This window comes from Tachypleus tridentatus, chromosome 3 (assembly GCF_004210375.1).
Source record: "Tachypleus tridentatus isolate NWPU-2018 chromosome 3, ASM421037v1, whole genome shotgun sequence".
NCBI classification, from domain to species: Eukaryota; Metazoa; Arthropoda; class Merostomata; order Xiphosura; family Limulidae; genus Tachypleus; species Tachypleus tridentatus.
In genome coordinates this window covers 93,423,410-93,567,588 of record NC_134827.1, presented here as the reverse complement: position 1 = coordinate 93,567,588, position 144,179 = coordinate 93,423,410, and the positions used below count along the sequence as shown (strand labels likewise).

The window sequence follows — 144,179 nt, the reverse complement described above, 5'->3', positions numbered from 1 at the left end:
GGTAAGGTTACTGAATATAGATCCTTTCAGTTAAGAGCTCGGCATGGCCAAGCGTGTTAAGGCGTGCGACTCGTAATCTTATGGTTTCTGGTTCGCATCCCCGTCGCACCAAACATGCTCGCCCTTTCAGCCGTGGCGGCGTTATAATGTAATGGTCAATCCTACTATTCGTTGGTAAAAGAGTAGCCCAAGAGTTGGCGGTGGGTGGTGATGACAAACTGCCTTCCCTCTAAAAATACTGTTCAATATTTTTATTACTTATATTTTGACATTTATAATTTTTACAAAAGATGTGTAAACGTGGATGTATAATACCGATGATGGTTTCTATACGTAGGCAGAGCATAGATAGCCTATCGTGTAGCTTTGTGCTTAATTCAAACAAACGATACCAGTAATATTTCTTTCAAAGTAAAACCAACAAAAAAGGTCAAATCTTCAATAATTACAACTTTCTTTGTATATGTTTGCATTTTAACTTTTATTTGTTTTAATTTATACATAGTTTTACGCTTATATGCTTTTATAGTTTATTTTGAATTTCGCGCAAAGCTACTCAAGGGCTATCTGTGCTAGCCGTCCCTAATTTAGCAATATAAGACTAGAGGGAAGGCAGGTAGTCATCACCACCCATCGCCAAGTCTTTTACCAACGAATAGTGCGATTGACCGTCACATTATAACGCCCCCACTGCTGAAAGAGCAAACATGTTTGGTGTGATGGGAATTCGAACCCGCAACCTTCGGATTACGAGTCGAGTTCCTTAACCCACCTGGTCACACCGGACCTACTTTTATGGAATACACTTCTTTGGAAGTACTACTTTCTTTCTCGCATTTATTATTTAGTTACATTTTCTTTATTTGATTCACCTACGTGCTTGTTGATAAAGAGAAATGAGCTGTTATTACAGGTACTATATATTGCATTCCCGCACTCCCCCTTTACAATCTTTTGTTATTCTGCATTTAGAATTCAAAATTTTTCTTTGGTAATATGAACACTTGTCATAGATTTTTCTTGTCATACAAGAGAATTACAATTTCGATATTACTGTCTAAACACGGACACGTTTAATATCATACGTGTTTAAAGGGCCCGTCATGGACAGGTGAGTTAAGGCACACGACTCGAAATTTGAGGGTCGCGGGTTCGAATCCCCGTCGCACCAAACATGCTCGCCCTTTCAGCCGTGGGGGCGTTATATTATGACTGTCAATCTCAATATTCATTGGTAAAAGAGTAGCCCAAGAGTTGGCGGTGGGCGGTGATGACTAGCTGCCTTTCCTCTAGTCTTTCACTGCTAAATTAGAGACGGCTAGCGCAAATAGCTCTCGTGTAGCTTTGCGCAAAATAAAAACAAACCAAATATAATGGACTGGTAAAAATATTCATTAATCACAATATTTTATATTTCAATATCTAGCCATTACAAATAAAATTTATGTTTTTGGTAAGTTTTTTTTTTTTTAATCTGAAGATCACAAATGGAAATGGGAAACCAAAAAAAAAATCAATTAATTAGTTTTTCATGAAATAATCACCAATCTAACAAGATCAAATGATTGTATGATTATTCGTTTAATAATATGTGTATCTGTTTGTTGATTTTCTTTAAATCCAAAACCTGTTTGTAAGTTTTTAATGCAAAACTGAATAATAGGCTATCTGCGCTTCGTTCACAACGTGAAATCGAGTCCTGGATTTTAGCATTAAAAGTCCGTGACCGTACCGTTGACTCACTGATCGACAAAGACGGATCTAACACAATGGACTATATGTGCTCTTCCCCTAACAAGGACTTAATCTTGAACATTAATGTTATAAGCCTTCAGGCTTACCACTGAGTCTCTACTGGTGTGAAACTTGGTAATACACTTCCTACATATATATAAATTATTCAGTGTATATTTACACACGTACTGTGGTGCATTTTTAAATTAAAGAAATCAACACATATTAATCAATTGTGAGTGTGGTATGAAATGGAATTAAAACAAAATATATTAAATCAGGTGCAGACCATTGCATTTTCAAAGCTCAGGGGGTGGTGCCAAAGAGAACGTTTAAACTTTATAACCTTGATATATGTAATGAATTTAGCTCTGGAACAGTACAAAGAAAACCTCTGAGCAACATATCCATTACGTTTTTACTTCGTTAAACCTCCCTTTTCCCATTAAATACATTACGTCCAGGACAGCAATCGAAATCCTTTGTGTTTGGCAGAAGACGTTTCAACCTTTCAAAACTTTTCCCGCTATTCAACATCGAAATCAGAATGTGAAGAACAACAGCAACAAAGAAAGCTTCACGACTTTTACTTAAATTAAAATAAATAATTTATCATTGTAATCACTTAAAGGAACGTTGTTTTCCATAGGAATCACATGATGATAAGTAATGCTTCACCAGCATATAGGTGTCACTGAAGTTCATTGGAAAGAAACATGAAAATTTGTATAAAAGAAGCGGTAAAACGTTAATTTATGCTGTGACGTTATAATACATAAAATCAGTTGCAGTGTTTTATTTTGACGTCAGTTGGCTTCGTGCCAGTTTGGAATAACTATTGTTCATTTGAATCTGAAAAGAAAGCCTTCGTTTTCTAACGTCTTGATTTTCTATTTAAAAAACAAACATCAAAGTGAAGTGAATATTCAGTAAATGACTAAATGAAAGTTGTCTTAATGTCTGAATGAGAGTGATAGATATACATGAATAATTCGCGGTTAAAGAAAAAATGTTTTTTTGGTTGTTGTTAAGCGCAAGACAGGAAGAGGTTTATGTATGTGGAAGGGTGGAGGACGTTCCTCTCACTTTTACTGGCAAAGTATCGAAGTTTCTACCCTACCAGTGCTCACAAAGTAACCTAAGCTATGAAGTAAAATAGCTACTTTTTAGCTAAAATGCTTCAGTGTTTGCGGTTATTGTGTAAGGGGTTTTGAAACCGTATTTTCATTGCTTTTAAGATACCTAAGTTGGTTTAAGATATCTTACAAGATACTATGGATTAAGTTGTGTTGTGATATGTTTCTACCAAGATGCAGAGACGACGGTTGTCTATGAAAACTGAGCTGATATGGAGTTGTGCTTGGAAGATTATTTTCAAAAGAAGATATCAGTTTAATGGTGTGCTCTTTAATTAACTGTAGGGGCGTCACTGATAACATTAGCAGGTGTGTGTGTGTGTGTGTGTGTGTGTGTGGAGTTAGATATATTGTTCTCATCGCTTTGTTTGATTATGTAACTTATGGCATAAGTAATGAGGAGTTGTACATGTTATCATATTTTACGAATTATGGTCGTTAAAATTACCGCTTATTTTACTTTGCTGAATTATTCTCTGATTTACTTACACCCAGTTACCGATTCTTATTCCTAAAATTTCACTTATACTCGTAACAGTTAGTTTTAAGTCAAATTCTTTTTATTTAAAATGGTTACCTTAAGAAACTTCGGGGCCAATTAAGGAACTCGGACCATTCTCCCAATATATTTCAAGTTCATAACTGACAGTCGCTTGTTTGGTTTGGTTTGTTTTGAATTTTCTCTGAATGTAGATGGTAGTGTGAGCAAATTATTCATAATATATTGATAAATAACTATATTTTTGGTGATATTATTCATAATATATTATCAGATAAGAACTATATTTTGGTGATATTATTCATTATATATTATTAGAGAAGAACTATATTTTTGGTGATATTATTCATAATATATTATTAGATAAGAACTACATTTTTGGTGATATTATTCATTATATATTATTAGAGAAGAACTATATTTTTGGTGATATTATTCATAATATATTATCAGATAAGAACTATATTTTGGTGATATTATTCATTATATATTATTAGAGAAGAACTATATTTTTGGTGATATTATTCATTATAAATTATTAGAGAAGAACTATATTTTTGGTGATATTATTCATAATATATTATTAGATAAGAACTACATTTTTGGTGATATTATTCATTATATATTATTAGAGAAGAACTATATTTTTGGTGATATTATTCATAATATATTATTAGATAAGAACTATATTTTCGGTGATATTATTCATTATATATTATTAGAGAAGAACTATATTTTTGGTGATATTATTCATAATATATTATTAGATAAGAACTACATTTTTGGTGATATTATTCATTATATATTATTAGATAAAAACTACATTTTTAGTGATATTATTCATAATATATTATTAGATAAGAACTATATTTTGGTGATATTATTCATAATATATTATTAGATAAGAACTATATTTTGGTGATATTATTCATTATATATTATTAGAGAAGAACTATATTTTTGGTGATATTATTCATAATATATTATTAGATAAGAACTATATTTTGGTGGTATTAATCATTATATATTATTAGAGAAGAACTACATTTTTGGTAATATTATTCATAATATATTATTAGATAAGAACTATATTTTGGTGGTATTATTCATAATATATTATTAGATAAAAACTACATTTTTAGTGATATTATTCATAATATATTATTAGATAAGAACTATATTTTGGTGGTATTATTCATAATATATTATTAGATAAGAACTACATTTTTGGTGATATTATTCATTATATATTATTAGAGAAGAACTATATTTTTGGTGATATTATTCATAATATATTATTAGATAAGAACTATATTTTGGTGGTATTATTCATAATATATTATTAGATAAAAACTACATTTTTAGTGATATTATTCATAATATATTATTAGATAAGAACTATATTTTTGGTGATATTATTCATAATATATTATTAGATAAGAACTATATTTTCGGTGATATTATTCATTATATATTATTAGATAAAAACTACATTTTTAGTGATATTATTCATAATATATTATTAGATAAGAACTATATTTTGGTGATATTATTCATTATATATTATTAGAGAAGAACTATATTTTTGGTGATATTATTCATAATATATTATTAGATAAGAACTATATTTTGGTGGTATTAATCATTATATATTATTAGAGAAGAACTACATTTTTGGTAATATTATTCATAATATATTGTTGGGGAAGAACTACATTTTTGGTAATATTATTCATAATATATTGTTGGGGAAGAACTACATTTTTGGTGATATTATTCATAATATATTATTAGATAAGAACTATATTTTGGTGGTATTATTCATAATATATTATTAGATAAAAACTACATTTTTAGTGATATTATTCATAATATATTATTAGATAAGAACTACATTTTTGGTGATATTATTCATTATATATTATTAGAGAAGAACTATATTTTTGGTGATATTATTCATAATATATTATTAGATAAGAACTATATTTTCGGTGATATTATTCATTATATATTATTAGATAAAAACTACATTTTTAGTGATATTATTCATAATATATTATTAGATAAGAACTATATTTTGGTGATATTATTCATTATATATTATTAGAGAAGAACTATATTTTTGGTGATATTATTCATAATATATTATTAGATAAGAACTATATTTTGGTGGTATTAATCATTATATATTATTAGAGAAGAACTACATTTTTGGTAATATTATTCATAATATATTGTTGGGGAAGAACTACATTTTTGGTAATATTATTCATAATATATTGTTGGGGAAGAACTACATTTTTGGTGATATTATTCATAATATATTATTAGAGAAGAACTATATTTTTGGTGATATTATTCATAATATATTATTAGATAAGAACTATATTTTGGTGATATTATTCATAATATATTGTTGGGGAAGAACTACATTTTTGGTGATATTATTCATAATATATTATTAGATAAGAACTATATTTTTGGTGATATTATTCATAATATATTATTAGATAAGAACTATATTTTTGGTGATATTATTCATAATATATTATTAGATAAGAACTATATTTTTGGTGATATTATTCATAATATATTATCAGATAAGAACTATATTTTTGGTGATGTTATTCATAATATATTATCAGATAAGAACTATATTTTTGGTGATATTATTCATAATATATTATCAGATAAGAACTATATTTTCGGTGATATTATTCATAATATATTATTAGATAAGAACTATATTTTGGTGATATTATTCATAATATATTATTGGATAAGAACTATATTTTGGTGATATTATTCATAATATATTATTAGATAAAAACTATATTTTGGTGGTATTATTCATAATATATTATTAGATAAAAACTACATTTTTAGTGATATTATTCATAATATATTATTAGATAAGAACTATATTTTTGGTGATATTATTCATAATATATTATCAGATAAGAACTATATTTTGGTGATATTATTCATTATATATTATTAGAGAAGAACTATATTTTTGGTGATATTATTCATAATATATTATTAGATAAGAACTACATTTTTGGTGATATTATTCATAATATATTATTAGATAAGAACTACATTTTTGGTGATATTATTCATTATATATTATTAGAGAAGAACTATATTTTTGGTGATATTATTCATTATATATTATTAGAGAAGAACTATATTTTTGGTGATATTATTCATTATAAATTATTAGAGAAGAACTATATTTTTGGTGATATTATTCATAATATATTATTAGATAAGAACTACATTTTTGGTGATATTATTCATTATATATTATTAGAGAAGAACTATATTTTTGGTGATATTATTCATAATATATTATTAGATAAGAACTATATTTTCGGTGATATTATTCATTATATATTATTAGAGAAGAACTATATTTTTGGTGATATTATTCATAATATATTATTAGATAAGAACTACATTTTTGGTGATATTATTCATTATATATTATTAGAGAAGAACTATATTTTTGGTGATATTATTCATAATATATTATTAGAGAAGAACTACATTTTTGGTGATATTATTCATAATATATTATTAGATAAGAACTACATTTTTGGTGATATTATTCATAATATATTATTAGATAAGAACTATATTTTCGGTGATATTATTCATTATATATTATTAGATAAAAACTACATTTTTAGTGATATTATTCATAATATATTATTAGATAAGAACTATATTTTGGTGGTATTAATCATTATATATTATTAGAGAAGAACTATATTTTTGGTGATATTATTCATAATATATTGTTGGGGAAGAACTACATTTTTGGTGATATTATTCATAATATATTATTAGAGAAGAACTATATTTTTGGTGATATTATTCATAATATATTGTTGGGGAAGAACTACATTTTTGGTGATATTATTCATAATATATTATTAGATAAGAACTATATTTTTGGTGATATTATTCATAATATATTATTAGATAAGAACTATATTTTTGGTGATATTATTCATAATATATTATTAGATAAGAACTATATTTTTGGTGATATTATTCATAATATATTATTAGATAAGAACTATATTTTTGGTGATATTATTCATAATATATTATTAGATAAGAACTATATTTTTGGTGATATTATTCATAATATATTATCAGATAAGAACTATATTTTTGGTGATATTATTCATAATATATTATCAGATAAGAACTATATTTTTGGTGATATTATTCATAATATATTATCAGATAAGAACTATATTTTCGGTGATATTATTCATTATATATTATTAGATAAGAACTACATTTTTAGTGATATTATTCATAATATATTATTAGATAAGAACTATATTTTGGTGGTATTATTCATAATATATTATTAGATAAGAACTATATTTTTGGTGATATTATTCATAATATATTATTAGATAAGAACTATATTTTTGGTGATATTATTCATAATATATTATTAGATAAGAACTATATTTTTGGTGATATTATTCATTATATATTATTAGATAAGAACTACATTTTCGGTGATATTATTCATTATATATTATTAGATAAGAACTACATTTTTAGTGATATTATTCATAATATATTATTAGATAAGAACTATATTTTGGTGGTATTATTCATAATATATTATTAGATAAGAACTATATTTTTGGTGACACGTGTCCGTGTTTAGATAGTAATATCGAAATTGTAATTCTCTTGTATGACAAGAAAAATCTATGACAAGTGTTCATATTACCAACAAAAAATTTTGAATTCTAAATGCAGAATAACAAAAGATTGTAAAGGGGGAGTGCGGGAATGCAATATATAGTACCTGTAATAACAGCTCATTTCTCTTTATCTACAAGCACGTAGGTGAATCAAATAAAGAAAATGTAACTAAATAATAAATGCGAGAAAGAAAGTAGTACTTCCAAAGAAGTATATTCCATAAAAGTAGGTCCGGTGTGACCAGGTGGGTTAAGGAACTCGACTCGTAATCCGAAGGTTGCGGGTTCGAATTCCCATCACACCAAACATGTTTGCTCTTTCAGCAGTGGGGGCGTTATAATGTGACGGTCAATCCCACTATTCGTTGGTAAAAGACTTGGCGATGGGTGGTGATGACTACCTGCCTTCCCTCTAGTCTTATATTGCTAAATTAGGGACGGCTAGCGCAGATAGCCCTTGAGTAGCTTTGCGCGAAATTCAAAATAAACTATAAAAGCATATAAGCGTAAAAATATGTATAAATTAAAATAAATAAAAGTTGAAATGCAAACATATACAAAGAAAGTTGTAATTATTGAAGATTTGACCTTTTTTGTTGGTTTTACTTTGAAAGAAATATTACTGGTATCGTTTGTTTGGAATTAAGCACAAAGCTACACGATAGGCTATCTGTGCTCTGCCTACGTATAGAAACCATCATCGGTATTATACATCCACGTTTACACATCTTTTGTAAAAATTATAAATGTCAAAATATAAGTAATAAAAATATTGAACAGTATTTTTAGAGGGAAGGCAGTTTGTCATCACCACCCACCGCCAACTCTTGGGCTACTCTTTTACCAACCAATAGTAGGATTGACGTTATAACGCCGCCACGGCTGAAAGGGCGAGCATGTTTGGTGCGACGGGGATGCGAACCAGAAACCATCAGATTACGAGTCGCACGCCTTAATCAACGCGGCCATGCCGGGCCCACTGAAGGGAGCTAGCTACTTCATACGGTGGATTCCAGAGGAAACTTGTAAAAACGACAGTCACAATCAATGTCTGCTTTAGAAGATAGGTTCCTCACGCGGAACACATCTTACATTATCCGTAGAGGAAAAGTAGGAACAATACTTATTTCACTAATTTTTTGATTTGCAGATAGTTAACATATTACTAGTAAAAGCTTCTCTATTTCTGTTTTTGACACAGCCTGTATATTGAAATAAAATTAATTTTACCTTTTAGTTTGACTGCGGTGCAGACACGTCGTGATGCACGGTCCGTTGGTTTTTGTTTTATGTTAATTAGATTTAAATATTCGTTTCGTTTTAAATAACGTTCACATAACTAAACTAGACAGCAAATTAGACTTGGCAATTGTTCTGTTCATAAACTTAACTATTTGGCATGCGGAAGGAAAGTAACCTTTTCGTTGGTGTAATCCGTTGGTTTGTACCGTTTGTTTGTGTCTATAGCGGAAACATATTAAAATCTGATAATACTAATTAATCATCAAGAGAAACTGTATTTTTTCTATAAACATATAGATTATATCTTACAACAAACGTGAAGCCCAACACTAAACAGATTTTCAGCTGAATAATGTACAGGAATACATTATGCAGTAATACCATTTGTGCTACATGTTAATCAAATACGACACAAACATACTTTCACTTGGGTGAGTAATCTAAGACAACTGAAAGACAATCATATAAGACTATCTCTCACATAAACCACTGGAGCATATTAAAGCTATTCTATCTATCTAACGTGAACACAACCGTCCAAGCCTATCCTAACCGACATTACACGGAAATTTCTCCTAAAGCCTAATTTATCTAACGTTCGACAAAAACAACTCCCAAGGCTTATCCTTGTTAATGTTCGACAAAAGCAACTTTCTAAGCCTATCCTATCTAATTTAACACGGAAATAACTCTCAAAGACTATACTATCTACTGTCTTAGCAGCATTTCAAAGACTAGGAGGACGGTGGAGGGAACTGTGCCAGTGTTATAGTAACATCTAAAACACTGGGGGAAGGGGGAGGGAACTGTGCCAGTATTATAGTAACATCTAAAGCACTGGGGGAGGGGGGAGGGAACTGTGCCAGTGTTATAGTAACATCTAAAGCACTGGGGGAGGGGGGAAGGAACTGTGCCAGTGTTATAGTAGCATCTACAGCACTGGGGGAGTGGGGGGGGGAGGGGAACGTGCTAGTGTTATAGTAACATCTAAAGCACTGGGGGAGAAAGGAGGGGAACATGCCATTGTCATCACCACAGTTATTCTCTCCAAAAACAGATGATCTGCAACTTAAGTGAAAGCAAATATGGTCAAAACAAGATAGGTATATCTACATCTTTCCCAGACAAATGTATTCGAGACAAAATAGATATACTGGCATAATTCCTAGGGAAATGTGATCGAGGTAAAATAATTCCTAAGGAAATGTGATTGAGGTAATATAACCCTAGGGAAATGTGATCGAGATAATATAACCCTAGGGAAATGTGATCGAGGTAATATAACCCTAGGGAAATGTGATCGAGGTAAGATAATTCCTAGGGAAATGTGATCGAAGTAAGATAAATATACCTACATATAAGTGATAGCAGGAAAAGTTAAAGCTTTTTTTTACTTCATCTGACTTTCCTTGAACAGAACTTTTATTCAATGTTCAAAATATTTTGTTTGTTTTAGAATTTTGCGCAAAGTTACACGAGGGCTATCTACGATAGCCTTCCCTAATTTAGAAGGAAGTCAGCTAGTCATCACCACTCACTGTAAACTCTTGGGTTACTCTTTCACTAACGAATAGTGGGATTGACCCTCACATTATAACGCCCCAAGTTTGGCGTGATAGGGATTCGAACCCGCGACCCTCAGATTACGAGGCGAGCACCCTAACCACCTGGCCATGACGGGTCTTTCAAGACAAAGAATAAATCTACAAGAAAAACAAATGCGCTGTTTCAGTTTCATCTAAAAAAAGATATGCCAATTTCTCCAACAAACGATAAAAGGTAAATGACAATATTTTGGGAATTTCTTCCCGGGGTAGGCTTGAATTTCAAAGTTTGGTTTATGATGAAGTAGTGTTGAATATGTAACTCTATTTTCACAGAAAACTTGAGATACATCGTTGAATGTTTGTATAATGATAAAGTAATAAAATCATGGTGGGTCTTCTCTGCACCAACGAATAAACAAACAAGGTTAGGGTTACTTGGTTGCTCTTCCAGAACTTACGTATTAGACAGATTTAGAAGAGAATTACTTACAGCATTTTCCTTCTCTTTATAACTGAAACAATTTTACTTTTTACGCTACTAATATGTTCCGCATCAAAACACATTCTTCGAACGAACATAGTTTTCATTCATATAATCTGCTGCACAGCAGACTTGTATGGCTACTGTTATTATTCAATGTGGAAACAGCTCTTTCACTTTAATTTTGTTTCACATTGTTGGAAGCGTTTACCAATCACTACGGCTGAGAGATGTTCTTTCTTCATTGTTTTTATTGTCCAAAAGAAGTTAACTTTTCACACCACGTTTTATCCGTTTTAACACAGATGTATCCATTATAAATTAACAAGCAAATCAAGGAGAGTATAACACTGACGAGTTGATTTACTAAAGCTATTGATCAAAAGGATATTTCTCATTCCCCACGTGACAAGAGACAGCGATGCTGTTATATCTGAAAATTTACTCACAAAATGTCGATAACATGATACAAATTTTCAGCTTCTATTTCTAGACTGATGACAACTAGACCACTTTGACTGTATTAATGTGGTCTACTTGTTCGTAGACTGATGACAACTAGATCACTTCGACTGTATTAAGGTGGTCTGCTTTTTTGTAGACTAATGACAACTAGACCACATTGACTGTATTAAGGTGGTCTACTTTTTTGTAGACTGATGACAACTAGACCACTTTCACTGTATTAAGGTGGTCTACTTTTCTGCAGACTAATGACAACTAGACCACTTTGACTGTATTAATGTGGTCTACTTGTTCGTAGACTGATGACAACTAGATCACTTCGACTGTATTAAGGTGGTCTGCTTTTTTGTAGACTAATGACAACTAGACCACATTGACTGTATTAAGGTGGTCTACTTTTTTGTAGACTGATGACAACTAGACCACTTTGACTGTATTAAGGTGGTCTGCTTTTTTGTAGACTGATGACAACTAGACCACATTGACTGTATTAAGGTGGTCTACTTTTTTGTAGACTGATGACAACTAGACCACTTTGACTGTATTAAGGTGGTCTACTTTTTTGTAGACTGATGACAACTAGACCACTTTGACTGTATTAAGGTGGTCTACTTTTTTGTAGACTGATGACAACTAGACCACTTTGACTGTATTAAGGTGGTCTACTTTTTTGTAGACTGATGACAACTAGACCACTTTGACTGTATTAAGGTGGTCTACTTTTTTGTAGACTGATGACAACTAGACCACTTCGACTGTATTAATGTGGTCTACTTTTTTGTAGACTGATGACAACTAGACCACATTGAGTGTATTAAGGTGGTCTACTTTTTTGTAGACTGATGACAACTAGACCACTTTCACTGTATTAAGGTGGTCTGCTTTTTTGTAGACTGATGACAACTAGACCACTTTGACTGTATTAATGTGGTCTACTTGTTCGTAGACTGATGACAACTAGATCACTTCGACTGTATTAAGGTGGTCTACTTTTTTATAGACTGATGACAACTAGACCACTTTGACTGTATTAAGGTGGTCTACTTTTCTGTAGACTGATGACAACTAGACCACATTGACTGTATTAATGTGGTCTACTTTTTTATAGACTGATGACAACTAGACCACTTTGACTGTATTAATGTGGTCTTCTTTTTTGTAGACTGATGACACCTAGACCACTTTGACTGTATTAAGGTGGTCTACTTTTTTGTAAACTGATGACAACTAGACCACATTGACTGTATTAATGTGGTCTACTTTTCTGTAGACTGATGACAACTAGACCACTTTCACTGTATTAAGGTGGTCTACTTTTTTGTAGACTGATGACAACTAGACAACTTTCACTGTATTAAGGTGGTCTACTTTTTTGTAGACTGATGACAACTAGACCACTTTCACTGTATTAAGGTGGTCTACTTTTCTGGAGACTAATGACAACTAGACCACTTCGACTGTATTAATGTGGTCTACTTGTTCGCAGACTGATGACAACTAGACCACTTTGACTGTATTAAGGTGGTCTACTTTTTTATAGACTGATGACAACTAGACCACTTTGACTGTATTAAGGTGGTCTACTTTTCTGTAGACTGATGACAACTAGACCACATTGACTGTATTAATGTGGTCTACTTTTTTATAGACTGATGACAACTAGACCACTTTGACTGTATTAATGTGGTCTACTTTTTTGTAGACTGATGACAACTAGACCACTTTGACTGTATTAAGGTGGTCTACTTTTTTGTAGACTGCTGACAACTAGACCACATTGACTGTATTAAGGTGGTCTGCTTTTTTGTAGACTGATGACAACTAGACCACTTTGACTGTATTAATGTGGTCTACTTTTTTGTAGACTGATGACAACTAGATCACTTCGACTGTATTAAGGTGGTCTACTTTTTTGTAGACTGATGACAACTAGTCCACTTTGACTGTATTAAGGTGGTCTACTTTTTTGTAGACTGATGACAACTAGTCCACTTTAACTGTATTAAGGTGGTCTACTTTTTTATAGACTGATGACAACTAGACCACTTTGACTGTATTAAGGTGGTCTACTTTTCTGTAGACTGATGACAACTAGACCACATTGACTGTATTAATGTGGTCTACTTTTTTATAGACTGATGACAACTAGACCACTTTGACTGTATTAAGGTGGTCTACTTTTTTGTAGACTGCTGACAACTAGACCACATTGACTGTATTAAGGTGGTCTACTTTTTTGTAGACTGATGACAACTAGACCACTTTGACTGTATTAATGTGGTCTACTTTTTTGTAGACTGATGACAACTCGACCACTTTGACTGTATTAAGGTGGTCTACTTTTTTGTAGACTGATGACAACTAGACCACATTGACTGTATTAAGGTGGTCTACTTGTTCGTAGACTGATGACAACTAGATCACTTCGACTGTATTAAGGTGGTCTACTTTTTTATAGACTGATGACAACTAGACCACTTTGACTGTATTAATGTGGTCTACTTTTATAGACTGATGACAACTAGACCACTTTGACTGTATTAATGTGGTCTACTTTTTTGTAGACTGATGACAACTAGACCACTTTGACTGTATTAAGGTGGTCTACTTTTTTGTAGACTGCTGACAACTAGACCACATTGACTGTATTAAGGTAGTCTAGTTTTTTGTAGACTGATGACAACTAGACCGCTTTGACTGTATTAAGGTGGTCTACTTGTTCGTAGACTGATGACAACTAGATCACTTCGACTGTATTAAGGTGGTCTACTTTTTTATAGACTGATGACAACTAGACCACATTGACTGTATTAAGGTGGTCTACTTGTTCGTAGACTGATGAAAACTAGATCACTTCGACTGTATTAAGGTGGTCTACTTTTTTATAGACTGATGACAACTAGACCACTTTGACTGTATTAAGGTGGTCTACTTTTCTGTAGACTGATGACAACTAGACCACATTGACTGTATTAAGGTGGTCTGCTTTTTTGTAGACTGATGACAACTAGACCACTTTGACTGTATTAATGTGGTCTACTTTTTTGTAGACTGATGACAACTCGACCACTTTGACTGTATTAAGGTGGTCTGCTTTTTTGTAGACTGATGACAACTAGACCACATTGACTGTATTAAGGTGGTCTACTTGTTCGTAGACTGATGACAACTAGATCACTTCGACTGTATTAAGGTGGTCTACTTTTTTATAGACTGATGACAACTAGACCACTTTGACTGTATTAATGTGGTCTACTTTTTTATAGACTGATGACAACTAGACCACTTTGACTGTATTAATGTGGTCTACTTTTTTGTAGACTGATGACAACTAGACCACTTTGACTGTATTAAGGTGGTCTACTTTTTTGTAGACTGCTGACAACTAGACCACATTGACTGTATTAAGGTAGTCTAGTTTTTTGTAGACTGATGACAACTAGACCGCTTTGACTGTATTAAGGTGGTCTACTTGTTCGTAGACTGATGACAACTAGATCACTTCGACTGTATTAAGGTGGTCTACTTTTTTATAGACTGATGACAACTAGACCACATTGACTGTATTAAGGTGGTCTACTTGTTCGTAGACTGATGAAAACTAGATCACTTCGACTGTATTAAGGTGGTCTACTTGTTCGTAGACTGATGACAACTAGATCACTTCGACTGTATTAAGGTGGTCAACTTTTTTATAGACTGATGACAACTAGACCACATTGACTGTATTAAGGTGGTCTACTTGTTCGTAGACTGATGACAACTAGATCACTTTGACTGTATTAAGGTGGTCTACTTGTTCGTAGACTGATGACAACTAGATCACTTCGACTGTATTAAGGTGGCCTACTTTTTTATAGACTGATGACAACTAGACCACATTGACTGTATTAAGGTGGTCTACTTGTTCGTAGACTGATGAAAACTAGATCACTTTGACTGTATTAAGGTGGTCTACTTTTCTGTAGACTGATGACAACTAGCCCACTTTCACTGTATTAAGGTGGTCTACTTTTTTGTAGACTGATGACAACTAGAACACTTTCACTGTATTAAGGTGGACTACTTTTCTGTAGACTGATGACAACTAGATCACTTCGACTGTATTAAGGTGGTCTACTTTTTTGTAGACTGATGACAACTAGACCACTTTGACTGTATTAATGTGGTCTACTTTTTTGTAGACTGATGACAACTAGTCCACTTTGACTGTATTAAGGTGGTCTACTTTTTTGTAGACTGATGACAACTAGTCCACTTTGACTGTATTAAGGTGGTCTACTTTTTTATAGACTGATGACAACTAGACCACTTTGACTGTATTAAGGTGGTCTACGTGTTCGTAGACTGATGACAACTAGATCACTTTGACTGTATTAAGGTGGTCTACTTTTTTATAGACTGATGACAACCAACTAGACCACTTTGACTGTATTAAGGTGGTCTACTTGTTCGTAGACTGTTGATAACTAGATCACTTCGACTGTATTAAGGTGGTCTACTTTTTTGTAGACTGATGACAACTAGACCAGTTTGACTGTATTAAGGTGGTCTACTTTTCTGTAGACTGATGACAATTAGATCACTTCGACTGTATTAAGGTGGTCTACTTTTTTGTAGACTGATGACAACTAGATCACTTCGACTGTATTAAGGTGGTCTACTTTTTTATAGACTGATGACAACTAGACCACTTTGACTGTATTAAGGTGGTCTACTTGTTCGTAGACTGATGACAACTAGATCACTTCGACTGTATTAAGGTGGTCAACTTTTTTATAGACTGATGACAACTAGACCACATTGACTGTATTAAGGTGGTCTACTTGTTCGTAGACTGATGACAACTAGATCACTTTGACTGTATTAATGTGGTCTACTTTTTTATAGACTGATGACAACTAGACCACTTTGACTGTATTAAGGTGGTCTACTTGTTCGTAGACTGATGACAACTAGATCACTTTGACTGTATTAATGTGGTCTACTTTTTTATAGACTGATGACAACTAGACCACTTTGACTGTATTAAGGTGGTCTACTTGTTCGTAGACTGATGACAACTAGATCACTTCGACTGTATTAAGGTGGTCAACTTTTTTATAGACTGATGACAACTAGACCACTTTCACTGTATTAAGGTGGTCTACTTTTCTGTAGACTGATGACAACTAGACCACTTTGACTGTATTAAGGTGGTCTACTTTTTTTGTAGACTGATGACAACTAGATCACTTTCACTGTATTAAGGTGGTCTACTTTTTGTAGACTGATGACAACTAGACCACTTTGACTGTATTAAGGTGGTCTACTTTTTTGTAGACTGATGACAACTAGACCACTTTGACTGTATTAAGGTGGTCTACTTTTTTGTAGACTGATGACAACTAGACCACTTTCACTGTATTAAGGTGGTCTACTTTTTTGTAGACTGATGACAACTAGATCACTTCGACTGTATTAAGGTGGTCTACTTTTTTGTAGACTGATGACAACTAGACCACTTTCACTGTATTAAGGTGGTCTACTTGTTCGTAGACTGATGACAACTAGACCACTTTCACTGTATTAAGGTGGTCTACTTGTTCGTAGACTGATGATAACTAGATCACTTCGACTGTATTAAGGTGGTCTACTTTTTTGTAGACTGATGACAACTAGACCAGTTTGACTGTATTAAGGTGGTCTACTTTTCTGTAGACTGATGACAATTAGATCACTTCGACTGTATTAAGGTGGTCTACTTTTTTGTAGACTGATGACAACTAGATCACTTTGACTGTATTAAGGTGGTCTACTTTGTTATAGACTGATGACAACTAGACCACTTTGACTGTATTAAGGTGGTCTACTTGTTCGTAGACTGATGACAACTAGATCACTTCGACTGTATTAAGGTGGTCAACTTTTTTATAGACTGATGACAACTAGACCACATTGACTGTATTAAGGTGGTCTACTTGTTCGTAGACTGATGACAACTAGATCACTTTGACTGTATTAAGGTGGTCTACTTGTTCGTAGACTGATGACAACTAGATCACTTCGACTGTATTAAGGTGGCCTACTTTTTTATAGACTGATGACAACTAGACCACATTGACTGTATTAAGGTGGTCTACTTGTTCGTAGACTGATGACAACTAGATCACTTTGACTGTATTAAGGTGGTCTAATGTTTTGTAGACTGATGACAACTAGACCACTTTGACTGTATTAAGGTGGTCTACTTTTTTATAGACTGATGACAACTAGACCACTTTCACTGTATTAAGGTGGTCTACTTTTCTGTAGACTGATGACAACTAGACCACTTTGACTGTATTAAGGTGGTCTACTTTTTTGTAGACTGATGACAACTAGATCACTTTCACTGTATTAAGGTGGTCTACTTTTTTGTAGACTGATGACAACTAGACCACTTTGACTGTATTAAGGTGGTCTACTTTTTTGTAGACTGATGACAACTAGACTACTTTGACTGTATTAAGGTGGTCTACTTTTTTGTAGACTGATGACAACTAGACCACTTTCACTGTATTAAGGTGGTCTACTTTTTTGTAGACTGATGACAACTAGATCACTTCGACTGTATTAAGGTGGTCTACTTTTTTGTAGACTGATGACAACTAGACCACTTTCACTGTATTAAGGTGGTCTACTTGTTCGTAGACTGATGACAACTAGACCACTTTCACTGTATTAAGGTGGTCTACTTGTTCGTAGACTGATGATAACTAGATCACTTCGACTGTATTAAGGTGGTCTACTTTTTTGTAGACTGATGACAACTAGACCAGTTTGACTGTATTAAGGTGGTCTACTTTTCTGTAGACTGATGACAATTAGATCACTTCGACTGTATTAAGGTGGTCTACTTTTTTGTAGACTGATGACAACTAGATCACTTTGACTGTGATCAGAACACTGTATAGATACTCACCATGTGACCAATTTAATTCTCAAGTACACAATAAAGTATGAAACAACTCACGTTTTAATATCTTATTAATTATTTAAAATTTGGAAACTTTGGAAGTGAGCGGGAAATTTGAATATCTTCTTTTCACGGTGGTACAAAACTGGAAACTCACGTATGTTTAATATGATACCTTTCTTTACTATTACGAAGGTTATACAGTGTGGTTAACAGACGTGGGTAATGCAGTATTGTAGAGGGGCAGTATATATATTGTGCTCTTGACGGTGAATGAGGTATTTGTAGATTTGCCTTTTCAGTTCATAAAATGTAATTTTGTTATATGTGTATAGAGGGCGTCTATAGCTTCCTACAAAATGTTATTTGTGTGTTAGAAGTGATAGTTATTTTGTTTCTTAGCTATCCATGAACATTCATGTATTTCCCGAGTGTTACCTAATCACATACCTTCTGAGCCATACCTATTGGTAGGTAAAGAAAATCAACCATTACCATATTGATAACAATCTCAGAACAAACTATTCCGTACACCTTCGGCCCAGTGTGGTTAGATGGTAAAGGGTCATGGGTTTGCATCCACGTCGCACCAAACATGCTTGTCCTTTCATCCGTGGGAGCGTTATAAAATGACTGCCAATCCTACTATTCGTTAGCAAAAGAGTACCCCAAGAGTTAGCGGTGGGTGGTGATGACTGGCTGCCTTCTCTCTTGTCTCACACTGCTAGATTAGGGACCGCTAGCCCAGATAGCCCTCTTGTAGCTTTGCGCAAAATTAAATAAAACAAACAAACCATCCACTTACATTTGCCAGGTACCATTTATCTAAGTGGTGGCTTTCGTTGTGGTACCTGATGCGCTGCAAAGGTCTCTATGTTTACCAAAATTCCTATTTTTACATAACAGTCACAACGTCATTAGTTGGTTACACCTTTTCTAATACAACAAATATGTTGTTGCCTTTAAATATGAAACCAGATAATATAAATAATGGGTTTAACAGTTATCGCAGCTTGACCCTTTACTGTCCGACGTTGGGGCGATATGACTATTGTCTGTCGCCGGAGTGACATGTCTGTTGTCTGACACTCGGGAGACAAGACTGCTGTCTGTCTCATTAGGCAAACAATGTTGCTTCACAACTGCAACAAGTAGCTCAAAATGTTAACCGTTTACCGCGTATACAACTTACACAGTAAAGTGGACTGATAACTGTGATCCTCTCTCAGGTATTCACATATTTACCGTATTTAGTATTCCGGAACTTCATTCCTTACTATGTATATCCCAACAAGTAAGAGCATGGACGTCGTACTTACTCTGGTTGTTTTTCAATTTTTACACAAAACTAAATATGGACTAAGTAAAAACTGGACAATGAAATATCGTTTCGCAGCCGCAAATTCTCGCTCTGCACTTTGCATTAAAAGATTGACGGTCAAACCTCACTATTCGATTGGAGTAGCACTAGAGTTGGTGAACAAGGAGATACTAATGACCAGCTGGCTACACTCGATTCTATCAATCCCGTATTAGTTAGTGATGGTCAGCGCATTGAGCCATTGTGTTAGCATTGCCTTAATATCACAACAAGTAATAAAAAAACTGAAAACCGCGTGTTTGCACAACGGTGGTGAAATAAACTCTTCCTGTCAAAAGATCCAGAGCATAACGGAAGCAAGCACTTGTATTACGAGGGGTGACCTGCTTTTCCCAGTTGTCTCGCAGAAAGGCTAGACACAGCAAAAAATGTAGGCCTGTCCTATGGTTAACATTCAAGTCTATAAATCGAATGATCGAAGGTTTGAGCTGGAATATATTGCCTATTAGACTTCAAATTATTAACTATTTGATTAAGAGTTTTAGTGAAGGGGTGAGGTGATGCTGTCTGTTTATTACTACTAGCATCACGGTATTCAGCCGTAAACTAAATAATTAACTTTGTGTGAAATACGATAAATACAGTTTACAGCATTAGTAAATAAAATAATTAATAAATAACACACAACATTAAAACACATGCACATTAAAAATATATTAAATTCAGGCCAACCTATAGTTGATAAACTATTGATTCCAAATATTTTCAAGTCATCATGGTAGAGAGCTTGCAAGACCTAATTATATCATATTCATCCTTTGTTAACAAGGACATGAAACCCCGGCATGGTCAGGTGGTTAGGGCGCTCAACTCGTAATCTGAGGATCGCGAGTTTGAAATCCCGTCATACCAAGCATGCTCGCCCTTTCAGCCATGGGGGCGTTATAATGTTAGGTCAATCCCACTATTCGTTGGTAAAAGAGTACCCGAAAAGTTGGCAGTGAGTGGTGATGACTAGCTGCTTTCACTCTAGTCTTACACTGCTAAATTAGGGATGGCTAGCACAGATAGCTCTCGTGTAGCTTTTCGCGAAATTCCAAAATAAACAAACTAGGGTATGTGATCTCTACGTAGGTTTGCTATTTATGCATAATTCTTAAAAGAGGTTCGGCCATATTCTTACACAGACATTCACGAATAAAACACTATCAGTAATTTATTTTTATGAGCTTGTTACGCACTTGTCTGACAAATTCGAAGTACAGAAATACATTTTTCTGTACAATATTTTCAGTCTCAACAATTGACTATTGAAGACCCGTGTAGATCATCGCATCTAATAACACTGAATAAAAGTGTTATACCTTTTCTTTACAGACTTACTTGGCACAAAAAAAAAGTTTTATCTGAGATGAGAATATGTTATTCGTAACATAATTTACATAACTGAATGTAAAACGGCTTCAGAAGGCCATAAAAATTATGGTCGAAAGTGATCATAAAACTCTGTATTTAACTAAGGTTTACTGATATCGTATCTGTTGCACAACAAGATAAAAAATGCCCATTGAACAATGAGTGTTATAAAGTTAAGGACTAACATGCCAGGTAGGTTAAAGCGTTCGACTCGTAACCTGAAGGGTCGTGGGTACGAATCCCCGTCACACGAAACATGCTCGCCCTTTCAGCCGTGGGGGCGTTATATGTGCAGTCAGTCCCACTATTCGTTGGTAAAAGAGTAGTCCAAGAGTTGGCGGTGAGTGTTGATGACTAGTTGCTTTCCCTTTAGTCTTACGCTGCTAAATTGGAGACGGCTAGCGCAGATAGCCCTCGTGTATCTTTGTGCAAAATAAAAAAAAAAACAAAACAAAAATTCTTAAAAGGTACGAAGTGGAATAATGTTAAATATACACAACTGCGCATTTTAAGTTTAATGCGATAGTAGTATTAATTTATTGTGAAAACGTTAAAGTAAGTTATTTTTGGAAGCAATAGTTACGGTAAATTTGCTTACGTTAACTGTATACCAATCATATGTTGAGTAATCAATTGTTGCGAAATGATGTCAAGTTACTCGAGCCTCCTGTACTTTTCTTCTTACTTTAAATGACTCTTGTTGTATCACAGTGTCTCGCAGGTGGTAGAAATTTCTGGGTCTCACTTGTGCAATACAACCTATAAAAAAACCCAGTTTCTGTTGCGTCATGTCACGCTTGATTTCTAGAAATGAAGGAGTCTGAAAGCTAAAATACATTTATCCAGATATAATAGATTACTGTCTGCCTGTTACGATTTCAGTGACAGAAGTAGAAACGGGTCGAGGCCCGGCATGGCCAAGCGTAATTAGGCGTTCGACTCGTAATCCGAGGGTCGCGGGTTCGAATCCCGGTCGCACCAAACATGCTCGCCCTCTTCGCCGTGGGGGCGTTATAATGTTACAGTCAATCTCACTATTCGTTGGTAAAAGAGTAGCCTTCTAGTCTTACACTGCTAAATTAGGGACGGTTAGCATAGATAGCCCTTGAATAGCTTTGTGCGGATTTCAAAAAGAAACAATTCACGGCCAGAGAGCCGAATAATCTACCCTGATCGCGTCCAGATGTAGCTGGAAAGAAAAACATGGTAATTAATGCATATAGGAATAGAATGCAGTTGGCTTGAGGCGAAAATGTAGTAGTAGCTGGTTGGATGATGATTTGGAAAACTGCTTGATATGGTCTTATAAAGCAGGGAGGAACAAACATGCTCGCCCTTTCAGCCGTGGGGGCGTTATAAAATGACGGTCAATCCCACTATTCGTTGGCAAAAGAGTAGCCCAAGAGTTGGCGGTGGGTGGTGATGACTAGCTGCCTTCCCTCTAGTCTTATACTGCTAAATTAGAGTCGGCTAGCACAGATAGCACTGGAGTAGCTTTGCGCGAAATTCAAAAACAAAATAAAAAAAAAAAAAGAAAAGTGTTGTGAAAGGATGCCGTGATACCTTATAAGTGTAGTGAGTAGTGGTATAATAAGCCTAAAGGGAGATGTAAGGACGTTTTTATAAAAAACAAACAAACATAAAACCATTGCTGGAACGTAGTGTCACCATAACCACAGGCTTTTCTATATATTAAGAATTGTTAATCTAACTGATTATTACCAATAATAATCCAATGAATACGCCACGAATTATTTTCACAAATGATTCTAATTTTGATTGATTCCCAAATGAAATTACAGGACGTTTGAGTGTTTGTATCGCACTTTAGCCTCTTTGTTTGTCAAGCTTGATTTTACAAAATTGATTTATTTCAGTTAGCTATGAATTAAAAATTTAGTGTAACACGGGATGTGGATGACTGTTCTTGCCTTGTAATTTCTGACGGGCATAAATGGTGTTAAAAGTGTTCAATTGAAATGAAAACTTGAAGTGGTTTGATGCTGTACATATGCCGTCTTTAATTTCTGATTTAATCTAGAATGGTATTGAAAGAGTTTGCCATAAATATGATCATTTATACGTAAACCATAAATATAAAATCTCGATTCGACTGAGATTTCATCATGACACTTTCATATGAAAAGCGAGTGCTATAATTCAAGAGATTACTCTAAATATCAAAGGCCCGGCATGGCCAGATGGTTAAGGCACTCGAACCGTAATCTGAGGGTCGCAGGATCGAATCCCCGTCGCACCAAACATGCTCGCCCTTTCAGCCATGTGGGCGTTATAGTGTTACGGACAATCACATTATTTACTAAAAGAGTTGGTGGTGGGTGGTGATAACTAGCTGCCTTCACTCTAGTCACTTTAGCCTTACACTGCTAAATTAGGGACAGCTAGCGCAGATACCCCTTGAGTAGCTCAGCGTGAAATTCAAAACAAACCAAACTATATATGTTTGTGGGTGTGTATATATATATATATACGGAAGAGAGAAAGACAGATAAGATTAGTTTTGTATGCAGAGTTCCACTATTTTATAATGGAGTTTACAAGACCCAATTCTCGGGCTAGAATATCATTCACATGTTTTCATGTTTTTAGTGATTCCCGAAAATTAAGTTTTCTAATAGAGGAACAGTTAGACAACAACTCAGTTTTGTGTTGTAAAAGATCATGACCTGTATTTACATGATGCTTACATAGCCAGTGCAGAATTATAAAGTTCTTTATTTTCAAAATTAGTTTAATATTCTGTAATCCTCGTTTGGTTTGGTTTGTTTGGAATTTCGCGCAAAGCTACTCGAGGGCTATCTGTGCTAGCCGTCTCTAGTTTAGCAGTGAAAGACTAGAGGGAAGGCAGCTAGTCATCACCACCCACTACCAACTCATGGGCTACTTTTCTACCAACGAATAGTGGGATTGACCGTCACATTATAACGCCCTCACGGCTAAAAGGGCGAGCATGTTTGGTGTGACGGGGATTCGAACTCTCGAATTACGATTCGAGTGCCTTTACCACCTGGCCATGTTGGGCATGTTTTAAAGGACAAAACTAGTTATTATTAACTATTACATGGGTTATATGATAAGATTAATAAAAGAAAAATTGGTATATTTAAAAATATAATAGTGTATATTCTTTGTAATGGTTGAATATCATAACACACTATTAATAGTGTTCATTATATATGACTTGCATAAGTAACACTTAAAGTATTTTGTTATCGTTTTCTTTTCTTTTTCAAAAGGATCATTTGCTTTATGTCCTACGGATTTTATACAGCTAGTAGACAAAAACATTTTAAATCATTAAAGAAAAGATAATATTTGTAGCATTATTTATTTGGAATTTCACATCCGGCTAACTAGCTCTACATAAGGTCTTTGTGACCTCATTATCTTCTCACTGACTCTTCTTCACAACCGGAACCTTCGACTTCGTTATGTCCAGCGGCGTTTCTAAACTGTCAATGTTGTCTTTGCCGTTACCCTTGGTCATCCGATCCACAAGTGTTTTCGCCCAATAAGAACACCTCTTGATCCTGTAGCTTATGGAACGTCCTTCTGATGCTCCTAAACACGTTGACTGCCCAATGAATGGTGACCCAGATTATATTTACCTCGAAGATTCAGGACATGAAATGCGGGACAGACTACGATGACCTTGAAATCACCCCCCTCCCCACAGTGGCACAATGATATGTCTGCAGACTTATACAGCTAAAAACCGGGTTCCGATACTCATGGTGGGCAGAACACAGATTGATATTCTGTAACTTTGTGCTTAATATCAAACAACACAAGCAAATAGATAAGTAACGGTAATATAATGAATTCCTAAATAACACAAATAAGTGACGACAAAACAAACATCAACACCTACATGCTACAGAATGAATAACAAAATCAGTGTGCTTCATTTTCACTTCCATCTAAAAACACAACAACAATTGAATAGGTTCCATTTTCTTAATCCCAACGCCTCCTTTCAAAGTTGTTTTTTTTTCATCCGTTATTAATTTATCTCTACATTTCTGTCCCCTGTTGTGACAGCGGTAAGGGAAAATGCCTGGCATGGCCTTGTGGGTTAAGGCGTTCGACTCGTAATCTCAGGATTGCGGGCTCGAATTCCGATAGCACCAAACATGCTTGCTCTGTCAGCCATAGGGACATTATGATGTTTCGGTCAGTCCCCCTATTCGTTGATAAAAGAGTAGCCCAAGAGTTGGCGGTGGGTGACGATGACTAGCTGCATTTCCCCTAGTGTTACATTGCTAAATTCGGGAGAGTTAGCGCAGATAGCACTCGAGTAGCTTTGCGAGAAATTAAAAAAAACAAACAGCGGTAAGTCTTCGGATTTACAACGCTAAAATCAGGAAATTTCAATTCCCATCGGTGGTCACAGCAGATAACCCTATTTGGCTTTGTTATATAATTAAACACATGCTCAACTTTTGTATTCACATCACAAGAAGGAAAAAAGGGCGTAAAAAGTGGCCCACCAGCCCTTGGTGAGTACAAATGACACACTTACCTGATGATGATACAATCTTGTTGTAACGTTGAACATTTATAATAACGTTTTATTTATTACTTATTCAAGCTGTGCACAGATTTTACATACACACATTATGTTTACCACATTTCATCTACGACTTGTAATACCTGGAAAACGTTCTGTTCTACTCTAAGTCATGCAACTTACTATTTTCTGTTGAAGTTTATATTATTTTGTGTTTAACGGTGACACCCGTTACATGTTTATGTACATTTTTACATTTGCCTTATTTTATACTTATAAAAACTAAAAGAATTCATTAGAAGTTTAGTATGTGTGTGATTTTCAGTTCTCTCTTATATTTCATTAAACCTTATTTCCATACGAATCGCTATTCCTTGGCGTGACTAAAGGGGTCGTTTCATATACAGGTGAGGTCAAATGTTTCTATGTTTGTTTGTTTTTTGAATTTCGCACAAATCTACTCGAGGGTTATCTGTGCTAACCGTCCCTAACTTAGTAGTGTAAGACTAGAGGGAAGGCAGCTAGTCATCAACACCCTCCGCCAACTCTTGGACTACTCTTTTACCAACGAATAGTGGGATTGACCGTCACATTATAATGCACCCACGGCTGAAAGGGCGAGCATGTTTGGTGCGACCGGGATTCGAACCCGTGACCATCTTACACTGCTAAATTAGGAAAGGCTTAACACGCTTGGCCATGCCGGGCCTTTCTTTCTATGTAATCTGATATTTTTTGTATTAATGAAAATTTAATCAGAGTAATGCTTTAGGGGTAAGAGCTCCTGTGACATTTTAAATTTATTATTAGTTCAATCATTGGATGTTTCAAAACACCTACAAAACATAGTTTTACATCGGGGGAACAAGAATCACGGAAGGTAAAATAAACGCTTCATATCTCTACTAGCGTGAATGAAGCCTGTGACAATGAGGTTTCGTCCCTGTGGAGTTTATTACATGTAATTTTTTAGTGTTTTTAGTAAGCTCAGATAACACTTTTGTTTACAATTTATGTTTTTTTTAAGTTTTAATGTAATTATTTATAAGTCTATTACTTTGCATCTTCACCGCTGCTTCCTAAACTCTACATTTAGATCTTCACACAACACCTGAAAAATGGCAGAAAAATAAACAGATGTTTAATACCAACAGATTTACTTCTCATCAAACCGTCCTGTATGATCAGGTGGTTATAGCGCGCGACTCCTCTTCTGAGGGTTGCAGGTTCGAGTCCCACAAATATACTCCCCTTTTCAGCCGTGGGACTGTGTCATAATATGACGTTCAATCTCATTATTAAAAGAATAGCCCAAGAGTTGGCGATGGATGGTGATAAGTAACTGCCTTACACTCCTAAATTAGGAACGGCCAGCGCGAGTAGATCTCGCGTAATTCTGCGCGAAATTCGAAACAAACTAAACCAAATTCTCATCAAATAAACCTCAGAATCTACTCTTCCTGCAGCTAGAAACGTAATGTATAAGTACTCCTGTCAACCTGAACTGTTATAATATTATACAAGTTAAAAGCAGTCTTATAAATTTCAAGCTGGCGTAAATGTTTAAGTACGGAAAAGTGAGGATAATTATTGAACAAATAATATACAGCTAAAATAATTACACACACTACGTTGTAAATATTACGGTTTAAATATTATTTTACGGCTCTGAGATCAAGTAAATTTCAATTTTATTAAACAAGATATATTGTTTCTTGCAATAAAGTATACGATAATAATATTTAAGTATCATTTTCATGTTTTACTGCGTACTGTAAAATTTACAATAAACTAGTGACAGTATTTTATCGAATTTGTTACACATACACTTTGTTTTATAGAGATGGTTTGAACAAATAGGGGTATTGTTACACACACACACACAGATTTATATACATTTATAGCTGATTTGAACATGCAGGTTTAGTTTCGTCTTTGATGAAACAATTAGCGTGTTCTTGTAACCACCTTTTCTTTGTAACACTTTTAAAATTTTTAATTTCTCCGTTGAAATAACAGACGAACAAACTTTAAGAGCCATAGAAACAAAGGTATAGAAAGTTCTTTAAATATGTTCGATACATGTGTTTAGGAGACTAAGTGTTCAAGTGCTAAAGAACAGCATAGACTGCTAGAAATTTAAAGAATGTCATAGTAATTTCCAAAAGAAAAAGGTTGTGTGTCCGAGTTAGCTGGACACAATCTAAATATTCATCATAACATCTTTTTGCACAAAACTGCGTTGATATTTAACTGACCATGTTCGAAAAACACTCTAATTTTTGCGAATCACTGGAAATATGTAAACATTCACACGATATTCTATTAACACTCGGGTCCATTACAAAATTATGGAACTCTGTATTCAATAATAATTATAATTCTATAATTTCATTTTTATTTCTGGATCACGTTGATATTAAATATAAATATAACTTTCAGTATTTTAACATCCACCCTGAAACAAGACTCATGAATATTATATATTTAAAAGCGGATGGTATGGGTAGAGAAGGCACTAATAGAGGAGCAAACAACGTTTCGTTCTTTGCTCCTCTATTAGTGCGTTCTCTACCCATACCAGCCGTTTTTAAATACATAATTTTCTCTTCAAGTGGGTTTTCTCGTCATCACGGAAGACCCATGAATAATTTACAACCCGATAAATATTTATCAATGAATTCGGGTTTTATTCAATAATTATGTATTTAAAAGTCTGCGAAGCAAAAATGTTTCACAAATGGGTAATATGTGAGACAGTGGAGGAACAAACAGTTCAGGAGCCCCGGAACAATGTTGTGATCACGGCCCCCTTTTCAGAAATAAGACCAAACGAGGCCTCCAGGTGTCGTGGGCTTTAGAGCATTGACCCGTCTGCCCAGTGCTAGTTGCGTCTCTGATCTGAGAATGAGATGTTACTATCAGTTAGAAAGATCGGTGAATACAAAATAGAAGAAAAAGAATGAAGTTCAAATTCATCTCTCAATTAAAACACTTTTTGAAAAAGATATTACAATTAAATTTATGAAATATTGTTCATGTGAATGTGTTTTGTAGTTATGAGAAAACCCAATAAAATGGAATGTTGAATTGAACAAACAATGTCGTTGGTCACTTTTCAGTTCTTCACATTACATGGCCGAGCAAGCAGAAGTAGGAGAGACAGTGATCGTACAATGTTTAATTTAGCACAATAAATTATAAATGAACAAAAACAAATACGTTAAATAAAAGTCCATACGGTAGCGAAACCTAAAAGCACTAATAAATGTAAGCAAATACAAGAGAAACCCTAAAATATTTGCAACATCAACTCAAGTCTTGGATTTATCAAGATACCCTAACCGTTTTATAAATACATTATCACTTTTTTCTAATTATTTTTCAGTGTTATAGACTTCAACTTTCTTAACATATTTGACTAATTGTGATTCGTGGAAATTCCCTTCATTTTTTGCCATTAAGATATTTAATTCTGTGGGCCATAGAATTATTTTCAAAACTTCATATATAACAAACAATTTTCCGTAAAATCTAGTAGCTATCCTTTTTTAAATGGCCTTTTATATTTTATCAGTTCTTGATCTAACAGTACGAACAATCTGTATATGATATAGATTATTAAATACTTTACATTTACTTTATTTTGCACCTCAGTGGCATGTCTGCGGACTTATACTGCTAAACACCAGATTCCGATGCCTGAGGTAGGCAGAGCACAGAGAGCCCAGTGTGTAGCTTTGTGCCTGACTATAAACAAACCATTTTCTAGTGTGGTAAACAGTAAAATGCTTTCACATTTTCAAGGTTTTATTGAATATTTTAACACCATGAGCTTTAACACCGCTTTTAGTAGTAAGCAAATGAATATTCTTAACATTATACGAGTTTTGTTATTATAGAATTCCGTTATTTCATCAGTTTGAATATTTGTGGCTTCTTATCTTTAAAAATTTCTTTGAATGCCTTTGTAATATCTTCTCCAATTTTTACTTTGATTGAAACAACCGAAGCGTATTTACTAAAAATATCTATAACTGTTAAAATGTGGTTTGTGATAGAATTGTAATATTTAAATCGTTTGACATCAGCTAAATCTGCTTGCCATTGGTCGTACGCTTGTGCTACAAAAATTGTTCTTTTAAATTTACATCTAACTGGTTTGTGCTTTGTATATTCATGTTGTTAGTGTAGAAGCTCTATTATTTAGTTTTGAGGCAAGTGGGTTTTTATTGTTAATTAATGTATACACCAAAATTTCTCTCTGCAACATAATATATTTAACTCAGTCTTTTTAATTGTAACTTTTAGTACCACAAACTTTAAATATTAATTTAATCACAGGTCTTCTATTCTTGAGGTAAATTCTTGAATATTGCTTGTTTCACTTTTAGTTTTACACTCTAAACAGTTCATAATAAACCAAATACCAAGACTAAAAGTTTCCTTAGTTTTAATCATTGGTTTTATAATTCCTCTAGCAATTAGGCCTGGCATGGTCTAGCGCGTTAAGGCGTGCGCTTCGTAATCTGAGGGTCGCGGGTTCGCGCCCGAATCGCGCCAAACATGCTCGCCCTCCCAGCCGTGGAGGCGTTATAGTGTTACGGTTAATCCCACTTTTCGTTGGTAAAAGAGTAGCCCAAGAGTGGGCGGTGGGTGGTGATGACTAGCGGCCTTCCATCTAGTCTTACACTGCTAAATTAGGGACGGCTAGCACAGATAGCTCTCGAGGAGCTTTGTGCGAAATTCCAAAAACAAACAAACAAACCTCTAGCAATTAGTTCGCCTAAAAATGGATTTTGAATAGCGATCATATATTTTATCAGTTCTTGATCTGCAAGAAGCAGTAACTTTCATTTTGTTCCTTAAATGCTTTAGTCATTCTATTAATATTACGATTACCTCCAGCTGGGACCAACAGAATTCAAATCCAACTAAATATATTTCAGGAGAATTAAAATTACCTTGTATCCAACCAACTGAGATTCGTTTTTGCTTTTTCACCATTTATCCATTCAAGTGTCTTTGTTTAATGTGTTTCTTTCTTGGAAAATGTTTTAATGTTCGTATGAGATATGACTGTTTCATTTGAATTTCTTTTTTAGTAATATTTGACATTTGAACAAGTTTGGTGTTTGTATGTAAACTTTATACGACCTTTTACTTTTTTCGTTTTTATCAAATATGTCTAGATACTTATCAATCACTTCAATTATATTGACTTTTAAACTGATTGCTGCTAAGAAATCAGTAGAAATTGCTACAGAGGTGTAACATATTTGATGTCAAAATTATCAACTATTATTTTTACTATATATTACTGAATTAACGATTGTTCATGGTAGAAAATGCTAAATACAGGAAACAATATATGGGAATATTAAAACAATTTAGATAGGCATAAAGTTTGTTTGTTTTGAATTTCGCGCAAAGCTACTCGAGGGCTGTCTGCGCAAGTCGTCCCTAATTTAGCAGTGTAAAGACTAGAAGGAAGACACTACCAATCGTCAACTCTTGAGCTACTCTTTTACCAACGAATAGTGGGATTGACCGTCACAAGTATAACGTCCTCACGGATGAAAGGGCGAACATGTTTAGAGTGACGGGGATTCAAAACCCACGACCCTCAGATTACGAGTCGAATGCCTTAACCTACCTGGCCATGCCGGGCCTTATGCATAAAGAGAGATAATGCAATATAATACGTAAACTTCTCAGAATATGAGTCAGAGTGACGAAATCAATTCACAGACGTATCGTAACAAATATGATTTTTTGTACACAGCAATTTTCTTTTTAGTTTATACTAAAAGCTTATCACGTTTCATATACATTCACTAACTAAATTCAAAATTTTAGTCAGTATTCCTTCTTCAGTATGGAGTCTATTTAATCCATGAAATTAAAAACGTAAAGTTGCCTAGAAATATTGATCCACATCAGATAACTGAAGGTCATTTCCATCAGATAGTTTATACATGGTTTATGAATTGTCTCGTTGATAAATGAGCTTGGTAAGAGGCCCGGCATGGCCAAGCGTGTTAAGGCGTGCGACTCGTAATCTGAGGGTCGCTGGTTCACATCCCGGTCGCGCCAAACATTCTCGCCCTTTCAGCCGTAGGGGCGTTATAATGTGACGGTCAATCCCACTATTCGTTGGTAAAAGAGTAGCCCAAGAGTTGGGGGTGGGTGGTGATGACTAGCTGCCTTTCCTCTAGTCTTACACTGCTAAATTAGGGACGGCTAACACAGATAGCCCTGAAGTAGCTTTGTGCGAAATTCCATAAAAACAAGCTTGTTAAAAGCGCGAAAACAAGCTAAGTACACTCTCTGTTGTTAAATTGTATTAAAAGGATTGTACTTTTATCTCATTTAATTCTTGTTTAGATAAATAAACCTTTCTCCCATCCTTCAGTGGCTCACTGGTAAGTCTGAAGGCTTATAATGCTACATACCAGGTTTTGATACGTGTGGTGAGCACAGTGCAGATAGTCAATTGTTTAGTGTTGCGCTTAACAACAAAGAAATGTATATTATTACTAATATTTTTTCGATCAGTTTGTTTAAGAATAAACGTTTATTAATTTTATGCTTCCATTTATTCAATCAGCCAGTGTTTCAAATATGCCACCAACATATTGTGAACCAACACAGTTGTCAGCTATGGCTTCAAAAATTGTAGAAAATCCTATTGTTTCAACGACTGCATATTCCCAAACGTTTCTAGGAGAGGAACAGAGGATTTTTGTTATGTGAAACCAGCCCACAAACGAGCCGCAGAGGTGAAAACTGACTGGTTACAATATATTATGTATCGGACTGGGTCAACAGTAAGTCTACGGATTTACAATGCTAAAATCAGGAGTTCGATTACCTTTGGTAGACACAGCAGATAGCCCGATGTGGCTTTGCTAAAAGAAATAACACACACAATATAATACAAAGACAGAAAAATACTGTTGAAACTGCGTGATACCAAATACATCGCAATACTGCCAAAAAACAAAATAAAAATATAACATTATTTATAACGACTTGATCAGACATTACGTAACGTCTTTTACAAATATAAAGTGTACTTACTACCCGTAATGCAGCAGAAATTATGATGCTAAAGGAGACAGTAAATGTGCAAAAAAGTAACTCTGATACAGCAAATAAACAATAACACGTAAAGTATGTAACCTGCTATAACGATAAATCATGTAAAAAAGTGAACAGTGAACCCTCTGGTGAACAATACAATAAATTACAACAATCACATACCACTAACTTCATTTCCTTGATTACTCACTGATGGAAGTATGTATATATGTGTCCGAACAATAAAACACTTCTATTCTTATACTGCAGTCATCAATATTGTTCATATAAAAAATGGTGGTCTGAGGATATGCTGGAAGCATCGGAGGTGGACTTTCAGGATTTTGGTTAATAGGTTTTACCTATTAAATGTAAATTAAAATATTGGGCTTTGGAACAGATGGAGAAAGTATTAGTTCTGATAGCAGATGTAGCTTTGCTTGTTCAAGCACACTGAATGAGATATAGATTAGGTTTCACATTTTTAAAACATCATAAACAACTACAGTAGTTGTATCCTGACATCATTTTATCTCTGCTATGAACATTCTTTAAAAAGGTTTAGAAAAATGAATGAGGTTGCAGAAATGGTGAAAGAACACTTCTTCAAGCAGAACCAATGAAGTATCACAGCATAAAATAATTGCTCTTTTCAAACTTATGAATATCTAGCCAACCATAATTTTGTACATAGAAATTTTTTGAAGTGAACACAAACCCTGTTAAAGACAGGACAACAGTGTATAAATTTTATAAAACTCAAAGAGCTTACATTTCATTTTGTGTGGTTTTATCTCAGGATTGTTTTGAAACATCAGAAAATGTTTCTTGGCTGTTTCATCGAAATGACATAACTGTGTCCAGTGCCTTGGTCAAATTAAAAGCTTCTTTCGATAGTAGATAAGAAATTTCTGGAATACATGTATAATAAACAACTGAAGGAAAATTCACTAAACAGTGTGGAAAACAAAGCAGGTCTGACAAATGATAAAAGTAGATTATTGTTACTCAAAAATGTAACTTCAACAGTTCACTTCTCATTTTAGCACGATTTAATATCGTTTTGGTAATAACATTCATCAAACTTGTCTGTTTGTTTGCTTTCTTGAATTTCGCGTAAAGCTACACGAGAGCTATCTGTGCTACCGGTCACTAATTTTGCAGTGCAAGACAAGAAGGATGGCAGCTAGTCATCACCGCTCACCGCCAACTCTTGGGCTAGCTATTCTTTTACCAACAAATAGTAGGATTGACAGTCACATATAACTCCCACACGGCTGAAAGGGCGAGCATGTTTGATGTGAGGAGGATTCGAACCGACCCACGACTCTCGGCTTATGAGTCGAGTGCCTTAACCACCTGGCCATGCCGGGCCAAACTTGTCTGTTCTTAGTGTATACATACCACAGGTTTATTGATCATCTATCTATTCACTAACATTCATCCACTGTATGTTCTACAATATAAATAGTAGTAGCGTCTCTCGCTAGTAAACCGGTAAGTCTAGGGTTTTACAACGTTAAAAGCAGCGTTCGATTCCCCTCGGTGTACTCAGTAGATAATACCCCGATGTGGCTTTGCTATAAGAAAACACACACACACATATTATACCTTTTTCTCCTTATATGGACAAAATATAATTCAACAAGTAGCATGACTGAAATATAAATATAAAATATACTGTTTTCGACTCGTTCCTGCATAAATGCAATGTGCATATTGTGGCCGTGCGTGAATTAAAAGTGTGACAGTTAAAACCCACTATTCGATTAGGAACGTGAAGAGCAAATACCTTTTATGCAGCTTTGCGCAACAGTTAGAAATGGATAAATATATCTACATATATTGGAAGAGTAACGTTATTTTGCACAAAACATGAGTTAAATATGTTAACAGAATTAGAGTTTTATATTGTAACTTATTCCTAAAGCCATTACAATGTATATACATATCCATTTCGGTAGTGTAGTAATAAATCGCATCACGGGCCTGGCATGGCCTAGCGCGTTAAGGCGTGCACTTCGTAATATGAGGGTCGCGGGTTCGCGCCCGAGTCGCGCCAAACATGCTCGCCCTCCCAGCCGTGGGGGCGTTATAAAGTGACGGTCAATCCCACTTTTCGTTGGTAAAAGAGTAGCCCAAGAGTTGGCGGTGGGTGGTGATGACTAGCTGCCTTCCCTCTAGTCTTACACTGCTAAATTAGGGACGGCTAGCACAGATAGCCCTCGAGTAGCTTTGTGCGAAATTCCAAAAAAACAAATCGCATCACATGTAATTCGTTATTGTCCTTTCTCTTCAATCTTCTTAAGTAAAGAGACTGGCACAGCACAGATCCATAATCTCTACTGATATACACTACTTATTTTTTCGTCATCAATTACGAATAAGATAGATTGCAGCATGTCTTTTAACTTGACTAAGAAGTTTCATTACGTGCGTTTCACACTGGGGTTAGAGTTCTATGTAACCACATACTCGTCATAGTTTATACCGCATTTATTTCATACTAAGCCTAAAGTTTTACCTAGCCACATATTTGTCACAGTTCGTACCGCATGTGTTTCATACTAAGCCTAAAGGTTTATATAATCACATATTCGTCTCAGTTCGTACTCTGTGTGTTTCATACTAAGCCTAGAGTTTAATGTAACCACATATTCGTCATAGTTGGTATTCCATGTGTTTCACACTGAGCCTAAATTTTATATAACCACATATTCGTCTCAGTTCGTACTCTGTGTGTTTCATACTAAGCCAAGAGTTTAATATAACAGCATATTCTTCATAGCTGGTACTCCATGTGTTTCACACTGAGCCTAGAGTTTTAACTAACCACACATTCGTCATAGTTTGTACTGGGGCTAAAGGTTTGTGTAACTACATATTCATCGTAGATTCTGCTGTGTTTATTTTCCAAAGCCATGTTCGTGTTTGCAAGACACTGCAACATTAGTGTTTTAATAAGACTGAAGTATATGATTGTTTTGTTTTCTCTTGCTTAGTATACCTTTTGCCGTTTGTTTATTCATTCCTCACTTCGGCTTAGATTCTTATATTCAGTTTAATCAGGAACACTGAATATTCTAAAATACCCATTCCAGTATTACACCTAAGTACTGCACGGTTTCCTCAAAGTTTAATCAAAACAAATAACAGCTATGCATCCCTTGGCTACGTTATAAAACAATTCGCATGTTAGCACACACACATCTAACTCACATATACATAGACGCAAGAACCTACCAGTCTTAGAGACCGATAACCTTGTTGCTCATAAAGTTTATAGGTGCAGCAGTGAAATTTTTCGTCAATAACTAATGCAAACTTAAACAAACATTTTGCTTTGTTGTTCTTCATTCACCCAATTAACTTTCTCACTCTTTTTAATAACAAGCACGGTTTGTTTGATAATCAACTTGTTATAAGCAAAATAAAAACAAAACAAGTTTTAGTAAATTATAATATCTTCGCCAAATGTATAATATTTTGCTATTTACATAACGTTTACATTCTCACTAGATGGCGATACTTAATGGAAAATCGTCTGCCAAGGGCAGCACTGTTAGTTCGGCCACAAACGTCATTGAAGTAGTTCTGTGCAAGTATAAAAGCGTTTAGTTGAAAGCGGGAACTTCGCCGGGAAAACATAACCCATATTTTCATTTTATGTAACGGGATCGGGAAGTCGACTGGCCAAGATGCTGTCAACTAAGCTTAAGATAACGCTAATGCTTTTTGGTGTTATAGGTGCTATCGTTTGTGTTACTAGTAGCATATTATATGTTTTATTTCCTCGCATTATTAAAGAAAAAATTAAAGAGGTAAGTAAAATTTTCTCTGATTTGGAAATGTTCCCATATCGGTAATTTCTTATTGTACTTTTTGGTTTTCTCTAATTAGTCTGTTATACTTCAAAAGGGACACAACTCTAATTTTTGATTTAATACGATGTTTTCTACCTAATCAAAAACTTGAAGAGGTGATATTAATAAGTGGCGATATTTATTGAAATCGCTATGAATTCATTATTACGAGTTGCTTTGTTGAACTTTTAAAACTAAGAATGCTGAAAATTTGGAAACTTACCCAAGGTGGACTCGGACAAAATAGAAACTTTGGGTCAAGTTTATTGTACTTCCGCCTGTGACCAGTATTCTCTTTTTATTTCATTGTTTTAGAATAGATAATGGACAATATTTCTTCTTGATGTAAGAAAAAGAATAACTTTTTTTTATTAATTATTTATATAAAACTGTATTTCCTTTAAATTAAACTGCTCGAAAAATTTCACATTTGCATTCTACAAATTTAAAAACTAGTATTGTCATTATCTTATTTTAATTAATTATTTAACGTCAAATAAGAGACACAGAATTATGTCGTACATCTACTCTTCGATTTGTTTACGCGTTGAAACTAAAATGCAACTCTTTGTTGGGTGTTTTGTTTGTTTTTACAACGCGTCTCAATTTTAAATTTTGGTTTGGAAAATTTAGTTTTTAACAATTTAAATAGCAGTTGAAACATAACGAGGGGTTTTAACAACAATCATGAGATGGAATAGAAGTGGTAGAAACAAACTTGTCAGTGTTATTATTATTGTTTGTCAAACTGAATTTTGGTTAAAATGCCAACGCTACAGTTCAGCTCAGCATGGACTGTACACATTGGACTTGATTCATACTGATTTGTTAGCCAGTTCTATCGTCAGTGGTGCATCTTTCAAGTTACTTAACACCACTTGTAGAGATTACACTTAGATAAATTGTATTAAGACATATTAGCTGTCTACCCAAGTTTTAAAATAAACCTACAAACTAGGATAAACTGTTAAAGTCGTACAATACAAAAATGTAACGCGTAAGATTTCCTTCTCTTTGTATTTAGCAGTGGTGGTTGGCTAAAGCAAATGACTGGATATATATACACACACTAGTATATAGTTGTATAGTTTCTTCGCATATTAAAATATGACCCACTTTTGTCTACATTTAATGCCCACCTGTGTGCTTATCCTGTGGTTTCCCGTTTCTGCTGTGCAGTAAACGCTTTATTTCAAGGTCAAGTTCCCTGTGAACCTTGATTTATGGTTAAAGTGCATTTATAATGTCTACGAATTCGGTCTTGGTATTGCTTATCGATGTAGCACGATGCTGACGTGGCTAGAACGTATCTTAACCAATAGCTGTTCATCCGGTGAAGTAAGCAATCGCCTAGTATGGTCCAGTGGTTATAGCTCTCAACTCGCAGCAGTCTGCGAGTTGTGAGTTTAGATTCCATCACTGAATGTGCTTGCGCTTTCAATGGTAAGAGCGTTATAGCGTCATAGTCAATCCACTTATTTGTTGTTGAAGAGCAGACCGGAAGTGAGTTTGCGATGGGGCGGGGGGTGACTAGTAACCTTTCATCTAGACTATAACTTTTAAAATTAGAGACGACAGTCGCAAACAACCTTCGAATAACAAACAAACAAAACAGTTTGAACAATTGAACTATTTTGCTAAGCAAATAATCGCGTATAAAAATAGATTGTTATTTATCCTGTTATCGCTACGTCAGGTGGTAGAACAATAATATATTATGATACGTAGACCTAACATTTCGAACTAAGTCTTGTTTTGTGAATTTCAAAACTTGTTGGCGTTAATAAAGCGACGAGTGTAATTCCTGTTCAGGACAAATGTACGGTCAACCACGTCAAACAATAAATAGATCACGCGTTTCTCCTTCTAATGCAGAAGCGTTAGATACTCATGTCGTTTAAAAGGTTAGGTTACCTCATAATCTGAAATAGATGTGAATCACTCAGGTTTAGCAACTTAAATAGCATTTAAAACATAACGAGCATATCTGGGGCAAGGGATCAAGACTCTATCTTTCGCCGCAAAAGTCCCCCCAATGGAGTAGTTTTCCCTCGGTGACATCAAGAGTAAGTATGATGTGGTTCTAAGTAAGCGCACGCGCACAGATCAAAGTAACGTAGAAAAAACGTACTGCGAAAATGCATTCTGCATCTTGCGTCCTGGTGGTGTTAGTAAAACTAACGTTACAATCCCACTAACTGATCAGATAAAAGCTGGTAATACGTTATTTAGACTAATGGTTCCTAAACTGCGGGTTCACAAACCTTTTGAGGGTGCGCGTAATGTTTTAGGGAAGCCTCTGGAAAAAAATTCCGTAATTGTGAAAGCAGGTGTTTGCGTGTATTTGCCGGACTGGGTATATTATAACTGCAAAACTCCTCATGACAGATGGAGATGGGGGAGGTATTATTGTTTATATATTGCTAGTGTCGTTTTTAAAATCAGGTGAAGAACAAGTGATACGAGTTACAAAATTGAAATTTTAGAAGAATGTTGCTCTTTTCATGCTGTAATCAAATTTACAATGTAAAGATAAATTATTTAATAAAAAAAATATCGTAAGGGGTCGGGTGGGGATTGAAACAATCTAGTGGGGACCAAACATGCCGTAAGTGATTGGTACTAAAGACTAAAGTTTTTGTTTTGAATTTCGGGCAGAGTTACACGAGGGCTATCTGGGTTATCCGTTCCTAATTTCGCAGTAAAAAACAAGAGGTAATGCAGCTAGTCATCATCGCCAGTTCTTGGGTTGCTGTTTTTACCAACGAATAGGTCCCTCGCTGGGACAACGGTAAGTCTATAGATTTACAACGCACAAATCATGGGTTCGGTTCTCTTCTGTGGACACGGCAGATATTCCGAGTTAGTTTTGCTATAAGAGAAAAAAAACAAACCCTACGAATAGTGGGATTAATCGTAACATTATAACGCCCCACGGCTGAAAGAGCGATCATGTTTGGTGGTACGAGAATTCGAAACCGCGATCCTGAGATTGCCAGTCAAGTGCCCTAAACACCTGGTCATGCCACGTCATAAGTTTTCAAACAGGATTTCCTTTTGAGTAAGGACCACTCCCTTTAGGGTAGTATATAAATAACTCGTAACTTGCAGAAGCACAAACGTACCAGCACAAATCGTTATGCTCAAGTCGTTGTTTGTCTACCCATTATTATATTAGTATAAGTGCTTCCTTACTTTAGTACACGTGGAAGAACTCTTCAGGTAAAGTGCCGGTATTGGGAAGCAAAATACGTTAATTAATACGTTAGTTATACGTACTTTTGTTAATGTGGATGAACCAACTAACATGTTCGTGTATCCGGTTTAATTTTAACATGAAAGCTGTTTGCTAATTTTGATTATTTTACAAACTTTTAGACTCTATATCTGGCTTTCCGTTGTTGTATTCACAAGCAAAATTATCCGTCCCAGTGCCGGAAAATGTTCAAGTTCACTTATCATTTAATTGTATTGGACTCTTGGTCTTACTCGGAGCCAAATCTCTCAACTTGTACCTCCTTGTTATTAAAAGTAATCGTCGAGCACTTCGGGCATGTCTCCGCTCAACAATAACATGGGTAGTTTTTGTTTTGTAAGTTACGTTACAATCCGAAACGTGAATAATAGCACCAAATACAATTTGGTATCCGTATTATCCATGACTCCTGTCATTTGAGCTATACCTGCATGAGAATATTTATGCGAAGTGTTCCCTGTAAATCATAGCAGGCTGTACTCTTTTTTTGTAAAAAAAGTTGTTTTTGTTAATTATCATTTTGATAATGTACCTTAAAATTCACTTTTGGACTAGAATGTTGTGAGGTTTTACTTGTCAAAATAAACTAATCCTTGGGCTACGAAATTTGTTTATCACTCAGCTAAAGCTTCGAAGACTAGGAACGTCTAGATTTTTGTTACTGAAACGATTAACCAAAACAAAACATGTTTCTCTTCATTCTTTATTTTATGGCCAGCGACAATGAATGTGGTTTTCAGTAAGTGAATTGGGCCACGCCTGAACTAGTGCCCAATATGTCAGACTGTGAATCCGACGTCTTGTATCCTGTTGCTGTATGTCTCCGGATTTACAACGCTAAAATCAGGGGTTCGATTCCCCTCGGTGGGCTGAGCAGATAGCCCGATGTGGCTTTGCTATAAAAAAAAAAAACCCAAAAAAAAAAACACGTGTATCCTGTTGCCACATAATTGCTCTCCACACTTTGGGATTGTAGTTGTGTTAAGTGTTACTGTGTGCAATATTATCTTAAACAACGGAAGGAATAATTTCGAAATATTATTAAAGCATTTTCTAAGTAACAAATATGGTAATTTTTGCACAGCCATTGATGTAAACATTACATCCATCTTTGTATCCAAGATCATCTTGAAGATGACCTTGGAAGGTCAAAACGTTGTTCTCTGCTTATTGGTAAAAGTGTCAATACCCATGTCAGTCTTTCTGAGATGCATGTTTGGAGGCATTGTTTATATCGTGTTAGCAAGGAAAACTAATTTTAAAATTACTGTATTAAACTTTTCCCTGCTGGGTCTACTTGAACGTGACTTTATTGTTAATATCTACGGACTTGAAATTCAAGAATTTGCAGCTTTTAACTTATTGCTGCTAATACTAAACGTACACCGTATTTTGGGCCCGTAGATACGTTATAAGAGTGACAGCCACTTCTCAGTCTTCGACTACAGTAGCTCAAATGTTGGCAGTGGGTGCTATTGACGGAGTGCTTTCTGTTAACCCTACCATTTCAAGAATATCGCTTGCTACAGTAGGTGCCGCTTGCGTAGCTTTGCGCAAAATTTATGAATATTTGTATATTCGCTTCACTTTTAATTTTTCAAAATCACTCGATGTTTTTATGACGGAGGGACATTAACCTCCTCTTGTAAATAAAACTTAATTCTCATGTATAATGATTTAAACTGTTTTAATATTTATAATTTAATCTAGTTCACATCGAAACTGTTACTGTTAAGAAATTCGAATCTCAGCCTGACAGAGCCCTGGTATTTTTCGAAAGTTCTCTTCGGCCCTCAATAAAGCAGGTATATTGTGGTTGAAATATTACTACCGTCCTCATCTTCAGTCGTGTGTTCTGATAATTCGTATGATTCAAGTTTGTATTTCATTAGAACTGTAAAAATCTGTAACCGTAGACAATAATACCGAACCACAACCAGTTCTTAATTCACCCATCCCTCTTATCAAGTGTCTCTAGAATATTCTGTAATGGCTGAATATAATATTTTGAAACAAACACTGGCTGTATCCCTCCTTCACAAAAACAAACTGGATTCTCACGAACAGTAAACCATTTTAAAAGATTAACATTTAAAGGTGTTTCACGAGCAAAAGCTAAATCATTTTAGGTGTAAGATTTTTATTGTTTTTAGGGTAAAGTTTTCTATTTGCTGTTTGTTTTTTCATGATGGAGAACGTCAGCATTGTATTGAATATTTCGAATATAATTTTTTTTTTTTTTTTTCGATTGCAGTGGGACCTGCACAAGATGAATAATGATTTATCGAAATTATATCGGGAAAAGTTACATATTCTCCTGAATTTTAGAGGGAAACAGGGCTTTAACAGTGGTTTCGTTTAACATTTCGAAAATTTGTAGTAAATGGCACGTTTTCCTGAAGTCTGGGACAATTATATTTTAGGGGGAGGGACTGTTTTTGAATCTCGCGCAAAGCTACACTAGGGCTATCTGCGCTAGCTGTCCCTAAGTTTGCAGTGTGAGACTAGAGGGAAGGCAGCTAGTCACCGCCAACTCTTGGGTTACTCTTTTACCAATAAATAGTTGGATTGACCGTCACAATGTAATGTCCACACGGCTGAAAGGGCGAGTATGTTTGATGCAACGACCCTTTTATTACGAGTCGAACACCTTTTGTCCTCCCTAGCCATACCGGGCTAGGGGATAGGGAAGGAGAGAGTGCACGTGATAAACGTACCTCTTTGTCTTCTTCCGACGAAGATGAGTTTTAACAGAAAAGTGTACAAAGTGCGAGGATTACGAAGTGGATATAATAAATTATATTTTCGAGAGGTAATTCTATATACTTTCACAAATTAAGTAAATAAAGTTTAGAAAGATAAATGGTTGTGTACATAACAACATGCATAGTTAACATGTAGTTCTGAACAACAATTATTTACAATGTAATTTATATAGTGCTCTCTAGAGAGCTCTGTATACGCCTACACTGCTTAACGTTCGCATACTTCGATTATCTTAATGTATTAACATAAATATTATTCCTGTATTGTTATAAAACTTGTTTATTTTTGTGGTTCTCAGAGATGGTAGTTTCAATTAAGAGTAACAAGACCAAGAAGTGGGATATTGTAATTACCCCCTCAGGTTCGTTTAGTGGTACTATTTTACACTTTCAGTTTATGGTTTTGTTTATTTGTTTCTGAATTTGGCGCGAAGCTACACGAGGGTTGTCTGCAATGTAAGGCTAGAGGGAAGGCAGCTAGTTATCACTACCAACCGCCAACTCTTGGGCTACTCTTTCCCCAACAAATAGTGGGATTCGAACCCGCAACCTTCGGAATAAGAGTGGAGTGTTTTAACCACCTAGCCTTGCGGGGCCAGTAACTTTAGACGGCACTCGCATATTTTTTTTTCAAATAGCAAGATGAAATTAGATTACTGTATTTTATATCGCCTATAATTATGCTTGCCGATTGTCGTATCCCACATGACTGATTTTTTTACCTCACTTTGTTAATTAAAAGAATTGTAATTTGCATATACAATAGGGGAGAATTCTGAAGAAAAAAAAATTTATAAGAGAAATTTATATTTGCGAAATTGCACTTTACGAAACTAGAAATTTTTTTACCGACATCGAACATACTGTGTGTGTGTGAGGTGTTGGGGTGACGTTATTCGCTAACCAACAAAAGAAACTTACTCCGAATCTAACAACCTTGTAATCAACGGCACCTAAATTTTATAAACATACATATGTTGTTGAATTTATTAGACGATCTTACCGGTTACAATCGGCAGTTATAAACTACTCTTTCTTACTAAGATTTCTTTAATCTTTTAAGACTTAAGTTTCACATTTTCCTACTTCACGGAATAAAGATTAGGTCATATTTCATGAATTATGCCACTTCTGTTCTCCTGCATTATTTAATACCCGAAACGAGAGTTGTTTTTGTTCCCCTGTCAGCTTTTATAGAATGGGGTTGACATACGTGTGGAGACATTGTCACCATATTTAACCCCGCTTCTTGGTTGTGAGTGACGTAGTACGCGGGGATTAGTGCTTTGTGAACTGTAACTTCTGACCACACGAAAAACATTAATGGCTGTGTCTGAAGTTTGGATATCTTTTATTCGACAGTTCAGTTCTTATTCATAAAGTACCTGCAGGATGACGTGACAATCTGCTCCCCCTTCAGTTAAGTCATGCTGGATAATATTCGTTTGATTAATTATTTTTGGGTGTGATTTTATTTCTTGCCTTGTTTTGCGAGTTACATTTTGGGTTTTCCAAAAGAATTCCTATAACTAATAAGTAGTGCAAGTAGATTTAAAGTTTGTTTTTGACTGTATCAGAGTTCTAAAGAAATAAAACGTTAACCAGAAATATGTGCATAATGACAATTGTTTTTTCCTACAAATGTATTTTGCTCATTCTAGCAACTAAGTTTTTTATAAAAACGAAAATTAGAAATCAATAACTGCTTGACCTTGAAGCTTGTATTCGAAAACACTTGAGGGGAGGGTGTTGTTATACAAGTACAGAAATCACGTGCATTATATTAAAATACTTTCAATCTTACTATGTCGTTAAGTTCATGTCGCCAAAGCTATCATACTCTGTACTGGTAATTATTGAAAGTAGTTTACATTTTAAAATGCATATTAGTACCTATAGGTTAGTGAGATTCCTTGTTTGTTTGTTTTTTGTTGTTGAATTTCACGCAAAGCAACACGAGGGCTATCTGCGCTAGCCGTTCCTAATTTAGCAATGTAAGACTAAAGGGAAAGCAGCTAGTCATCACCACCCACCGCCAACTCTTGGGCTACTTTTATATTAACGAACAGTGGGCTAGACCGTCACATTATAATTCCCCCACAGTTGAAAGGGGAGAGCATGTTTGGTGCGACAGGGATTTGAACATGCGACCCTCAGATTACGAGTCGAACGCCTTAATCCACTTGGCCATGCCGAGTCAGTTTCATTTTTTTAAAGATGGAATGTGCGTAATAGTTAACAAATAAATTAGTGGTATATGTATATTCTAATCGGAACAAATATATTCACTCATCTGTTTAGCAGAAAGAATAAATATTTGGGTGATTTTTATAATAAGGAATATGCAATTTTTTATAATTATCACTGTAATAAATTCCAGATGTTTCATTTTTTAACGTAATTTTGATTCTCGCCATGGTGTCAGTCTATGCCGCCATGTCCGATCATTCTGTGCATTCTGACAATATCCCTACAGGGTAGATTTCATTGAAAAAGGCTCTGTCGCAAGGTAGATGATGTTAACAGTGATGTTAACAACACGCCACTACTTCCTGCTGTCTTGTAATATACGAAAACACTTCAACAGTACAACCACACAGAAATCCATGAACACTGTCTTGTAACTTGACTGATTATTCGTGTGAAATTGTTTCAACAGCTGTTGTTTCATTCCTAGATGCTCACGTGTGCGACAGTTGAACAGCCACCTATGTTATGGAAGCGGCTTGTGTGCTCGTGACTTGTCTTGCTTTTTCCAGACGGAGTTACTTCTCGGTTACGATGCGTAACGGTGTTCCTGATTTGTTCGTGGATCCTGACCTGTTAGAAGACCCTTCCATTTGCTTACACGGCTGGGGTACACGTGTTGCAGGTCTATTTCTGGACGGTGCTAGTACCCGAAGTTGATCCATATCCCTTTTTACTTCAATGTCCTAAAGTACAAGGAAAACCTTTCCTTGGAAATTCTAATTCCCCTCCCACTATCTAAACACACTTTTTTTTTTTTTTCAATCTGAGCGTATGGGATCCGAAATAACTCGCAATGCTTCCCAGAAACGACAAATTATTGGTGAGAAACATTCTAATTATGTAACGCCAGACAATATCAAACAAATGAAGTTACAATACAATCCACTCCAACGACTTTATAGCTATTAAGTATATTATGACAATTTGAGCCATGTATACACAACTGTACACAGAATGGGAACATAACATCTGAATGTTGGTCCCATGATTTGGAATGATAGATCTGCAGCAATATGGTGCAATTAAGACTCGTGCCATCTCCATTTTATTCTGTTGTTGTCAAGTAAGTTTTTTTTTTAAATATAACTTAACCCTTTGTATAATCTTAGCACATGATAGGCATAACAGTTTTGTAAGCAATATACGAGTTATGGAAGATGTAACAAGATAAACCGCACCTGTAAATAATTTAAAGAAAACACCTGTTGCATGAAGAAAACTACAGCAAGGATGTAAAGTACCAGAAAATCTTTCTCATTGTCAATAATATGAATGATCAAGAGTGATAAACAAGAAAGAGCAAACAGTCATCTGTTGAACATGTCATAAAAATGTATAGAGGGAAGAACTCCACACATAGAACATGATTTGGTACTTCTACTAAAACTGATAATGCATGCCTCAGCAAGTATGTTTTAGCTGAACAAAACATGCAATATCTTTTTTTAGAGATCTTCCATTGCTTTAATAGCCTGTGTTCATCTTCTGTCCCTTTAGCCATTCGCTTCATTTTTTTTGCAATTTACACGTAACTCGACTTCAGAAAAGACCTTAATGCTCATATCTCCTCGCAAAACATTTTTAAAAACAATACCGATTTTTCTAATATATTTTAAGTTATCTATACTCCATACAACTGATGAATAGTTGTGATTATTTTAAGAGCTGAAAGTGAATCCAGTTCTTCGTATGCTAAACATGAAAGGTAGTTTTTAACTTAATTCATGAAAGGTCGAACTGTGATTTAACATGCTGGTTCTAAATACTATTTTCTAAGTTCTTCAACAGTCTTTTCTTTGGATGCGCATCAGTTTCTTAGTTTTTCCACATACTCGTCCCATCTGATCAGTCTTTTTGGACTGATTAGAACATCTTTTTTTCTTATTTTTTTTTTTGATCAAGGCCTAGAGAAAATAGTTTTCACTGTTTATATATATATATTTTATACTTGAAGATTATGACCAAGACATCAAACTTTATAAACCTTTCCATATCGCCACCAACTCCGTCTTATGTTCAGCACACTTGAATTCCAAATGTTCCACACCTAAACACCTTCAAGCTGCCTTTGTTATTCTACCAATTCTTAGTTTATTTGCAGTTGTGTTTGATAAATAGATGTTAAAGGAAGTGGAACCACCAGATGAGTGCGAGTTTTTATTTCCTTGCATTCGGCTTAACTGGTTTGTCCAGAATTCTTAAGGATTGTAGTATACTTGCTGACTCGTATGACCAATGTAGGAATATGTCCATGATTTAAATCATCAATTTCTTCAAACAAAATTCGTCTTGCTTCATTATTTTCTTTGTGTGAAATATTTAGTTGGTTAAAAAAACAAACCCTAAACAGCCGCCGTCTGGTGAAGGCGTCATGCGTACGTTACAAAATACACGATCACGTTTGATATAATTATTTTTTTAATAAATTCTCAATGTTTAATATTCTGCTATACTCGTACTGTTATAGAGTTTTGTTAATCTGCGGGAATTTGTCTTGTCGCTATGACGACGAGGTTGCAAATACAACGCTCGTGCATACGCGTTGTTGGTTGTCAAAACAAAAAATGCAGAAATCAATGTAGGCCTATTTAACCCTAAGTCTTTCTTTACTTGTAAATTTTGATCACTATCAAATCAAGGAAATACCTATAAGTTACTATGTTATAAGATGCGTAGAAATATTTAATGTTACTTAATTTCTGCAGATTTCTTGTTAACAGTAAAAGGACAGTATTAATTACAAAAAAAAACAATTTTTCCAACCAACCAAGTAGTACTTATCTTGAAAATAGGCGTTTTGAAATCGCTCTATTTTTAAAATTTTATCGAAAATATGATTGTCACTCTTGAATCATTACTATATATATATATATATATATTCTTGATTTGTCCGAGTCATTTCTGCTTAAGATACCGGTACACAAGACTGTGGCTTGACTGCGTTCAGTAATTTTAATTCAAACTTTTTAATACAATGTGACATTCGTTTTTATGAAAGTTAGTTATTTTTAATTATTTTAAATAATAATTCGATGAATAATTTCAATTTGTCGTGGGTATAAATTATTCAACGTGTATGTCTATATATGCAACCAAATTTCCTACGCAATCTATTCAATTGCACCAGAAAAAAAATTCCATTAAACTTATGCTTAGGGTGTTTCAAGATTCAGACAATTAGAAAAATAATTGTGGTATATGGAACAACTATTTCTTTTATCACAAGACACGATTTTAAATAAAAACTCTTTTATAACACGACGACTTTCACTAGGACTAAATGAGGGTTTAATTATCTTTATTTAATTTTTATGTGGTGCTAAAGAACTGGAGTTCTTAAAATGTTTTTTCAATATACAACTTGCACCAGTTTTAAATGAAAGTCTTGTTCTTTGCACTGAATCATATTAACAAAAATGAGTGGCTTATGAATTAAAAGCACAATCTCAACGCTTCCAGTGCAGTAATTTCCATAAAAACAACTTTTTCCTTTTTAAGAAACGTTCACTTTTTTCAATGAGTTATGAATACAATAATTATTTATTAGCACAAACAGCTGCCCTTAGGGCGGCTTTTCTGCTAGTAAATATTAAAGTTTGTAATATAACGTTAGTATTTTGAATACTACTTTTGTGTAATATTTCTACTGGCTCTAGATATGTACAGAAATAAATTGTTACAAATGTAAATCCGTTTTCTTTGGTTTTCATATTGTTCAACCCGACAGATTTTTTTTCTAATATTATGAACAGAGAAATTTTTTTATTTTGAACAATTTCTGCCGATATACTGGCCTATGTAACAAACATTTGCGACTCTACTTTAACCATAACACGGCAATGAAAATCGTATTCTTTGATATACACGACTGTTTTAAGTATAGTGCGAGTGTCAAATTTATAGTTAGAAGCAACAGCTTATCGCAGGCTTACGTATTTATGTAAACTGTACGTTGTTATTTATTTGTATTAAATTTGCGTTTTGCTTTAATGCATCGTATCTCGGTGAGAAAATTTCTAGACCTAAGTCCCTATTTGTGTATATGCGTCCATAATATAGTTCAGGTAACAAAGTTAATAGGAGATTATAGTCAGCTATATCAAGACTGTAAGTGTAGCTGGGAAAAAGGTACAGTGGCATTTTTAAAAGGGAATTATTGCGTTATAGGATTGTAATAACAACAGAAAAATAAAGTAACTGAACCAGCATGTGTGGACTTGGTTATTTAAAGCTCTGAAAACAAGTGTGGTGATTAACTGTATAAGGAATATTTGTATATACGTTTGAGCTTGGTTACAGCATTTTAAAACAAGTGGATTTTGTTTGTTGCAACTTCTCGCCAACAGGTCAGACAACCACAGTAAAGAATCTTGTCCACCCGTATATAAAACTGTTGTTGTTGTTTGCAACGATGTGAGAAAGCATCACCCGATTCTTGATGACGAGAAACCCATTTGAAATAAAAAATATATCTTGGAACAGCTGGTATGCGTAGTAACACATTTATTGATAAGGAGAAAACAATGTTTTGACCTTTCTAGATCATCTTCAGGTTAACTCAAGGTTGGCAACGGAGTGTGGCCGGGCGCATGTCACGAGGACGAGAGTGTAAACGGGTACGGGATTGTAGAGGACGTTCAGTTGGGTGTTAGGCTATTAATTAGTATAGGTATAAGGCTATTAATTAGTATCGGTATAAAGGCGTTCCTTTATAATGGTTTAATTTTGGTTTTAGTTGCTGTAGAAGTAAGGCTTCTTTGATTTTTGCATTTGTTTATATTTGTTTCCCTACCTAGTATCTGGGTGTTTTCTGTGGTTATGTTGTATTTATTTGATTTGCAGTGTTCAAAAACGTGTGAAGGTGTTTATTTGTCTTTTTGAATTTGGTTTCCATTTTTCTGTTTTTCTCCAATACAAAAGTCATGGCAGTTGTTACATTGTATTTTATAAATAATGTTGGTGTTGTGTTTGTCAGTGTAGTTTACATAGTACGGACTTTAGTTTTGTACCTGGTTTTTGAATAAATTTGGTGTTTACTGGAATGTTGTATTTTGTTAAGTTTTTCCATATATTGGTTATTGTTTTCACTAAAGGCCTGGCATGGCCAAGCGCGTAAGGCGTGCGACTCGTAATCCGAGGGTTGCGGGTTCGCGCCCGCGTCGCGCTAAACATGCTCACCCTCCCAGCCATGAGAGCGTTATAATGTGACGGTCAATCCCACTATTCATTGGTAAAAGAGTAGCCCAAGAGATGGCGGTGGGTGGTGATGACTAGCTGCCTTCTCTCTAGTCTTACACAGCTAAATTAGGGATGGCTAGCACAGATAGCCCTCGAGTAGCTTTGTGCGAAATTCAAAAAACAAACAAACATTATTTCGCTAATGTCGGGAACATATGGTATGCAGCAGTATAAGGTTTTAGTTTGTTTCTTGTTGGTGTAGGTGTGTACGTATAATTTTTCAACGGTTTTTTTGAAGAACTTGTTGGTGAAGAATTTTATTTTGATTTCATCGTTAATTTTATCCGGTGAACATAGTTTTGTGTCTGTGTTTATTTGGTTTCTTAATATGTTGTTTTTATTCTGTTTCATGTGCTTAGTCCCAGGGAATGTGTAATCCAGTATGGGTGATTTTTTTTTTTTTCTGTGGATTTCTGTTTTGAATTGTGTATCAATCGGTTCCAGTGATTTTTGAGGTTAAGAAATACTATTTAGTTTGTTTTGTTTTCCTGTTCACAGGTGAACTCAAGGTTGGGGATGCATCATCTAATTATATATTGACAGTTCAACACTGATTGGCCAATCCACTTAAATTTGATATTTGTGGCTTAGCTCGTCCCCAGGGCTCTTCACTCTAACCTAATAAATACACGACCAAACATTAGAGAATTTACAAATAACGAGCATACGACAAAGACGATTCTCTTCACTGTTTACGCCACCCAAATATTTTCTTCCACATTGAGGATTAGGATAAAAACAAATGATTTCTGATAAGTAACTTAGCCACGGGGATGAATGTAGTTGGCAAACGCGATAAAATGGAAGAACAAACCATAAAATTAAAAGTTTTGAGACAACTTGAACGGGTAATCAAAAACTACTATAAATGTACTACGTTTGCACAAAACTGTCATTCTTGTCAAAGGGTTCTACATTTAGAATAGTTTTCATTACCCATTCAAGCCGTCTAGGTTTTTATCTTCGAAAAGTGAATTCCTCGCTATCAAGCTTTTAAGCCGTAAAATTGTCGGTAACAGTCGATCGAAGTCTATATCGACCAACAAGTGTTGCTAAATACAACAAGTGTGTTGCTAAATAACTTAATGTCTACAATTTTCTTCATATAATAAGTGTTGACAGTAATTTTATTAACACGTTATGTTTTACATGGTCGCTGAGTTAATGTTCTTTTTTTTTGTTTTTTTTCTGGAGCGCTTTCAAATATTTACCCACCTTATGTTATGAAACTACTTGAGCTTTCCGATAATCCTACCAGCTAATTTCTTTTCATTTTCTTTCTCTGAAATTCTTGGAGGTTACAAGTAACGCTCTATTAATAATAATAATGATATTATTATTATTATTGTATTAAAATCTCGCATATTTACTACAATTCCCTATTGTCTTTCTACAACACTAATTTTGAACTCTCTCCTCACAAGTATAAAATATGTTCGTTTCCGTTACAAATTTTACTGTTTCTCTTGTGCTACATTTCCATTCATCATTAATATCCACTTACAAATATGGGTGTGTTTTAGAAAAACCTGTTTCGTTTTACATTTCAACACCTTATGAAGTGGTTTTCCGTTCACGATCGAAATTTAAGCGTTTCTAGATAACTCCCAACCTTATTTGCGTCGTGCTGTGTACTAATTAATAAGATAAACCGTAAAGTGTTGGTCCAGTTTCCTCAGTTGGGGTCATAGTGGCACAGCTTGAAAATATTTCTGAAGTGAAGATTTACGAACTAAGTAATTTGAAACATTTAAGTGTGTATAATCGTTATGCTACAAGTCTCGAATAGATCTACTAGATGAAAATCTCTTAACAATATTATGTATATAAGGTAAGAAATCCCTCTGAGCTGTATGATCGGGCCCCTAATGTCCAGGTGGTTAGAGAACTCAACTCTCAACTAAATAACTTCGTTTTTTCGTTTTCTACGACTTCATGTCATGTTAAGTTTTTTGTTTCTCAACTTAACCACGATGATAAAAAGCACATTTGTTTAGAAAATCTATAATAAACATCGATACTAAATAATTTATGCGACAAAGAAGATTCTTTTGTTTAATGAACTATTCTAAAATCGATTATGTTTTTGATTTATTTTTTGCTCGTAGTAAAGTTATTATCTTAAAGTTCTTTCAAACGAATATTTTAAAATATTGCCTGTTTATTTTATACAGGCGTGTGTGTGTGTGTGCTTGCGCGCGTGTAAACGTAAAATATAGTTTGAAGTTTTTCATTTATTTTATTGTCAAAGAGTTACCACTTTCATAGCTTTAACTGATTTTTCACCCTTGAATTAACTTGAGAAGGGACCAACTGTATAAAAGATAACATGCTCGTTCTTTCAGCCGTGGAGGCTTTATAATGTGACGGGTTACTCTTACTAACGAATAGTGGAATTTACCAAGAGTTGCCTTCCCTCTAGTCTTACACTGCAAAATTAGGGACGGCTAACGCAGATAGCTCTCGTGTAGCTTTGCGCAAAATTCAAAAATAAACTTTCCGAGGACGGCTCTTATATCTCGCTGTCGAAAGCAAAACGCCGTTTCGTTAAATACCCTTGCGCTTTACAGCTGTATCACTATCAGGTAATAGGTTGATTTTGTACATGGGATGAGATGTTTCCATATTGCTTAGTTACCTTTAATTTCTTCAAAGCATACTGCACTTATTTGCGCGTGACTTGGCACAACTTTGTTTTATCAGGAAGTTATTTTATTTAACGAAGGGAAAGTCACTGTAGGTACAACACACCTAACGTTATACTGATTGATTTCACGGAATTGGGCAAGAATTTTTTAGTATTTGTCTACCATTTCAAAAACATCTTGAATAAATAAATAAACGTGCTAAATCTTAACGTGTTTGTAAGAACCTACATGAAGTTACAATAGGACTCTGTGTAACCTTTTTATGTACTTCAATCGTACGGAATACCTCCATTATTCTTCTACTAATACGTAGCCCTTAATTTAACTCCTACTTGAATAAACTTGCATACATATTTCATCAATTCTGAGTTTCACACATTTGTAGCAACCACACCAACTTTTAAGTCGGAAAATCCTCGTATATTCTGTTATCAAAATGTTAACTACTAGGTTTTTCTTTCATTAGAGATGGTAGGTAATCTGTGCATAGATATTGGTCTTTTTTTTTTAATACCCTCAGCACTACTGAATTAATGTTTATTACTCATGTACTGACGTTGACCCATTCAGAAAAACCGTATTATAGCCCAGGAGAAATGAATGTTCGTGGGTACATTTTGAAAAATGAAAATATTCCTCTCAAAGAATGAGGCCGATTCGAATCCTGTTGTCGAACATGTTACGTCATAAGAGCCAATTCCAATTTTATTTGGTACGGAATAGTCCAAGAGTTGGCGGTAGATAATAACTTGTAGCGCTTCGAAATTAGGGACAGCGAGCGTAAATATCTCTTGAATAGCTTTGCACAAAATTAAGCAAACAAAGACTTAGCACGTGATGGTTTCTAATTTGTCATTGGAAGTGACAAACAGAATTGTACCACGAATTTTTTGTGTAACTTACGAACACCTGCACCTACTGACTTGTCCTCCCTCACTGAGTTTTTAGTGTCTATAGCAATATAGCATAAATATCTCTATACTTTAGCACTTTAAGATCAACACTAGTCTAAGATTAGCTGCAAGGGTTGTTTTGAGAGCCGCTGTTTATGGGTATTATCAATTGGATTTCTTGTTATCTCGAACCTCTTTTGATTAGCCCAGTATTTCCGCAGACAGTGAGCCGAAACAAATTTGGACATTTTCAATGATAATCAGCAAATGGATGAATCTTTAAGTAGGTTCTTCAAAATTCAACAAATACTACATTATTTTCTCGGTAAATTCGGGAACCTAAACGAACCATAGCAACAGTTGTGATTCCATGGAGAGGACGTCTGAAATTCCGAACATGCAACTCTGAAAACAAAAAGACAAAATATGGCTTGCTTGTGAAAATGGTGTGTGGGAGTGACAGAGGTTATATTTACAACTAGGAAATTTATACTGGTGAGGGGGAAATTGGAGGAAAACTACTTCGGTTCTTTCTCCCAATTTTGGATGGTGGTACCACAAATACCAGTACAACTACTACAACAGTACCTCTGTTGTAAACCTTTCCTAGAACATAAAACAAGAGTCTGGAACAATCAGGGTGAATAGAAGGTTGATGGCAAGCTTGAAGTTTCAACAACGAAAATAAGGTAACGGCTTTTCATAGAGAAGATGTTCTCATTTTCATGTAGAAATACAATAGAAGTGAGAATGGCTTCAACCATTCATGACTCATCTGTTTCTATCAAAAGAAAGAAAAATAATCTGTTTTGTCTGTTCTCCAAAACCTTTCTTACATGTAAGGTGTTGATCGTGCAAATCAGTACCTCTCCTACTTCAACGTTCTCTCAAAAAAACAATGAAATGGATAATAAAAAAGGTATTTGGTTGTCAAAAAATAAATGTTTTTGAGCTTCGAAGTTTGAAAAAGTATAAACCAGTGTTGTGAAACATTCTTTAATCAAAGTAAGCACCATTTGTTTCAACACACTTTTGCCAACGCGTAACGATGTTGTTTATGTGCCTGCTGTAGAGATTTATTTCTACGGTCAATGAACTCTCTCAAAGCTTCTTGTGCAGCTGTCTAGTGCTAAGCATTTATTGTTCAAAAACTTGTCAAAGCGCTTGTAAAAGAAAAATCCGTAGGGGAAACATTTAGGGGATAAGGCGGATGAAGCAGAACCTCGATTCCCAATTTGTTCAATTTTTGGAGCGTCATTCTTGACGGGTCTTGTAACACTGATTTTGTTGATTTTCATTTAGCTCGTGCGGAACTCACTTATCCAACTTTATCATCTTTCCAGTCTCACTCAGGTGGTTGGCAATGTTTGATTTGCTTGTGCTTAGATTTTCTGCAAGCTCACGTACTGTTGTGCGAGGGTTTTCTCAACTGAGGTCCGGCATGGTTAAGGCGTTCGACTTGTAATCTGAGAGTTGCGGGTTCTAATCACCATCGCACCAAACACGCTTGCCCTTCCAGCTGTGACGGCCAATCTCGCTATCTGTTGGTAAGAGTAACCTAAGAGTTGGCGGTGGGTGGTGATGACTAGCTGGCTTCTCTCTAGTCTTACACTGCTAAATTAGGGACGGCTAGCGCAGATAGCCCTCGTGTAGCTTTGCGCGAAATTCAAACAAACAAACAAACATTCTTCTCAACTGCTTCCCGTAATGTGTTTTCATCTAAGGATAGTTTCCTTCCACGACCTTCGTGGTCTTCAAGACTTTAATTTCCATGTCGAAACCTGTGGAACCAACTCTGAACTGCCTGTTCAGTAACAAATCTATGGCTGAATGGCTGGTTGATATTCCATGTAGTTTCGGTAGCTTTTAGTCCAAGTTTGAAGTCGTAGGGGAAATTTTAGACGAAAAACTTTTTTGTCCATGCTGCCTTTGGGGGCTGCGAAACTTACTGAGTAGAGTTGAAATAATAGACAATTAAGACTCCCTGTAAGCGACAACCGTTAGATTTAAACCAACCAACCAACGATAAGTTACTCCAATATACAGCTTCTAACTGTCATCGTGAGAATTCCGACATTTATTTCTGGACAATCTAATATCAATATCTAGTAAATTGTAGTGTTTTCAGTTCGTACGTAAGCTACGAAGCTCTGAACCAACATAGAATATAAGCAGTTCCTTCTCTCTGTGGCAAGAGAATGGATTACTAGAAGGTTTACTGGAACTGAAGAGGAATGAAACCAGTCCATCATCTGAAGGTACAAGGAGAGCTCCACATAAGGATCCTTCAGGAAGACAATCTGCTGACATAAAACATCATATACTAGTGTTTAATATTATCTGGAGGAGAAACAATTTCCTAATGCATGTAATGCATGTGCATGTTTTCTGTGGTTTCACTCCATATAAGAAAATGTTTTGCAAGATACCACACTTAAATAAATTACTAGATGAATTTATGTACACACTCTAAGTTTCGTATAAATAACGTATATAGTTGAGTTACCAACAATATAAAACGCGTCCGTTTCTTTCGACACTCTGCACGAAACACGTTCTCGTGACCTGTCCGCAATGTCTTTTTAATACGTGTCTCAAACCTTACTTTGTGGTTTAATTTTTACTGGCATCTATCTTGTTTATCCCTCTCTCATATATTTTGAATGTCCTTATTTTCCTTTAAAAGCTTTTAGTATCCTAGTTTTATTTAGTTTTTTGCGTAAATCTGTATAAACATGTACGACCGCAGGAAGAAGCAAGAGAGTGCATTTGTTCTCTGTAATCTCGCAAAACCATTACAAGTATTATGATGTATATTAACATTGTCGTTAGACTAAATATTTTGAGTAATTTCTATTAAAACTGTAAAGTCGTGTTTGCATTTAAGCACACAACACATTATTTTAGTATTACTTTCACTGTAAAAGCCGATTCTCCTACGTGTATGTCCCCTATTTTGGGAATAGGGGACACAGTTTGAAACTGCTTAGTTTAAAGAAATACGTAGTTGGCAGACGATGCTCTGTCGAGAAACAATGAACTCTTGTATTAGCTTCATGCAGATCTGATGGTTGTTGCTACTGGTATCATTGCTATAATATTATCATTGATGATAGCACTAATATATATATATATATATATATATATATATATATATATATATATATTATCGCTATGGCTCATCGTAGTCAACATATCACATGTTGGGTATATGTTTGTAAAATATATTTAATTCGTATATTCATATCCTGTAGCTATATGGGAGTCTGTAAACACTAAATCGGTGGGACTGTTGAACTGTTCTGGAGAAATGTACATTTTTTGGGATTTTTTTTCCCTGGTTATATATATATCCCTGGTTTTCTTTTCCGCTGGCCATAGTAAACCCAGTTATGGTTTTGATGCAGCTGCAAAGTTCCATTTAGTGGCATTATTCACTCTACGAGGTCGAACACTTGTTAAGCAACAAATACGTTGAATTATAATCGCATACCTCTCTTTCTGTTACGTCTGCTGGAGTGTCGGCAAGGACACTTCTGTAAACCTAGATTCTGGTGGGTCGTCATTGCTGCATAATTTATCTGGAATTAAATATCTTTCCAACAAAACGTGGAGCTGCAAGGTATCTGCCTCGTTTTCTCATATAACTTCCATTATTTTCACCATCTCCTGATGGCATGGTTCTTTACCACTTATAGTCAGTTTCAAGGACGGCTACTGTATATACAGTGTCTATAAAATTTGCAATCGCGCAGCGTTGGCTGTAATTTGACACTTGTCATCATCTTACCTTCTAATCCGAGGCTCGAAACTGAGCTTTAAACAGTTTTTCTTTTAAACTGTAGCTTAAAATTTTCTGTTTATGGAAGATAGCCGATACATTTGTATAATGTTTTATACGCTAGTTTAGGATGGCCGAAATCGATTATGCATTGCTAAGTGATTTTCTCAGCAGTAACAATGAGTTAATCGCTGTAACACGGCTCGTTACATATATCTTTCCATATAAATATTAAATTTATTCACGGCATGAACGCAATTATATCCGTATGACTGTAATAGATTGAGGCTTCGCATAAACCACTAACAACATTTAAATGATCGTTTTAACGGTTGTGCAGCTGTTGTTGTTTGCTAGGTAGTCAAAACTTAAAAACGTACGCAATGATGCGTTTATCGGTCACTAAGAGTTTTTGAAAATTATTACGTATGTAAGAAATGGTAAAAATACAAGATACCTTAAATGGTATTAGGATATTGTTATGGCTTGTGTTTATATAAAATGAAGGAAAGTGTTTTTTTGGTTTTAATTACAACGTTAATACAAAACATCTCTTGGATTTTTAAATATATCGAATACTTTGAGATATCGAAGAATATCTGGATTTTTTATTAGAAACTAATATAAAATATTTTACGACAAATAGTAAAGGAAAACCCACTATCAAAGCAATTATATTAAATAAAAACGTTTTTTACTAGAAAAAGAAATTATTTTTGGCACACTTCCATGTTGTGATGCATACCAAACCATAATTTTGCACCCATGGTCCCAAATATCGTGGGACTTGAATATTTGCCTAGAAAAGACTGGGACTATTTCGGAAACGGACATTTAAAATATTTGTGGGTTTTTCACAATGGTGGTCACACTATAGATGTTTGAGAGGGTTTATATAAATGATAAACAGCACCATCCTTCTGAAGAGTTTTTTTTTGGTTTGTTTTGAATTTCGCGTAAAACTATACGAGGGCTATCTGCGCTAGCCGCCCCTAACTTAGCAGTGTAAGACTAGAGGGAAGGCAGCTAGTCATCACCACCCTCTGCCAACTCTTGGGCTACTCTTTTACCAACGAATAGTGGGACTGACCGTCATATTATAACGCCCCCATGGCTGAAAGGGAGAGCATGTTTGTACCAACCGGGATTCGAACCCGCGACCCTCGGATTACGAGTCGAGTGTCTTAACCACCTGGCCACGCCGGGCCCCTTAAAAGATGGCGCCCACTGAAATCTCAAAATTGGACTTTGGCTCTACAGGTAGTGAATGACTGTTTGAGGAGGCTGCTGTTAACTATATAGATAAAAGTATGTGACACCATAAAAACGTTGAGCATTTCTATATTAGTCGGTAGTTCTAATATTAGCTTAATATTAATTAATATTAAAATTAAACGCCTGTCGCGATCGTAAAAAATTTTGGTTCTTGAAAACGTATCGGTAAAAATAAATGTTGCATACCGTGTTAGATCAGCTCTTATCGGTGTAGCTGTTTGTTTATTTATCACTTAGCCTAACTAGTACAGTTTGATTATTTTCAATATAACGTTCTCGTGTTAACATAACAAACAAGGGCTCAAACTTTCCACCAAACAACGTCATTGGTGTGTACACTTGCACTTCATTGTGCGATTTTCTTTAAAACGAGAAAGACCGACTCCTATATGAGGTGCTTAATTCTAAAATTGTAAAAGCAACATTTACAAATAAATTAATTCAAGAAAAAATATACAAAATTCATGAAATTTAGTGACGTGCTTTCGATAGACTTGGAGTTTCGTTGATAAATTAGTGATGTAATATATCTTAAAGATTTATCCGAATTACACATGGTTATTCAAACCGTCAAGTGTATTTAGTAATGGATTTAATTATTTTGTATGAACACAAACTTTCACTGATAAAAAACGTGAGCTTCAACTTAAGTTTTTTAATTATAAAAACATCTAATTCTTCTGCACTTCAGAGTTATAGTTGCGTTAGAAATCGATGGTGAAATGTCATTATTTAAGTTGAGTAACCCCAGTTAAATGTAGGCGCTGTTTACTATCTGCTATCTCTAGTCTCGTACCTCAACCTGTGATGCCCACTGAAACCCTATAAGTTGAACCTTGGCCATCCATGCAGTGAATGCACGTGGGAAAACGTTGCCTAAAAGTAACGGAAAGTGACAGCATAATATGTAGATCCCATTGTGGTCCGTTGAGGTAATAGTTAAAAATTCGGCAGCTTGTCCGCAAAGAAAAAGCATTGCGTCTTGGGACAATTAACGCACATTCTTCGAGTAGCCTTTGCAATTATTTGTAAATGAACCTAAACATGTGGCTTGTTTATGTCCTGGTGTTATGGGATTTATTTGATAGACTGAATATCGCAGATCTCCAGTCTGTTACAAGCCTGAGCACTAACAAACGTGTTGCGACAGGATCCCACGAGTAGAGAAAGGAAAACCTATGCTTTGGATGGTGCTAAACTCTTCTAACGTGTAAATAAATCTGTATTTATCTAACCTTTTCACTTGCTGTTTTAAGCGCAAGATAGATGTTTTTTATGTATCCGAATAGTTTTCCTGTACCATTCTCACTAAACATTTATTAGTAAGCTCTTTTGCGTCGAAATTAAGTTCTTTGTTCGTTTTACGGAATGAATCCTGCCTGTGAATCAACAAGTTACGGCCTTGCAACTCTTAAATCCGAGGTTCCATTCCCCCACACTAAAACGCGATAGTTTTTATTTAAATATTACTATAAAGCTGACATACCACTAGTGCATGAAACTTGTACTGCTAGCGTAATAATTAAATATAAAGTAAATAAACGAATCTATAATAACCATATTAATATGAAAATGTATAACAAACATAATCAGTGGTTTAAAATAAAACAAACTATTTGGTAAGTCTCTGAAGATTTATTAGATTACTACACAAACTCGTGCGTTCATGTAATTAAAAGTAACTTCTAGAGTGACTCGTGTAGTAGTACTTTGAAACTGTTTCTGAAGTTGTGTATTTCACAGGAAGTTTTGACAATAGTTGATAATTGTTTACAAGTTTTTTTGGAAAACATTTTTTCGCCGTTTGTTCTTTTGCTTTGAATTGCTACGATACACAAAACAAACAGAAAAATCAATTATTACACAATGTTTATCACAGCTAACGTAAAATAAAAGGTATTGATTTCATCATTCATTATATTTAACGTTCACTTATAGTAAAATTATTGTAGACAAATGCCCTTATTAGAAGAAAAATATTCTTACTCGCAGAATTTTAACCCTTCAATTCCAACATAAAAAAGTTAAACATTTTTTTTTTTTACAGTTTCCTATAAACTTTCTATCTGTTTGTTCATCGTGAAATAACGTAATCAATATGCTTTTTTCCCAGGTTTGATCGCGTTTTCCACTTTTGGCGACTTGAATGTTGCTCATGTGCAAATGCACAGTTACGACAGAAAGTGTTCGTACCCCTGCGTCCCGAGTAGTTTTTTGCTCATAACTTAAAGTATCACTTTCTGCCCCTCCTATGTTTGGTTATTTGTTTATAAACAGCTTATTTGTCGTTCAGTTTACATAAAAAATTTAAGTAGATGTGTGTTGGTATAATATTTATAATATACTGCACTTTCATTATCCTAATCATGATACTTTTTAAGTTATGAGGAAAAAACTACTCGCGACGCAGGGTTACGAACACTTTCTGTCGTAACTGTATGTAATGCAAACAAATCTGGATGGCAGTATCTGATTCCATTTGCCATTTCGTATGGGATGAATAGTTATATTTCTTGTTTTCTAGTTTTTAAGGTTGAGGGCTTTTTGTTTTATTAAAGGTATACAAATATTAAGCAAATAATTGTTGCATCTCGTAGCATATGAGATGCACATTTGATTTGACAAATGAGGACATCTCTTTCAAAATGTCACTTTCAGTTACAAGAAGTTGATCAGAACAAGCTGTACAGTTACAATAAAGCTTCATAATATTTAATTCCCAACTGAACAGACAAAAATATAACATCAATTTTACTAAAGCTGGATATCGGATATTAAGCTGACAAACCACATGTTGTGCAACACTTATTTCCACATACAGCTTGTATTTTGTATTCGTGGATCTTCCCCTGTTGCAAGACAACGCATTCATTCTGCTCTGCTACGATTGAGGCACGACTTGTAAGTATCTTTTCTGGTTAGCGCTTACGTCTCAAACTGATTCATATTTGGTTGGTTTTCAGTGCATTAAGTACAGACGCTATTCTGTTTGAGAAATTCTATATTCCCGACCTGAACACAGGAAACTCTATTACATATCTTTTCATAAATAAATTGTCGATGACAACGTACCAATTATGGAACGCCAGATAATATCAAAATATAATGCATTTCATTCCACCGTGACTTTGTACCGACTAAGGATATGATAATTTCAAGCATGCATTTACGATATTGCAAACATATTTAGTATATAACATATAAATGTTACTTTAACTTAAATGTCACAATAAATTATAAATTTTTGTTTTTAACTGCTTACGACCTCTGGGTACTAAGTAGTTAAAGCATTGTGCAAAATACAACAATGTACTAATACAATACTCCTTTTTCTCTTCGTTTAAACTAGGTATTTAATACCTTACAAAAATAGTGTAGGTTGGATTTACCTGTTATTTACAGATCTTAAAACAAATTTTCATCTTCTATTTGAGTTTCTGACTAGAGTACGAAATCTCCAAAGCATTCAATAATGCTATTTACAAGATTTGAGCACTTGTTCGAAAAAACGTTCTGAATGGTCTATTTATCTAATTTTAAGTTAAAGATCTTGCAATAAAATTCTGTTAGTTTTATAATTTGATAACCCTTTTAGATTTCGACACTTTGTTTTCTGACGTTTCTCCACTGCATGTTAAATCTAGTACACAACTTAGTTGAGTTGAATCGAAAAGTGGCTCGTTGTTATTTCCTTGTAGTTATTTCCACATGGTTGCGTAAGTTTCTTTAGAAGTTTATATTAAAATTTATCACATACTTACAATATATATACAACTACGGTGAATAGGCACGAGGTAAATACAAGAAACCTCCCCTACCAGGAAAACTATTTTTAACAACGCCTATCTGGTGTGCTAAATTATTGAGACTGTATATTACGTGTGACCAACCTCACAATATGATGACGCTTGTTTTACAAAAAACACCCTCAAGGTGGCTGAACAGGTAAATATATTCTGATAAGCGTCTGTGCAAACTTTCACTCCAAAAACAAATAATTAACTTGCATGAAGATCGCATATAAGTCAACAAATGTTATGGTGGGTAGGTGTTTAATATTTTACAAAGTAATGTCGCAGGTAATTTTTGTTGTTTTTGGGTCTACGTAATTTTTAATGTCTTGTCTAGCACGTGTTTTAACGATTAGAATTTTCTTGAATGTTAGTGTAAGAAACGATATGAAAATGAGTTAGACTAGAACACACTAGATTATTGATTAATGAGTATATCGCAGTGTGCTAATGGTTTACTGAATAAAAGTTATAATAGTTGACCGTTACGGTATTAATTAAATATCAAGTTGTATTTGAAAGAAGAAACTGGAGATATGAAAAGTACTGCACATTTGAGAAAATTTAAATAGTAGGTGACTTTTTATTGTTATTTGTAAAGTGGGCCTATTGTTAGTCAAGTTGTACATGAAATCGAATAATAAAATGCTTCTATTATCAGTTTGATGCATGTGATGTTTGTTGTTGTATGTGTATTACACAAATTATGCCTCTTCTCAAAATGTATGTAAGATATACTTGAGAGTAAGAATCAACTGTAATATGAAGTTCTCTCATATTTTTACAACTGAAAATATGAGTATTAGCACCTTAATCGTTTGGCTAATAATTGGATTTATTAATTTAATGGCAAGAACTTTTTGTGGAACTCTTCCCGGGGAAGGGAAGATAATGCAAAACACTGAAGATAAGCACATCGTTACATTCGCTTATATAATGACTAGTAATACCATAGTAGTTGTAGGTTTTAGTGTCACTTTCACGGCAGTGGTTTTTTTGTTTATTTTTTCCCGACCACAGAACCTTCAAGTGGTTAATCCAATATATTCCTAACTTCACCTCGAGTGCATGAACTAACGAGGTAGTCATTGAATGATGTTTATCTTTTAAAGGTGGAGAGGGCGTTTAATCTAAATCGAATTTTTAACTGAATGCAGGTTTTGTTATCAAATGCACCATGTTTTCTTGGTGTTCGATTTTTTTAATCCCTGCGCTGATAACTATGTAGGATATACCGAGAACCGTGGTTTGTCCGAGCGTTTTTCTGTCACCCGTTCACGGCTACTGCTTTCCAAAATGAGTTTGAAAAGCTGTGCACGCGGGTAAATCTCAACATTCACTTTTGAAAGTACGTTAGAACAGGCTTGGATAATGTTGATGCCAAATTTTATTTTGCAAGTTGGATATTTTACACTTAATTGTTAGGAGGAAGTAACCACACTATTATTTACATTTCAAAGTATGACATAACGTAAAGAGTAATGTAGATTTACCTTGTACTGTTGTTGAGGGGTGGTTAGCATGACGGAAATGCTCAACAATTACTTTTCACAGTGGGTGGTTTAAGTAGTTCAGAGCTTTGTCCCCGAGTGAAACCAGTGGTGTAACACGATTAGACTTTTTAAATCCATGAAATAATTTACATTGATATTAACCCCTATTTCAACACTTGTGAAGGTGGTTGTTTTTGTTTTTTTTATCGCTATAACTTAACATGTCGAACTACATTAATTTTCTTACTGGGTCTACCCCATCTATTTTCTAATAACATATTGTTTTACGTAGTATAAAAAACATTTTCTTGTACCACCTTTTTGTTTATCGATTTTTTAGTCTGTTTTGACAAGCTTCCGTGCTATCATCTTTGATGGCCAGCTTGGGATGTCTTAAAATAATGGGAAGCTATAATAATCTTGAACTTGCGAAACGATATTGAAAATCTGCAGTAAGTTATGTTAAGCTTTTTTTTAAATCTTTTTCACGTGTTGATACTTGTTTCATAAAATATATAAAGTAACCTTAGTCCGATGCCAACTGTAAAGTGTCATAATAGGGTGCCAGTACAATGTATGGAGGAAAAAATTGGGATGAGGCATAATCACTGGCATTAGAGATAACATGACGGTGTCAAAAATATAAATAAACGTTACAACCAGAGGGTGAACTCTTAGCCCAAACGTGCTTTTTTAATCCGTTAAAAAATTAATTGTGGACCAGTCTGAATCGCAAGAATTCTGGTTCAATCATTGTCAATACAACAAATACGTAAAAAGTAACGTTAGGTAAGATCTTCTACTAAAATGGAAGCAATGTTGTGTTAAATGGTGTAATTAGTTCCAAAATTTCACACTAGGAGTTAAGCGACGGCATTACTTACGGACGCGAGCAAATATTGTTTGTATGGTTCGCTAGTGATCATGAATGCCAATTTGTCATGTTTTATAAAAATCTGTTTAATTGTATAATTGTATACGATATTAATTTATTAAATAACAGTAACAAAGCATTTTAATATGTAAAATTATTATTTTGACTAATTGTAGTGTTCTACGTGGTTTATGTAGAGATCTTTATTCTGTTTTTAACAAAAATTCTAAAGCTAGTTGCTTTTCCTATGCGTATACGTACGACTTTCATAGACTTCAAACTGACCGTTTGGTGTTGTTTTATACACGTGTACAATGAAAAAGTTTTGTATATGATATCAACTAAGTTTCCTGTTGGATCAGCAGTAAGCTTGAAGACTTACAGCGGTGAAATTTAGGGTTAGATTCCTTGAGGTGTACAGAGTTCAGGTAGCTCATTATATAACTTTGCACTAATAAAACGATGACAAAGTTTTTAAAAGAGCATAGTTTGATTACTCAACTTACGCATCTACATATTTATAGATCATCTTACCAATATATAGTCCTGGACCCTGCCACACCAAACATGCTTGCCCTTTCAGCCGTGGGAGCATTATAATGTTCGGGCAATCCCACTATTTGTTGGTAAGAGTAGCCCAAAAGTTTGCGGTGGGTTGTGATGACTAGCTGCCTTCCCTCTAGTCTTGTACTACTAAATTAGGGACGGCTAGCAAAGATAGCCCATGTAGCTTTACCTGAAATTCTAAAACAAACAAACAATAGTCCTGGAAAGGACATTTTGTGTTAACTAAAATCATTCAACTATTAGATTTTTATTATACTCACGCCCGGTCACTGATTTAAGTTAACATAATCTAAATAGACCTGTAACACTTCAAATTAATCTGATGTATTTAAATTCTAGATTGTTTGTTTTATAAAATTCAGATGAAACTAAAAGTAAAATAGAAAAAAAATGGTATTTTACTACTCCTTAATTTTTTATAACCTAAACAGCTGTTTTCATTCTGTATATTTCATATTAACATTTTGTTTATTTGACTACTTATATAGCATACTTCATAATTTATCCATCTAATAGCTTGATTTAAATAAACGTACAGAGCTAGGTCATTAAAACTTTAGATATGTATCGTATACAAGCATTTAACTAATGTTATAATTACAAAAATAAAAGGAAAAAATATGATTGTGTATTTAATACATAATGCCTAACAGTTACATAAGTAAAAAGTAATACTTTGGAACTATCTACTTAAAGTGGCACACTTTTTGGAATTATCTGAATAGTGACATTTCATGCAACTATATGCCCTCTTTGCACCGCAGTGTGGAATTACATCACGTGACCTACCCGGAACATAAGGCGACACTCATTATCTTCCCCTTCGTATTCCGTAGGTACTTGCATCTTTTGAACACAGGCCAGTTAACTGCTTTAATGGGAAAATCATGTGTTTTTTTTAGATTTCTTTTATTCTCTCCTATTTATATTAAACTGCTTATATTTAAGCCAACTGATTTATTTAATAATCGCTTATTTAACTCTTATGTTCTCCCCAATTTAATGGTAACTTTACCATATATTTGATTTATAAATAACCTCTTATTGAACTTTATTATTCCTTATTTACTGAAATTCGTTGCTTAATTACTCATAAGAACGGTAAACACTTTTTTTAACATTCTTATTTTAGTAATATCGAAATAAAAAATATATAAAAACTTCATTATATACTTTATTATATTGGAACATTTGTAATTTTCTTAGTTCCCTATTAAAAAAAAAAAGGCTAAACTTTTTTTCTCCCGTGGTGTATAAATTAACTAGATACAGAACGTGAGATAAGAATGTCCCTCCTTCATCTATGTAGTTTTATTTCTCCATTCTATTGTCATAAGTATATTTCCTTTTGTCATGGGTTTAGTGGTAAGACTGTAGGCTTAAGACTAATATCGAGTACAAAACAGGTAACCCTTTGTGTAGCTTTGTTTTAAAAAACCAACAAAAAACATCCAAACAATCCATCAGTTTTGTGACTCAATGAAGAATTTGTATGTGTAATAAAGTAATTGTATTTTATTTCGTAGAGCTTGGAAGCTCGTTGTTATTCACACCCGTGAACATCAACTTGTTGCAGCCTTGTGTGTTATTACATGAACATCAATTGTAGTTGTATTTTTCGTTAGAGGAAAGTAACTGAAGCAGATATGAATGTGCACATTGGAATCCTTCAGATTTAAGCGTGTACCATCAATTAAATTGTACCAGGTACAGAATTAGTCTTGGAATTCGATATCTTGTATATTACAGGGGCTCAACACTCGTCACTTCAGGTTAGTCCTAGCTGCCTAAGTGAACACAGCCCTATCCAAGGAGGGTTTACCAAGTTTCCTTGTTATTTTTGCCTTTGGGACAGCAGGGACACCGCAGCACACTACAACAGGAAACACTGGCCACAACGAAACGAGTTCTATGTGGAGGCACAATCTCAAGTGTGGTCCACTAGTGGACCTCCAGAAGGTGTTGTTCTCACCATTACATATAAAATTGGGTCTTATAAAACAATTTGTCACAACTCTTGGTAAGGATTCTGTAGCCTTCAGATACCTTTTGAGACTTTTTCCCTAAGCTAAGCTGTCTGAAGCAAAGGTCAAAGCTGATGATTTCGTTGGACCACAAATAAAGAAGATCCTGCAGTGCACAGAGATTCCCCAAGAAGCTCAGTAGGAGGGAAAAAAGCAGCTTTGGGGCAGCTTTGTCACAGTGGATCGGGGCTTCTTTGGCAATCACAAGGCCGAAAATTATGTGGAACTGGTTGAAGCTCTGGTGAAGAGCTACGGCAAAATGGGCTGCAGGATGTCCCTGAAAGTCCATATCCTTGACGCTCATCGTGATAAATTCAGGGAGAACATAGGAACATACTCAGAGGAACAAGGCAAGTGCTTCCACCAAGATATACTGGACTTTGAACTCCGCTACCTAGGAGCGTATAACGAAAACATGATGGGAGACTATATTTGGGGACTGATACGTGAAAGGGATTTTACAGTCGCAAATCTCAAAACTACTCACTTCTAAACATTTTTATGTAACTTTAGTATAAATACATGTAAATCTTGATTCATATGTTGTTTTATTCGGACCTTATGTAACTGAAGATGTGCAAATTTGCCCGTTTTTACATAGAAGATAGGTTAATTTCTAAATTTCATTATCCAGGTCACAAAAGCAACGTTTGAAGGGAATAATGGCCATTTTCTGTACTTTTACAACATAACCAATTAAGAAATAACACACACTATCCAGGCACAAAATTTGTGTTTACGTAGTATAATCAAGCTTTTCTCACTTTCACGTTATAACTACTTAACTTGAAAGTAAATACGAGTTACTTTTATTAAACGTAAAGAAAAGAGTTGTGTGTGTGACGGTTGTATCTATATATTATAAATATTGTTTTTCCTACTTGCGTATAATAACGTTTTTTTTTTTTTATAATTATTACTCACATATATTAGGGGCCGCAATTACCAAATAGGAAAAGTTGACGCTGTAATTTAATTTTTTATTAAAGGAAATCTTTATACGACCTTTACTAAAATTCTAAGTCTCAAAACCTGGAGTTGTTACCGAGGCGGAAAAAAACAAGTAACGTTCGTGTACGACCTTCAATGTTATAAGCTTATTTTTCCTTTTAAAACGCTTTTCTAGGCATCATGTTGAAGTTATCGCAAGTTATTCATGAAAATGGTGTTACATTTTATCTGGTTTGTTTAAGATGTTTTATTTTAGTTGTATTGCAACACAACATTACTTTACATATTAGCCCTTAAGTGCTTTTAAGAAGTGCCTTAAGCAGTTTTTGTCCGTACTATACGGATACAGCTCTCTCTGTATGGGTATTTGGGTATTGATGTTTGTCTACCCAGGAGGGTCAGGTTTCCTTTGACCTCTTCCTCCTTACGGACACAGTAGGAAGGTTTTCTTTGTTTTTGAATTTCGCGCAAAGCTACTCGAGGGTTATCTGCGTCAGCTGTCCCTAATTTAGTAGTGTAAGACTAGAGAGAAGGCAGCCACTCGTCACCACCCACCCGCCAACTGTTGGGCTATTTTTTACCAACGAATAGGGGGATTAAACGCCACATTAGATCCCCCTCACGGCTGAAAAGGCGAGAATGTTTGATGGGGATTCGAACCAACGACCCTTAGATCGTAAGTCGAATACCTTAACCAGTTGGCAGAGCGAGTTAAATACAGAGTTCGTTCTGTGGCAGTTCAAACGGAATGCTGTTATATACACAATTTATTAACAAACAACTGTGCACCAACTCCAGAAAGAAACAAATATTGTAAGGAAACGATCCAGTAAATAAGAGCGCCGATCTTTGTAATCTTTAAGGCAGAAACATGGTTGCACTTCGTATTTAAAAATCCGAAATCTGTGCCTGTGAGATTGTACTTTATTCCTGACAAACAACTTGAACAAGAGCGTCTCTAGAAGTTCGTTATTTGGAGGACTTTCAAATGAAGTTATCGAGGATTGCACTTGAAAGTGCTCTTGTGCAAGAGATAACTGGTTTGGCCACTTACGCATTATAATTTATCTGTAATGAGTCTTCGAGTTATTATGTTATTACGTTACGTATTACAATTTCAAATAGTCGGAATTCCGATGTGTATCAAACTTACGGTATTGGCCAACAAAACTGGTGCACAATTTTCTTTAACACATATTTTAATATACAATGCAACTTATAACGGTTATTGCAAAATTATGTAGAAAATTTTTTTTAACAAACTTACAATGTTCAATCTTTTATCTGGTCTGGAACTGAATATTTTATCGACGGTCTATGCCCACGACAAACGAATTAATTCTAAGTTGATATTGTTTCACCTCGCTTAAGCTAGTTACCTGTTTTTTCTTCGCTGGCCTCGCACCGCTTACAAGCGGACTTTATACCGACGTAGATATTTAATATCCTTGTAGAAATAACAACGTCCGAAGTTATAAATTTCGAACATTACAAATGTTCAAATTCAGCAAGTAAGCATTACTGGTCAAATTCTGCATTTTTTTCCGATTGATAAGTGTTTATTACAACTATAGCTTCCAAGGCTTATTGTAAACTTACTGCAGCGATTACAAAAGATATCCTATTATTGTATCTCGGGTAGCTTTTATACCACTTAAGCAAGATTCTCTAACTTTCAATATTCAAAGATACGCTAGTATTTTCGAATATTTATATTGTTGATTTGTACACTCTAAATTTCTACACATTCAGAGAACAGTCGAAACTTGCACAATACATATCCCACAATATACGTTCCATGCATCAAAGCGAAACAAATATAGGTATTACAATAAATATAATACATCATATAGGAGAGGTCATACCGTGGACTTTGAGCTATCGTTGTTTTACGCAGGATGAATAAACAAGAGCCCCATCTTGCATGTAAACGCAGCTCTACCTGGACATTCATAAAAACGTGCAGAAGACCCTGCTGTTGTTGCCCTCATCCAGTATACTATGAAAGAAGTACAATTTGTAGATGGTTTAACAAAAGTTCCGGGGAAGATAAATGCCAAAACTAAGTGTGCACCATCCGAAAGTTATGCAAACTTGAACTTTTCGAAAAATATTAGTGTCCCAAAAGAGCTAGATGGTGTGATAATGATTACATTAATTCCGAACTTAAAAAATTGAAGTTTAAAAAACTAACTCCTGGATCAGGCGATACTTACCCAGTGGATTTGAACAACGTTAAATTTTTATATGTGAACTACTTACTGTTATCTTTGATTCCTTGAATAGTAGGTAGGTGATAAAACATTGATTCAGCAATTATGGATCTATTAGTCGTAAATCATCGGTGAAACAAGATTAAGTCTACTAATAAAGTTTAAAATGTTGTTGGATAGTTCTTTTGACATTCTTTTAAAGGGTTATTCCTTCTGTGGATGAAGGTACAGGTGTGGATTTGGATTTTCAGCAAACACTTAAGGTGCCACATAAAGGGATTGTTTAATAAAAAAAAACTATGTAGGTGTGGAGGACAGACTGGCTCACTGGATGATTGGAAGATAGATGGTTGTTAGATATTATTGTCAAGGTCTCGTTGATATAGATGAAGGAAAGTTCAATAAATATTTACATTTAATGATGATAAAATATTTATAGGTCACTGTGAGGAAGATACTGCTGCTTTACGAAAGAATTTTGATTACTTGGCGAACTGGGTCAATAAATGACAGGTGGCTTTGAATTATAATAAATGCAAGGGAATGGATGTGGAATATCACAATTTGGATTATGAGTAGAATGTTAATGAAGACAACCTTAAGAGTGTTGTGGAATAAAATGCTGTTTTCTTACTGATTAGTCTCTTATGCCATTTAAGCAACGAGCTGTTTCTGATAGTAGAATAAGTAGGATTTTGGTTTCTATCTACATGTGTATTATATAAATCTGAATAGGTTAAGTTTTGATGTAGTTTACTTATTATACAACATTTGGAATACTGGGTTCGGTCTTTGTCTTTTTCCTTGAATCATTGGAATAAGGGTTTAAGAGTACTATTAAAATACTTGGAATGAAAAGATTGTCATGTAAAAATAGGTTAAGATCTCTGAATGGTAAGAACTCAATTTGAGTGTTTTATTTTTAGTATGATCCCTTGTTGTTCTTAAATTAAATAACGTACGACATTACCTGGAAAGAGGACAGGTTTCGGGCTAACTACTCTGCTATAGTAACTCTTGCTATGAACATCAACGTCTGACAGTACTTAAAAACATTTGCAACTGTCTTTTAAGGCTACAGAACCTTGTATTGAAGATGTTTCTTTGAGCTTCTCTGTAAAGTATTTCCATAACGGCAGTTACAATGTATATCATGATGAACAATAACCATGGTGAAGTGGTACTTCCTTCATTGGCTTGTATTATCTCTGACTAAAACGATGGATTGGTTAATTGCTTTTTCTTAAGCTCAAAACTGCACAATGGGATATTTGTGGGTATCGAAACTCGATTTGTAACATCAAGTCTTTAGACTTACCAATAAACCACTGGAGATTGAAACAGTGGATCAAATATATGAACGACCACTGTGTTAAAATACTGTATAATGATAATTTCTGATATCTTAGTCTTCACAAGCTCATCACTACCTTTTCTTGGGTTGTTTGATTCAACTTAGACATGGCATGAATCGGTGATTTAGGACGCTTGAATCGCAATTTGCAAGTTTGTGGATCGAAACCCTTCATCGAACATGCACGCCCCTTTTAGCCATGCAAGCGTTATAATGTGATAATGAACTCCACTATTTTTTGTTAAAAGAACAGTCTGAGAGTTGGTGGTGGGTAAGTTGACTAGCTGCCTTTTCTCAAGTCTACCACGTCTCTAAAGATTGCTATTGAAGAAATCTAACTCATCAGCTCGGTACAATATTTCATGGAATTAACCAAAGTCTTTAACACTAACATACGGTAACCATCTAACGGAATAATTTTTTGAAAATATCAAAGTTGTTCTGCCTGGAATAACTTCCAATAGTTTTAACCTCTCATCTTCCGTTACATTCATGGTAAAACAACGTTAAAAACAAATTTGTATAACTTGGCTTCTATTCTCTGTAATATGGTCTTATCCCCCACTGAAATGTTCTATTTCTGGACCAGAAAAAGAGTTCCAGCCTTAGAAAGATAAACAAATATCTAAATTACAAACCACCATATTTAACAAAATGTAAGAAACGATTTCCCTCCAGTTACTATAAGTTTTGGGTACGATTCTAAGATGATCGCATCATAAATAGCTCTTCATACAGCTTTGTGCCCAAATTATATCATGATCAGTCTTACCAGGAAGACTTAGTTTTCGTGTATTGGAAACTTCGACTGGTGTTCAGATTGACTCCGAAAAAAAAACTATATACGAACAACAGGATATATGGTTTTCAGCGTAGGTAGTGTGGAAAACTTGCCATTTCTCTTTTTAAGCCTTGTGTACTTTGACTGCTTCTCTTTTCCAATGCATGACAAACAACTTCTAAGAACATAATTTAAGTCAAATTGCAATAAAATTCCCTAAAAATATGAACTAGCACCTAGTTACTAGCTGAAAGCTGATATTTAGTAAAATATTCCTTACATCAAAACTGTGTTAAGTACATCATGTGCACTGAATGCAGGGATCTATTGTCTCTCGCCGGTATACACGTATAAATCTGTTTTGTTTGTTTTTTGTCGAACTTGTACAATTTGTCATTTAGATGCTTCAAACGTCCCGCCTAATAAAAGGGGTAAGCTTCAGGAGTCGTAACACTAAATTTCAAGAGCAGTGAGTTAATTTGCACAAAAACAAACAGATTAATGTTTATTTTTAAAGAAGTTTTTGATTTGACTGTCTGTCGGTTATAGTGTTTGTTCATTACTTGATATACCGTTATGTCAGTTTCTATCAGTTAAAAATACATGAATAACTGTCCCAGTAAACGTTATTGCCACAATTTTGAACACTATAATGTGATTTGACCAAATTTATTGTCGCTGCATAACACTTAATATAACACACGTCTAAAATGTAATATTCAAACTAGTGTCAACTTTTACGTGTATTAATTGTTACAGCGGCTTTAAACATGTGGCTGACTACGTTTTAGTCGAGTCGGAAATCGCTGTCCTTTTGTTATTTAGGAAAATTACAATTATTTTACATCGACAAAAAGAATTCAACTTGTCTCCGGAATCAAAACCTCATTCTTTGTATTAACAACTTAACCCTAGTCTAATGTGTATCGGTCAATAAAGAAATGTAGATGAAAAGTGAAATACGACACATGTATTATAACAACTGTATTTAGTTTGTATACTTGTACCCTTGAATGCCTAAATTTTCCAGAATCTGATTAAGATACTGTCAGAAATTGCCAGTACGATATACGTGCTAGGACAATTCGTAACTAAATAGTAGATAAGAACGTTTCTGCTGTTTGAGTTGTATTACGGTGTAGCATCTTTCTACTCGTAACAATTGCTCCATTAGGTTAGAAGTAAGCTTGCCAAGTTCGGTTCCCTGTGGTAGAGAAATTGAGGATAATTCATTGTGTAACCTCAGATTAGGAGTCCAGTGTGATAACTGTAATAAATGTCATTGATGAAACTCTCCAACTGTGGTCTTTCGCATTCTGCATGTTAAAATTGGTGATAAAAGCCGTCAGCTTAAACTTTTGAAAATATGTAAAATCAATAAGTGGAAACGCTGTTTGAAATTAGTTGATATCGGATGGAGATAAGTAAATCGAAGAAAGGAGTTTGAGGCAGATCACGAGTGGATGAGGAATTTGAAAAGTAATCGCACCAGTTGACCTGTAATAACTATATGTGAAAAGGAAAAGTAGAAACGCGACACTATTGTGCACGTGACAATACTAATCACAGACGTAGAGTGACTGTCCGCTTTAAAAAGTGAAATAAGTTAAACACTGGATCATATATACCCATCAAAATAACAGTAGGAAGAAGGAACTAAAACCCGTAAAATACAACTTTCAAGGTGATAGTAGAATATCGTGCAAGGTTATTTACTTTCAAACAGGAGTGTAAATTTGAAATCGGGAAATACCAGATCACCAGATATATTCGCACAGTAGAATTTCAAGTAAGTTTAATTCTAAATTGTAGTTTATTCAGTTGGACAACGGACATCCATTAGTTAAACTTCATATTAAATTTAAAAATTCAGTATACAAAAATATTAGTTTCTTTATGTATCTTTTATTGATTTCTAGAAAGGTTTTTGGCATGACCTAGTAACCAGGATGATGTGTGCTGCCTAGAAATCTAGCTGGGTGTCTAGAATCTAAATTTTCCGAGACATTTATTTATTCTTAAGTTTGAGTATTCTCTACTGGAGCGACACCTTTCGTTACATGCTACTTGTGTAGCAGTAGATGCGACAATGTTTTAATGCTAGCATATTTCTGTATTGTTGGTTATATTTCATTAGTCCGTGGTTACCTAACAGGCTGCTGCGTTTATCTCTAGTTATCTAACATGTGCATGATAAATACAAGTTACTGGCAGTTAGTTACAAAAGCAAATGATAAAAATATGAAGAATGAATGTGGATAGATATGGACAACACGAAAAGTCTCGTCATAGGACGATTGCAGTGTTTGATTCATGTGATCTTTGGCGACAGAGTAGTCGAATAAAGAAATTATCTGTGATTACAAAATAACTCGAACAAACGAAAGATAAATGGTACAATTCAAGACATACAATTGCACCTTGACCTTAGGAGAATAACTGATAAAGCTTTGTATCTACAAACTACTGTCGGTTGTTGATTAACTGAAATTCTATTGGTATTTTCTCAAAGGTATCAAAGTTTGGATCAATACTCGTATTTGCTTCATTAAGCTACCTGTGGATCCGAATTTCTATTTCACGTCTCATGACTACAAAATTCTCTTCAGGTCTTTATTCATAACAACGATGGTCTAATTCCGCTATTCGATTAGAATAGCCCAAGGGCTGTTGATTGGTGTTGTTGTCTGTCTTACTTTTAATTTGTTACAAATTAAAGACAGCTACAACAGATATTCCACGTGTAACTATGGTGCGAATAAAAAAAAAATACTTTTTAGAAAAACTGCGAAATTGTTCGATAGTCTGGTATCTAATTTCTTCACCAAACTATGTTTTTACATAACTAAGTGGTTCTTAAAGTGCTGGGTCTCTTATCATATTCCTTGCTTACAGACAAATCGCTTGGAAATTACTTATTTTTTCCACTCTGTTGATCGAAATAAAATACGGCTGTATCTGATGTAGTTCAGTTTAGGGATCTGCGTATTTATTTGCTAGTTGCAATAAAATCATAGGTATATGAAACTGCAGCCCGGCATGACCAAGCGTGTTAAGGCGTGCGACTCGTAGTCTGATGGTCGCGGGTTCGCATCCCCCGTCGCGCCCAACATGCTCGCCCTTTCAGCCGTGGGAACGTTATAATGTGACGGTCAATCCCACTATTCATTGGTAAAAGAGTAGCCCAAGAGTTAGCGGTGGGTGGTGATCACTAGCTGCCTTCCCTCTAGTCTTACACTGCTAAATTAGGGACGGCTAGCACAGATAGCCCTCGTATAGTTTTACGCGAAATTAACAAACAAACAAACAAAACAAATATGAAAATGCTTTATGGATGCGACTGTCAAAACCTACTGTTCATTATTATCATAGACAAAAATTATCTGGTACTACATGCATATCATTTGAATGAGCACATGCAATATAAACTAAAAAAAACATCTAACTATATGTTGAATATGAAATTAATCGCATAGAAATTACCATAAGGTCAGTTTTTTGTTTGCATTTTGCAATGGTATCTATTGAACGCAAAACTATGTTAAAAATAATCGTATGTTTCTAATATCTCTTGAACGCGAAGTCGTAGCCAAAAGATTAAAAATAAAAAGCACAAATGTTCTCTATCTTAATGGGTATTTAAATCATCGTGAAATAACTTCATGAGCTTTCTGTTCATGAAGCTGACACTTGACAAAAGTGCCAAAATCACAATTACCGTCATTAATAATAAACGTATATTAAAGTCGCCGTTTAACAAATCTCTTTTTCCTCTCAATAGCATTTTGTACTCATCGGGCCACTTCGTAACATGTACAGGGTGGCCCGTAAGTCCCTACCTATCCATATGTTATTATGTTATATTCAATTACGCATGTTTTATACATTTGTTTCTTTTTTTTTTCAGAGAAATATGGCCAATGTAAGCTCATTTACACTTGAAGAGCGTATTGTGACAAGTACGTGGGTACATGAGCGCAAGATTACTGGTGACACCACACAGATACTCTGGATACATAAGATATATGGATGGGTAGGGACTTACGGGCCACCCTGTACATTTTTCAGAACGTTTTTTCTTTCTAAGTCTTGTTTGCCAGCTAATTTTACTAACATATTTATATAACTTTACTCAATTTTCTTGTATCTTTTGTTATGAAAGATCGCCTCTTACATACGAGCAGATTTTCTGGTTACTATGCAGATTCGATAGTTTTCACCGACTTCACCTAAACGGTGTCTTTGTGAATACATATAATATTGAGATCACGCTTGTTTGTTTTTAAATTGACAATTTTGCATACCATATAACAATGTTTTAAAAACAATTAATCTATTTGGTCAGCTGGGAATAAGATTTAGTGATGTATTTTGTAGACTTAACTAACTAGCTAGCCTCTGGCAACGGTTGGGGAATTAGTAAAAAAAATGGTGTTTAGATATAGTTTCCCAGTTCTCGGTCCAGATTTCGCAGATGTGATTGATAAATTTAACACATATTTGGATTTATTTGTATACACCAGTGACGTGATGTGAATTTGTTTTATCAGCTGCTTTTAACCAATAGCCTTTTGCATAAGTAGGCCAACGCAATACGTTAGAAGGTTAATTTTATTAGCTTTGTCCCAAGGGAGTTAAACTGTCCCTTCGCCTAAGCTCCACAGCAAAATGTATAAAAACACGTGTCACAGGAACGGAGATCACATGAAATCTACTTTGTAGAAACAAATAAACTTTGAATATTATCTGCAATAGGTTTACCTTTTTAATCTAGTACCAATACCGGACCTTGGTGTACCAGTCTTCCCCACATGATGACCTGCGTTGGATGCAGTTTGAAAGGAATGTCCTTGTATGGTACTCCAGGGTAGTTTCTTTTCTATCTGAGGTGCATGCTCGCCCTTTCAGCCGTGGGAGCGTAATATTGTGGTGGTTAATCTCGCTATTCCTTGGTAAAAGAGTAGCCCAAAAGCTGGCGGTGGTGGTGATGACAAGCTGCCTTATTCCTAGCCGTCAATTGCTAAATTAGGGACAGGATAACCTTCATGTAATTTTGCGCAAAATCAGAAACAATCCTCTCATTTACTTGAGAAATAATTTCGAAATGAACCTGTTATAAATCTTGTAGTACTTTCATATCGTAGCCTGTTTGTTTCTAAATAAACAAATGTTGAACTGGCCATCTAAGTTATGGAACTAAATTTGGTATTGCTATGGCTAATCTAATCTAGAAGACCCTCTAGTAACAGTGTTAATAGGTGTAGACCAAATAAATTTTCCATATCTTGTAATAAATAGTGTTTTCGGTTGGAACTGTTGAGCTGCTAGGAAAAAAGTGTGGATCGTTTTATTATTCATTCTCCAGATGTCACTGTTGTTCTGTTCTTCAACGGGTCTTTTTTCTGCATATTTTTTCTTTTTGCATTTTATGATTTCATCGATCGTACCTTCAATTAAATTTATTTTACTTTGACATGCGACATTTGTTATAATGTGAATTCCTTTTACAAACTGATGAGGCAAAATTTCAATTCCACTTGTCATAAGATTTTAGTATTAGGCTCATAAACAGTTTCGACACCTACTGTATTTCTTGTATCCCTGCTCGCCTGAATCGGGAATCGTGAATGTGGTGAATATCGTGAGTTGAAATACTGGAATTATGTATAATCTTCTAATTAATGAAAATCCCTTAAGAACGAGATAAGCCTACAATGTAGTTTAAATATATAATAGGCTTAATAGTAAATCAAAGGAAAATATTGTTACGATGCTATTCTCTCATTGGCGAACTAAATCATCTGGTAAAATGTAATTCGATGTTCACATCAGTTTTTATTAGTTATACATAAACGTGTTTATTTCATTCGCCTCGTTTAACTGGCATCATCAGATAGATATGAAAATTGAGCCTAACTGAGGTTTACAATGTACAATCGATAGAGGTATGCACATCAAGAATAAAAGAACATGTTTATTCAGTTCGATATCAGTCGCAAATTGATTTATTTGTTCCGTTAATGTTATTAAAAGTTTGAACTTCACTAACTCGTAGGCCTAAGTTTTAACCAACAAAATGTGGTACGCAGCATCAGCAAAAACTAACTTAATTGAACAAGGTAGGGTGGTAGTAAACACTGATAACAAACTCTATTCTAAAATAACTATTTCAACAAATCGCACTACTTCTAAGATAAATTTTAAAAAAAGGCAATATTTAATACAATTTAATTTGTGTTAACTATTTTATTCAATATCTGGTGTTTTATAATCTCCTTTCGAATATTTTGGAGCGAAACTATTAAAAATATACCTTTACAATAATATGTTTAGTTTGTTTTATTGAATTTCATGCAAAGCTACACGAGGGCTATCTACGCTAGCCGTACCTAATTTAGCAGTGTAAGACTAGAGGGAAGGCAACTAGTCATCACCACCCACCGCCAACTCTTGGGCTACTTTTTTACCAACGAATAGTGGGATTGACCATCGCTTTATAACGCCCCCACGGCTAAAAGAGCGAGCATGTTTGGTGCGATGAGGATTCGAACTCGCAACCTTCAGATTACGAGTCGAACGCCTTAACCCACCTGGCCATGCTGGGCCTAATACCATTGTATAGGTCATTGTTAAAAAAGGAAAAGACGAGAGATGATTTGGTTGACGTATTTAAGATTGTTAAAGAAACTGGTGCGTGTTCGTTTGATCATATTTGACATTAGAGGACATAAATTTTGGAAAGGAGGAAGTCATCTTCAGCTCAGATTTATTTTTATAACAGGGCAGTTTGGCTCTGAAACGGGTTACCTTCAAACGTGATTGATGTAGTTCATTTAAAGGAACGATTGGATAAATATTTCAATGACTTTTTTTTATGATCTAGCTTAATTTAGTAGGACAGCTTAGATGGTCCAAACGCCCTCTTGTGTTTTTTTTTTAATATTGTGAATTGATTTCTTGATTTTATCTGAGAGATAACCAGCAAGTGTGTGTGTTCGTTTGGAAAGGGAAACCATTTGAGAGGAACGTATCCACGTTGTTCCATTGTAACTGCTTTTTTAATTTTTTTCATTCCTTTTTGTGTCAGACTGTCCAATATTCTTAAGGTCGACATTGTGGCTGCTCTTTTTGGGCATATAATAACTGAAATATCTGAGAAAACATAAATGACCTTTCTTTGTTAACAGGACTTTTTCGAGTGCTTACTAATGAAATTTACCGCAGAAACATTTAGTTGAAGTAGGATGTTGCAACTTAATTACGATATTGCGTAAGGTAAACTCGAAAGCTGATGATTACGTATTCAGGTGTGAAAACCGCGAGTGTATCTTCGTAATAAGTAGATGTTTTTTGTTTTTTTTTATAACTATAAAATCGTTCGTCCTCTGTATTTTGGGGTTAGTTGTTGTCAAAATCTGAAGATCCGGATTTTCTTGTTTCTTAGTTTTTATCTTCGCTAAAGTTTTAATGACGCTGTTTGTTTTGTTTATTTCTTTTATCATTGAACAGTTGAGTTCAAGCGTGACATTTCGATATATTTCCTAACAACCAGCATGCTAGTTTTAATATGGTATTTACAATGGAAACGGAAGTACATAATATACAGAGTTTAAGCATAGGTCGAGTAGAAAGGGTTTTTATGATTCCAACTAAAACAAGTTACGAGCATAAAAAAAAATGTTTTAACATACCAACTTCGCAACAACCTACAAAGCATGTGGTTGAGATGAACGTTTGAAATCGAACGGAACCATGATTACTTTAATTATTACAGGTATGTGCAGTGTACAGCTATGGGCTTTCACTTCTTTAAAATATATTGAAATATACGGTCTCGTCACGCGCCGTACGGATGTCCCTATTCAATATTTTCTCGTCATAATCTTTGTTACTTAACTCTTAATTGTATGTATCGTCATATTTATAACGATTTCTTTCAAATAACCTTTTATTCGCACTTGAATATTTTAAAAATTTCATTTCGGAAACTTTGTTCAATTCGAAACCAAGTTGTTAATATATATTAATACATACATTGTGCTACATATAAGTGTTTTACGTTCTTTCCACTGTGATCAGAAAATGTTTGAATTATATTTTTACGAATAAAGAAGTGAACAGATATCGCGTTTTTATATCCACAACCTGAATGAAACTAAATATATCGATGTATACAAACCATCATCAATCTTGCTATTGTGAGGTGATTTAAAATATCGTGAAGATATACCCACTTACCTTTTATCGCGTTGTCTACGAAACTCGGTTTCTTGTTGTTTTCTCTGCGTTTATTGTTGATATCGCGTTTTTAGTAACAGTAAATGTTAACATTTCTTAGGTCTACAGCTAAAAGATAATAAATGTTAACAAAAACATTTAAATTATGTAGTTCTTAATTTTATTTGAATAGGATTTAGGTCTTAAGCATGAAAGTATATTTAACTTATTTCGGCCCGGCCCGACATGGCCAGGTGGGTTAAGGCACTCGACTCGTAATCTGAGGGTCTAGGGTTCGAATTCCCCCTCACACCAAACATGCTCGGCCTTTCAGCTGCGGGGGCGTTATAAAGCCACGATCAATCTCACTATTTGTTGGTAAGAGTAGCTTAAGAATTGGCGGTGGGTGGTAATGACTAGCTGCTTTTCTCTAGTCTTACACTGCTAAATTAAGGACGGCTAGCGCAGATAATCCTCGAGTATCTTTAGGCGAAATTCAAACAAACAAACATTCAGGCCTCCTAAGATTATACTGGACATAAAAACGAAAGGCACATTTCGTGTATACATGCGATATTCTTCTCATGATAAAAGAAATGGCGAGTTCAGAGCTTTAGCGTTACGTTTGGTACGTTTAGGAAGTGAGAAAACTGTGCAACTATGAGATTGTCGTTAAATAGTACACCTTACTGTTAACTGGTGGTGTTGTGTATGAAACGTAAATTATTTTTAAGTAAAAATTTCGGTTTTTATACGACTGGTAAATATCTAAATTTCTAGTTTGGAAAACATGAAATTAAAATAATTCTTATGAGAGGACACTTCATTTTCTAGAACACTGTGTCTTCATATTGTGTTTTCACATAGGTGAAATTAGGAAATTTATGTGTGTGTGTGTCCTACCACAAAGTAGGATCTGGTGTCATCTTTCTCTTGCACATGTTCACGTCGTATAAACACAGATCAGAAATTATCACATTCTACTTAAATCGAGTAACAGATCCTAGAATTTCTCTTATGATGATAGGGTGTTCCACCAAAGGCGTCTTATCAACTTTCGTTGAAATTGGCCAAAGTTGTAGTTCTAATTTGGTCATAGTATAGACTTTATTAGAACCTCCGTTTCTTATCGTAAAACTTACTTATTCATCATTTAAACAACAACAAAATTCTGTTTCAAGCTCTTCTAGCTTTGCGAGTTCTGTCCATTAAACTATGAACAAAATTCTGATATTTTCTACCTGAGACTAATATGGGTGTATTTTACACCATAAGTTTTAAATGACTAACGTATTTTTTACACTGTTAACTATTGGTATAACCCACATATTGCATCGTATTTTTTACACTTTAAGACGTTGAGCAAAAACATGATTTCGTGAACTTGGTAGATAAAGTTTGTGTGTCATTATTAAACAAAACAATCACCATTATTTGTAGCTAACGTCGGATGACGCTTATTCAACACAAAACACGGCATCAGTTAATATTAGAATAAGAAGTAAGTAAAAAATAAATTAAAAACGTTTGCATAATCACAATTTAAAACTGAAATCTGTACCGGTTGGAAAAACTTTGTACTGTTTAGCAACTAATTAAGCCGTTAAAGTTTTAATGGGAGTGAACGTTAAAAGTATTGCCCTAAATGGTCATTGTATGGTATCTTCCCCGGGGGCTCAACCAATTGCCTCCAGTTACACATTTCTGTGACTCCTCAGTCTTCCCATGCATAAATTGATTGGAAACTAACAGTCAAGTCGTTTTACTAAGGTCCCAATTGGCCAATAAAAAAACGGAAACTGTCTGTAATAGATGGAGGTATGAAAACGACCAAATATTGGTTGTGAAAGGTGAGTATGGACAATTCAAACAAGACGCTTATAAAAACGAATAAATTTCGAGGAAGTTAATGAAGTAGGCCATCATACAATGACAAAGTTTATGCTTGTAGATAACTATTTAACAAAGCAGGTGCTTTGTACTATTATTGTCATGCGGGGGTGAGGATATCGTAAGTTCATGTCTGCTTTAAACAACAGAAAAACAATGTCTGTACATTTAGTTTTTTCCTTCATATAATTGTAGCAACACGTGGTCTAGAAAATTAAGGTTACCTATTTCTAGTTGCTTCGTTTCTAAATTGTCGATAATAGGTGATGTGTCGTCTGTCGGGAGGTTGTCACAGTTATACGTAGCATCTGGTTTAAATTAATTGCGACTGTAATATCTTTTCTTGGGCAATTATTACGTTGACTGAATGTAAAAGTTGGTCAATATTTTGAGAGAACAGAGGTCATGTGGTCAATTTGTTGATTAGATAAACAAAGGGCGTTTATCTGTTGAATTCAGGCAATCTTTCTTAGCCACTTCTACTAGATTATCGAAACATTTTACGATTACCACGCTTGTCCGATGGAAGTACAGCCTGAAAGAGAAAGCTGTGGAAGTTAGTACAGTTAAGTAAAAGAGGATATCTTTTTATTTGCACAGGTACGAGCACATCGATTTCTTCTTATGTGTGCAATAATAATGTCGCACTTTCCAACGTCATCTAGTATCATTATTTTACACTCTTAGAGAAACCGTTATCTGTTCAGAATCACTCTCCTTATTTCCTGAACGAATCTACTGTTATTTGTGGATCTGTCTGTCTTGCACTTATTGGAAAATTTTACTTTCCAACTCAAATATCATCGCATTAAATAACGTGCAGCATTATTGTTGGATATAGAAGACTGTTTAGTGTAAAAGTTACAATGTATTTCCTTTAAGGATTTAATATTTAGTGATTTAGTTTTTATAATAAATGTTAAAAGTTAATTATTTTAAAAGCGATGTTATAACAGATTTTGTTGCGCAATTCGATTAGAACCATACGTTGGGTATTTGTGATTTAATTGTTGCTGTATTGTTGACGTCACCGTTCTCGATTATTTTGAATTTCGCGCAAAGCTACACGAGGGCTATCTGCTCTAGCCGTCCCTAATTTAACAGTGTAAGACTAGAGGAAAGGCAGCTAATCATCACCACTCACCGCCAACTCTTGGGCTACTCTTTTACCAGCAAAGAATGAGGTTGACCGTCACATAATAACTCCCCACGGCTGAAAGGGCGAGCATGTTCGGTTTGACGGAGATATCTTCCTCGAAACCTTCAAACTCTTCTCGTTACTTGAGTATTATATCGTAGTGTGTTTGCCTGTTTATAGAAAATTCCAGGCTTCATTTGGGGATTATATATAGGCGACCAAACGAGTGCAAAAGTTAATTTCAGTCGAAAAAAGTTTGTGAGTGAAAGAAAACGAAGTTAGTCGACGTCTAAATTATTAGTCTTAACAGGTGTTTCTATAGTGTTTCAAAGCTGTGTTATAACAACAGAGATGGAAAAAATATTTTTTATAGTCAATTAGGTTCTAAAGTAACTGAACCAGCCTGTGTGGACTTGAAAAAAGACAATTTTCTCAAGCTCTGGGGCTAGCACGAGGGCTATCTGCGCTAGCCGTCCCTAATTTATCAGTGTGAGACTAAAAGGAAAGCAGCTAGTCATCACCACCCACCGCCAACTCTTGGGCTACTCTTTTACCAACGAATAGTGGGATTGACCGTACCATTATAACGCCCCCACGGCTGGGAGGGCGAGCATGTTTGGTGCGATAGGGATTTGAACCCGCGACCCCTCAAATTACGTCGAACGTCTTAACCCACCTGGCCATGCCGGGCTCTTCACTTCGTACACAGTGTAAAATATTGATTGTCTACATATTAGTCATCAAATGTTTATCTATTATTGGTTGGTAATTCCTGTTACATTCTACTTGAGTTTCTTATAGGAACACCAAAGCTTTGTAAAAAAAATAATAATAACGTTAAGGGGTAATGTGATAACATGGTTCATATTATAATTATGATCTTTTAACATTGCGAAAAATATTGAAGTAACGTAAATTACCCTGTACAACGGTAACTAAACTGTTTCGCAATATTGCCTAAGTTTGATTGTAATGGTCGCGTCCGAGTTTTCTGTAGGCTGGGGAAACATCAACAATAATAATAAAGAACAAATTTAGTACTTAATTTTACTTATCGGGAAGCGGCGCCATGGGAATATGGGGAAGTACCCCAATACCTTTGGGGGCAGTCGCTGAGGTAAATTTCATAAACTGAAGCCTAGACTCAAAATACAAATGACGTTCATTAGTTCACTTCCTTTCGTGTTGGTATATAGACATCAATGGGTACCAAAACATTTGTTAGCCCTCTCAAACTTATCTCGTGGCCAGAGGCTCATACCTCTTGAAGAGAGATCAAATGTGAAAGTTAATGAAAAACTAAAAAATAAAGATCTAAACAATAGTTACACTAATCAGTTGTTCTTATGTAAAACTTAACCAATCATACACTGAATGTAAGGTCTCTAACTTTGTTATTTTTCAATATATATGTTACAAAGTGTATCTGTTGTAACTGTGTAGTCTGACTAGCAATATCTATAAACAGTAGGTAAACAGGCGAGTGACGTCACAAAAATCATCTGTTCCGGCTTGACTTCACACCGAATCGTGTAGTTTGGGTTGATGTGTCGTTTAGTCTGCCGACAACTTATGCCTTCTTCTTCGCTTTGCTGTCTGCGCAGCCTACCGGACAGGCGCTTACCTCATTTTGTTAAATATATCAGCCCATTTTTGTCCAATATAAACAATAGCCACTCAACTAATATCCAACTACATGCGGGTTTGAAGGAGGACTGTTTAATCTTTGAGCGCCTCTTCAAAACAAGTGCCAGAATTGTGTGTGTATATGTGTGTGAACTTCACACCTGCATTTTAAAGCTTTGACATCACTAAAAGCTGTTCACATACTTCATAAAAGTATTGATACTTTATGATACTTATTGGTTACCCTGATCTAAAGAATGGATATTACGTACTTAAAACGAACTTAATGATAGTCAACCATTTCATAAGAATGGATACGATTTTAGAAAGCTTGTCTCTTACCTCCGACAAACGAGTTTGACATTACAAGATGTTAGCTAGAAACTAAAAGCAGAAGCCGCCGTTTCATTGTCGGGTTTTACTTGATTAACTGTTATCCAGCTATAGTTCAACATTTGATACAATATTCAAACAATTAACTCGCTAATTCACAGAATAGACCAGTGATTCTCAACCGAGAGATTGTGTGCCGCGGTGTTTTTGAAACACATTAAACTTTCTTGGGATTTTACAAGCAAGTCGAACACATCAGTTAATAAAAGCCACTATAGAGACACTTTGAAACCTTCCAAAACATTCGATGGTTTTTATTGAACTCGAGCACTGAGAAGTTCATACTTAAATTTCATTTTCGACTGTTAGTTTAATTGTGGCGCAACAAGCGCTTCGTATATCATAAATAATGTATCAAACAATCAAACTACTTTTTGCAACGTTCTCATTCAGCGGTAAGCTACAGCTACAACGCTGAATGTAGGAATTTCATATCAACTGCAGAACTTCTTCATATCAACTGCAGAACTTCATGCTTATCGTGTATGAATTAGCTTTCTCTTTTGCAGCACCAGACGTACTTAAATATTTTTCCATGGATAAATGATAATGTGTTGAATCAAAAGCAAGGAATCAAACAAAAGTACAAAAACGAATACATCGAATACGGTTTTATCGTTTTGAAATCGGAACATTATCAATTACCATTTTTGCCTACTCTGCAATGCAGCTTTATCGAACAAGGCGCTTGTTCCTAGCAAACTGAAGAGACTCTTTGGAAACAACACATTCAGCTGTAAAAAATAAGCCAAAAGAATACTTCGAGAATCTCGCGGTTCAACAACATGAACAATCAGGGAAGCTTGTGAACTACATGAAGCTGCCCGAAAAAGGACTGATTGCAAGTTATAAGGTTGCTCAGTTGTTGGCAAAGACAAAAAAAGTGCATACGGAGGTCAAATCTGTCATTGGCGCCAGCGTTAGCAATCATCATTGAAACTATGCTTGGAACGGATGCCGCCAAAAAGGTTAAGCAAGTTTCACTATCCAATGACACAATTTCGCGCAGAATTGTAGACTTGTCATCGGATTTGAAGGATCATGATTGCGAACACTTCGAAGAGTCTGAAAATGAATTGTCTCTGATATGGTCTCTTCAAGTTGATGAATCTACTGATGTTAGTGGAAAAGCTCAAGTTCTGGCTTTTTGCTTCATAAAAGATGGAACAATCGTAAACGAATACTTATTTTGCAAAGATTTAAAAAGTACAGTGAAAGGCCAAGACATTTTCAAGTTGGTGAATGAAAACATTTTGCTCTTCAAATTACAATGGAATAACTGTGTCAGCATTTCCACTGATGGCTGTCCTTCAATGCAAGGAAAAAGAAGGGATTCGTCACTGGTGCGCTAACAAAATCCAAACATTAGGATTGTTCACTGCATGATTCATAGAGAGGCGCTCGCCTCCAAATCTTTGCCGAAAGATTTGCAGACTGTTACAAATCAAGTTATTGAAGTGGTGAATTTCATGAAGTCTAGGCCACTTGAATCTCGACTTTTCTCTCTTCTCTGTGAGGCGATGGATTCAGACTACAAAAAGCTACTGTATCACACTGAAGTTCGATGACTTTCAAAAGGAAATGTGTTTAAAGTGTCTTGTCCAACTAAAAACTGAAGTAATTTCTTTCTTGGAGGTTGAGGAAGCAGGTTTTGAATTTTCTTTTCATGAGATCTGGTGGCTGAAGGTTCAATTTCTCTCCGACTTGTTTGACAAATTAAATTCTATAAACTTAAGTCTCCAAGGACCATCTGAAAACATTATTACTGCAACGCCCAAACTGAAGGCCTTCGATGAAAAGGTGACTCTGTGGAAGAAAGATCTCGAAAGGAGTCCTTGATTGTTTTCCTTCTGTTAACAAATGTTCGTCAAAGAAGAAAATTGTCCCTCAAATTTTGAATACATTAAGCGACCTACAGTCCGCACTAAAACTTTACTTCCGTCACTTGCTATCGATGAATATAACTGGGTGACCTATCCATTCGGAATCAACGAGAAAACAAATCTTACAACTGAGGAGGAAGAACAGCTCATTGATTTACGAAACAACAAATTTTATTAGTCATTGTTTCCCGAAAAGAGCTTGGATGAGTTTTGGATCTCCATTAAAAATTCACATCCTTCAATCAGTTCAAAAGCAGTTGAAGTTCTCCTTTCATTTGCAACTTCGTGGTTTTGCGAAACTGGATTCTCAGCATTGACCGAAATTAAAGCCAGAAAGAGAGAGAGGCTTTTACAGTCGATGATGAAATGCGAGCTTGTTTGTCTATGTTAGAGCCTCGCTTCAATTTGATTTGCTCTCTTAAACAGGCACAAGCGTCACATTGAAAATGTAAAAATAAAAAAGTTTTGATTTTTCTGCTATACCACAAAATACCACTTAACCCAGAGAGAGAGAGAGACCAGTCGAACCACAGTAACAAAAGGTAAAATTCTTGTTCAGTTCCTTGTCTTCATAGATTTGTTGAATATCTGTAAATGTGAAACGTTTATTAAAGATTTTGACAATTGTTACCATGGCTCCACTTGTCTCTCTCTCTCGTCTTTTTCCAAATTGAATGTTCTGTCATTTCCTAACGCTGTTCATGGTATTTTAATATTAGTTACTGATTCTCTATTCTGGAAGTAGATGTTGCAGCTTCGAAGATTAATAAAAAATCTCCTTTTATTTAAGTATCTTTATTCTTGTAATTTTGTATTAATTTTCCGAACAAATGTTGAATTTTGTAAGTTGTTTTTTTATATCTCTGCTTCAGTTAGGCGAAAGGAAATAAGTGTACGGATGAACTTTTGTCCGCAAACAAACCGACTTAAACACATCTTTAAAACTTGTACTGGATCAGTGTGTATGGCATTATTATTTTCAAGGCATGAACCACTGGTCATGAAATTCCATATACTTCATTGTGATGTGAAAAACATTTTATTAACTTAGCACTGCATATGGTGCATATTTAATATTTGTAAAACTTTTTCACTTTTTTCGTAGTCCGTTTGTTTGTTTTTCTTAACAGGTTATAGTTTATTAGTAACGTCGTGTGAAACAAAACAATTAACATTTTAACTGCAAGTTACGTATCGTCATCTTTATTCCAGGAACAAACTTTTTCGGAACACCTAAGAATTGGTCCATTCATCTTGAACTTTTAAATAGCACATTTATCAGAATGTTAACAGTTAGTTTATTGATGAATTGCTCCTAATTCAATCTCATGTTAAGTGACTTTTCAGACATCAGTACATACATAAGTCAACGAACAAACTTTTTCGCGATTCATATATTTCTATGTTTCAGGTGGAGGATTAACATGAGTATGTGTTATGTTTCAACAGTTACTACTTAGATTTGAAGATTCATGGTTTATGGCCCATAGTTGCACTCGCTCCACCTGTTCAGTCTATGGATGCACTAGGACTGTTAAACCTCATAATAGCATCAGAGGAGAGTGACATGTCACGTGTGCTTTTGATTAGTTGGCTTTTGTCTAGTCTATCAGTTCGAGACTGGACAGTAGTTAGTAAGCTACTTTGTGTTGCTTTGCGCGAAAATACCGAGAAACTTCTTTCATAATGGGCTATTTGCACCATGTCTACTCTATGGATTAAACTTCGAAATTTACCATCATAAACCTTCATGCTTATCGTGCCTTGAATTTCAGCCAAGATACGGCATGGCACTATTATCTATAAAGTATCTATTTCAAATTCTTAATCAGCATCGTTGTTAGTGATGTCCCCTGGTAGGTTCCTCTAAAACTTCTCATAGGTTTACAATGTGCTTGAAATTAATAAGGCTAGATGTAAATTCTATATCATTCTCGGTTAGGCAATCACGAATGGTTTTAGCTTGTGGTTATTTTTCCGGAAGTAACCACTTCTGTTTAGGTAAAAATAGAACAAGGTGAGATGCGTATAGTCAGACGGGTTTGTCAAATATTCACATGCAGAGGTATGGCTAGGTTCGTCTAGTCTCCACTGTGTATTGTTCTGCACTGCTAGCAGGGTTAGAGTGCGACGAGGATACAGTGAAGCCTATGACACTGCATGACATCACTGGGCTATTGCCACATTCTAACTCTGTCATCGTTATGCAACGACATAGAGCAACAATCACACCAGACCACAATACACTTTCATTAGTCAGCGGTGAAATTCTGAGTTAGCCCTCGTGGAGACGTTTCTTTCGTTTGTTTGTAGAAATAGGTGAATGACTTAAGAAGAATTCTTACGAAAGGTGATTTTTCGCATCTCCCTATCCGTGTTCAAGTTGATCGTATGTTAGTCTGAACAGTTTTAAATATCTACCTCTTGTCTCTCTACTATTGCCTCCTACAGTTTCTCACGCTATACAGTTTAGCTGATAATCAAACAATGTATACCGTGAGCACTAGTATTTGTTTGCCAGTCAATCGCTCGTCCGTGCAATTGAGGCAGTCACCATAGAGACCAAAATAACCACTTCTTCGAACTTGATAAATATTTCATCTTTTCAATGTTTGTCTGGTGGTTAGGGCACTTGGATCTAAATCTGCGAGGGCCTAGCATGTCCAGGTGGTTAGGGCATTCGACTCGTAATCTGAGGGTCGCGGGTTTTAATCCATGTAGCACCAAACATGCTTGCTCTTTCCGCAATTGGGGCGTTATTATTTTACAGTTAATCACACTATTCGTTGGTGAAAGAGTAGCCCACGAGTTGGCGGTGATTGGTGATGACTAGCCTCTAGTCTTGCCCCCCAGTGGCACAGTGGTATGGCGGTTTGATACCCGTGGTGATGACAGATAGCCCATTGAGTAGCTTTGTGCTTAATTCTAAAACAAACAAACAAACCCTCTAATCTTACACTCTTAAATTAGAGAAGGCTAGCGCAGATAGCTCCCGTGTAGCTTTGATCGAAAATTCAAAACAACAACAACAACAACAACAAAAAAAAACAACCAATTGTTGGTTGAGTCAGCTTCCCACAACAACTTGACTGGGAAAACCGGTTATATATATATATATATGTATGAATAAATAACTTAGTAAATGCTTATGTATTTTATTATATCATTCTCGTAAAATATTTTCATGTTAAAAAATAAACGTTTTCCTCTGTGCTATACCACTGATATAAACGCTTGGTGTGTTTTTTTTTTTTTTACGTCGTGAAATGTTAGGACTCTTATTATGAGTTTGCACCATTATACTTCTGTGTAGTAAGTGACCGGGTGTAGTTCGTTGGCTAGCCAGCGGATTGAAAAAACTGTCCTTGAATGTTTCGTTTTGTGAAACTATGAGTTATTTAATAGGAGCATTTATATAATTCATAGCGTAACTTGATGTACCGTTGCGTTGTTATTATACAAGTTTTTAATGAAAAGTAGTGTGTGTGTGCATTTTAGGTCTTTGATCAACATTTTCTTTGATTAACATTCGAAGTCGGAGAAATAGTTGATCTAACCCATTGTCTTAGAATGTTTTCACTACTCAAGTCATTTCATAGTCTAATTTTCCACACTTATAATACCTGCAACGTTTTCTGTACTAACCGGATTACACACAAATTCACAAAAATGATAGAAAACACAATTGGTCCAGTTTCTGGAATAACTTTATTCAATGAACAAAATGCTAATTTAAGACATGCAAGTGAAGTATTATTTTATTTTACAGTTTCTTATACACGGTTTTTTAAGCTACTGTAGTTGCTTTAGAGTTGTTGTCATGGTGAAGCAGAACATGTTCTTTATACATGTTAGTGGAGATAAAGAAACTTTAAGAAAATTTTCGGAATATCTTGTGTTATTTGACTTGTTTTGTTTACTTCGTGTTTTATAGTAATGACTTTTATTAAACAAAAATTCAAGACCAGCTAAGCTGGTTTGCCAACGTTGGTTGTATTTAATTTGAAAGATCGATTTGTTCTGCACGAAGCATTTACTGAATTTATTTTTAAATATATTGTTTAGTGTAATATATTTCGTGTGCTTACTGACTGTTTATTTAAATTCTTAATGCGTGGGAGAAATTCGTGTTATATAAAAAAAAAATCAGTTCTCATAGTGCACTGTATGAATTGGAGACGAAGCTTTGTTGTTTATATTTAATATAACACGTTTATTGCGTATTGGCCCTTTTAATATTTTATTCTGTCTAACGCCAGACGGTTTTATTTAGCTTATGGAAAGTTCTCGCGATGAAAGTGTTAATTCAATCTTAATTAATTCGACAGTGGCGCCACTGGTTGCCAGTAGACATGGCATCATCTTGAAATCGTATGTGTCGTTGGACATGTAAGATAGCGTATTAATTTTCCTATGAAACATCGGTCAATCCTAGGTAGTGATGCCAACTGTTTTTTAAAAGCTAGATCTGGATTAGCGGTTAAATCTCAAACAAAATGAAACACGACGTCATAGCTGACACTTGTCCAAATTTGAAACATTGTGGTGCAATTAGATTAGTATCAAATGTTGCAATTTCAAATTATATTTATGGTAATCATAGTTGGTAATTGTTAGGTTCGATAAGATTCGTTGTAATTTAATTAGGTAAACTTGGTACCAATCATACGCCCGCATGACATTGTTTTATTTCGTTTGAGATTTAGACGCACGTCAGATCTGGCTTAATATTTTGTAATTTGGCTTTAAATTTTATGTTAAAAACCACAAAAAAAATAGAATGTAAAAATAACGGGTCACCATTTTTCTTTACAAAAATACATTATTCTAGCGGCCTAACCTTATTTACATAAATCTTTATTTCTGACTTCATATATAACACTGATCTGAGGTGAGCACGGTATTGTATGATAATAAAACTCAAGTGCTTGAACTTGACTCAAGTGCTAAGTGTTCATTAAGCCACTTTGTGTCCTTTAAAATACTTTTGAAGTGCCAGAGATATAAGAATACGTATTTAGACAAATTTAATAATTAGTTGCCACCTTTATAATGAATAAGTGGCTAATTATCAGTAATAAATCTGATACGAATAAAAATCTTAAGCCTAGGCCCAATAAGAATCCATCGGCGTTATCGTCGTGTGCAAACACTTCAAAACAGAATGATGCAAAAGTACCGAAACAAGATAAAGAAATTATGGTAAGTTTTATTTAATATAGTTTTACATGGACAGATAATGAAGATGGACCTAGTGGGTTGTGTGTTGAATGTAGAACAGTGTTTAGTAACAGTAGTTTGCATCCAGCAAAATTAAAACGGCATCCAGAAACCAAACACTCCCAATTAAAAAATCCAACTTCCGAGTATTTCAAAAGAAAGTGTTTGTAATTAGGTGTAAAAAAAGCTACGTTTCGTTCGTTTCTCCATCAGGACAACAAAGGTGCTCTTACTGCTTCATATCGTATTAGTTACCGTATTGCAAAAGCAGATGAAGCTCATACAATTGCAGAAGATTTGATAAAACCATGCACAAAAGATTTTGTAGAGTTCACAATTGATGAGAAATTTCTTAAAAACTAACTCTGTCCCCTTTCTGACAACTCGATTTCTCGAAGAATCAAGGATGTCAGCAAATTGCTTAATGGAGTTAAGGCGAGTAAAAGAGTCAAACTTTTTCGCTTCAGATGGATGAATCAACAGATATCGCAGGTTATGCGATGTTGTTTGTGTTTGTTCTCTGTATTCACGAAGCTAGTTTTGAAGAAGACATGCTAATTTGTAAGCCTTTGCCTACTCAAACAACAGGCGAAGAAATATTTAAATTAATCGATTTTATTTATGGAAGAATATCAGATCCAATGGCAGCTTTGCTGAAGTATTTGTACTGATGGAGCTGCAACTATGACTGGAAAATTATCAGGCACAGTGGCACGCATCAAAAGAAAACCCAGGCATCGAGAATATCCACTGCTGTCTTCAACGTCATGCGCTTGCAATGAAATGAATGCCATTAGACTTAAGAGGTATTGGGTGATGTCAAAGTTTTTATAAAATCAAGACCACTCAATACGAGGATCTTCAGTTTACTGTGTGAGGGTATGGGAAGTTTACATAAATATTTACTGCTTCATGCTGAAGTTTGATGGCTTTCTCGAAGAAAAGTGCTTGCTCGGTTTTACGAACTCTGTGAGGAGATAGGTTTCAATTTATTTGAATGCCATTTTGAACTTGCATACAACCTAAGGGATAAATGCTGATACAGAAAGTGGCTTAACTTTGGACGTATTTGCCTATCTAAATGAGGTGAATGCTACAATCCAGGGTGCCAACCAGGGTAACGTACTTCAAAGCTCAGGGTAAAATGGAAGCACTTCAACGTAAGCTAAAACTTTAGGGTGAATGTATACTTATGGAAGAACTTGATTGCTTCGAAAATCTGGGTTTTACTTATTGAAATTTCCTTTAGCAGTTTCACTGATAGAAATTTCTGCTTGCAAAATTTATGAACAAGTAGAAGTAAAAAGTTCTCTTTAAATATTTATCTTTAATAAATTTACATTGAAGTAAATGTTATCTGGTACTAGTGACCGATTGTTTCTATTTTTAGGGTATTTTTCTGTTAAGGTTCGGGAATATGTTTTTTTTTGCTGATGTGAAACTCCGCAGGTCTAAAATGTTTGGAAATCCCTGATATTTAGTAACAGTAGACTGACGTCGCAACATACAGTAGTTTAGGTGCATAATAACCAGGGGCGTAGATTTTTTATACCCGATGGGGAAGATGATTTTGCAACCACTTATGTGGACTGTTCAATTTGTAAATTGGTAATCTCTGATTACGTGAACCTGAAAGTTGTAAACATACAGTCACAGAGTAATCTTATTGTCACGATACTTGCATATATACTTAGGCCTACTGACTGATACTTACGAACTATCGCTTAGATCGAAAAGCTTAGAAGCACGCCTATATTAAAGATGTACATTTCGGCTACTGAAAAAGCCTACATCTGGGACTAATTATGTAATTCGATTGGTAAGAACACGAGAATCACAAGAACAAACACACAATTTGTAGGCCTGTGATGCAATAAAACAATTCAACAGACCAAAGTGTAGGGGGAATGATTGTACGCTCCATACCTCCCGCCTAAAATGAAGGGGGATGTATCCCCCACCACCAGGATCTACGCCCCTGATAATAACCATGTACAACATAAACGTAATTCAATTTATTCTAACTTGAATGCTTTTCTTTTGGATAAGGAAAAGTTAAAAACAGTTTCAAAAATCACCATATAACAATGTTTTGTTTATTTAAACTTCCTAATTAACTCTTTACCATGAACAGTTTGGGAAGGTAAAGAAACGGATGGTAGACACGTGGAGATTGGTTCTAAATAAGTACTTCTATCACTAACTGAAGGAATGGGGGGGGGGAGTTACAAAACCTGCAACACGCATACGAAAACCATTACACCATCCAGTGGTATAGTGGTATGTCTGCGGACTTGTAACGTTGAAAAACGGGTTTCGATACCAGTGCTGTGAGAAGCAGATACCTCAATATATAGCTTTGTGCTCAATTCGAAACAGACTTCTAACTTTTACATTGCTTAAATTTTCTGTATTATAATTTCCATTTGAGCAAAGATCGAAATTTTCAACTTTAATCTGGGTAATGTGGTTGTTTACGCTACCAAAAGACGTCTTTTAAGTAAACAGCAAGCTTGACGACGGCCATAGTCGAAACTTCGTGGTATTGCTGTCTTTTTCAGTCAGTAACGTAAACAATCTTAAAGATCTGAAGAACTGGTAAGAAAGTTTTCAAAACTTAAGGTAAAACATCCTATCAATAAAAAATATTCATGATGCACATAAGGGGGCAGGACAATAAAATGACTTTGTGGCGTATCCAACTTGTATGAAAGCTGGTGTGTGTAACGTCGTGCTTGATTTCTTAAAATAGGTTTGGTTTGAATTTCGCGCAAACCTACACGAGGACTATCTACACTAGCTGTCCCTAATGTCGCAGTGTAAGACTAGAAGGAAGGCAGCTAGTCATCACCACCCACCGCCAATTATGGGACTACTCTTTTACCAACGAATAGTGGGATTGACCGAAGATTTATAACGCCCCCGCGGCTGAAAGGGCGAGCATGTTTGTGACTGGAATTCGAACCCGCGACCCTCAGATTACGAGTCCGAGTGCCTTATCCACCTGGTCATGTTGGGTCTCTTAAAACGGGAGTCACAAAAGCTAAAATTCTTTTTTTTTTTCAGATATAATAATTCAATTACTGGCTGCCCATTACGAATTTAGTGATAACCTTACGTGTAGTGAGTGTTAGTATAATAAGGATAAATTACAGACGAAGTGTAATATCACCTAGCCTAGAGCCAAGTGCCTTGAATTTATCTAATATTGATTACTTTTTAAACTTGGAGTGTTTTGTATTAAGTTATTTTCTGTTACATCACCAACGTTTTAATATAAACGTATCCAATCAACGAAGACTGTTAATTAAAAAATCAACGATTTTTTTCTAGTTTGTTTCCTTTTATACTTCGAGTACATAGGGGTAAAGGTATAACTTAATATTCTTGTTAGTCTAAGAAACGTGATACGAGTCGTTTTTGGCACGTTGCCTTATCAAAACGCACTGATATTTTTTATATCTTAAGTTAATCTGAATTTTACAAATAAGCCACGAAATAATTTCGTGAATGGTTTTAATCTTGATTGGATCCAACAGGAATTTACAGACTTTTGACTGTTTTGACTGCACTTTTCTGCCTTAAATCTGTTTTATTTTCGTTATCTATGAAATGTGAGATTAGGGTTCATTATGGGGTGTGTAGATGGGGAGGGGGTAGTACTTGTTCCGTTACCTATGGCTGGATATTTGCTAGTATATTAAAATAATACTCAGTTTTCGTCAGTAAGAAGCGCTAATATTTTAGGACTATTTGAATGCGCATGCTTATCATTGTAACAGGTATAAACGAAAGGCTGAAGAAACTACATGTAACACACCGACCGCCACAATGCGAGTGTAACAACGAAAACGTGTTCGCGATAGAAACACTTAAAATAAATTCAAAACAATTAATAATAAAAAAATAGAGTAAAATTCACACCAGTATTAATAAACAATTTATCATGACTAATTAGTCAATCAATATTATTGGGGAGGGAGAGCAGAAAGAGTATTTAATTTAAAAAATACAGCAGACGATACAAGTGTATATGAACGAAAATTTTTCGTTTTGCGCACCTTCATATAGGAAAAGTGTGATCTACACGGTAGATGCGACGGACAAACAGTCGAGTGGATATTTTGTTTTTATATATAGATTTTCAACAGTATCTATGGAGGGGAGGCGAACAAATAAGACTGAACCTTTATTTTTTTGTTTTATATTTTTAGTCTATATTGTAGAAACACCTGTTTAGAAAGTGATTTATTACAGGATCATTTTCTAGTACAATTTTCTTTTAAATATAATGCAGTTCTATAGACTTAATTTGTTTTAAACAGGGGACATTTGTTCAATGGATAGACTTTAACAGTGGAAGGTCGGAATTATATTAGAAAAAAAAAATTAGAATCCTGAGTAAATTATCGGATTTCCAGTTTTATGTATGTATGTTCCGGATTGCTTAGTTGTATCGATATTCCAATATCCTCGTGAATGTGAAATATTTCTTATTTCTCACAACCATCTTTCTTTGCTCGTCTTCATGTCTCTTTCTAGATCTGTTCTCTTACAGTTTATTCTTATACAATAAAAGTGGAATTTTTTTTAGTCCTAGTACACATTTCAATTATTTATTTTGTATGTTTTTAACACTATCCTGCGTAATTGACCCATAATTCAACACTACATATCATAATAGCTTTCGATATCACACAGAACATTTATCGCCGATTTTAAGAAACTTTTATAAATTTATTTTTTACCATGCTACACATTGAATTCATTATTAGTATAGTTCTTGTTCTAATTTATTTACCCTTAATCCATTGTTTTCCTTATAAAAAATTATTGATAATTCTCTTCTATTTGAATATTTTTACAACTTACTTATCTTTCATTTCTTCAATTACATTTAACATTAATACCATATCGTATGCCATTAAATAAAGGCTGTTTTTTATATTCTTAATACTCTCTCTCACTTGTTTTTCTTCTGTAACTGGGTTGTGATGTTCATTGCTGTCTTTCTTTCGATAACGTACATTTTTGGATCATCTTTAATACTGCTGGCTAAAATAGAAAGATTTTTACAATAACTATTGCAACAAGGAGTAAACTTTATTAAGGTGATTAAAAATATTTATTTCCACAAGTAAATAAACAAAGGTTGACTACTCCATGTTAAATTTATTTTGGAGCCTCACCAGTTCGCCACATTCAATCATGCTCTATCTCGTGGGCGTACATCTTAAAATTACTATTGCAGCGTATTTTCCTTTGTTTATAACTGTATTATGAGACTTTTCTGTAAGAAACGTAACACTATCCCTGCATACTTCCCATACTCCACCTGGCGTACGAGAACGACAATTTTCCAGCATCTATTTCAACGGCAGGATTGTACCGAAGTTAAACGTATGTGTTTGCACGTGACGTGCCACTCTTCAAGACTGTCCTTGATTATATTGCGAACAGTTGCCTGGGTTACATGGATGACCTAAGTCACTTACCTCTGTATCCTACGGTTCTTAGTTGTTACAAAACTGCAAGCCATAAATTATTCAAGATCTCTAAGTGATGCTGGTGCTCCAGTTGATCGGTATTTCTTAGTTTTCGAACACTGTCTTAAATCCTAAATCCGCATCATTATGATCTGAGTATTTGAATATTTTGCGATAAAAGGATTGTTGCATACACACCAACCAACCAAAGTTAAGAAAGCGACACTCGATAGTAACCAATATTAGCTTTAGAATTGCAAATATTAGCAATAAATAATGAACAACCGTCCACCCGTGTGATTCTTTTAAAAACTTGAACTAAAAACTGCTAATCTAGTTAACTTAGCGTAATCAGTAGTTACGTATCTACACGTGCTTTCACCTTATGATTTTGCTACTCTCAATTATCCGTTTTCAAATCCAAACAGAAAACTGTCCACCTTTCCTCTTAGGTGAAGCTATAGTAAACATTTCAGACCAATAGCTCACGAGAATTGTTGTACAGGCGTGTACATTTTCGGTCACAACTGAAAGGTTTTGTTAAATACTTTTGCACATGTGACTTATATTTAGACCATTGAACATTAAGTGTTATTTGTAAAGATTTATCAGTGCACAAACTTTGAAAATTAAAAAAATTAAAAGGTAACTGGTTTATTATAAAATAAACTTTCTCTAACTTCAGTGCGAAGGAAAACATCAATCAAAATTAGATATATATGTCTCGTGTGTTTTTTAATGGATTGCTTTTAAGTTTACGTGAAGTGGGAATCCAGTAGAGCTCGTCCACGGAAAATGTAATGGTTTAGATTACGAAACTGTTACTCTTGTTAATAACGCAGTGTGTCTTGCAACAACAACTGTTGGCTGAGCAACACACTACCATGTGTCTTGGTGTTGAAATATACAGTTTAAAGTTGAGTTTTCATATTGTTTAGGCAACATTATTATACGCCGTACATTTCACAAACTCGACATTTGGTTTTACTAAAGGAATATTGTACAGATAAAATGCATTATGTATATTAAATACTTGAAGTTTAGTGTATAGATAAATTAGCCGTATATTTAAAAGTGGGCGAGTTAAGTGAATGAGAAGAAATGATAAAACTGTAAAGTACAAGGAAAACATAATGCACGTTTTGTCAGAATTTTCTTCAGTCCACAACTGCTCACTAGGTTTCAACACAACTGCTATTTAAATTAGTTTTAAGTGACTTAAAATTTGAATTTTTACCAACACAGGATTAAATGGCTGTTACTCAGGACAATAAATTCGAATAATTTTTCACTCAATTTGTCGACTTCTTAAACTCGTCTTATTTTTTATTATGTTTACTCTAAAAATAAACCTGTCTGTATCGAAAATGGAGTTATTTCTTCCAGTCAAAACAAGTTGTTACTGCCTTATAAAATATTTAAAAAAAAACAACAGTAACGTTATTACAGAAATAAGGTACAAAGAATACATCTGGAACTTCTTAATCCTTTGCGGCTGAAATCAGTTTTACTAATCTCGATGCGAATTAGCAAGACCTGTCTTGTTATCATTACTTAAACATCATTAGGGTGAATATGTGTATTTAAGCACAAAGCTACACAATGGGCTTTCTGTGCTCTACCCACCACAGATATTTAAACTCTGTATCTATGGTTTGTCCACAGACATACCGCTGTGCCACTGGGGGAGCAGAAGATAAGGATCTTTATAGTGAGTCAGTTTTCAAAATTTTTGAAAGAAAGGGCGAATTATCATGCAATCTTGTGTAACAACGTACCTCTTGTATCAATTGTAGTCTATTTTTCAAATACTTAATCTGGAATATACGCCATGTTTGCTTTTGAATTTCGCGCAAAGCTACACTAGGGCTATCTGCGCTAGCCGTCCCTAATTTAGTAGTGCAAGACTAGAGGGAAGGCAGCTAGCCATCATCAACCAACGCCAACTCTTGGGCTACTTTTTTACCATGTTTGGCGAGCATGTTTGGTGCGACGGGGATTCGAACCAGCGACCTTTGGATTACGACTCGAACGCCTAAACTCACCTGGCCATGCCGGTCCTATACACCTTGATTCAATATCTTTATATTTTAATATGTTCATAAGGGTTTTTTAAACGTGTATGATAAATATTTATGCATCTCAGGTGCCTATCCTGGTTCAATAAACAGATCAGTGTTATAATATTAGAAATCAATGACAACACCAAACTGTTTATTTAGATTTTCTTATCGACAAAATCTTTTTCTTAAACAAAATCCTCCAAAACTTGTATTCGGAAAACAAAGTGTGTGATATTATTATTTCGCAATGTCGTCACAAGAACCGTTTTCGTTTGTAGCGACTAAATGTTTCAAAACGAGACAGTTATTGTTTGTATTTTTAGTAGGATACTAATGATTTTATGAAGCGAAACGTTGAGTGTTATAAGATCGTTTTTTTTCTAGTATTAAACTGTGTTATACGAGCAACTATGCACTTCAGAAATAAAATAAGTTATTTTTTGTATTGTTCACGAACACAAGTTCATTTGTTTTTAGTTTAAGAATAAGGTATATGTCATTGTTGTTATTATTTCGCATTTTCGTCATATACTAACTTTGTTTTCAGCAACTAAATCTTTCGAACGGGACAGAAGCTTACACGAACTGGAAAGATATCCCTGTTCCTCTCTACATGCAGTTCTACGTTTTCAATGTCACAAATCCTTATGATGTCATTCGAAACTCCAGTAAACCCGCAGTGCAAGAGATAGGACCATATACATTTAGGTGAGATTATATTATCATATTTAGGTGACTAGGAATGTACGTCAGTAACAGTTTTTAATTCTCTAACAATATATGGAAATAAAAACTGATACACACGCCTTTAGTTGGGTGTCAATAACATCAACTGTTAACTCGGTTGAACAGAAGACAAACTAGTCGTAATATTCAATAGGAAAACAATGCAACCGGATAGTAAAAAAAAAAAAAAAACATGGGCCTGTGACTACTACCGTGACATCAGGGACTTCTTTATCATTGTAGAGTGAGGTATGGCAAAAAGTAATTTTTGTCGAAAACAAATACAACAAAATCTGGACTTTTTAACATTAAAAAAAATCAGAAAATTGTGGGCTTTTTATGTTTTTGAATATTGGTGTGATATGCCTAACTGTTACTGAACACATTATGAGGAATGAGGAACAAAAATGCTATGTTTTGCTTTTTCTTTTAATGGACAGTTATCAATCTTAGCCGTTTTTGATTTTAAACTGATAAACCGAAAGATATTTTGGTTTGTTTTAGAACGAAACTGCAAAATGAGCTATTTGTCCTCTGTTTATAAACTTAACACTGACTCGTTGAAAGACTACTAAGGGGAAAGTCAGCTAATCAACAGCACCTACCGCCAACTGTTGAGTTATAAAAAACCTACAGTGGAATTTCACCACACTCTTATGATATACCAACAGCCTCAAAGTACGAAGCGTGATTTCAAGGTAACGTGATATGAACCATGGATCTTCTGATTTACAGTCCTGCAAACCACCCATTAGGCCACATCTATCCCTGCGTGAATAAAATTAACTTACCATGACACTGGAGACCGTACAACAATTTCGGATTCGGTATCGAAAAAGTAATGTTACTACAGCACTACAAGACTATTTTCCTTAATTCATATTCATTTGAATAAGATCACAATCATTCTTGCGTTTTCGCCAGGCATGGCCAGGTGGGTTAAGGCGTTCGACTCGTAATCTGAGGGCCGCGGGTTCGAATCCCGGTCGCACCGAACATGCTCGCCCTTTCAGCCGTGGGGACGTTATGACGTGATGGTCAATCACACTATTCGTTGGTAAAAGAGTAGCCCAAGAGTTGGCAATGGGTAGTAATGACTAGCTGCCTTCCTTCTAGTCTTACACTACCAAATTAGGGGCGGCTAGTGCAGATAGCCCTCGTCTAGCTTTGCGCGAAATTCAAAAATAAACAAACAATGTTTGTGTTTTATGTTAGCATGAATGTATATTCTATAATGTTTTGGCTGCATAAAGGCATTTACGATCAGGTTATATATATATGTATAAAACCTTAGTACACGCTGTTTAAGTAGTTAGGGAGGTGCACACTTCCCTATAATAGTGGCTCTCAACCAGTGGAAAATGTCCAGTAGCGAGAGAGAAGCGTGTCAAACTTATTGAGTAGGTGGGAAAGAAGGCGTGTTACATCGCTCACGTAATGGGATAAAGATTTTTTTTCACATTTCTTTACAAACTCGGAAATGTGAGAACTACTGATAAAGTCTTGTTTGTCTCAGGTTTTAAATACTTGTAACTTATAGTTGAACATAGTCTTATTTCGCAATGAAATTGGTCAGATTAACGTGCCCGGCCTGCGCATATGAGTGTTCATGGTTCCCCTCTCGTTGCTGCAAAATGCTCTGCATTTTTGGGCTGTAAGTGCGCGCTATACGAGTGACAATGAACTCTCACTATCCGGTCATCCAAGAATTGCCTAAATGTTAGCGAGTATAACTCTGTTCTCATGTGAAACAGCGGTAAGTATTCGGATTAATAAGGGTTCGACTCCCTTCTGTGAATGTAGCGAATCGCCCAAAGTGGCTTTTCTATACGCACACACACACACGCACAGTGTGTTTCTGTGAGGTAGTTCTGCTTCCTCTATTCCATAACAAAAGCCTGTCTGTGAGAGGAGATACACTTGTGTATATTTTACTCGAAATTATAAAAAAACAACAAGTAACTGCAGCAGAGCAACAATCGGAGCAGGCTTATCTGTAGTCACTGTAGCTTAAATAAGTTATCTGTTTAAAAGTAGAAGGCCTTGTTCCCAAACAACTTTACACTCCTTCCTCACAAGATACAAAATAATATTTCACACTTTGCTCAGGAATGGTAAAATTGTTGAACGTACAACGTTTGTTAAAGTGTAACTAACATATAACAACTTACCAACATTCTTGAATGAACGTTTTATTCACGTTGTTATTTTCTGAGTAAATTCTTCGTGTTGATATGAAATCTTGCCAACATTTGATCCATAATTTTTTGAAACCTTGTCATTAGAATTAATAAACGTTTTAAGCGTTTTAAATTTCGCGCAAAGCGACACAAAGACTCTGCACTAGCCATCCTTAATTTAGTAGTGTAAGATTAGATTTTTTGTTTTGAATTTCGCGCAAAGCTACTCGAGGGGTATCTGCGCTAGCCGTCCCTAATTTACGGATTACGTAAATGGCTGAAAGGGCGAGCATGTTTGGTGTGACGGGGATTCGAATTCGCGATCTTCAGATTACGAGTCAAGTGCCTTAACCCACCTGGCCATATCGGATCAAAAACTTCAAAAACGTTTAAGATAAATTTTTTTCAGAAAAACTCGTATTTGAAAAAACTGAGAAAACTGAAAAAAAAAGACAACAACATATATAGTGTTAGAGAATATGGATACTGAAAATTGTTTGTAAGTATAACAATCTTTTAAACTTGTACCGTGTTTCTACGTCTCCTATCAAATAGTTGTTGTCCATATTGGCTTATATTCTTTGTAATGTACGTACGTTACACTGAAACTAATAATGTTAAAAAAATTTGTAACACCGTGGAAAGCTAATGACGTCACCCTTTAGTGATAATTGGTTCGTGTTAATTGTTGTGTGGTATTTCAGTTAACAACAACGTTTCTGACGACATCCAATCCATAGGAAAATTGAAACTTCATTTATTATCCATAGCCTCAATTTCTTTATTGCTCATCTGTAAGAAATTATTGACACATCTTTTAATTCCACGGAAATCTAATACTGATTTTTTTTTTTTTCTGACTCAAGCATTCAGTGGAAATGTACTTAACTCGTTCTTTTTAAATTATCATATTCCATGTAAAGTTTGTTGTTTTTTCATCCTTTACAAGTAAATGTCTGTACATACAATCAATGTAATTTTAACTGTACAAATGCCAAGCAGTGCGTCTGTGATTTTGTACTATTTAAATATAAAATCGTTTTGATCGATTTTATAATCACCGCAATGTACCTCTATCAAAAATTTTATTATCGTTCAATAGAGTATCTAATTCAAACTTGTATTTAACTTTTATTTGCTAATGCACTATGTGTTTGTTGTTTTTAACTCGAACCAGTATAGTTAAACGTAGCTTTCTGAATTGTGTTGATTATGTTATTGTCTAACTGAAGGTAAGGACCCGCGTCTGACAAGGACTTTAAAACACAAGTTTGACAAACAAAACCTCGTTTGTTTGTCACAGCATGTATTCATTTTCAAGTTTATCAAACAAAAGTAAATATTTTTCGCGGCAGCAGAAAGTCATAAAATTAAATAGTAATATTAAATAGAAAAATATAGAAGAATCTTCACAGTACTTAATATTTGGCTCTCAACTTCGTGTATTATAAGTACGGAAACGAATAAAAACAAATACAGGCGCATTGCCAGCGCAATACATACATGCACACGTTTACTGACGTAAGTAGGATGTACTCGATTACTTTTAGTTACTTTCATTAAAAGTATAGGTTAGTGTGGGATCTATATAACTTATTGCTTTTTTTGAAATTTTAACATACGTACTTGCGACTAATCTAAATTTGGATTAACCTTGTGAGATACCAAAACATATTAACAGTAAGGATACCCAGCAAATGAAACAACTCATTCTAATCTTTACAAATGAGAAAATACGGAAAGCTGTATTTATTATCGGATTTTTTTTTTTAATTTGTAGTTTCACTTAAATTAATGTTAACTTCCGATATACATCAAAAGTGAAAAATAAAACGTGAGAAAGCACTGCTACCGACCTCATTAATAGCAGCGTTAGAGGTGTTTTTTTATGTAGCAGAAACTTTATTGACAAAGTAACACACAGTTAGTAATACGAAGGACTGTTTTTCATTGGACCAATGTCAATAAGTAATAAGTCTGGAGCTCTATTAACTAAACATAGTAGCAACTGTTGGAATGGCTGCTGAAGATATTGAGGCTTGTTTACATGCTACAGTTTGATAAATTCCGCTACAGACCTGAAAACTAGTTATAACTTCAGTTAATGGTGAAATACTGACCTTTGTATGAATTTTCAACTTAAATTAAGAATACGGGCACATCTCGGACAAGAGTTGGCAATAGGTCTTGTTCAATACCCACCTTCCCTCTAGTCTATCAGTTCAGTATCACAGAGGGTTATATGTGGATGTTCTTTTATATTTGTTCAAATTTCTGAAACGCTCTACTCAGATGAATAAGAATGTCTTTTGTAGGTGTTTTTTAGGGTTTATTTCTAGCTGTCAGTACTAGCGATCAGAAATCATTGCACAAGATGTAATCGTTAATTACTGTTTTTACACGAGAGTTAAAATTTCATTTTATAACTTATTAGATTAAATTGCATTACATTCAAATATTCAGTTACAATTTACACTTGACAAAGATAATCATATTCTTACACTTCTTGATCAAGATATATTTCAAGACAATTAGAGACATGGTGAATTTCTTTTTAAAATAAGAGTTCTATTAATAGAATAGTGCCATATGTTTTCACATATCTGCATAATACTTTTTTACTTGGGTATGTTTGTGTGTGAAGCTTTATACTCTTGTTTTTCGTGTTGTGTTTTTTTAATGAAGTGTTTTGTTAGCCAGAGGGAGCTGCGCGTTTGTCATGATGAAATATGACATTAAATTCACCTTAGCCCTAAAAATCTCTATAACGAAAATTAATTATATTAATAGCTCAAGAAAATCTCAACGGCAATAAAACAGTTGTGATGAAAGTTTGATTTCGTAATATAAGTGTTGTTGTCCATGTTTTCATACGTTGCGTAAGTAAGTCCCAGTCGCGCCAAACATGCTCGCTCTCTCATCGTGGGAGCGTTATAATGTGACGATCAATCCCATTATTCGTTGGTAAAAGAGTTCCCCAAGAGTTGGCGATGGGTGGTGATAACCAGCTGCCTTCCCTCTAGTCTTACACTACTAAATTAGGGACGGCTAGCACAGATAGCCCTCGAGTAGCTTTGTGCGAAATTCAAAACAAACAAACAAAAAAGCGTAAGTAAGTTAGTTTTATTTACGTTATGTAATACAGTTAATGTGGATATAAACTTAGCTTTGCAAATTACAGATGTGGGTTAATCTTCGAGAAATGTTTAATAGAGAAAATAAACTGATCTCGTGTCACCAAGTAGACTGGACGTTGAATTATGTTCACCTGAGTTTTAGAGAACACGCAACGACAGAATAGCATTGTATAGAGATAATTCTTTCGGACTTTTTTTGTCAAAAGAATAATGCAAGGTACGGTACACTTAATGTTAAAGAACATTATTTCTTCAACTTCAAGTTAGCTTTATCTGTGCCCACTCATAGACCTAACATTACAATAATTGCTAACACAACAATTTCATTCACTTTTTAGCTTCTATCATACTTCTAATATTTCGTTGAAATACTAACACAATATTCGCGAAACTAAATTAACATGCAAACTCGCTAAGTCATTAACTTATTTTCGATTGTAAGAGACAGAAATCAATAACACTCTAGCATAAATTGTTTTCTATATCATTTTGCATCCCTCACTTTCAGCAAAGTTCACGCTCTTATCAAGTGGCGTACAAAATCTCCCTCTAACCAAAATGCATTAGGAACTTTTGAACAAATAATAAATATCCTAAAGCGTGTTTCTTTTGCACTCTTCTAGGGAGAAGAGAAGTAAAGAAATACTTAGTTGGGACACTGAAAATGGCACCGTACAATACAGGGAAATCAAAACGTACATTTTCGACCGAGAAAAGTCGATCGGCACGCAAGATGAGGTGGTCTACGTTATCAATGCGCCGATGGTGGTATGCATTTTAAATATAAAACTATTTCACAAACGTTTCACCACTAACCTTGTAGAGAAGTAGACGTGACTGCATTTTTTAAAACTTTGTATAAAATAAATTGTATTAATTTGTTTTCTTACAGTGTTTTAAAAACATATTATATTGTTCAGACGTTATCACTTCTTTTCAACCTTTTTTTTTTTTTTTTTTTCCTTTTTCTATTTTTGTTTTGTAGGGAGTCGCCACCATGGCAATGCAGAAGCTCTCCGGTCTTCTACGACCAATATTCATGCCTGTTCTCAGTTCGTTACTGGAGAGTTACAATGAACAGCTCTTTGTTAATAGGACTGTTCGACAAATCCTATTTGAAGGATACGAAGTTCCACTGCTTAAGGATTTAACAAATCTTGCCAAACCCTTTCTTGACATTCCAACGATCCTTCCGAATAATACTTTTGGAGTTTTCTATGGGGTCAGTCCAAAGGATTTTAAAATAACAATTAAAAGGGGGCAACTGAAATAAACTAATTCCATGTTTTTGGGACATCTAGGATAACACTCATTAGAAGTTGATTTTTGTAGCTATTTCGGGCTGAAAATATTTTTCATGTAAATGTGAAATGTTTGCTTCATTTGTTGATTATACAGACTTGGCTACAGATTTGTGGATTAGAAAATATCTTCAGTAGTTTTATGAACTTTCATTAGTTGAAGTTTCTAAACAATAAATCAAATAAAAAAAACAAACATTAAAAGTAGCACAATTTTTACGATATTAATATTTGTTCCCACACTAATCTGGGTTTTGTTGTCGGTTAATAACCTTGTCTTCATCGGTTGATGTTTATTACGTGTTCTTTGTTTTTTTCAATCACTAGTTGATGTTTATTTTAAATTATTAAATATATTTTATTCAGCTGTTGACCAACTAATATTGGTGAAGTGTTGCTGTTTTTAATATATTCTGTCGTCATTCATATCGCGAAATGCCAAGTGAGAAAAATGTATTTTTCTACAGAAAAACAACAGTGATGATGGAATCTATTCGATATATACCGGAAGTCGAGGAGTTAAACATTTCGGTTTAGTGGAAACATGGAGAAATCAAAGGTAATATTTAGTGCAACAACTTCATTTCATAAATGGTCAGTTTCTAAAGGTCAGTGAATGAAAACTGTTATTAGATACTTATTAAAGTAATTAATGTATAGGAAAATCAGTTGATGTCGTTATCATATGGGGAAGTATTTTGCTTGGAAACTGACCTGGATTGTCATGATTTCAACACTTACTTTTATGGAGATCTATCTATGTTACTTAGAAATTATAATTAAATTGCTTCTAATGAATACTTGTTACCTCAAGTGATTGCATTCTGTCAGTATCCCGAGCTTTCTATTAATGAATGTTTTCATGAGATGATGCTTCTGTAGGGACCCGGCATGGCCCGGTGGGTTAAGGCGTTCTACTGGTAATCTGAGGGTCGCGGGTTCGAATCCCGGTCGCGCCAAATATGCTCGCCCTTCCAGCCGTGGAGGCGTTATAATGTGATGGTCAATCCCACTATTTGTTGGTAAAAGAGTAGCCAAAGAATTGGCGATGGGTGGTGATGACTATATGCATTTCCTCTTGGCTTACACCGCTAAATTAGGGACGGCTAGTACAGATAGCCCTCGAGTAGCTTTGTGCGAAATTCAAAAACAAACCATTGGAATGTCGGAGAGAACTTGACAGTTTTTTTTTCCTAGTGAGATTCTTATCATTTGAATTTATATCAGCCGCCCTTCACGTTTTAACCTCTTACACTGAGTGTAACTTCGATTTTGGAATTTTACTCGGATATTTTCACCACATGGCACTTAGTGCTTTTAACCTATCAAACCTGAGTAAATTACTGGCAAAGTCCATCTTGTTATAAAACAAGGTGATAGAGCCACTAAAGCTCACTCCTCTCGTATTTGTGTTAACTGGTAATTTATAATCGATTTCTCTCTTTTAGTTTCCCTAGTTTTGTCTGTATTCTACAGTGTATACTATTTTTCAATGAAAACTCTACACCTAGCAACAGTCTTTCTATTGAATCTTCGTCAACTTCGTGTCTTTACCGGTGAGGTCGTCCTCCTGGTGGGTGAACGGTAAATTTGTAGATTTGCAACGCAATGTGTAACCTTGAGCTGAAAACAACTAAACATATGAGAATTTCTAACTTCACCACCAAAGTATTCTCGTGCGAAAGTTTCCTAGAATAAAAAATGCTGTATCGTGCGCGCGTGTGAAAGGCCTGCCACCTGACATCAGTACTAATGTATTTTTTGTTAACCTGAAGATGACCTAAGAAGGTTGTCTTGTACTTTATTTTAGTTAGTGATAATACCTATCAGTCGTCTTCAGAATACACTTTTACCTCAGATAGGTTTTCCGTTATCACGAATGACATTAGTTTTGCAACCGGCCCGATATTTGCAGGAGGAAGGACACGTGTGCGTTTTTATAATCTGAAGATGACTCTAATTAACACAAATTGTTGTGTAAATGTGTTTATTCATGTTATATGTCATACATAAATGTACGTGAACAGAGGGAGAGACGACTGAAGTCTGTGGCCTTTAATTAACTGAAATCAACTATTACTTGAACATAAACTTAGTAACCATTGTCTCACGAACTTGTTTTTTATCGGACTTGCTAACATTTCTTATCAAAACAACCACATACTTCGATAAGTTTATTATTCGTCAACAGTGTACTTTTTGCAGTAATACTGACGTTATAATGTTGGGGTAATATGTTTTAAAATACCGATAATAAACAAAACGGAATTCTTACTTTAACTTTCTATTTGCATAAGATGAACAGTTCGTGCAAATCATTAGTAGAATTCATCAATCTTTGTTGAGATTACATCTGTATTTTTTCTTTCAGCTCACTCTCGTTTTGGCACTCCAAGTATTGCAACATGATCAACGGTACAGGTACGTTTCTCAGTATAAAAAGTTACGTTTGTAAATGAGAGAAAGAGGTTTTTGTGATCAACTTTTCGTGAAGACGAAACAACCCGAATATGGCTCAGCGGGGCACAGTTAATGTCGGCACAACAATAAACGTGTCTCATTAGAAATGTATTTTAATTTGTTATTTGTAAGAGCTATGAATTAGAAAAGTTCGTTAACAGTGGGGTTCCCCCCCTCGAGTCAGTAATTAGTACTTTCATTGGATAAAGACGTGGGTTCAGATTTCCAGATGATGTACTGTTGGTTACTGTAACGAACCGTGGCTCTCGTTCCTTGACTACCAAAAAAAAAATTATCTTCACTTTTATGTCATGGATATGTTAGTGACAGGAACAGTTTAAGAGTTGGCAGGTGGTGTTTACTAGCTGTCCTCTCTCTTGTCTAATACTTCAATATTAGAGGCTGTACGCAGACAGCCTTCGTATAACTTTGTTCGAAATCCAACAGACAAATAAAAACTAGGCTGTTCTTTGGTATTTAAGTTATGCCTACTGTTGACCAGCGACAGTTAAAATTTGAAGAATCACTCGAACGTAATTCCATCTATATTCATTTGCAGTGAATAGGGTTAACCCACATAAACAGTGTACGCCCATCCTTGTATGACTCGCATTATAAATTCGTACTTTCTGACCTCTTAAAGTTGTGACGTTGAATGGCTGCGTTGTTCAACTGTTTTATTTATGTCGAAGTTTCGGTAAATGATATAATAAATACATGGGTATATGGTTATTTGTATGTGTGTGTAACAGTTGTTCTTTCATCTGTACCTAGTCTGTATCATTTCCTTTATCTTTTCTTTTTGTTAATTTTCCTTTTCTAACTAATGTGGATTTTGGAGTTAGTTCAGCTGCTCATCGTACTTGGAACAGTTTCATAAATAAATAGGCATTATGCCAAAATGGTGCAGGAAGTAAACATAGATCAACAAAGCTATTATTCATTTTACAGCTTCGTGTAGTTAACTTTCCATTACTGATCAATTTTGCTCCACACTCCAAGGCTGTAAGTGCGTTATAAGAGTGATGGTAAGATCCCACTATTCATATATAGTATCCCAAGAATTGGCGATGGGTTCCGTTAACTAGCTACCTTCTCTTAATCTACCATTTCACAATTAGGGACGGCTAGTGCAGGTAATGAGTAGTCTTGGGTAGATTTACACGAATATATTAAACAAAAAAAACCAATAGTGCAGTACAGCATTAATAGTGTATAATAATGTATTAACTGGCTTTGAGTCATCGCTCACGTCTGAAGCTTAATTTTGGAAAGTTCAAAAAAACAAACAGATACAAGAAAAGTATCCTAGTTTTTTAATATTTCATAAATCTACTGTACCTCAAAATATCACTGAAATAACTTGTATATGTTTTGTGTACATTACTGATACCAAAATTTACAAAAAACAAAAGATGAAAATGTGTAGGAAAATAAGGGTGGAAGCACTTGAATCGTTCTTAAAGTCGATTCACAGAACCAATTAAGTATGATGATATGTCATAGAGATCGTTCACAACGCCAAAGAAAAATTAGTTTACCGGTATCACAATGTTTCAAACTTTTCTGTTTTGTATTGTGGCTGTAGCATTAGTATATAGTGCAACTGAACCAGATATATATAAATAGAAATGTGTGTCGAGAGTTAAAATATTGAAGATGAGTTTGTTGCTATAGCAACTGGGACGATCTTTGTTTGGTGTGGTCACTCATGTGAAACTCAATTCCCGGCTGTTATTAATTCACATTTACTTCTTTACTGGTGTTGTACGTTGTACTCACAATAACGATGACTAAGTACGGGACACCTGTATGTTTTATTGATATTTTTACAGTTTCAGGAAGGTAACGCCTAGAAGTTTAGATATGTCATCAAGTTAATATTTCAAAAAGAATCGTCAAAGAAAGCTAATTTTACATAGTAGTTTATTAAATATAAAGAACAAGTGACTCTGACTTCAGATTTAAAACGACTGGAACTAATTTCGACCTACATGCTAACCAGTAGTTTAAAAACACGAAAAGAGAACAATTGAATTTTTATTGGACAGGAATGGTAGCATATTTTAAATTTGTGTACCATTAATAATAAACTTTGGAGATTTATGTCTGGATTGATGTTTTCTTGACTTTAACTTGGCGTTAAAAAATCTCGTTCTAGAGAAGGAACGTTTTTCTCTTCCATGAATAACCTCTGTATAATATGAAGAACGAAGATATAATACTTACAACAGTTAATAAATATCGTTCATAGACTTCTTATATATTCTACACTATTATGTTCAGTAAAATTTTCAATTTTACACTCGTCAAACGTCTCTCCGTAAAACCATGAAATAATATACATGCTAATTATCAGCATAACCGACAGTTAACTAAATTAACGAGATACATAGAAGTTTATCCAAATTAAGTAAATTTAATACATACAAAATAAAATAGACTCGACCTTACGTGATTCCTTGAGAGATGTATCAGGTAACGATTTTACTTGGACTGCGCTAACGAAAGTATTTATCTGTAAATAAACTTGATAAAAAGCCAAAATTATTTTTTTATACACACTTGGATAAGTAAATATTGCCTGGTGGCACAATGGTGAGTCTACATTCTAAAAGAAGAAACCGGTTTCAATACTCGTGATGGGCATACACCCTTGTGCAAATTAATTGAAACAAGACGGAAAATTACGATTTTCTCAATTTTTCGTTTTTATTTCTGAGAATCCAAAAATTACTAACAAATTAATAGATGATATTACCGCTTTATTTTTCAGAATATCGTTAATCCGCTTTGGCATCGAGTCCACGAGTTGACTGCAATCTTTACTAATTTTTGGATCGTGTTACCACATCTCAATTATGGCCTCAATTAGCTTATCTTTCGTAGTATAGTATTTTCCCCGAAGCCTTTCTTTACAAATCGCCCAAAGATTTTCAATAAGATTTAAGTCCGGAGAGTTTCCAGACCAGTCTAGCACCTTTATTCGCGTTGTAGTCATAAAATTCTTCACAAGTTTCGATGTGTGGCACGGAGCCAGATCTTGCTGAAAAATGCCAGATCCATCTGGAAATCTCTTTTCAATTCTGGAACGACTCTTCTCTGCAAAACTTCGATGTACTGTGGTCCTCGCATCATACCTTCTATGATATGCAAGTCTCCGACGTCATAGTAGCTGAAAAAGCCCCAAAACATCTTCTTCAAGGGATGTTTTACAAACTGCATGTTCGCAGATCTCCAAGAGAGAAACTTCGAGAATCTCGCATCAATCAGACTTCTTTTACCCTGTAAGAAGAAATGAATCTCGTCACTGAAAAACACCTCCCTCCATTGTTCTTGCGTCCAGTTCTTGTATTTCAGACCCCATTGATACTGTTTTTTCTTCATTGAGTTGGTAAAAAGTTGTTTTTTGACTGGTCTCCTTGCCCTTCGACCGACATCAAGAAGCCTACAACGAACAGTTGAAGAGCTGAATTTTGTTCCTTTGATCTTCAAATCTCTTTATGTGAAAAAAATGACTATTAAAGGAAATCAGCGGGTCCAGCGAGCATACACTGGCCGCCATGTTGAAAATGTTGTAAAATGACCATTTGTTTCAATTAATTTGCACAAGGATGTAGTACAAATACAAATAATCCGTTGTGTAGCATTGTCCTCAACTTTAATAAAACATAAATCATTGTAAAAGCTACTCTCCATATAAAATTTCCAGATATAGTTATTTTGTTTCATGTGAAAACTGTAGAATTATCACGAGTTCCCCGTAAACAAATCGATACTGCGGCGTGCTTTGTCCAAATAGCGTTTATTGTTCACGCGAATTATTGTACAGACACGTAAATTTTTTCGACCATTTGGACAACCTAGCACATAGCAACAAACCATGCTGTCCAATGCAGAGAACAGTTACATCGAACGTTTTATTCGAACGATGTTAATAAAATAGTTTAACACTCCTACGAAAAGACGTTTCTAGTCCTGATTTCTCCAAGCCCGTTCCCCTGGCTGTGGTTTCGCTAGATAGTAGATAGGGACAGTGGGAATCTCGTTAATCCATTCATTAATGGATTTAAATGGCAATTTCATTTAAATACAAAATTATTTGCCTAATATTACTAACCTTTCAAGTTGCTCTGGGGCCTATTAGGCCCCACTTTTCGTAGGAGTGTTAATGTAATAACCACAAGTATCAAATATTTTAATTCGCTAGTGGCTGAGCCAGTTTTTCGTCGTATATACACCACCAACGCCAATTAGGAAATTAGTTTTGCCCAAGTAATCAAGCAGAAAATATTAGGTTTCCCCATGATTCGGAACAATGTAATCACATGAAACAAAGTTGAATCTAAAGTAAAAGAAAAAAATAAATTATCAAGTACATAGAAAAGTGGTGTGTTCTTTCTCCTGGCCGTGTGTGTGTAACAAAGCATGGTGTATGCGCATGCGTGCTCTTTCTCCTGGCTGTGTGTGTGTGTAACAGACAGTTATGAGTTTCACTGGCCTGCTCTTGGCTACTTTTTTCAGTTTCGGTTTTGGCTTGCAAAGTATGGCATTAAATATGTCACGTATCCAATGTGTAGCTTCTTTTCAATTTCATGGAATCACTTTGCATGAGCCAGAACTACATTTTAGTCCTTATCGGTGTATCAGTGCTGTTTATAAACTTGCAACGCTAAACTCCCCTATAGCTTGTTGTGTAGTTTACATTGAAACGAACAAACAAAATATTTGAATGTAATCATGGTATATTTATGTGGAAAAGTTAACTCCTGAAGGGAGGGAGCTTGATTATTTGAAATAGTGTTACATTTGGGTCAATTTCCATGGAGATTAAGTTCAGTCTTGTATTGTACAGGGTGTTCGAAAAGTCACTGTGCAGTTTTGTAATCAGCACTCATTCAGTCTATTTAAAGCTAGCAACTGATATCGGTGTTTAGAAATAAAATAAGAAGGATCCAGGCCTGTATTTATGCCAACGGGGGTCACTTTCAACATTGTTTATAATTGTCATTCATATTTATCTCCTGTATTCTATATTGAAACATGTCTGAAATAATACTGCAGGGTGTTCGGAAAGTCACTGTACACTTATATATTTATTAACAAAGTAAATTAATATTTTATTTGAAATGAGTAGACTTTAGTTTTTAAAGGTCAATAAATTAGATCAATAACATCACTAACAACATAACTTTGTTATAATAATGAATCCAGGAACTAATTATTAATAACTAGAAATTTTTGTTTAATGCCATTCTGTAAATCCAGTTATAAGCTCATGATGAAGTCTTTTTTTATTGCACCAACACGAACATTGTTTTGAATCGTAATATCTCGGGTCAGAAGTTACTGAAGACTTCCACTTATAACATTTAATAATAATTAAATATTAGTAATATAATTATTAGAGTTATATCACTTATTATTAATAGAATATTTGAAAATGTCCATTCATAATAAAGTGGTCTGTATTTTATCTTGTAGATGGAAGTATGTTTTCACCATTTGTAGACAAAAGTGATATACTTTACATTTTCACAACGGACTTGTGTAGGTAAGTAATATCCGTATAAAAACAAACTTGATGGTTCAATATTTCTTTAAATTCCTAATTACTTAAAATTTTAAAAGCTTTTTGAGTATGTAACTCATTGTATTTCGGTATATTAGTGGTTAGTAAATTTGTACTGTTATTAGTATTACACAGGTGTAAGTGTGTTAAGGCGTTCGACTCGTAATCCGAGGGTCGCAGGATCGAATCCAGGTCGCACCAACATATGCTCGCCCTTTCAGCCTTGGGGCATTATAATTTGACGGTGAATCCCACTATTCATTGGTAAAAGAGTAGCCCAAGAGTTGGCGGTGGGTGGTGATGACTGGCTGCCTTCCCTCTAGTCTTGCACTGCTAAACTAGGGAAAAACAACACAGATAGAAAGTACCCTTTCCATTCTATGTGTTTTAATTTTAAATATAATAAGGTTACGCCAATAACATTTAATGGTTGTAAATTCTCTACTCGTTCTTTTATATCAAAAATACTCGTGCAAACACATACTACGACTATGAACAGATTCGTTCTTTGGTGTCTTATTTATCCAACCAAACCAGACATCTTTCTAAAACGCATTTAGTTTTTTTCTTAATGGTTACCGATAGCCTCTTTATCAGAGAACAATAACAATTTTGAGACGTTGTCAATGGTCTGACACTAAGGTGTTGTGAGTGTCAAGATACACCTTCCACATCCTTCATCTCTTTGACACAGCTTTTCATTTTTATGTCGCCCCTTACCCTTATAAGATATACACGTGTCCAATGTTACTTTTACGTCTCTCATCGTTTCAACTGAACCAATGAACAACTTTCTGTATACTGTGATGACCTTCGGATCTTTAGGACCAAAGCCAATGTTAACCTCCAAATGCACGTGAAATGCAGCAAACACAGGAAATTTCAAGTATTTGACGTTTGTAACAAAACCTTTATATTGAAACTGAAAACTGTTAACTAAAATTTAGTAATTTCGAATAGAATTAAGGAAAAAGTACAATTAAGAATAGATTCGTTAAATTAGTAGTAACAAGTTGTTCATGTTTTAATAGCTCCATTTTTCATTTTTGGCAGTTCTAAGCGTCAAGAATAATAAACACAGGAGTTGAGTTTTCTTTTATCTTAAGTTAGGTTTATATTTTTTATCGGAAATTGGCCTTTCAGACTTCAGTCATTCTAAAATTTAATCTCTCAAGTCAAGCTATTTCCTAAACATATTTTAAAAGTGCTATTATATTTTGTATAAGCTGGCATGGCCAGGTTATTAAGGAACTCGACTCGTACTCTGAGGGTCGCGGGTTCAAGTTCCTGCCGCACCAAACATGCTCGCCTTTTTAGCCGTGAGGGCGTTATTATGTGACAGTCAATCTCACCATTTGTTGATAAAAGAGTAGCTCAATAATTGGCGGTGGGAGGTGATGACTAGCTGCCTTCCCTCTAGTCTTACACTGCTAAATTAGGGACGGCTAGCACAGATAGCCCTCGAGTAACTTTGCGCGAAATTCAAAACAAACCAAACCAATCTTTTGCACATCTAGGCAGCGAAGAAGAATATATTTGTTCACAAAAATGAAAACACTTGTTGTGCCACCTAGAATCTCAGTTACTGTTGTGATATATAAATTGAATATATTTAATTAATATCATAAGTAACTCAGCAAAAAGTTTCTTAACCACAAAGATGAAATAGTAAATAGTGCTTTTGTTCTCCTGTGACACTTTCATATGTTTTATAAATATGTCATTTCAATAAGTCTATCTCGTTTGTTGTTTTTTGAAACCGTTCATTGGGTCAGAAAATGTTGTTTTTTTTTTCTGTTTTGGATAATCCATCCTTGTTTTATTACTGCTTACTTGTTTAAAACAATAAAAATACATATACATTAATCCAATGAGACGTTCTTTGCATTTCCTGAAATAACTTGAATGTTTATGGCAGGTCTCTGTACTTGTGGTACGAACAAGAAACAAAAGTGTTGGGAATCGATGCATACCGTTTCACTGCTCCGAGTAAACTATTTGCTGACCCTCGCGTGGATCCAGACAACAAATGTTTCTGCGCGGATCCCAACAACTGCTTGAAAGCCGGAGTCATCGAGTTGACAGCCTGTCAAAACGGTGAGAAAATTTCATAGCGTGAATTTTTATTCACTTTTCTTCCAGCTTACTTTAGGTTTAAACACCTTATTTTACTGCCCAATTTTTGATAAAGGACCCCATTACTGTCACATAACAGTATACTGTCTAAAGTGGTACGTTAAAACATTGTAATTAGTTTTACGGTGTTTGTTACTTTCCGTAGTGAGCTTATATAAATTTATATAAGAATAAACAATGCGTAGCGTTCATACTAATGTTTTCTTATAAATTATTCGGTGGATAATCTGTTTGGGATACTCAACATTTAGTTCCATGAAATATTTTAAATTTTGTGATGAATAATTGTTGACTTTTCTAAAATAAAGAATAAATTCTGGTGTACACAACGATGGATATTTTACGAATTTCCGTTTTGCAATTGCTGTGGAAATCGATACGTGTTCAACCCGTTTGGAAAAACTCGTTAGTCGAGACCAGGTTTTGCCAGATATTCAACTGTGCAATTTTCTGTCTGTGCTTTGAATTGTTTAAAGTGTTGCCCAATGTCTACTGATGTGGTGAAACGGAAACTGAAATAAAGACTACTATCGGAATGGTGGAGTGAAAGTCAGTGTAGTGTTTCACAGCGAACGTCAGATTTACTTTTATACTATATTGAACTGGCAGCCAATAAGGACTTTAATTAAATGGCTTATGCCAGAAATTAACGAAAATGTGCGCAAATGTAGTAAAAAATGGTAAGTTGTTTATAAAGGATATCTTTACAACTCAAGAAGACCAAGATTTCCCTATCTGACTCAATGGTAACTTTGAAGGTTCATAATACATCATTTTCTCTGGCATCTTGATGTGGGCAAACTAATGCTAGCCAGCTGTTCAATTTTGTGCATAAACAAACTAAGAGGGCATTCATTAACAGTATATTTGCTATGAATTAATTCTGAAATATTCAGATTAATTTTAAAAACTTGTATTAGCTCATACAGTAACAGAATTACGAGGGCTGTTCAAAAAAATACGCGGACTGTTTGAATTGCGCGGCTCCAGTTGGTTCCAGGGGAATCCGCTTGGTGTCGCTAGGTTCGCACAGATCAGCTGATTACGACGCCATTTCCCGATTGCAGATATTTTCATTTGTGTATTAGCTACGCGGTTTTAAGTGAAGTGCGATTTTTTCGTTTGGCGGATTTCAGAATGAATGACCTAAAGGAGCAACGACTTGCTGTGAAATTTTGTGTTAAACTTGGAAAATCTGCGACTGAAACTTTTGCTATGCTTAACACGGCTTACGGTGATGTTGCAATGAAGCGTACGGCATGTTTCAAGTGGCATGAACGTTTTAAGGATGGTCGACAGTCTATTGAAGATGATGAGCGTCCTGGACGTCCTTTCACGTCAACTGACGACCCACACGTCGACAAAATCAACACCCTGGTGCGAGCAAATCGACGTCTGACTGTCAGGGAGCTTGCTGAAGAGTGTGGGATATCAGTTGGATCTTGTTACGAGATTTTGACCGAAAAATGGAAGATGCACCGCGTTGCTGCGAAATTCAGCCCTCAGAACTCGTGAGTTTTTGGCCAAACACTCGATCACTGTTCTTCCCCACCCCCCTACTCACCTGACCTTGCTCCTTGCGATTTTTTCTTATTCCCCAAACTCAAAAGACCCTTGAAAGGAAGAAGATTTGAGACGATTCCCGAGATTAAGGCAAATGCGACGAAGGAGCTGGAGGACATTACAAAAGAAGCGTACCAGGACTGTTTCAACAAGTGGAAACACCGTTGGGATAAGTGTGTGCGTTGGGGAGGAGAGTACTTTGAAGGCGTCCCAGATCTGTAACTTCTAAGTAAAGTACATTTTGTTTTATGACGTCAGTCCGCGTATTTTTTTTGAACAGCCCTCGTATATTCGTGTTTCGTTATGGTAGGTCACGCGACAAAGTAGACGCATCAAACGTGTTGCCTATATACTATATCATATTTCATAATTAGTTTATGTGACAGTATGGACGAATAAATGTGTTCTCTGTAGTACATGCAATTTCTGTGAAATATAGGTGGCACTAGGAAATTTCATCTATAAGCTTGGTGTGATATTTCGAGGATATTTTTGTTTTCCGATAGAACCAGCATAAATAACGAAATGTTCGAGCACAAAATGTAGTACAGAGTTCAGGTTTTCGCTTTTACTAATTGTGAGAAAGAAATACATTGGACACAACATAAAATAATCTATATTTAACACTTCCATCTCAATCACATAATAACTTTAAAGAACTTTCTGATAAACGAGATAGAAAATACTATTACTACTACTGTGGCAGAAGAAGACATAAGCTGACCGTTACTTCAGGTGGTGTTTTATAGATGACCCGAACATACCATCGAAGAATTTGAGGTCAAGTTCTGTTGGTGATGTCGAGAAACCCACTTGTTGAGAAATTTATATGCAAAAACGGCTCGTTTGGGTTGAGAAAATGTGAACCTGACGATGACCGAAGAAGGTCGAAACGTTGTTCGCTCTTCTATGTAAAATATTTTCTCAACCCAAACGAGCCGTTTTTGCATATAAAGTTCTCTGTTAGTCATGGAATTAGCTGGCTATAAAACTATTTTCTCGTATGTACCATAGTCCTTACCTTCAATGGATAATTCCAATTAGGTTGTTTTTCCTGTTGCATCTTACCATAATTATTGAAACAAACTACTGCCAATGTATCAGATACAACGTAATATGTTGCTTTGAATAATGATGCACAACATTCGTGGTTAGTTATCTACTGCAACTTAAAGTTTTCCGACCTTCAAAACTTGTGATGCACTTCAGTGAAGGATTTAAAGTTGGAGCAACGGGATACCCCCCCCCCAATCCCTTCGCCGATCTGGTACGCGTCTGGCTTCCTTCTTTCCAAAGATTATGCTCCCCTTTTCAAGTCATCTAGCATATGTTTATATTTTCTTATGAAGAATAAATGGTTTGTTATTGAATATTTATCTGTTCAGTGCCGTAGACGAGATAACTCGTCCAAGCCGATCGGTAACACAGTGCCACGGACGAGTTAATTCGTTCTCAGTAATACCTAACTTCAACGCTAGATGTCAGCATCATTCATGCCTTTGACTTACTTACAAATTGTTTCACTTTCGATCCCAAATGGCGTCACGTGAAAAGTTACAAATTGAAGAAGCATTAGAGTTGTGTTTTGAACTTGGTTCGGAGTTACCGTAGCAGCTGAAATACTTCACAGTCAACAGGTTAAAACTTAGCATACAGGTTTCAATAACGTTAGTGGCATTTGTAGTAGATTTTACGGGAAAATATCGGATATCCATACAACACAGCAATCCGTTTTGAACAAATTACCCAATCAATATATTATTTTAATTAGCATATAAAAGAGTATTTGTACCGCTACGTTTCTCGAGCGCCCTCTATGTGCAGCTATTGCAAGGTTTTGAGCCACCACGTTGTGATTGTGTTGTATTGCACAAACAGCTGAACGGTCATTGTGGAATAGGAAGATTAGAAACCAGAAAATTAAATTGTGGTCAAGCATGCAGATTCCAAACTGAGTATTAAAATCTACATTTAAATGCACGTGTGAAGTACGTTTACATATGAAATAAGACGCTGTACGGCTGAACTACACTACGATAGGCTTAGGAGCTAATATGCGATTTATGCTTTTGTACACAGTGACAGTGGCGTTTCCAGTACAATCCGCGCCCCATCTTAGATATGTTCTGTATCCGCCATTGATGCACATGACCAGTTTAGGCCTTTTAATAACGTACATTTGAAAGTCAACGGATACATTCACAGCATCTGAAAAACACAGTTTCCGGAATTGCCATGCAAAATAATATTTCAGACGAGGGCAACAAAATAAATGGAAACTTACAAGTGTACGGTTCTGTTGTTTTAACTTGAACTGGCTGGAGAGTGGCTTATCAAAACGTCCGCACTAGATAGTGACTGGTCGAATTATTTATACTATACTATACTTTCAAGTCAGACCAAGAATCAAAATGCAGTGTCGCACATTTCGCAGGCTGTTTAGGCTCATAAGTATTTCAAATAACACTGAAAGGAGAGGAACCAATATTATACCAATTTTAACAATTACGTGTCACTCTTTAAATGGAATTACCTCACCACAGGAAGTAAGTAAAAACACGTGCTCAAACTGGTTAAAAACTTCCGTATAGCAGTCATTGTCGTATGTAATATTTATTAGTACTTATGTCCTTTCGATATCCGATTTAGAAGAATGTTATAATGAATACATGCAAAAAACTTTTCAGGTAATTGAGAAAAAATACGTTAGTCCGGATATATTTTAAACTTGTATAAATTAAGATGAAATTTCTAACTGCTTCAACTTTATTTCTAAAGATCAGCCCCTGATTAAGGCATGGGCTTACTGAGTTGAAGCCTAGAGCCTCACACCAATTAGGGAACCTCGAGCAATGACTAATTGTATTGCACGTAAAGATTCTGTCTCGAGTGCACATCTATAAGTTAAGGCCTAGGGCCAATAAAACCCTTAATACGGGCTTGTTCAAGATCATTACTATTTCAAATTAGCAGTAAAACATTACCTATACGCTCAGATGCTGTAATGCAACGTTTTCCAACCCTTTCTATAATTTTTCCTCGCACTATCGCCTCGTGGCTCGGCATGGCCAGGTGGTTAAGGCACTCGACTTAATTCGAATCCCCGTCACACCAAACCTACTTGTCCTTTCAGCCGTGAGGGAGTTATAATGTGACGGTCAATTCCACTATTCGTTAGTAAAAGAGTAGCCCAAGAGTTGGTGGTGAGTGGTGATGACTAACTGCCTTTCCTCTAGTCTTACACTGCTAAATTATGGACGGCTAGCGCGAATAGCCCTCGTGTAGCTTTGCGCGAAATTCAAAACAAAAACTATCTTCCCCAATTTGAATCACATTTCTCACACAACTGCTAACAACGTTCACAACAAAGAGTTGTGAAGCAAGTTAAATAATGTTCTTAAAGTTATTATTAACTACAACGTTTGTTTGTGTTGCTTAACAATTCTCCTTCCAACAATAGAAACATCAGTAAATATATAGAACAATAATCTGTTCATTTTATCACCCCCTTCTCTTGTTTCAGCCGTTACTTCCTTTAGACGCATTACAGGCTGTTAACTAAAGTAGTATGGATAGACGAATGAGCATGCGTTGAATGTGAGTGAGAGAGAACAAGGGTTAGAGAGATCACGCTCTGGAAACTTTACTTTCTTTTATGCCACAGAAGATCTATACAGCAAGAAATATTCCTCACTAAAACATTCCATCTCTCTCTTTTACTATAACTTTGTTTTAGAGGTTCTATACATATACAGTTAAATTATTGGATCACGTGTGAGGGTTAATTAAAAATTACTTTGCAATGTTTTCGTTTGGTGAAAAGTACTTGCTTTAAATTACAGCAGCGTTATTGTCTGTGTGTAGGATATGTTAGAAGTAAATTTCATTATTTGGAAGTCTTTGATATAAACAGCCTAACTTTAACGCAGGATACCAAATATATATAAGTGTACGTGACTTTAAATAATTATATTGCACGTACTTGTATTTATGTTCGTGGGTACGTTTTATGTGAAACTTGTGCAATACAATTTGTATAACCGGTGAGTGTTTCAAACTTTAGGTGCCCCAGTTGTTGCTTCTAGTCCTCACTTCTATCAAGGGGCGCTGGAGTACCAAAGCGCTATTGATGGAATTAAACCAGTTAAAAAGAAACATCAAACCTTTCTAGACGTTGAGCCGGTAAGAATCCATAATTTGTAACTATTTGTTTTGTAAATAGTGTAATATTAAATGACTAAGTTGACCCAACTGAGACGCAAGGAAACGTCACAGAAAGAACAAAATAGACATGACGGGACAAAACTTCAGAGGAACAAGTCGCAGGGCTTGAGGTATCTGTCGTAGTGAATCACATTACTAGCCGTTTAACATTACATTTCTTCAATGCTTCTTACGAATACAGTTTAGGCCTAATTGTGTCCAATCTCTTTCTCCCCTTCAGCTGACAGGGTTAGTACTAAACGCTTCCAAGAGACTTCAGTTAAATATATACGTTCGTCAAACACCTGGAATCATGTAAGTACTTTATATGTTCGATCTCTTTGTTATTTATTTTTCAAAGGTTAGCGTGTGAAAGATCTAGTGTTGTTAATAAATTGAAACAACTAAGACTAATTCAACTGAATGTATTCATTACTGTGTATCGCTAATTCATTAAATATATTTATTTATTCGTGATTTAAAAAAAATCTATAACCATTTAAATCTTTGTATATGAATGTAAGAACTTTAAAGGAAAATACTCGGACATGGTGGAACGTTTTCAAAATGTTAAACCAGTTTGCCTTTAGATAATTAAACAGTGATAATAATTGTGCTAAAATAAAAGTAATTAGATTATTCTTATGCTTTTGGCGTTATTCCAATACAGAGGTCTACAAAACATACGTGATACCATTTTTCCTTTGATCTGGTTGTGTGAGGTAAGCCGTTTAATTTCAATTTAACTACATCATTTTATCATAGTATTTTGTATTTGCAAGGATATTTTATTGTAGTTGTGAAACGTAATTAAAACGATACAATAATTTTATTATAACGTAACATGTGTACATATTACTGCAAATAATTAAATATTGTTCGGTAATACTGACTTTAAAACCAACTATGAAGAAAGATCAGTGTGTTTTTTACTTCGTAGTAGAGACAACGATACTCTCATTTTAACGTGTTAATATAATTTAATTTATTAGATAAGGAAAATTCCAACATTTTTGCCAATAACTTTACCAATGTTAACAATTACACATTAAATAAAGGGTCGAAATGTTCAGAAAATATCTATTAATTAAAATAATCCCTTCTGAAGATTTAGAAAATTCGTTAAATCTGTTTATTTGTATATCTGAAGTTTGAGGTATTTCATATACTCCAGATTTATAACTTGGCTAGTATGCTATGTAGCAGGTTGGAAGGAGTATCAGCTTCAGGTTAGGTTTATATATATATATAAAACTTGTGATTTCCTTCAGTTATAGTTCGAAACATAAAGTATCCTTAGGGACACTTTCCACCACAGAAACTTGTTAGAACTTCAGACTCGTTGTTTCGTGTTGGACCCGGCATGGCCAGATGGTTAGGGCGCTCGGCTCATGATCTGAATGTCGCTGGTTCGAATCCACGTCGCACCAAACATGCTTATTCTTTCAGCCATGGGGGCGTTATAAAGTGACGGTCAATCCCACTATTCGTTTGCAAAAGAGTACCTCAAGTGTTGGAAATGATGACTAGCTGCCTTTCTTCGAGTTTTATAGCGCTAAATTAGGGACATAGCCCTCATGCAACTTTGTGCGAAATTCAACAAACAGACTTCTCGTGCTGACTCGTCTGTCGCATCTATGAAATATAAATTCATTGGAACAAACTAAAATTATACTGAATTCATCATAAGGCGAGGTAACTTTGATTTTACAACCCCAAATAAAGCAAGCACCCGTACATAACGATTCGTTTCCAATAACGTTTAGTATTGTAATTGTATTTCTTTTCACGGTTGGATGACATTTTTCTTCAGAGTTCATATTAATCAGATTCATTTTGATACGATACAACATTAGTACTAATATATCCATGTCACCTGCGAGATCGGATTCCGTCGTATTTAACGTTGGCATCAGAATCGCTCTCACACTGGCCTTAACTCTACAAATACCGTTTTTCTTTATTGCCCCAAAAAAGACCGACTTGTTCTCAAAGAGGAGATTTACATCTAAGAAAGAAGATTGGTGTGCTCTGCTTGCATCTACGCTGTTTTCACATACTTTTCCTGATGACAAGCACAGCCATTAAAACAAACAACTGTAACGTGCCCGTGATTCGGTTGTAACTTCTGAAAACGCCACCTAGAGCACCAATCTCGATTATATTACCTTTTGAAGATTTACGGACATCTACATTAGGCACGAGAGGAGACTTAATGTTACCATCTGTACTTAAAATGTTCTTACATAGTTCATTTAAAGCTTACATAAAGGCTGCTTTATTTACCTTCCTGAAAGATTCGTAGAAACATCGAAAGGCTTAACAGTCAAATAATATAGTATGTATAAATTACAGTATAAACTGTTCTTATCCTCTTACAAATGTTGAGTCTTTCAAATGAAGTAATTTCGATTAATCAAAATATGAAGCTCGTTTATGTAATTCGTCTGAAATAATGAAGAATTTGTACCAGTTATCCCCCACTGTTTTCAACACCTTACGTAAACTACTGCTTAGCATGTCGCTCTGACCATTTGTCTTTTCCACAGTTTCTTTCAGTTAATCCATAGTTGTTAAGTTGAATTACAGATACCCATTTCACAACTACCAACGATTTCTTTAAAGAACTGCTAAATAGTAAATTCTAATAAGTTAATAATTAGAAAAAAATAACATTTTGTCAAGTGTGTGTGTGTGTGTGTATAATATACCTAAATATTTCCAAATGTACTGGTTTACATAACAATTAATACCTTTAAATATAATATGTAAGAACAAGTTTTAAACCCTCTCCTAGAAAACATTAAGTGGTTTAGACGACTGATTCTACATCATACTAATGCGACAAGGCCATTATTATTAATTGTGAAAGAGTTTTGAAAAGGTACAAGTTTTACTTTTTGAAGATTATAAATTCATTCTTCAGGTTTTATTTTTGTATGTGTACAGACTACAGTTTACAAACTATGCTGATTCAATGATAAAGTATACGAGTCCATATAAAATTATTCTGTACAAATATCCAAAGGGCAAAACAAGCTTTCAATGTTTTAATATCAAGTTTTACATGCAAAATTTCTTACAATACTTTGTTACTTCGCAGTCTGCAGAAATTGACGAAACCTCTGCGAATTTGTTCAAAAACCAAGTACAAATTCCGATGAACCTAGGCACGAGCATTTTGTTAGCAGCTATAGTGCTGGGCACTTTGTGGACTGTAGTAGCATTAGCAATAACAGCGTTCTACTGTAAACAAGTGAGTATATCAAAATTCTTTCGAGTTTCTTTAATATCACGTAAGGATTATACGTGAACGGTTTGTTTTCTATAAAATTATTAAAACTGTTAATACATAATGTGGTTTATGTAGTTTCCATAACGCTTACAGTAGCTTTGGGCTGTGGTTTTATTTTTATTACATAATTATCGAATTTGCAATAACACTTGGTTTTGAGACACGGTTCTTGACGTCACATTCTCACAAAAAAAACTGCTTACGAAAACCGTATTACTTCGCTTCACTCGGGGATATAGCCCTTATTCTTCGATATTATTAGTATATCATTTTAATAGAAGTATTTACCAATTTTGAGATATAAATCACTTAAATTGCAATTTTTTTTTTCACATTTCTTTTAATTTGCTAGTTTCGGATTAAAAATCGGGGACATGCGAAAACAGCGTTTCGGATTTGTCTTTTGCTTTCAACAAGCCACTGCTCGAAATCTAGAATATTGTTGAAATGTTATGTTACAGGTTGTAAAACAAATATATGATAAGGAGAATGTTTGGTAAGTACGTGTTCAAACTTCTTGTATTTGAATGAGGAAACAACGCATAACGAAGATTCATTGTGATTTCTCTCATTCAAATGTTACAGTTGTGTGCTTTGATCAATTGGAGGATTGGTTTATTATAATACCACTAAATCTGTTGTACTGAGCTTCAATATCAGGGACAGACGTATTTTCTTCAGTTTTAAAACAACCCAAAATATCTTGGTCGCAGAATTTCCGAAAATAGGACATTGGTAAAGAAAATATATGTATTAAGGAAAAGGTAAGAAAATAATAATTTTATGTAATATTTAACCACAACCATAGTGTTTCTGTCTCCGACTTAGTGTTGAACTATAAGCTCTTAACAAGAAAGATGTTACTGTTCAGTTTAACACTTCCAAACATCTCGGTTTGATGTAGAAACGTAAATTCCTCCATAACTGTAAAATGTAGTTTATAAGTTAAGATTTACTTATCTTCGTTTCACGTACACAGAAGAGTCTTGTGTTTAAGAAGGATTTCCTAGTTCTTTAATTCAAACTGAAATTTCTACGAGTCGTCTCAAGTCAGAGATGTCAATAAACTATCAAAAATACAAATTGTAATAACGTTGCGGCTGACATGATGCTTGAAACGGTTGAGAGCTTGACAAGTGTAATTCAATAATTGAAGAAACCTGTGAAACAACTCCAAGTAATTATTGAACAACCATCTAATCAGAAATAATAACAAATGAGTGATAATTAATGCTATTTACAACATAGCTAGTACTCGCGTCTTGAGAAAGCCATTAAAACTTGTACCAAGATACGTTTGTAAGAATGGCGAGGCCCCAGTCTGAGGATCTCGGGTTCAAATCTCCGTCACACCAGACATGCTCGCCCTTTCAGCCGTCGGGGCGTTATAATTTTCGATCAATCCTAATATTCGTTGGTAAAATAGTAGCCTAAGAGATGGATTGTGATGACTAGCTGCCTTACCTCTAGTCTTACGTTGCTAAATTACGGACGGTTAGCGCAGATAGCCCTGGTGCAGCTTTGCGTGAAATTCAAAAACAATAAAACATAAATGAAATCTTAAACAAAATCTGTCCAAGAATGAAACGTGTTGTGCTTTTTTTATAGCAAAGTCACATCGGTCTATCTGTTGAACCCACCGAGGGGAATCGAACCCCTGATTTTAGCGTTGTAAATCCGTAGACTTACCGCTGCACTAGCGGAAGGCAGAATGAAACAAATCATAACTCTGTCAGGATATAATACAGGAACAACACGAACTAACGTATTAAAACTATATAAACAATACATACGACTAATTACAGACTACGCTTGTCCAGTCTGGATCAATGTGGCTTTCAAGAATATTAAAATTAAATTTAAAACAAACAACTACAAAATGCAACACTCACTAGCGCTTACAAAGTTCCCCGCTCAACAAACGAAATTCCCATACAAACACGCACATATACTACTACTCCACGAAAGACTTCTAAGTAGATCATTGACTTTTAATAAAAACGAAATGTTGCACATTATATCGCTATATCAAACATGCTGGAAATGAGCCGACGTATCTTTCACCCTTAAATATGCACTATAAGTTTAGTAATATGCCACCTATCGGTAGATATACCTACTTCATCATATTATTTTATCATATAATGTAGTACTTATGGAAACGCACAAAATAATCCAACAACATGAAAAACATTGTAATATATGAACTGTCTATATAGGGAGCGTGTCCCAGTGCACATGATGTACGTTTGGACATAAGTGGACATGGTCCTGATGGGGTTTTTGATTTCATTTCAATGAACATTTGTGAAAGTTAATACCCTCTTTTATTGTGCGTCCAACATTTAACCGTTGCCCCATACCTAAAATATTAACACTATAAACGGGGAAAGAAGAGGTCAAGATTCTACTTAATCCTCACTAAATACCGACAGTTAGAAACGGGGAAAGAAGAGGTCAAGATTGTACCTAACCCTCACTAAATACCGACAGTTAGATACGGGGAAAGAAGAGGTCAAGATTGTACCTAACCCTCACTAAATACCGACAGTTAAAAACTGGGAAAGAAGAGGTCAAGATTGTACCTAACCCTCACTAAATACCGACAGTTAAAAACTGGGAAAGAAGAGGTCAAGATTGTACCTAACCCTCACTAAATACCGACAGTTAAAAACTGGGAAAGAAGAGGTCAAGATTGTACCTAACCCTCCTACCGACAGGTAAAAACTGGGAAAGAAGAGGTCAAGAAGGTACCTAAACTACCAACAATGGGAAAGAAGAGGTCAAGATTGTAAACCCTCCCAGGGGACCTAAATAGAAACAAGAGAGAATCGAGAAGAGGAGAAAAACTGCTACTTGGAGTTCCTAGGTAACAAACTATGGACCTATATGAGCACAAGAATGGAGTTGGAAGGTAACAAACTATGGACCTATATGAGCACAAGAATGGAGTTGGAAGGTAACAAACTATGGACCTATATGAGCACAAGAATGGAGTTGGAAGGTAACAAACTATGGACCTATATGAGCACAAGAATGGAGTTGGAAGGTAACAAACTATGGACCTATATGAGCACGAGAATGGAGCTCCAAGGTAACAAACTATGGACCTATATGAGCACGAGAATGGAGCTCCAAGGTAACAAACTATGGACCTATATGAGCACGAGAATGGAGCTCCAAGGTAACAAACTATGGACCTATATGAGCACAAGAATGGAGTTGGAAGGTAACAAACTATGGACCTATATGAGCACGAGAATGGAGCTCCAAGGTAACAAACTATGGACCTATACAAGCATAAATGCCTTTCAGACATCGACAACAAACGTTTATCCAAAGTTGTAATTTTTGCAAGTCTGTTTTGTTTTAATGCTATTTAAATTACAAAAACAAAGTTGTACAACAACAACAACAACAATAATAATAATATAATATCAATAACAGAGTAAAATTATAATACCTGATTACCAAGTAAGCAATTAAAGTGTTTTAAACTCAGGCATTAATGCCGTTTTAGAACAAACCATTATAGCTATAATACTTGTCATGTGAAAAATATAATGCATGTAATTTTAAGATACCGATTTTTTTCATGTTATATGCATGTTAGAAAACATTGAAACTGGTGTTTACTTCAGGGTTAGTGGATTTCTTGTCGTTTTGTTTTTATATCAAGAACGTTTCTTATAACAACTTACTTTCCTTATGCTTTACTTTCATTGTTCGAAAAGAACAACCCTGCTAAAGACATTTTCGTGAATATCGCATAAAGTAAAATCGTAATTTTGAATGTCTGTAATTGTTCCGTAGTATAAACACCCTGAACAATGTCCATCAGCGGTAAGTCTGAATGCTAAAAAAATCGAGTGTCGATACGTACAATAAACACAGAGCAAAATAACCTGTTGTGTATCTTTGTTCATAATAACAAAAATTCTATATATCTTTCAAAATTAAATTTTAAATTGGGAGATCACTAATGTACATCAAGCAGTTCACGAGATTGTTTAGTATAGCGAGTGCCATACGTAACATGAACGTTTGATCACGTTGTGACGTCACAGATGTGCACTTCAGCCAAGCGTTGTCGAGGGCCTCGGTGTCAAGATTTTAGATTACAGATCACCTTTGTACTTTCATACGGTGCCCTTTGTCATTTACCAATTGCGTTTGTCCAATTCGTGAATAAATTGTTGTTTTTGTTTTTTGTGCATGTGTTAATAATACCTCTATTTTTGTACTTTTTCCTTATTTTGTTTTAATATATTGTTGTCTTTGTATTTATTTTGTTTTAATACATTGTCCTTGTACTTATTTTGTTTTAATACATTGTTGTCCTTGTACTTATTTTGTTTTAATACATTGTTGTCCTTGTACTTATTTTGTTTAACCCGTTCTCCCAACATTCTCAGCTGAAAGCCCCACTAGATTTCTTTCCCTTCCTACTCAGGAGGTATACCAGTTTGACTACCAGCCCTCCATCTGACGATACCACCAAGAATACTCAATAGGATTTCAAATAGTTGAGGTAATACTCCAATAAACTACCGTTATGAAGTCTTGTAACCTCAACAGTATTATTTTGTATTTATTAAATGTTATAATTAAAAGCTTGTTATTATTCGTAGTTGTATTTTTATAAAAAAAAATTATTCAAACTATGCCAACAGATGGCACAAATTAGGTTAGGTTTAATTTTTGTTTTTTCCTGCTTTTGTTATGTTTTATGGAATTCATATTTTAAATTGATTAAAATATTTTTAATCTCTTTTATCCCTAGTAATACTAACATCGTCTTCGTTTTTATAATGTTCCTCTAATAATGAGTTAGAACTATGGACTTACAACACTAAAGTCCGGAGTTAAATTACCCTGTGGACACAGCATCTATTTCAATGTATTTTGCTCTACAACAGACGAACGATTCTCTAACGTTTCTGAGGAAGTTAATATCCTAGAGATAAGTAACTTAAAAAACTGGTACCCTTTCACAATCAGTGTTTTAGCAATTTTTACTTTCTATAATTGATTTCAGCAGTAAATAACAGAACCAAGAAACAAAGTTTGGGTATGTTTGACTAATTTGGATCCAGGTTCATGCTTTCATTCTTTTTCCCCGTAGCCCAAAGTAGTGTTGAACATTAATACAACGTGCAACGTTACATGCTTTCGCTATTGATGTATTTATTTAGGTTTAGATTTCATTTTGTTGTGTAAAAGTTAGCTTTGTGTTAAAGTGTATGTGATTAGAAGTGTTTAGTCTTCAGCACGGAATCCACGTCTGTTTTTTCCGTAACATGCTAGATAGAAGTTAGCTGTTAGAAAATGTCATAGTGCATCACGAGCTATGGTAATTCATATTTTAAAGAAAACGTGCCATAATGAGATTACGAACCACTTTTATACAGAATTTTTGCATTACTTGAACTGGTCATCCCACTCCTCAGTGACTCAGCGGGAAGTCCCGAGGACCTAGTAGTGAGTAGAACGCAGCCTACTGTGCAGTCTTGTACTTAACAATACAGGGTGGCCCGTAAGTCCCTACACATCCAAATTGTGTTTAAACAACGTTATAATACTAATGATGAGTTGAAGGCAGCTGTTACCGCGGCATTTGGAACAATAACCCCTGCTATGCTGAGGAAAATGTCTCACAGAACATGGCGTCGCATAATATTATGCAGCGAGAATGAGGGACCGCACACAGATACACTGGATACACAAAATATATGGATGGGTAGGGACTGACGGGCCACCCTGTATATACATTACTTTTGAAATGTATTGTACGGTTAAAGTGCAACACCAGTTTTGCACACAATTGTTTACTATTAGGATTATGGTTTCTCACATTAGTTAACTAAACATGCTATGGGTAGACCGCGAAACCATTTTTGCTCTAAATTATTTATCATTATTAGGAGCTTTTATTTTGGGCTAAAACTAAACAGTAGTCTTTGTGTAACAAACTCAAAGCATGTACAGTACAATTACAAAGTACTCCCCTCATTGTTATACTAGCATGATTTCTGCATATATTGGATGAGTGTTATTGGTAGTAGAATTCTTTACCAGTAATAACTAATATTCATTGAAACAGAATTCCTTAAATGTTCTCGAAGTAGGTAGGTAATTTTATATGTAAATAACAATGTCTTTATGTACACCCAGGATCTGCTATTTGAACATCTATAACAATTTCTGTATCATAATAAACCTCATTGTGAAGTTTATTAACCTATTGATCGATATTTATACGTTAGTATGCTTTATATAATGTATAACTCGAACATTTCGCAATCAAATGGTTAAAACATGGTCTTTAAAAATGTTTCAACCGTATGCTTTTATCTCGTACCAGGGACGTCAAAAAGTAGTGATTTTAATAACTAGAAAGTTCCTGAATCTTTGAGACTTTCAGTATAATATTTATAGTTTTATCTGGAAATCTTCATCATTTGAATTACTCCAACAGCTTCTTAGCTAACTAATTTCTGCATATGTTGAAAGAGTGTTATTGGTAGTAGAATCCTTTATCAATGACACGCAAACCGCTGGGTATACTGGTCCATTATCTCATCTATTTTGCAAATATCTTCAGCAGCCTCAACATAAAAAATACCCAAAACCGTCACACTATCTACCCAATGCTTCATGGTAGATGCTATGTATTGAGGTAAGAATCTTTCGTCTTTTTTTCCGCAGTATGTAAAACCTACGCTTTGAATCAGATATTCCAAGCTTAGACTCATCTGTTCATAACGCCCTTTTTCCAATCATCAAGTCCAGTTTTGAACTATTTAGCAAATTTCAGTCTCTTGACATTATTGGGAATCAAAGTACTAGTTTGTTTTTTTAACTTCTACAGAACATTCTTGTTAAATCTTTTCATACTGTTTATCTAAGCACTTTGGTACATGGTTATTTATCTCATGTTTGAGATCGGTCGCAGTCTTTCTTCTGTCCTCAAAGTTGCATAAACGAAGGTATTTAACATCAGTATGTTTACATTCAGGTGTTTTGCCTCTTCCTTCCCTATTCCCAAATATATCGTCTCGGTCTCACGAGTTAAGGTGCACTTGACAGTGTTTTAACATTTCAAATCTGTAGTAATTTGTTGGAGAGTCCAGCCAGCATTACGTAAAGCTTTTATGTGAACTCTCTGTTTAACTCTATATAGTCAAGATACTGCATGGGGATACCATGACAGTTATTTGAGACCCTAAATTTGATCAGTATGTTCATTCAGACAGAACTCTTATGACATACCCTTGTATAGGGAATTCTGTAGAATAAGTATTATCACTCTGTGTCATTCAGTTGTCAACAGGAATCAGCGAAGTATTACTATAGTGTTTAACTTTACATTCTGTAATGACATGGAATAATTAGTTACATAATATATATAGAATATGATAAAATATTCTCTTTTACTAACACTTTTGCATAGTACTGTAATAGTACTCTAATAGCATTTGAAAACACATTTTAGTAACTTAATTATAAGGTTGATATACAGTTTATACATCTTGAAAATAATTTTTCACATGCAAAATGCCGTAAAGGTTCCTTCGCTTTTTGAAAATATATTTATCTACACAGTAGGTGACCATATATTTGAAGGGGTTTATGCTATTTGTTAATAAATAGTAATGCCATCTGAAAACAGTTATGATAATAACTATATTTTGTAGTTCACAAAATGTGCTAACTCGTTGTCTCATGTTTTACAACTATTCATATATGTCAAAAATACGAACAATTAATTGCTAATATATTATTGTTGTTTCTTTATGTACTTATCTAGATTAGCTTCTCTCATTGTTGTTTTCAAACGTTAGCATTTGTAGTGTTTTAACTAATACAGTGTATGATGGACCTTAGCAATAATGTAATTTTCATTTTGTTTTAATAATCTAGGCAAGGAATAAAAGGTTGAATGTACATCAAAGCCAAGAACCATTGTGTACTGCTTCAGGAACATTGGAACAAAAAGTTCCTGGGTCACCTGCTTCTGACCACATCAAATAACAGAAGATTTTTTTTCAGCGAGACTCCTAGCCTATATACAAGTGTTTAACGCTTTAGTAAAGTGAAATTGCTTTTTAGTTACTATTTGATTCTCCAATGTTTCGTTTTTACGCGCGATTTGTTTAGGGTTACTGTACTTTTCTAGTTTTGTTCGTGCGCAACTACTGAAATGATGAAATTATCGAAGCAAATATTACAAGCGTGCAAAGAACGTTTAATACATGTGTAGGTAAATTTGTCGGTAACATGACAACTGCCCACTCTAAGCCATTAATATAACTGACAAAAATAAAAAAAACCAACAACACGTGTTTCTTGTATTTCATGGAATTATTTATGTAAAGCTGTTTAGGTAGCATAAAATAATGCTCAGTTTTGTATATCGTAATGAAATGAATACTGAGTTATGTAAAGTGAATACTATAAGATTTACATGTAAGACACTAAAATCTTGTTACATACACAGCAAACGAGAGGGTTAAATAGTTTTACATAATTCGTTCTATAAAATATAAGAAATACGTCTTTTTTTTTTCCTATTTTACTAGGTTATATCAATATAAGATGTGGCTAGGAGGAACAGTTGTCCTACAACCAATTTTTTGTACAAAATTACTTAGACTAAGTTTTAATACCATCTCAATCGAAATTGTTAATTTTTATGTGTTAAACTTCAAAACGTCAAATACAAAACAGTTATAACTCGCTATATGGTAAATAAGTTTTAAGACAGCTTGAAAGTACATTGTGTCGACAATATTTTTTTTTCATCCTCAGATGACCAGTCAAACCGTCTTAAAACTTTTAAAGCAGTCACAATCAAATAATGTACTGTAACAAGGTTAATTATATGGTTTAATTAAACTGATTGTGTTACAATCGTATGTATAACAACGAACGGATAAAATAACTGAAGATTATAAAAGTATGACGTAACGCACGACATTGTATATACAGCTAAGAGTTTAACATAAATCAAATAGTTTAAAAAATGCGTCTCTTGTGTTTTCGTTCAACATGCTGTAAGAGCGCTGACAATGGCTACAACACGTTTTCTGTCACTTTTCGTGTGAAGTCCTAATTGGTATTTTATTATAAAGATATACAACAACATGTTTTGTGTTCTTCTTGAAGCTAAAGATATTATTACGATCCAATTCTGCGTACGACTGTAAAGTATTTCATGGATCTTTTTGTGACCTCGTATCCAAACTCTTGTACTTCTGTTTAATTTTTACTCATTTAAAACACCGAAAATTCGTAAAACTTCTGATTATAAAAAGTGTTTTCACGTTTAATAATTCGATTTTTATATGGAAAATAAACAAGTGAAATATTTACCGTGTTTCTCCGAAAATATGACAGGGCTTATATTAATTTTCACTCCAAAATATGACACTAGGGCTTATTTTCGGGGGATGTCTTATTTTGATATATTAAAAAAATGAAGTTACAAAGTAAAACTATTAAACTAACCATTTAAAATAAATTATTATTAAACTATTAAACTAACTGATTAATACTTAAACAAATTAACTAACTATTAAACTAATTAATAAATTAATTTTTTTTTATTTCTTTTCTCTTCCTGCCACTCTTAACTAGGGCTTATTTTAAGGGTAGGGCTTATATTAAAACTATCCCCAAAAATCACACTAGGTCTTATTTTATGGGTAGGTCTTATTATCGGAGAAACACGGTAGTTAAAATGCACGTATGTAGAAAACTTTTATCGTCTTGATCTCGGAAATTTGTATCAGATTTTTTAACGTTGTTGTAGAACATGCTTTTTAGAATGTTTACGAAGCGAAAGATTTAGCGTGAAATGGTTGATTTAACGTACGTATAAATGACATTCATGTTCCTGAGACTCGAAGTTTTATTAAAAAAATGTTTGCCGTAGGTGTACGTATACCTTGAATGATTTGTGCAAGCAATAATCAGTTATCGCACGTGATATCATACACATGTTGTATCATGTTTTGAAACTCGTTTTGTAAAACTGGCTGAGCTCGCTGCTTCTGTTACTTATTTTAATTTATAACAAACATCAAATGAATTAGCTTTAAGTAGAAACATAAGACAGTTGTTTGTAATTTGTGTGTTTAAATAAGCTTGCAAAATGAAGACTTGTGGTGGTGAAAGGTTAAGATAAACGAATAATTTGAAAATTTAATCAAATTTATAAAGGGAAGTAATAAAACAAATTATTTTACATTAAACAAGACTGTAACATAGACAAACCAATGAAAACCATATTAGTTCTGTATTATGCAAAATTTAAGCATTATCTGTGTCTTCTAAACTACTGTGGTGCCTTTCGAATTGTTTGAATGTTAAGTGGTTTCGTTTTATCGCGTTTAGGAAGCTGTAAGTCGGTCACTATGTTTGTTCTTCCTTTGACTAATTTAAGATATTAGTATAGGTAAACCGACCTAGTCAATTTCTTTCCTGAGTTCATGTATTCACATTTCTAACGTCTGTGCCAGTCCTCAGCTGGGAATGTTCTTAAGCAGTGATTGTGTGATAGTTGTTATTGAGTTACAAATTAAGGCGGGTACAACTTAAGAGAACTGTATGTGAAAATATAAAAGCGCACACGTACAACGTTTTGTACAAACAATCTGAAATATTTCATGCTTAAGTTTTTAGATATCTAGTTGTAACGTTAAAAGTGAAATGTTCTAACCATCTAGATCCTGACTTAAAATTATTTATAACAGATTTGAATGGCAGGAAATGCAAAATTTTTTGGCAGCTTGATATTTTAAATATCAATGTATATTCGTGAAACAGAATTCTAAGACGTAATTACTCGGTAATTAAGGAATCTAACTCTAAATACCCTACATCGAAGAATTGAGTGTAAGTTGTTTAAAACTGAATAATTGAGTTTGTAACTTTAAAAATAAACTGAAAACGTAGGTTATATTGAGTGTATGTGTACACGCACGTCATTATGTTGTTTTATCGGAAACAACTGCAAATAACCAAACAAGAATCATGCAAATATTGTGTATTTTCATGCCTAGTTGCACAATTTGCGAAAACTGATGAATTTTATTCACCTAGATCTACTAATCTGACATATTTTGTGTATCATTGTAATTAATTAGGTTAAAATGCGACACTTCAGAATAAAAACATGTTCAATTAATAAAAATTAGCTTGTAGAGTATAGAAAGAAGCCAGACATTACTACAGATCTTACTGTGGCTCGAACCTTGCCAACAATGTTTATTTTCCTGCACGCAATTATTCTAAACAACGATTTACTTTAAGTATACAAGTTAATTAGACACTACAGTTTTGAAATATCGAAAATCAAATAAAAATGTTCCTCAGTGCCTTTCTCAATATTCTATTCTAACTATCTCGACCATCTCTCACCTTGTTTTTCGTGTTGTATAATGACAACACAAAAAACTGTATTTTAACTATTTCAAGTGGTAAAAAATAAAAATTGAAACTTTTTGATTAAAAGTGTTGGTTGTTGTTTATTCCTGTGTAGGAAATTAACGTCTAATATTTCTATTATAAGTTAACCTAAAAGAAATATTTTCAAATTTCACATTCTACCAGCGGCATATCAATATAACACATGTCGATTGAAAGCGTCTTTAAGCCCGGCATGGCCAGGTGGTTGAGGAACTTGACTCGTAATCTGAGGGTGGCGGGTTCGAATCTCCATCGCACCAAACATGCTCGCAATTTTAGCCGTAGGGGCGTTATATGTGACGGGCAATCCCACTATTCGTCGGTAAAAGAGTTGGCGGTGGATGATGATGACTAGCTGTTTTTTCCTCTACTCTTACACTGCTACTAAATTAGGAACGGCTAGCACAGATAGCCCTCAAGTAGCTTTCCGCGAAATTCAAAACAAAACGATAAGTTATTCGGACTGAATATTTTAACAGTTGAAGCATACAGTTACAAAATACACTGCAATATTTGGTCATCACTAATAGGTAATGGTATAATACACGTTGCTAGTTCAAATAACAGTGAGACGAGGATTATATTATGAAATGATTCGATGTTTTGCTTTCGAAGATTCTAAAGTACTCGCATGAATGACCGCTCTACACTTGATTTTAAAACGTATTAGAAGCGCAACTAAATCCGAAACGATTTTACGATGCTTGGCCGAGTCGCTGCAGGATCACAAGTTCTGAAAGAGAAACTCGGCACTTCTGATTGTTAGTTACTCAAAGTGGGATAACGTTTAGTTTTAATCTAATAACATATTTGCTATTCACAATATTCAAAAGCATTTATTTGATTTTACACTAAGCACATTTCAGTTAACTTTAATTTCCAGAAAATCAGATTATTAGACTTGCTTTGGGTGAACGAGTAATATAATAAAGTAACTATCGTTATTTAAGACGTAGAATGATTTTATTTTGAATTAAGTCCAAAGCTACACAAGGGGCTACCTGTGCTCTGCCCACCATGGGGATTGAAACCCAGATTTTACCGTTGTTCGTCCGCAGACATACCGCTGAGCCACTGGGGGGCTCAGACATAGATAAACTGTATTATTCACAATCTGGATAACTTATCCTAAGGACACATCTTCAGAGCGAAACATTTAATCAATAATTTATATATTTGTGTCTCGAATCCAGACAACTGTTTCTGACACACACACACACACACACACACACAGTTTCCTATAAATACGTGCCCCAAATCCGTTGGGATTACGGTCGTAACGGGATAATTCGGTAATCCATCCTTGACTCTCCAATAGTCAAACATGTGTCGATTGGAACAGAACAGGACGCGAGGTAATAATTATAGAACAAAAGGAAAAGACACCGCACCTGCTGTGGACACCTGTTTCTCAGTACGACTTCTACAGTAGAAAAAATGTAGGTACCAAGTATAAAAGGTATCGAGAAGTTATCAGGGCAACTCGTGCTGCAGTCATGTCAAACCACAGTGCAGAACAATGAAAATGTGTAAAGTATCAGAACCGTTAAAATGTGATGTTTATTTTTCCAAGAAAGCAATAGACTTATTATGATTTTTTATTATATAAGGAAGTCATTATTTTGAACAAAATGGTGGTTTGTGTTAAAAGAATAACACAATATCTTACTTTGATAATGTAATTTACATAAATTTTGATGGAATACAATAATAAACTGATTGTACACACAATGATTTTTTTGTTTACTATTTGCATTCCAACCTCTTACTAGTTTGTACCCTTACATTTATCGATCGATAAGGAGTGCTGTTAATAGTCTAGTTTATTCAAAATTATCAATACGGCTGTCTGAATGACTTAATAATTCGAAAGACATACTTCATTTGAAATGCGTAGTGTTATTTATCAGTTCATTTTTTTTTCTTTTCGAATTTCATAATATTATGACAAGTGATGGCTTTGTTTTACGTAGTAGGTCATATTAAGCTGTTTTGAGATCTCGCCACGTTGTCACAATCTGTCACCACGCCCCGTCCTGCTTTATATGACAATCTTGATAATAGCCCTGTAGTCTAGTTTTCATTGCAAAAGGCTTCATCGAAGGGCTGACATGATAGAAAAGCATATCACTGCTCTCTGATTACTTTCCACAATCCATCCAATATATGAGGAAGATGATTTTTCAACAATCATATAACACAGAAATCCACAAGCACTATGTCTAGAAACTTGGCTGGTATATTTTTGAACAAAAGAATATGAATATCTGTTCAATTGTCCAACTGCTTGAGATGGTTAAACGGATATATTGGGGAAGCAACTTCTTTATGTACAGGTGGCTTTTGCTACATTTTCCCAGATGGAGATTTTTTTTATGTTTCGTAATATGGCCTGGGGTATACGAACGGCTTTTATCCAATGACCTTTATGTTCGTGGATCTCACCTGTTTAACGACACCACACTCTGCTTGCGGTGTCTGGGGTACCACTTTGTTTCCTACTGACACTATGTGCAAGAAATATAAACGTTTTGGAAATTCTAAATCCCCTATGTGAATAAATCTTTAAGATATTCATAAGAGGAGGGATATTTAGTGTCTGAAAGGGATGTTGCATACCCTTCCTCAAAACGATTTGTTTTTGGTACCAGGCATCACACCACCTACGTAGTTGTATTGTGGTTTAATATCCTTTTCTAATTCGAAATGTAGCCATTTGTAGTCCACTTAATGGTTAAAATGCCCAGATGTCGATACGAGGTTTCATGGTTTGCGTTCTGTTGGAATCGTGGGGCGCTAAGAGTGTGATGATTAGATTTCGCTATTAGATCAAAGAAGAATAGCAAGAGATAATGGTGTATGCTATTGACTCTTTGCCTTCCTTCTTCTATCACTTCAAAGTTCAGAACGGCTACGCGTATACAACCTTTTATGTAGATTTGTGCAAACATTATGCAAAACAAAAATTAATTCAAAGTGTTAAAAGTAACAATTTATGCAAATTAGAATTAAATTATTCATCCACTATTTTTATAATAAATTGTTTATCAGATATCTGGTTTCTTTGATATAAAATTGTTAATTAATTTCAAAACAGAATACATTGTCCCTACAAACCCTGGTATAAGACAGCTCATTTTTTTTTTGCAGTAACTCAATGTACATGGAGTTTATGCCAAAGGATAAACTAGATTTATCAAATCAATGTTTTAGTAGTACAAACAAGTTGTACTTTGTTTTTTGTTCTTGAATTTCGCGCAAAGCTACACAAGGGATATCTGCGCTAGCCGCCCCTAATTTAGCAGTGTAAGACTAGAGGGAAGGCAGCTAGTCATCACCACCCACCGTCAACTCTTGGGCTACTCTTTTACAAACGAATAGTGCGATTGACCGTAACTTTATAAGGCCCCCACGGCTGAAAAGGCGAACATATTCGGTGATGAAGATTCAAATTCGCAACCTCAGATTACGAGCAAACCTCTAACCACTAGGCCCAAACACTTGTAGCAAAGTTTTTTACGCCGACGAGCATCCATCAGATGTGGATTTTTTTTATACAGACACGTTGTGTTTGATCATCAGAATAATAATCCTATTACAGATATAAAAAATGGTAAATTAAATTTCAACTTTAATTTATTATCATTGAAGCAGCTCTTGACAATTAACGGTATTAATCAAAATTCATAAATAAGGAATTATGATAATTAAATAATTAATTAAAGATGTGAATCAAAGTACAACAAAAATGTTCAACAACAAAACAAAATATCCTTCATTCACCCCTTTACTGTCCAGTCACCACATTATGTTGAAGTTGGTTTTTTTCCTGAATTAATTGAACAAATATCGCATGACCTCTTATCCTTTATCATCACTTGCCATCTTGTTATTGGGGAAATTGTCTTTAGTTAAATTTTCCATGTAATATGAATATCTGGCAATTTGAATTGCCATTATCAATATCTTTCAGAAGCTAATCAGCATATCCACTTATATACTTTCAAACACTATCACGGTGTATGACTTGAGGTTGGGTTAACTATCTCTCTCGATTCAAGGGTGGCAAGACTGTTAAGGCATTGTCTTTACCATTATTTCGCTGATGAAAATGTTCTTTAATTTTTAAGAGATTATTGTTGCTGAACAATGTTGTGCCTCAAAATTATTACTTGGTGCTCATCTATTTCCTCTTTTAGGTTAGTTTTAAACTAAGCAATGGCACCACAACTAGTCCTTGTCAATTTGTTTTGTACATGCTCGTTGTAGGCCCGATATTACATAGACGACTACGAAATTAATTGATATTCACACTGTATAAAACTGAAATACGCGTAAAAGTACGTGACGAAAATCGTGCCTTTAATCAGTTGCATTTTCGTTGGTCAGCGAAAATCTACCACTAGGCTTTTGTATCATCCTTTGGTTAAATTTTCAGCATCTCTATTGCCGCCCCCCCGCTAGTACAGCAGTACATGTACGGATTTACAACGCTAAAATCAGGGGTTCGATTCCCCTCGGTGGGCTCAGCAGATAGCTCAATGTAGCTTTTCAGTGAGAAAACACACACACACTCTATTGCCAATTATTTCTCAAGCAGTAACAGGCAGGACTATGCTAAGTGTAACATTAATTTTAAAAATGTAATACTTTTACAAATTCATGTTTTTATTTTTATTATCATATTCAGTTTTTTGAAATAAATAAATTTTGTGCTAATTACTTTGCGTCACTTAAGCAGAAATAAGTTATGCAAAACTTATCTCTTATAATATTTACATTCCACTGCATGTATATGAAAGTGATAATAAACAGGGCCTTTTTCATTTTGGCAGCCTTTTATTATGGTTCACTGCCACAGCAATATTAGTTCAATTCGGATGGTCCTATTTTTTTACCTCAGGTTGAATGCCTTCGTTATCTTGTGCTTTCATTATTGTTGACACTAAAAATTCAACCTCTGGTGTTCTAGTTGTCTTGTGGTACATAGGGATATCCTGCCATGGATTATGAAATTGTTAAAACTACTCACAAAAACGAAAACAGGAATTACACCACCAACTTACC

The 144,179-nt window shown here is 34.8% G+C and overlaps 1 protein-coding gene and 1 long non-coding RNA gene across 4 annotated transcripts; one reads left to right on the top strand and one right to left on the bottom strand.

Moving 5' to 3' along the window:
* Positions 1–36,701: 36,701 nt before the first annotated feature.
* LOC143247488 (lysosome membrane protein 2-like) lies at positions 36,702–139,154 on the top strand. Of its 2 annotated transcripts, XM_076495719.1 has the most exons (14): positions 36,702–36,955; positions 101,615–101,775; positions 107,734–107,878; positions 108,096–108,332; positions 108,879–108,970; positions 110,783–110,832; positions 116,356–116,425; positions 118,362–118,540; positions 124,206–124,324; positions 124,587–124,660; positions 125,016–125,067; positions 127,449–127,601; positions 132,056–132,171; positions 135,564–139,154. In XM_076495719.1, exons 1-13 carry the CDS (start codon positions 36,833–36,835, stop codon positions 132,152–132,154), a joined length of 1,554 nt encoding a protein of 517 aa, XP_076351834.1. In that variant the 5' UTR covers positions 36,702–36,832; the 3' UTR covers positions 132,155–132,171; positions 135,564–139,154. The 2 variants fall into 2 exon arrangements, with proteins under 2 accessions (XP_076351834.1, XP_076351833.1); XM_076495718.1 differs by lacking the exon at positions 132,056–132,171 and having other exon boundaries at positions 36,703–36,955.
* On the bottom strand, positions 111,936–123,476 carry LOC143247489 (uncharacterized). Of its 2 annotated transcripts, none has more exons than XR_013026568.1 (3): positions 123,127–123,476; positions 113,326–113,389; positions 111,936–113,065 (listed from the first exon to the last, which is right to left on the bottom strand). It is a non-coding gene; the product is annotated as an uncharacterized LOC143247489 (long non-coding RNA). The 2 variants fall into 2 exon arrangements; XR_013026569.1 differs by lacking the exon at positions 123,127–123,476 and adding an exon at positions 122,427–122,639.
* Positions 139,155–144,179: the final 5,025 nt, after the last annotated feature.

Bases quoted from the DNA above. Each gene is read 5' to 3' on its own strand.
- LOC143247488 (XM_076495718.1), top strand. From the start codon at position 36,833: ATGCTGTCAACTAAGCTTAAGATAACGCTAATGCTTTTTGGTGTTATA. The intron at 108,971-110,782 runs GTAATATTTAGT...TTTTTCTTTCAG, and splicing joins GAAACATGGAGAAATCAAAG to CTCACTCTCGTTTTGGCACT. The intron at 110,833-116,355 runs GTACGTTTCTCA...TTTATCTTGTAG, and splicing joins CAACATGATCAACGGTACAG to ATGGAAGTATGTTTTCACCA.